The 137990-nt window shown below is 55.8% G+C and overlaps 4 protein-coding genes and 1 long non-coding RNA gene across 10 annotated transcripts; 3 read left to right on the top strand and 2 right to left on the bottom strand.

Annotated features, from left to right (window-relative positions):
* Nucleotides 1-6533: 6533 nt before the first annotated feature.
* On the bottom strand, nt 6534-12942 carry BAK1 (BCL2 antagonist/killer 1). 3 transcript variants are annotated; one of them, XM_020881932.2, is made up of 6 exons: nt 12689-12942; nt 10685-10764; nt 9702-9837; nt 9235-9378; nt 7984-8164; nt 6534-7863 (listed from the first exon to the last, which is right to left on the bottom strand). In XM_020881932.2, exons 2-6 carry the CDS (start codon nt 10752-10754, stop codon nt 7759-7761), a joined length of 636 nt encoding a protein of 211 aa, XP_020737591.1. In that variant the 5' UTR covers nt 10755-10764; nt 12689-12942; the 3' UTR covers nt 6534-7758. The 3 variants fall into 3 exon arrangements, with proteins under 3 accessions (XP_020737591.1, XP_070312702.1, XP_070312701.1); XM_070456601.1 differs by lacking the exon at nt 12689-12942 and adding an exon at nt 11031-11512; XM_070456600.1 differs by lacking the exon at nt 12689-12942 and adding an exon at nt 10880-11015.
* A 931-nt stretch (nt 12943-13873) lies between these two features.
* Nucleotides 13874-18959, top strand: LOC110130148 (gametogenetin-binding protein 1-like). 3 transcript variants are annotated; one of them, XM_070456599.1, is made up of 7 exons: nt 13876-14453; nt 15158-15267; nt 15650-15744; nt 15906-16056; nt 16966-17105; nt 18710-18787; nt 18880-18959. In XM_070456599.1, exons 1-6 carry the CDS (start codon nt 14008-14010, stop codon nt 18758-18760), a joined length of 993 nt encoding a protein of 330 aa, XP_070312700.1. In that variant the 5' UTR covers nt 13876-14007; the 3' UTR covers nt 18761-18787; nt 18880-18959. The 3 variants fall into 3 exon arrangements, with proteins under 3 accessions (XP_020737575.2, XP_070312700.1, XP_020737574.2); XM_020881916.2 differs by having other exon boundaries at nt 13874-14453; nt 15918-16056; nt 18710-18959; XM_020881915.2 differs by having other exon boundaries at nt 13877-14453; nt 18710-18959.
* A 12920-nt stretch (nt 18960-31879) lies between these two features.
* On the top strand, nt 31880-36502 carry LOC139031461 (uncharacterized). Its single transcript, XR_011483955.1, has 2 exons — nt 31880-32316; nt 33461-36502. It is a non-coding gene; the product is annotated as an uncharacterized lncRNA (long non-coding RNA).
* Nucleotides 36503-38265: 1763 nt separating this feature from the next.
* On the top strand, nt 38266-105827 carry ITPR3 (inositol 1,4,5-trisphosphate receptor type 3). 2 transcript variants are annotated; one of them, XM_070456596.1, is made up of 58 exons: nt 38275-38514; nt 52524-52594; nt 64989-65110; nt 66917-67003; nt 67461-67619; nt 67809-67907; nt 68706-68789; nt 69322-69468; nt 69692-69787; nt 70312-70362; nt 70555-70697; nt 71567-71666; nt 71845-72005; nt 72615-72756; nt 74269-74430; nt 76679-76851; nt 77362-77481; nt 77830-78012; nt 78685-78936; nt 79026-79170; nt 79708-79849; nt 80496-80695; nt 82764-82893; nt 83405-83462; nt 84650-84815; nt 86097-86261; nt 86336-86410; nt 86797-86922; nt 87980-88102; nt 88183-88383; nt 89371-89622; nt 89877-90002; nt 90115-90240; nt 91522-91642; nt 92150-92340; nt 92898-93046; nt 93191-93299; nt 93422-93512; nt 93618-93787; nt 94923-95097; nt 95252-95436; nt 95730-95930; nt 96076-96186; nt 96647-96742; nt 96864-96965; nt 97044-97130; nt 97617-97727; nt 97829-98021; nt 98243-98368; nt 98771-98943; nt 99782-99946; nt 100582-100774; nt 101218-101322; nt 101408-101535; nt 102197-102362; nt 102934-103094; nt 104330-104491; nt 105049-105827. In XM_070456596.1, the coding sequence occupies exons 1-58, from the start codon at nt 38426-38428 to the stop codon at nt 105115-105117; spliced, it is 8016 nt and encodes a 2671-aa protein (XP_070312697.1). In that variant the 5' UTR covers nt 38275-38425; the 3' UTR covers nt 105118-105827. The 2 variants fall into 2 exon arrangements, with proteins under 2 accessions (XP_070312698.1, XP_070312697.1); XM_070456597.1 differs by lacking the exons at nt 102197-102362; nt 102934-103094; nt 104330-104491; nt 105049-105827 and having other exon boundaries at nt 38266-38514; nt 101410-101529.
* An 863-nt stretch (nt 105828-106690) lies between these two features.
* UQCC2 (ubiquinol-cytochrome c reductase complex assembly factor 2) lies at nt 106691-132265 on the bottom strand. Its single transcript, XM_020881917.2, has 4 exons — nt 132087-132265; nt 110908-110982; nt 110083-110152; nt 106691-106908 (listed from the first exon to the last, which is right to left on the bottom strand). The coding sequence occupies exons 1-4, from the start codon at nt 132222-132224 to the stop codon at nt 106781-106783; spliced, it is 411 nt and encodes a 136-aa protein (XP_020737576.2). The 5' UTR covers nt 132225-132265; the 3' UTR covers nt 106691-106780.
* Nucleotides 132266-137990: the final 5725 nt, after the last annotated feature.

Raw genomic sequence — 137990 nt, 5'->3', positions numbered from 1 at the left:
CAAAGTTTCTACCCTTAAATCATATACATGACAAGCCAAAGACAGATACTCAAGCTAAATTCCATTCCATTCTGGTTTATAGAGCCTTCATGGTACTCAGTAAATGTTTGTTGAGTGAGTGAAAGAAAGCATGAATTCTTATTTTGTTTTATATTTAGAGGGACTGGCCCAAAAGCTATGTAAGAGGCAGACTGAAAACTTATACCCAGGTCCCAAAACTTAAAATGAAGTGCACTTCCTAACTAGTGGTTAAAAACCTAATGGTTAAAATCATTAACCATAAGATCTGAAGAACTGGAGATCTATATATACCCCTTATATACCTGAGAGATACCAGAGGAAAAATGAGTAACTTCCTGATGTAGCTTACAATTCAGGATTAAATACCATCTTGTAAGTTTATTTAAACTTTTGTTTTTTAGTTTATTTAAACTTTAAAAAAATTAATTTATTTATTTGGCTGTGTCAGGTCTTCATTTCAGCGTGCTGGAATTTTGATCTTGGTTGTGGCACGTAGGCTTTAGTTTTCTGAGCAGGGATCAAACCTGGGCCCCCTGCACTGTGGCTCAGAGTCTTGGCCACTGGATCACCAGGGAAGTCCCTAAATACAATCTTAATAGGGAAAGGGGAGGGCTTATATAGGCCTCTCAGGGGAGAGTAAATGACTTTTAAGGAAGATAAAGGGGCCCTTAGAAGAAGAGATGGGAGATATGACAGTTTGTGACAAAGTTTGTCTGATACAAAGTGGACTTCGAGTCTCCTTTTTGCAGATAAATAAATCTCTGGTTGATGAAACTCCTGGGGAGGGGAATCTGTGACAATTCATCTAAAGGAGGATCTGTCTTTAGACAGATGGGGGATTCAGAGAAATCCCCCTGCGTTTGCTGTTCTTCAAATGTCTGCAGCTCAAAATATACCAAAGTGTCATATTTTGAAGTGGCATATTCTGCTGCCCTTCTGATGTCAAAGTATGAAGAAGCATGTTGAAACAAAGAAAGGAGGTGGGTGGGGAATAGATCCTGTGAAATGTGGAATGGGACACAGGGAGGAAGTGGGAGGGGCTCTGAAGACCACCGCACCGGGCCGTCAGGTAGGAGGCAGAGGACAGCGAAGGTCTCAAACGCCTGTCCCCTCCTCTGAGCAGCCTCCTTGGCTCACCCCCAGGCCTGGCCTAGTGCCTCTCCTCCGGGACCCCACGGCCCTGCCCTGCCCTGCTACTTCTCACTGGAGTCCTCATCACTGCTTGGTGCCTCCTCCTTTGCGTGGAAGCTCCTGAGGATAGAGAGACACTGACTTCCCAGTGCCTCCACCAGGGATCGGCAAAGAGGAGGCCAGTGTGATGAGCAGAGAGGATCTAGTGGATGTGAAGTGGGGATTCGACATGGTGAAGACAGTGTTTTGTGAAGTGCGGTGGTGGGATTGGGTGGGGTAGGACCCAAGGAAGGGCCACTAGCTAAACCTGGAACATGGAGGATACACCCGGGGTCGTGGCAGCGGGAATGGGAAGGCAGAGGTGGGGCGGTGAGGAGCGGAGGTGCTCCAGGCGCGGTGCTGACTCAGGGCAGCCATGGGCACAGGGGGGCTCCCACACTCGAAGCTGTGTGCCTGGAGGGTCCTGGGCAACAGGGAAGAGGCGTCTCCCATGGACAAAATCCTTCTGGGTCTCCCCCAACAGGCACCGAGGCCGAGACAAATCCCATAGCATCACACAACGTGGAAATTGGCTTTCTGATATTGTGATTTATAATAAGAAATACATCTTTGGTTTTCGTCCTTATTCCTGGCACTGAACTCCTAAAGCCCTCGACATTTCCTAAGTGGTTTAAGAGCGATATATTAAGGTGCATTTTTTTTAAAGGTGCATTTTGTTATTCATAACAAGGCCCTTTGAGCCACATCTGAGTTTATGTTAATCAGGTGACTTTTGGAAAGCCCCTTCAGATGGGGGCAGGTTGCCAAGGGAACCAACCTTGATTGGAGAGTTGGAACTTTCAGCCCTGTTCTCCCACTCCGGAGAAGGGGAGAGGGGTTGGAGGTTAAATTAGTCACTAGTAGTCGTGTAATGAAGCTTCCATAAGACTTTCTGAGCCATGAGGTTTGGGAGAGCTTCCTGGTTGGTGAACACCTGCTGGGTATGCCTCCATCTGCCAGGAGGGTGGGGCACCCAAAACTCCCTGGGGACAGAAGCTTTTGTGCCCTGGACTCTTCTAGACCTGGCCCCAAGTATCTCTTCACCTGCTTGTTCATTTGTATCTTTTATTTTTAAATACTTACTTATTTGGCTGAGCCGGGACTTATTTGCAGGAGGCAGGATCTTCTATCTTAGTTGCAGCATGTTAATGTTTATTTGCAGCGTGTGGGATCTCGTTCCCTGACCAGGGATTGAAGCCAGACACCCTGCATTAGGAGTGTGGCCTCTTAGCCACTGGACCACCAGGAAAGTCCCCATTTGTATCTTTTAATATCCTTTGTAATAAACTAGGAATCCATTTTTTTTAATGAATTCTTTTTTTAGAAAGTATCTATTTATTGGACCTCCCCAGGTCTTAGTTACTGCATACGGGATCTTTAGGTGAGACATACGAATTCTTAGTTGTGGTATGCGGAATCTAGTTCCCTGACCGGGGATTGAACCTGGGCCACCTGCTTTGGGAGCCCAGTGTCTTAGCCACAGGACCACCACAGAAGTCCCTAAACTAATAGGTAATCTAGTAAGCAAGCTCTTTGCTGAACCATTCTAGCAAATGGATCAAACCAGAGAAAGGGGTTGTCTGAACTTCTGATCTATAGCTGGTCTGTCAGAAGCATCTGAACTTGCGATTAGTGTTGGAGGTGGGGGTCAGAGTAGTCTTCAGGGACTGAGCCCTTAACTTGTGGGATGTGATGCTATCTGCAGGTAAAGTCCCAGATTTGAATTAAACTGTAGGACACACAACTTTGCCGGGGAAAGAGAAAACAAGGTCAGTAAGAGAAGCAACCACGCCCCCCGACCCTCACCTCATCCAGAGGAGGTGAGCCAGGCTGGTGGTCACTGGTTCTGCTTTACACTGTGCCCTCCAGCCAAAGGGCTTCATGCCATCACTCTGCCTTTGTACAGAGCTGGCATGGGAAAGCAGCCTTGTCAATGAAGGAACACCAGGCTGCTTGGCAGCACACACAATCTAGATTCAGGGGGCCAGCCGGTAACAGGAATTGTCTGAGGTTGCCGGTAACTAGATACCTCTGGCCTGTGAATATTACCATGTCCCTAACCAGCCAAGGAGGGGAGCACAGAATACTATTAATCCCCAGTCCAGTGGTCAGCTGAGCTTGGGTGTGGCTCCTGTCACAGGCAGAAGGAAGGAGGGGGTTAATTCTAGCCAGTTCCATTGTTCAGGCCAGCCAAGGTCATGTGAAAATAATCTTGTCAATTACACTACACATCACAACCAGCAGACTCCTCCACCTCACCAGGATAGCATTTGGATTTAGCCTGCACTCAGCCCTTCTCACACACAGCCTACTAGTTGTGTTACTCAGGTTCCTGGAAATCTTTTTCAGTAGACACAGGAACCCACCTCCCAGAGCACAGCGCAGAGCTACCTGTGCCTGGATTCACGACATCCACAGTTTAGAGATGCTGGCCATGCGGATTCAGCTGGTGGGGTCCTCCTGGGGATTAAACAAGAAAATGTTCTCACTCTTGAGGAAGCCTAACCATCTGCTAGAAATGATTTGGAGAAATTGCTCTCCATAGGGTCAGAGGTCAGGTCAGAGAGGGGTCAAGTCAAAATATGAGAGGGCTGGTGAGCCCAGCTTCCATGCAGCCAATCATCACAAAAATGATGTGATGGAGCAGAAAACTTTGAAGAACCAAACCACAAAAAATCTCAGGTACTGGGCACCAGGAATGATTCCAAGACTGCAAAGGAACAGTTGGTTAAGTGGAGTTGAGTGGTATATTCATTTCCATGTTGATTTTCACATGGATGCCCACTCCGGGGTTACCCGCCCCCAAGTGCAGGAGCACACTCACATACTCACAGGTATCCATTGGTGCCTGCCTACATCGGCTGCCAAATCCCACCCTCCCAGCGGAAGGGGATTCTGTGGCTTTCATCTCTTCGGCTATTGACTTTTTCAGAAAAGTCCAATTTCTGCCCATTACTTGATTTTGGTCTTGTGAGGCAGCTCTTCTTTTGATTCATTTATACACTTTGCCAGGGATCTGCTTCTGGTCAAGGGCTCAACAGCCCAGACTACTTTTTGTTCTTAATACCTGGGAGACTGGATCCCTCATCTTCCCCATCTTTTATACCCCAGTAGTCTGGTGTTCACCTTTCTAATGTGTTTGGCAATTGGTCATCACATCCCATAACCTGGGTTTTGCTGATTTTTTTGGTCCTGGACATTTAAAAACCTCCGGCAATCTCACATAATGCCATTCTCTGACACATGCACACACACACAAAATCTGTTCTGCTTAGATTGAATTAAATCAGATTTTACATGTGTCTTTGATCTGGGCCTCTACATCCTTGGTGTGCACAACTGGAGCAGGACATGGTTGTTTTATTTATTTTAATTAACTAATGAATTAATTTTCATTCCATTCAGATGGTTGGGCTTCTCTGGTGGCTCACAGGGTAAAGAATCCTCCTGCAATGCAGGAGATCTGGGTTGTATCTGTTCCTGGGTTGGGAAGATCCCCTGGAAGAGGGCAGGGCAACCCACTCCAGTATTCCATACAGTTAGGTCATAAAAACTTGTTCAAACAACGTACCGAGTGATTTGGGCAAACGAAGGACTTTCTCATTTGGATAGACAGCCAGTGACCTAAAATAAACTTCCTAAAGAGAAGGTAAACCAGCAAACTCACGAATGTACGCCGCGGGATGGGGGCGGGGAGGCGCTGGTGCGAGGCGGGGCAGGAGTTCACACTGACGCCACCTAACTCAGCAGGTGACAGTGTTTCCTTCCGCGGGCAGGCTGCACTGCCTCATCTCGGTGGTACCACAGACTGAGGAGTCTAGACCTCTCCGGAGGAGACGAAGCAACACTTTCAGAAGAACCACAAATCTTGCGAAGAGTTTAACTTCCTTAATACCTGCAAAGCCCATCTGCTCCCTGTACCCCCAGAATCCCCCCTAAGAATGTATTTATATTTCTCTTTGGGCAACTTCATCTTGACAGAATGCGGGGTGGAGTGGAACCCTAGGCACAGGCCTAAACATTTGGGGGCTGCTCCCCAGGCCGTCCAGGAGAGAGTGGAAACCACGCAGCCGCCACCACCGCCCACCCTTAGTCCAGCTTTCCGCCGGGATTGGGTGGGCGGTGCGCCTCGAGGCCCCGCCCATAAGGGGGCACGCTTGCGCGCCCGAGGCCGCGGCGGCCATCTTTGATCCGGGCACTCTGCTCGCCTTCCGGAGTTCTCAGAGCGGTCGCGTGGTTCCCACCCGCGCGGCGGGTAGGTGATCTCTGCCTTCCCACCTCGCCCCGTGGCTGACCTGTGCTCGAGACCAACGGCCCCGGCCCCCACCCCTCCGGCCCCCACGTGAAGCCTCGAGCCAGTGTCCTGGTGGCCAGTGCCAGCTCCCCACCCTTTCTACCTGGTGACTCTGGACAGGTACCTCAGTTTCCTTATCTGTAAAATGGGAATTTAACAACCCTCCCCGCCACAGCTATACCTGCTGATTGTTGGGCACGTATGATAAATTCTCAGCATAAAGCTCCGCAGAGTGTGTTCCATAAAAACTGTCTACAAGCTTTTCCTGCAGGAAATTGCAAGGGCCCTTGTCATCACCACCCTTCCAGCCCCCACAGCTCGCAGGGGTCCACTCTCAACGACTGCAAGCAGGACGTGGGCTCTTTGAAGACCAAGTCGGAGGGCCCAGGGGATTGGCAAGATGCCCTCGGGGAAGTGAAAGAGAAGCCCCAGTCCTTTAGGACTTGAGTGTGACCACTTTTGGAAAGGTGTCAGAAAACAGACCAGGGTGCCCAGGACTGGAAAGACTTTGTCGGTTTTGGAACATTTAAACGCCTCCGTGCTTGTTATTTTTATCACCCCTGGCTGCCTCCCCATAGGGACTCCCATGCAGCAGAGAACTCCTAGAATGAAAAGCCTTGTGTGCGTGTGAGCTGTGGGGGACATGGTGAAGAGGGAGCCGGGACGCTGAGTCCCAGGTGGAGCCAAGCGTGGGTGGTGGCCCCTGGAAGGGAGAGTTCAAACCAGCCCTGTGGGGGTCCCCAGGCAAGGGCAGCTGCTCCACCAACTCTGCAACGCAAGCCTAGCAGTTTGGGGACCCCTGACTTCCTGTGGGAATGGGAAACTCGCCTGGAACCCCAAGAAATGAGGAAAGCTCCTGGAGAAGCAGGTAGCGAGTGGGGAGGGGCCAAGGCCTTCTAGAGGGCTGCAGAAACACACCCAGCCCTCCACAGCGTTTTGGAGGCTCCAGAGGAGACCTGTCAGTAAAAACCAGGTGAAAGTCACTCACGCTCAGGTTCCCCCAGTCAGCCTGATGAAGAGAGAAGAACAGTGGAGAAGACAAAAGGGATCAAGTCTGAGTGGGGGTTGCAGTTTATTTTCAGACACACTCAGAGGGTGGGAGGTGGCCAGCCGGCTCCCTCTGCGTCCCCTCCCTGCATTTGGTTTAATCAAGAACTCCTCTCCCCTGACCTCTGAATCCCTCAGCTGTGCAAGATAGACGAGGCACTTGACCCCACCATCAGGAGGGGCTCAGGCAGGTGTGGGGTGCGGAGGGTAGAGGTTGGGGCGGAGTTCAAGTATTCACAGTTCCCCTGTGCACACCCCCGGATTACACTGTGCCCAGGCCAGAAGGGAGGGCCCCAGCCCTGGGGTTCCTAGTGGTGTTTCTAGCCCTTCTCTCAGAAACTTACGATGCGCTCCCTGCCCCTTTCCCTGACAATACAAATGCAGTCCTAAACCCTGTAGTCCAGGCGAGGTGGGGGCCCGGGCAGTGCGCTCACCTGAGACCCCTCCCTTCCTCACCTGTAGTGGGGGGGGGGGGGTGGCGAGCTGCTTGTAGTGATGGGTGGGAGCAAGTGGTAACATGTGGGGGGACAGAGGCCCTCAGGAGCTGTGGTCTGCACCCCACCCCACCCCAAATCCCTGAGAGTCCACCTCCAAAGTCAGTATGGGCCGGGGGGGGGGGTTGGGGGGGTGGGAGTGGGGGCTGTGGGGACCTCGTCTCCCCCCCCCCCCCCCCCCCCGCCCCAGTCCTGTTCCCTGGGAATGTGATGCTCAGGAAGGGCCAGGTCTGGGCTCCAGGCCCAGCTTTAAAGCTCAACCTTCCAGAACTGCTGAATTCTGGGGAAGGGTAGAGCTACTAACCCCCACAGCCCAGATGTCCTGGCTTTGGGCAGACTGGTGGGAAGGAGGGGTGCCCTTCTAAGGGTATTATAAAAAGCTAAAACCGTTAATGACGACTTGGAAGAAGTGGTTCCCAGCCTCTTGCTTCCCCAAGTTATCAGTCTCCCCAGCACCCAGCAGAACGGCTGAGGGGGTCCCAGAGAGCTAAGGGAGAGGCCACTGCCCCCCTCCGAGAGGGGGCCCGTTAGCACCATGCAATGTTGGAGCACCCAGCAGTCTGATGGATGCCCCTGGGCAGGGGCCCTCCAAAGCTGGAGTGCCCACTTACTAAAGCTTCTGTGCTCTTAATGGGGGGCAGGGGGACACCCCTGCTGGAGAGGAGGTGAGGGGAGAAGCTGGGACCAAAGTTCACACAGGGGTCTCAGGACCCCAAAGGACCCCTCCAGGAGTCATGACTTGAAGAATCTTCGTACCACAAACTGGCCCAACAAAACCATAGCCAGAACTATGACTACGTTCTTGATGGGGCCGTTCCCCAAGTCCAGAGCTGCCACCTGCCAGGAGAGACAGAGGGGTCATGGGCGGAGGTGGCTGGTGAGGGCTGGTGGCTCCCGGGGCCCGGGGTGGGGTGGCTCCAGCAGCAGGGACGGGGTGACCAATGCTCAGGCACTCACCCAGCCACCCCTCTGCGCGATCCACCTGGCGATGCAGCGACGCAGCATGAAGTCGGCCACAAAGCGGGTCACCTGGCCCAGGAAGCCCGTCAGGCCGCGCTGGTAGACGTAGAGGGCCAGGCGGTATCCGAAGCCCAGCAGAGCCACCACGCGGCCCCAGTTGATGCCGCTCTCAAACAAGCTGCGGGCAGAGGAGACGCTGTTGCTGGAGACTCCCGGGGGGCCCTTCATCTTCCTTCCCCCTCCCATCCCTTTGGACCCCCCACCCCCATCCCCTCTCTGCTGGAAAGCAAAAATGGCTTAGCCATGAACTAGGGGGGCAGAGGCTGCCCCAGCCTGGCCTCGATCTGGGAAGAGCCCATGTCCCTGTGAAAGGAGAATGCTCGGAGGGCAGATGAGTGGGGCGCTGCTGCTGGGGCTGTGGCCCCGTGCTGGGGGCGCAAAGGCTCACAGAGCCTGGAGGGCAGAGCGGGCGGGTGGAGGCAGCGGGGAGATTACCTGTGGGCACTGCTGCTGGCCTGGCAGCCCGGGGACGGCAGAGAGAAAAGGACAGAAGAGGAGGTTAGGACAGTCTTGGAATCACAGCGGAGTGGGCGGTGACCTCTAAGGACACAGGCAAGGCGTTCAGCTCTGAGCGCTGATTCCATCTCCTGCTCCTGCCTTCACCCTCAGCCTCGAATCTGCCCCAAGGCTGACTTCCTTAACCCAGATGGTGACAACGGCTAACACCTCTAAGTGTGCACGCAGTCCTAAGCATATTTCCCCTAGTTTACGGACCAGGAAACTGAAGGCTAGGATGTGCCACAAAGCCGGTAAATGGTGAAGCTAGGATTCGCCCAGGCTGCTGGTCTCTTGAGGCCAGATCACAGCATCAGGAAGTCATCTTCAGGACCTGGTGGGCTGAAGCCAGGTTCAGCAACTATCTTTGGTGTGAAATGTGGTTCCAAATCAGAACGACAGCTGTGTCCCAGCAGTGCTGGGGAGCTCTGGGGACACCCCCACTGTGGGCCGCCCCCCCACAGTCCTGATCTGCCAGCTCATGTTGGTGTTAGGGCTCATGAAGGCTGTGCCCTTGTGTACAAAGATGAGGAGCCTGGGCTTAGAAAGAGAAAGACAGGGGCCCGAGGCCATGCGTGAGTTAACAGCAGAGGCGGGGACAGAAAACACATCTCCCGACACCAGCAGAGAAGCTTGTCTCCCGTCTCACAGACAGAGCCTGGCGCGCCGTGGAGGGGTGGTGGCCGGGGCTACCTGGACGCGATCTTGGTGAAGTACTCGTAGGCGTTTTCTGCCGTAGGCTGCAGGTGCTGCAGCATGGCCTGAAATTCCGAGTCGTAGCGCCGGTTGATGTCGTCCCCGATGATGGCGAGCTGGCGGCCCACCTGCCCCATGGTGCTGGAGGAGCAGGAGGCGGCCAGTGAGTTAGGGCCCGGGCTGGCAGTGAACCGCTCTTGCCTGCCTTAGATGCCCTGGCCTGGGACGCCCCGCCTGGGAAGTCCTGACCGTGTTCTCAGACACGAGGGCTGGCCCGGGCACAAGGGCCAGGCTGTGCTGAAAAGGGTGCCGGTTCTGGGATGGGAGTGGTGACCCGAACGCAAAAGGGCAGCAGCAGGAGAAGCCCCTCCTGGCTTGCTCCGCTCCCAGAACCGACATGGCGACCCTGCGTGAGCCTCCGCTTCTCTCAGCACGTCCCTGTGGGCCCAAGGGCCGCAGCTCACCTGCTGGGTTCTGGGTGCAAGGTGGCCATCTCTGGGTCAGTAGGCGCAGCCGCCCCCTCGGCCTCCTGCTCCTGCTGATGGCGGTAAAAGACGTAGCTGCGGAAGACCTCCTCCGTGTCCCGGGCCACCTGCTCCTCTGGGGACCAAAGCTGGGAGTCAGGGAGGAAGTGCTCTGGGGAGGAGGGTTCCCTCTGCCGGGGGACACACCTGTCCCTCCTCTGGCCCTCAGGTGACACCTAGGGCTGACTCCGAGTAGAGCTGTCTTCTCACAGCAGCCTTGTGGAGGAGGCGACTGCCCCGTTTATAGATGGGGAAACTGAGGCACGGTGTTAGCGTCACGTGCGCGAGGTCATGTGGCTGGAGTGAGCAGTGTGGCCAGGATGGACTCCAGGGCGTTTGGGTCTCTGATGTTTAGTGTCCAAGGCACCCGGCTTGGCTCAGGGACCATGGGAAACAGAGTTTGAAATTGCAGCCCAGGAAAGTCACACTGGGATATAGTGAGCGGCCTGGGATGCTCAGGCCAGGAAGCAGCCTGTGCTGGGTGGCAGAGCTGCCGGCCTTCCGGGTGGTCCCCTTGGGAGAGGGCACTCTTCCTTCCTCCCCAGAGTCTAACAGCCCATCTCCCCGTTGGGCAGCCCTGACCAGGTGATAAACCGCCTCACTTCCTTATTTCCCCAGCTGGGATAAGACAGCCGCGCCCACGCCTTCCCTGCTGCTCGCCCATTGCTGGCTGCCCGGGGAGGGCAGTGTGGCCTCCTCAGGCCCCACGCGTCCTTCCCCCCGCCGCTCCCGGGGCTGGGTCTTGCCTGCACCTCGGCTGCTGAGCCGGCTGGCCGCCTGCACTGGGTGGGGACGTGCTTTTCCCCTTTGCGCAAGGCGGGTAAACTGAGGTGGGCCCCTGGGACCGTCCGGGTCTGCTCTTGCCAACCTCCCAGCTGGCCCCGGTGGCTATGGGGTGGGTGAGGGGGCAGACAGACTCTTACCCGAGGTGGAGGAGGGGTCAGGCTCGCCGCAGCCCTGCCCGGGGGGACCTGGGCCTTGTCCGGAAGCCATTCCTCAGGTCCTGGGGAGAAGAGGAGTGTCAGACTGTTGGGGGCAGATAGGAAAGCAGAGATGGGACCAGGGGCTCCGGCAGTCCATGGAGGTGTGGAGGGCCGCCTCCGGAAAGACCCACTGACCCAAGAACTTATCACTTCACTGGCGGCTCTTCAAGGAAGATTGGGGCTGAAGAAGGCCAGGCAGCCAAGACTCCCCCCACCGGGGACCAGCCCAGGCCCTGGGGCGGGGAGGCCACAGTGGTGGCCAAGCGGCTGTCTCGTCACGTCTTACCCCACTCTGGGCAGGGGAGGCGAGTTTCAGAGGCGGGGTTTCCTTCCGCTGCCGCTGGGGCCCCCTGCACCCTATCCAGTCCATGCTCACTGCAGACTCGCCACCTTCCAGCCAGTGACCCTGAAGGCCGTCCCGGAAGGTCCCACTCCCCCCACGGCTAGTCAGAGCACATCTGTTCTCCAACTCGGGCCTGTTAGCCGCACACATCTCGCGAGAGCCTCTGGTGCCCTCCTCATACGTGCGGGAGGAGGCAGGGTAGGCACCGTCATGCCCACTGCACAGGTGGGAAAACTGAGGCACAAGGAAGGCCCCAGGCCGCAGGGCTAGTCAAGCCTTCAGGGCGATCTGAATTTCCACACGTGTCCATTCTCTCCTCAGTGCTCATGTCAGACTTGCTTCCCAGTCTGTGGGACCTCAAAGAGGCTCGTTTGTAGGGCCGCCTTCCCTGCTGGTGTCGGTCTCTGCCCTTGCCCTGCCTGCCTAGCAGGTGGCTGAGGAAGCCACGTGTACCCCTCGCCCTCCTGTCTCCGGCCCCCATCTTCCCCCTCCGCCGGGTTCTGACCACAGCCCCTGGCGGCTTAGTGAGCCCTGGGCAGCACAAGTATTTCCTGGACATAAGCTGTTTCACTTTCAGTTTGCACGCTCCTCATTGCCCCGCGCCCCAAAGCTGCCTCCATCACCCAGGCGGGAAGCCCCCCTCCTCCCGTCACTCGGGAGGGCCCACCCAGCCTGGGCCTAACACACATGCCTCCCTCTCCTCCCAGGGAGGGCCGGTGTACCCCCTCCTCCCTGGGAGGGCCTGTGGACCGTATACCCTCCCCCCTCAGGCCTGGGGCCATTTTCCAAAGGGCCTCAGGAGAAGGGTGGGGAGCGTCCACCTGTGTGCCCCACCCTTCACTGTCAAAGGGGCAGGGACAGGGAGAAGGGACTCGCCCCTCCTGCGGCCCGCGGTCCCCCGCCTGCTTAAGACAGAACTTTGCTTGGCACCCCCGCATCCTAGAAGCTGCTTCCCAAACAAGGCGCCTTTCTCCCTCCCTTGGTACCCAAACGCGGTGCCCCCCAGGACATCATCAGGGCTGAAGGATGCTAACTGCACCTCGACTCCCTTTCCCACTACCCCTGGGGCTCACCACTGGGGATAATATGGAGCCTTGGAACTCGCCCCAGGGCCAGAGGCCTGAGCCGACCCGGGACTTCCTCTGCCCCCATCCAAGTGGCCTGACTTCCTGGTGGGGAGAGTCCACTGTGCCCCACCTTTTGGGTTTGCCAGGCCCAGGATGCTGCTGGAGTTGGGGGGAAGGGGGGCAGATCCTGACCTGGTCTTAGGACTCCCGGGGCAGCAGGAAGCACTGTGAACGATCTCCCGCCACCCTTGACCTTGACTCTGACCTCCACTCCCATCCCCCAGACTGCTAAAGAACCTGGCTCTTTGGCACACGATTCTCGGGCAGCCAGGGCCAGGGCAAGAGGGGACGCAGCCTGAGGGGCAGCCCGAGGGAGCCCCGGCTGGATTGGGCCACCTTCAAGGGTTGGTGGAGCTGCCCGGGCAAGCTTCGCGGCATCCCCCTCCCCAGCGGGCTCCCCAGGGGCTCCCTGCCTCACCTCTGGGCCTGGGGCTGCCCAGGGAGGGGGGCATGGGCAGGACTGTCCTGGCTTACCTCCCCGGACCCTGACCCAGGCCCGGGATGGCCCAGCGGGGTGGAGGCCAGAGATCCTGAGGGGCCAGGGACTGCTCCCAGGGTCGGGTCCCCAGGCTTGGCTTCCAGGAAGGGGTGTCAGTGGATCCCCGGTGTCTGGAGCGCAGCCTCTGCCGGTCCCAGCGCGGCCCTAGGGACCCGCGGGGCTGCGGCGATCATAGAGGCGCCAGCGGCTCCCGGCTCCCATCAGCTCCCTCTAGAGGAAGTAGCTCAGTGGCCGCCGGATGCGAAGCCACAGCCCGTGGCCTGAGGCGGGTCTGGGCTCCGCAGGAGAAAGCGGCCTCCCTCCTCCTCCCCCACAGCTTTTCCCCCACCCTGATTCCCGGTCCTCCTTCTCGGTCTGTCCCCTGCTCCCTTCCCTCAGTGTCAGTAAAACAGCCGGGATGGGGAGGTTCCTTGAGCCCCACCCACTGTGTGCCAGGCGCTTTAAAAGCCCTTTGGAGGGACTTCCCTGGTGGTCCAGTGGCTAAGACTCTGTCCTCCCAACTCAGGGAGGTCTGGGTTCGATCCCTGGTCAGGGAACTAGAGCCCACTTGCAGCAACTAAGAGTTCACATGCTGAGCTCAGACACAGTGAAGCCAAATGAATAAATATAAAAATAAATAAATAAGAGCACTTTGGAACAACCCTGGGAAGTTGGTGCAGCGGGCCACACCCATCTTACGGGGGAACAAACTGAGGCTGGACTGGCTTAAGGAACCTCTCCCGAGGTCACTGAGATGGGTTTATAATCAGGTCTCCGGGAATAATACTGAGATTCAGCGTGCAGTTAAGACTGCGCCAGGCGCCTACCTTGGTGGTTTCCACAGGGGAAATGTGACGTCACCCTGAGTGTGACGGGCAGGCACGCAGGAAGGAGGGCACGGGGGGCCCGCGCCAGCTGGACGCTGAGAAGGGAGGGGAGGGGGAGGACAGCCACCGGCTGCGGGGAATGAGTGGATCCCAAGGATGGCAGGGCCGCTGGGGAAGGACAGGCGGGGAGGAGAGAGCCCTGGGCTGCCCTGGACCCCATCCTCAGAGCTAGGGTTCCTCGGGACTGCTCTGCCTGCCCCCCCACTGTCTCCTGGGGCCTCCCCAACCCCCCCAAGCCCCCACCCCAGCTGGCTCCCCAGGCCTTGTCAAACCCCTGCCCACTCTGCTCCCAACAAATGCCCCCCCCCCCCCTAGAACTCTTGGAAGTTTCCAACTGGAGGTTTTCAATTTGAAAACCCCCTTCTGTTCTTAAGCAGTTGGTCCTGTGGTGGCTGTTGTGGCCGCTCCTAGTCAGGGACCCTCTCAGGATGGAGGCCCCTGCTTCAGGCCCTCGACCCCGAAGTTTGGGCCGCTCCTCCATGTTCTGCTTTTTCCGGAGCTTGGTGGGCAGCAAGCGCAGCCCAAAGAGCTCAGACAAGGCCCCGCGGAAGGGCCTGAGGGGGCAGGACGCCGTCCCTTTGATGACCAACCGTCGGGGACGAGCCGCATGGAGGGAGTCCAGGCCTCCCACCAGGCTGACCTGCGCCCGCCCTGAGGCCCTGCCGCGGCCCAGCCCCTCGAGGCTGGAGATGGGAGACCCAGGGCCCCAGACCCCCCCAGCCGCAGAGGTCCTGAGGGTCATGACTCGGAGCGTAGAGGTGAAGCCAGTCCTGCCCAGAGGAAGCCAGGAGGTGCTGGGCCACCTGTCTGAGCTGGAGGAGAGGGAAGAGGCGGCCACAGGGGAGGCCTCAGGGAATACGGGGACCTCAGAAAGGTGAGGGGCTGGGCTGGGGATGGAGGAGCTGGGGGGAGTCAGGGTGTCAGGAGGGAGGAGGACATGGGCCTGAGGTTTGAGGACCCGAACTGGGGACAGCCCAGGGGCTTCGCTGGTAGCTCAACTGCTAAAGAACCCACCTGCAAGGCAGGAGACCCCTGTCTGATTCCTGGGTGGGGAAGATCCCCTGGAGAAGGGAGAGGCTACCCACTCCAGTATTCTGGCCTGGAGAATTCCATGGACTGTAAAGTCCATGGGGTCGCAGAGTTGGACACGACTGAGCTACTTTCACTACCAGGAACGGACTCCTTGGGTGGGCAAAGGACTGGGTGGGCATGGTCGTTCACATCAAGGTGGAGAGGAACCTGGAGATGACAGAGGGAGGCTGAGACGGGGGTCCTCCTGCAAGTGAGGGGTTGTGGATAGGGGCACTGAAAAGACAAGGGTATAGGCCAGGGGCTAGGAAAGGTGCGTGTGGGGTGTTGGCCTCCCATCACTTCCCAGCTCCTTGCTGGGGCCCTCCCCTCCTCCCTACTTTTGAGGGGATCATCCTCCTCTCTGATGAAGACCCCAGAGGGCACAGCAGAGAGCAGTGGGGAGCAGGGGGTTGGAGGAGCTGCGCAGGGCCTTGGCGGGGGTTTGGGACCTTCACCACCTCTCTGGGCCCTGCCTGCCACCCCCATCTGACTGTGCTCTGGGATCAGGAGCCACTCTGCCCAGGCCTTGGCGGTGGAGCTGGGATGCGTGCCGAGGGCTGTGGGGCCACTGGATTTCAGCCCCGAGGCCTTCAGGGAGAAGGAGCGTCTGCTTGATGGTGAGTGCGGTGGCCGCAGGCCCCGGGGGACGGCCGGGGCGTCGGGCTGGGGAGGAGGCGGGGCAGTCTGAGCAGAGCTGGATCCCAGTGCCACTCTGCCCAGGCGGTGTGAGGGCGGCAAGTCGCTCAGCCTTTGTGCATCTCAGTTTCCCCATCTGTAGAATGGGAGCATGATAGCACCCCTGTCAGAGGGCATTAGCAAGGATTAAGTGAGACGTTCTCTCTTTGTGAAATGCCTAGAACTGTGCCTGGCATATAGCAGGCATTCGCCAAAGGACACAAGGAAAGCTGGCCCTAGCTCAGCCCTCCCGAAGCACCCGTGCTCCTCAGGCTGGGCCTCCACCCTTTGCTGTGGGCCCCCAGTGACCACTGCCCTCCACAGGTGACCTAAGGCTGGCCTCCTCCAAGGTGGGGGCATCTCCCTGGAACCGCCTCCGCGGCTTGTACAAGCGGCTCCAGAAGGGGGCCATGGCCAAGGTCCGTGGGGCCCCAGCGCGCGGAGGCGGGCGGAGGCGGGGTGGGCCCGGGAGAGCGGCGCCCGTCTCCCCGCCTCCTGCTCTCTGCTTGGGGGTCGGGGTCGGGGTGGGGGCCCAGGCTCGGGCCGCCCTCCTCACCTGCGGGGTGGCGGTCACACCCAGTTCCCTCTCAAGGAAGGCCTGCCCCGAGAGGAGCCAGGCGAGGAAGAGGAGGCGGAGGAGGAGGCAGACAGCGCCCTCAAGCTCTGCGTCCCAGGCACCGTCACCCTCCAGTCACCGCTGCATAAGGCCTTCAGGTCAACGGACACAGTAGGTGGGTGTGCTGCCCGCACCCCCTCACCCCGCCCCCAGCCCCGCTTTGACGGAGCGGCCCTCAGATGCGATACCAGTTAATACCACCAGGGGGAGCCATAGGACCTAAAATGATCGCCCAGGCCGGGAGGCGGCGGAGGCCTGAGGGGGAGGCGGCGGGTTACGACCCGGACAGTGGCTCCTCCAGCACCACCCTTTCCCAGCCCAGAATTCTAGCTCCTTCAGTGGCGCCCCCTGCACCCCCAGTTTTCCCATCAGGTGTGCACTTGCTGTGACGGTGCCCAGGGGGCCCCCCTCTCCCATCGCAGCCACCTCGCCACTCTGGTGTGGCGAGCAGATGTCTTAGTGGTAATGAACGACGGCCTCCAGTAAAGTCGCCGTTGACATTTTCCTTACCATGGGCCAAACCCCCTCCTAAGCTCTTTTCATGCAATGCTGCATTCTGACTCTGAGGTCGGTCCTGTTATATAGTCTCCGCTTCCCTGTGAGATCACTGGGGCCCAGAGGGGTTAAGTAATTTGTCGACGATCACCTCGCTTATCAGTGGCAGAGCTGGGGCTTGAACCCCCGCGAAGTGGGTTACTCCGGACTGGTAACGCTGGACTTGGTAGCTGGAGGAGGCGGGGCGGGGTGGAGCAGATGTCTGCCCCTGGAGTGAACGCTGTCCCCAGGGAGGCAGGTAAAGAGAGTCACATTCACGACGGGAGCAGGGAGCCGAGTGAGCGTCCTGGGACAGGCTGGGCGGTGGGGAGGTGGAGTCCGGCGGGCTCCAGGGGCCCGACTGGGGGTGACCAGGGGCCACGCAGGGCAGGGAGAGGTTTGGAGAGCTGGGCCACTTCGCCTTCCTCAGATCCCAGGCAGGCTGCAGCTGCCCCCTCCTGCCTGTCCCATACCCGTCTCTGGCTCTCAGGTTTTGTGGAGGCGGAGCTAAAGAAGCTTCTGGTTGTTCAGCGGGAGTCCCGCCTCTGGAAGATGGGCGACTATGATGGCCGGGAGCTGCTGACCCAGCCAGAGATCACCCTGGAGGAGGCAGGCGTCGTGGACGGCCAGGTATGCCCACCCACCCACCACCCCGCCCTGCCTGCGGGCACCCGGAGCCTGGGGCTGGAGACCTCCGGTCTGCATAGGCTGCGGGCCCAAGCTCCAGTCACCCCCGCCCCCTGCCGGGCAGGAAGGGCATAAGTCCTTCTCCATGGTGGTCTCTCCGAGAGCAGGACCCCAACCTCCTAAGCACACGCTTCTCCATCCGGCTGGTTCTCACTTAGCCCAGAGCCCGTTGCTAAGGCGTCACTGCCACGCACTTGCCTGTGTGGTTTTGGGCAAGTCCCTCCCCCTCTTTGGGGTCAGTTTCCTCGTCTCCATGGGGAGGGAGTTTATCAGGTGGCTTGACGGCTTCCCTGCGCCTCTGTCATTCGCATAATGTGGCTCTTTTCCCGTCTTCTCTCCCAGTCACATCCACACCTCCTCCCACAAACACACACAGGCGGCAGGGGAGTCGCCAGGGGTAACAGTGGGGACCACCCCCAGCCTGCCCTCTGACGTTGGCCTTAAAGGTTAGGCCTGTCCAGGCTTCTCTGAGTGCACTGATAGATCTGTTGATGAAAAAAATGTGTCGATTTCCTTTCTGGGTTAATTTCCATTCATTCATCAGCTCATCCTTTCCTTCAGTGGACATCTGCCCCCCTACAGTCTGTGTAGTTCACAAAAGGAAGGAGCAAAGTCTGTAGTAGCCTCTGCTGTGGCCTGACTTGCTCTGTGCCTTTGAATATGGGCTTTGGTGTCCTCACCTGGAAGGGGGCATTGGAAGACGAGATGAACTGAGGAGTGTGTGGCATGCGGTCAACTGCAAAGGGCACTCCATGTCAGGGATTATGACTCACCCCTCGAGGGTCACGAATTCCAGGAATCCTTGCCCACCCATCATCCTGAGCCTTGGGCCACGTCACCGGGTGCCCCGGGTGCTCTGGGGAGCCTCACCCTAACCCACACAAGTCCTGGCTCCGGTAGGGCCCCTGCTTTGGGCTTTTCCTGCTGAAGGGACCTTTTCTCCCCTGCCCCCTCCAGGGCCGCCCCCTGAGCTGGCCTGCCCTGTCCTGGGCGGCGCAGTCCTAGTTTAGCCTGAGCACACCGGGGCCCACCAGGGGGTTTCTGGGTGGTGGCAGTGAGCGCGGGCTGGCGCCTCACCCGGGGACGGGGCAGCCTCGGGAAGAGCTTCCTGCTGGGGGCGTGTCGAGGGTCCTATCCTCATCACCACCCCCTCTCTCCTTGTCTGTCCTCAGGGACACCAGGCTGAGGGGGAAGGAAGCCGAGCCCCGGCCTTTGGGGAATGCTGGGGCCCTGGGGGAGGGGCGCCGAGGCCGCAGAAGCAGCGCCCCGGGCTGGAGCGGGGGGTGCCGAGCCCCCTCGGTGTGGCGTCCAGGACAGAAGTGAGGGAGGGCATGGGCCGGCTGGGGCTGCTCCCCCCAGGCCGCAAGGAGGTGGCTCCGGGCTGGTGGGCCTGGGCCAGCTGCGGGCCCCTGGGGGCGGCTTCGGAAAGGTGGTCTTGGGGTGCTTACCTCTGGGGGTGCAGGTGGGACGTTCAGGGGGGCACTGAACAGGGAGAGGAGAGTCCAAAGACACCAAGTCCTCCACTTTCACCCACTTGTTACCCCCAGCACCTGCTTCTGGAGGAGATGGACGAGATGGGAAACTGGCCTCCAGAGTGAAGCTGGCGCCGCCCGGGGTCCCTGCAGGTGTGGAGGGATGGAGCCCCGCTTCTCAGGGCACCTCAAGGAGCCCCTGGGGCCAAGGGGTCTCAAGATAAACCGTGTCTGTGCATTTGCAGGGTGGGCCTGCCCGGCAGACTGCTCCCGCTCGTCAAAGTCAGGCCCAGCACGTTACTAATAAAACTCAGTTGGCATTGGGCTCCTTGGCTGTCTGTCTGCGGAGCCCGCCCCTCGTCCTGCACCGGGAACAAGCCCAGCGTACTCAGGGTCTCCGTCTCGTTCTCGTCGGGGCCCACAGGCCCCAGGCCACCCCAGCTGCAGAGCCCCAGGCTCCATCTGAGCTGGAAGACAGCAGGTCTGATGCACCTGACCTGGGCGGGGAAGGACCTGGGGGCCATGAGGCCTGCAGGCCCTGACTTCCCTTCCTCTTGAGTTCCCAGGCCCAGCGTGGGGCCTCCCGGGAGGATCCGGGAATTCTCCAGCAGGAAGTCCCTGCCCAGCCGGCACGGGGACAAAGCCAGGAAAGCAGACCATGGGGACCTGCCCCAGGGACCGGGCTGGGGGCAGGTGAGAGGCCCCTGGGTAAATGGAGGTGTGCCACAGGGGTGGGGGGGCCGGGGCCCACTCTGCCAAGCAGAGTGCCGGGCACCTCTGGGGACCCTGGGTGCAGGGAGGTCCAGACATCTAGGAGAAGACATTCCTCCACCTCTACCGAATTCCAGAAGCGAAGGTGGGGTTGAGTTACTGGCCATGGGAGGCACACCTTCATCCCTGGCTTCGTGGGCATCCAATGGGGGGAGGGCCAGCACAGTTTGGGCACCAGGAGGTGCTGTTTGCCGGGAAGGCCGGCTGGCTACCCGTGGGGTGCTTGTTCATTCCCTCCCGGTGGGGTCCGGGCTCTGAGCCCCCAGCGTACACGTGAGACAGCTCACACCGCCCCAAGGCTTATCAACACCACTGCTGTTTACAGAGACACACTTGCCTTCTCCACGGGGCTCCCACTGGGTCCAGCCCAAGGCCTGTACAGAGCTGAAGTTCAGTGTCAGAACATGGAAGCCGCTTGAATAATTATTGTGATTGTTTACCACAGCTGTTTGTCAGTCAGATGGGAGTGCTTGGGGGGGAGGTGGTGGTCAGCCCGCTGACCTCTCGCCCAGCCCCACCCAGCCCAGCGAAGGTGAGCGCCTTGCCTCCCACCCCCGCAGCCAGGGCTCAGAGGGGAGCTCGGAGACAAGATGGCTAGTGATTCACAAGTGGGCCAGGGCTTCCCAGGCAGACTGCCCACCCCCTGGAATCCTTGACTCAGGCCCTGAGCTGGGGCCGGTGGAAGGGCCCATGCGACTGTCCCCCTGAGTCAGCTGGGAGGCGGCCTTGTGATCAGATGACTCACCTGGGCCCTGATTCCTTCCTCCAGGATGTTGGCTGGTGGGAAGTGTGGGGGCCTCGGAGGGCGGCCTGTGGGCTCCCTGGTGTCTTCCCCGTGGACGCAGCCCTCCTCACAGACCCCACGAAGAGGGTGCTTCTCTGCCTTCCCCCTGCCTGGGAGGCCCCCAAACTTGGTGCCAGCCATGCGCAGGCTGGAGGGGTACCCCCAGGCGCAGAGCAGTCCAGACACCTCCCTGCCCCCTCTCCCGGTGTCTTTGGGCAGGACCAGCGGCCCCTGGGCACAGGCAGGCACCACATTGGGTCAGGGTAGGCTGGACCCTGCAGGCAGCTGCTCACGTGAGCCAAGGGGCCTGCGAGGGACCTCCCCAAGTGGACCTCGGTTCTTGGGGAGCGTCTCAGCCTTGGACCCCCCCCCCCGGCTCCTCTCTTTCCCCTTCTGTCAAGTGAGGGTCCTGGCACCGCGTGGTCCACCCGCCTCCCTGGGTTCCTGTGAACCCCAGGGAAGAAGGTCAGTGAGGCTGGGAGCAGAAATGGGGTCTGAGTCAACGCAGGCTTGAGGGCCCCTCCCCGGCCCCAGATGGTCCTTGGCCGGCTTCTGTGGATAGGCTTGGCTTGACACTCACGAGCAGGGAAGGCGGGGGTGACAAGGCCCAGGGACCTGCTGTGCGGGAAGGCCTGGGGGGCATATGCAGAGGGCCGGGCACAGGCCCACCCTGCAAGGGGCCAGGGGCCAGGCAGGTGTGCCCGAAAGGCTTTGGGGGAACGCTGCCGATGCATCTGTGGGTCTGACCCGAGGCCTGGGTGGCACTGCAAGCTGTCTTCCCAGGACTTTGGTGGAGGTCCAGTGTTTAGGACACCGCGCTTCCACTGCAGGGGGCACAGGTTCGATCCCTGATCAGGGGATCAAGACCCAACCTGCCGTCCCTGGTGTGCAGGCAGCGAGGGGAGGCGGCTGTGCACCGCTTGCAGGTTGGGTCCTGTACCAGGGGGCTTGGCTTGGGGGCGAGGGGCTCTGAAACCCCGAGAGCTGCCTCTTTCTCATATGTGCAAAGGGACTAGTCAGGCTGCTGGTGCCCAAGTCAGGTCCAAGTCGAGCTGAACATCAGAACTCGCCAGCCGCTGCCCCGTCCTGATGTCTCTCTCCTCCACCCCTCGTCTTCCGCCACCGCTCACTGTTGGTAGCTGCACGTGGGCCTCTGTTTCTATCTCTCTTACTGCATATCTGGGGGGGACAGAGGTAAGAAACAGCCCCTGGATCCATTCTGACGGTACGTGGGGGACAGTGGGGCTGAAAGGAAGGCACTAGGTGGTGGTGGGGGCAATAGGGTGGACGGAAAGGTGGGCAGGGTGAGAGGCAGGCCTGCCTGCCTGGGGAGACAGCGGGTGGGGCTCTTGGGTAGGGCTTTCGAGGAAAATGCCACCTTGAGGCCCGCGCAGAGGCAGTGGTGGTCAGCATTGCCTCTCCCGGGGCAAGGGAAGGGCAGCGCCCCCTGGGTCATTTTCCAGGTGGGAAAGGAGCTGCAGGAGCAGAGGGGAGAGGCTCCACCAGGTGGCAGCCAAAGCTCCAGCTTGACAAGCTCACGTGACTGCAGGCAGGCCCCTGACCTCCCTGAGCCTCAGTTTTCACTTCCTGGAAATGGGCGAATCACAGGTTTCCCATGCAGGCTGAGTGAAGTGCTGTTTGGCAGGGATCAAATACCAATACTGATTAAGCACCCACCACATCCTATTCTAGGCACTGGGGCGGCGGGCGCGGGGTGGGGGGCTGTGAACGAGACACTGAATCTCCACTTTTTGAGCGTTTAGGATTGCTAGCAGGATAAACTGAACAGAGACTGGATCCAGGCGTGGCAGGTGCTGTGAGGAAGCTGCTGGGTGGCTGTCTCAGAGGGTGGGACGGGAGGCCTCTCTGAGGAGGTCCTGTGGACGCAGGGACCGTCAGGGAACGCCCGGGGCCGGGGAGCAGCAGGGGCCGATGCCCTGAGGCAGGAGCAGGCCTGGGGCAGGTGAGGAACGGGAAGCAGCCCTGCGTGGCCACAGGGGCAATGAGATCAGGAAGGAAGGAGATCACATCCTTTGTTGATCCGGGTTTTGAGAGTTTATTTTTATTTATCTTAAAAGTTTCTCTTTATCTGTCTGTGGTGGATCTTAGCTGCAGCAGGCAGGGTCTTTCATTGCAGTTTGCAGGATCTAGTTCTCTGACCAGGGATCGAACCCCGGCTTCCTGAACTGGGAGTCTTAGCCACTGGATCCACCAGGGAAGTCCCTTGAGGGGAGTGACCAGACGTGGTTAACATTTTAAAAGACCCCCTTGGCGGCTGCATAGGGATGAGACCGTAGGAGTGAGCTGGGGTGAGGCGTGGGCCGCGCAGGAGGTTGCTGGGGTCCGGGGTGAGTTCCTTGCTGGCTGCTGCTGTGAGGAGGGTAGTGGGGCGGCATTGAAAGCGGCCGTGAGGAGTACCGGAGGGGCTCGACCACCAGAGGGCGCCCCCGGCCCTCGGCGCTCAGCCGGGCGCCCGCCGCCGCCTCCGGGAGGGCAGGGTCAGCCTCGCGGTGTGCAGCCCGAGGAGGGCCTGCCGGCCACCGTGGGCGACGGCGGCTGGGGCAGGCGCTTGACCTCAGCAGGGTCTGTGCACGCTCAGGCCCCGCAAATGCGCCCTGGCCTCGACGGCCCCGCCATCCGAGGGTGCCCCCGCCCGCAAAGGTGCGCACCTGGGCCAGATGCCCAGCAGTGGTTATTTTCATGTTCCCCTCACCCCCCACCCCCCGGATCCCCGGGTCGCGGAGGGCTGGGGCTGCCTCTGCTGAAGGCAGTTCCATTTAACCTGTCCGGAGACCAAGCAGAAACGACTTCCTCCCTGTCCTCCTGAAATCCACAGTGGGCAGGTGGGGTCAGGGCGACCCTACAATAAAAATCAGAGCAGGATGTTGCTGTAACACAGGATTGGAAAGCAGAGGAAGGAGCCAGTGATTCCATCAGGGAGGAACCTAGAAGGCCTCAAAGAGGAGGAGGCACGTCTGTGACTTGGGCTTGCAGGAGCAGGAGGGATTTGACAGGTGAAGTAAGGGGAGAGGGCATGCCTGCCAGGGGGACCCGCCGGGGATGGGGGGAGTGTCCAGTCGGCACTGGGGCCCCACTGTCTGCCTCTCTGACCCACACGGAACCACCCCGTTCTCCCCTCTCCCAGGTCTCCCTGTTTGGTCCGCCCGTATGTGAACTTGGCCCTGGGCTCCCTGCCAACTGTCTCTCTGTACACGTGCGGCCTCGGGCCTTGGCTGGGCCCGGATCAGAGCCACACTTCCTGAGCCCCTCAAGGCTGCTGCCCCCAGGTCTTCCCGGCTCCTTCTCACAGCCCTGCCCACCCTATACAGCTCAACTCTGGCAGCTCCTCTTCTAGGGTCCTCACAGCTCCCTGGCTATGGAACTAACGGGATCCACGTGTTTCCCTGCTCCCCCCTCCCCTGGACAGACGTGTCGTGAAGGCAGGCCCCGGGGGGCTTTGTCCCCAGGCCTGTGTGCCCAGCACGGTGGCTGGCATAGAGCGGGCTCAGCAGTACCGGCTGAGAGAAGGAGGGAGGGCAGCGGCAGGAGGGCCTCGAGGACAGAGCTGGAGTGTAGGGGCCGGGTTACATAGGGCCGACTAAGCCAAGCTCAGTGCTTGCTGTGCATCCTCAGGGCGGTGGGAGCCGTCGAGGGCTATAGAGGTGGGGGAGCGGCTCTATCGTGGCATCTAGGATGAGGCGTGCGGTGGAGAGGCAGTGAGGGCAGGGGGTAAGTAGGGGCTGTTATACTTGTTGTAGTGAGAGGTGTGAGGCTGAGCTGGGACAGAGGCAGGCAGGGTGGCCGGGAGGACCCTCATCGGGGCCGTCGTGTCTGCCCAGGGACATCCGGCAGCATCTGTAGATGTTTCTGGCTTGTCACTGCTTGGGCCAGGGTGCTCCCAGCATCTCATGGTGGAGACCTCCCTAGTATCAGTGTATCCTCATCTTTAATGAAGATTATTGGAAAGAGTAAATGGGTTAATACACGTTCAGTGTTTCTAAAAGTGGCTGATACGAATTAAGCACCAGGTTACATGAGTTCTGTTGCTTTTTCCTTTTTAGCCACACTGTGCAGCTTGCAGAATCTTATCTTCCTTATCAGGTCAGAGATTGAACCTGGGCCCCAGCAGTGAAAGTGCTGAGTCCTAGCCGCTGGACTTCCAATGAATTCCTGAGCTCCTGTTATTTTAAAACATAAACGCTTAAAAAATACTAAAAAAAGAAAAAAAAAACAGTTAAAAAAAACAACTAAACAGTTAATATTAGTAATAATTCCTCTGTCGAAAGCCCTACACTGAATCTCCATCACCCAAGTGAGAGCCAGTTCCTTCCAAGGCCCCTTCCCATCTGGGCCCTCTCTGTCTCCAGCCTCATCTGCCTGCCCTCCTGCTGTCTCTGTGCGCTCAGCCATGCTGGCCTCTGCTGTTTCCTGCACACTCAGCCCGCTCCTGCCTCAGGGCCTTTGCACATGCTATTCCCGCTGTGTTGCCAGCTCTGCTCCTAGGAATTTACATGACTCACTTCCGTACCTACTTGACGTCTTTCCTTTGCTGTCACCTGTCACCTTCTCAGTCACCTGTATAAAGAAAAAACCTCTCTCTCTTCCAGGCCACTCCCTCTCTGTGCCCCTCCCCTGCTTCATTTGTCTTCACAGCACTTCCATCATCTGACACATGTATTTAGTTTGTTTATGTGCTTAGGGCCTCTCAGCTGGAACGTGAGCTTCACCAGGGCAGGCAGTGTTGCCTGTTTTGTTTGCTGCTCTGTCCCCAGGGTCTAGAGCCTTACCAGTACCTTTCAGACACCCTTACACATTGCTTAAATGAATGAATGGAGTGAATGCAAAGCCCCTCCAGGACTCGGAGAGGTAGGGCAGGCATGGAGAGAAGGTAGGACTGGGAAGGGGAAGGAGGGGCCTGAACGCATCTCTGGAAGGGCCAAGGTCCTGGCACTGCCTGGAGCGTGGAGCTGGCGCATCCGCCCTCCCCAGACCTCCCGCCCCAGCCCGCTGGCTGGGACCCTCCCGCTATCAGTGCCCTGCCCTACCCGCCAGGCCCCAAACACGCCACCCCCAGTCTGGGCAAGTGACCAGGTCTGAACAAAGTGTCCTTTCCCCTTTGATAAGCTGCCTCCTTCCAGGGGCACTCAGGCCAGGATATGTCCTGCTGCTCAGGAAGTGCCTGAAGGCCTGGGTGGGCCCCTGGAGTGGGCACTGGCTGCCGCAGCAGCCACCCTGCCCAGAGGCCCAGCAGAGGAGCGAGGGCAGCGGCGGGGGGACCCCTGCCCACAGCCAGCCCCAGCGCGCACCTGCGCCTCGTTCCTTCAGCGGAAGTCTCTTCAGAGCCTCTCGGGTGCACAGCTGTGAGCGGGGGGCCCTGGTGGGCGTGGGTGAGGGAGGGCAGAGGCTGGGTGACAGGCTGCCACACGTGGGGTGCTGGCCTGCCTGGGGCACTTTGCCCTGGGGACTGTGGGGCAGGCGGGGTGCTGGGGGGAGCTGGAGCTGATGTGTTTGTCTGGCCTCTCTGGCCCCCCACGCCCCCTCCCCCGTCTCTGCAGGTGTTTCTGTGGTTGACTGTGCCACCAGGAAGCTGTCCATGGTTTCTGATGATCGTCACCCTCTTCTTGAGAGCCCTGAACCGCGAGACCCCAGGATCTGACTCCTAGCCCACGGCTTCCTTCTTGCTCAGCCCCTCCCCCTGAAGCCCTGTCCCCCCATGCTGCCTTGACTTCCCCGTCAGCCCTGCAAAACCCGGGTCCTCAGGGAGGGGAGGACCTGGGTCCTTGGTGATGGAGCACAGTTTCTCCCAGGGAGTGGGGTAACCCTCCCACCTGCAGCCACATGCACGCGTCCTTGTGGGCACACACACTCGCACTCAGACACCCCTGGGGCACTTGCACCACCACCCACACACACCTCTCCAGGTCACCCATCCTGGGCCTCAGGGCCCAAGGGCTCCTTGGCCTTCACTGTCATAGACGGGCCGGATGGAGCTGAGGCAGGTGCAGGGGCCCAGGCCCTACACTCTCAGGGTACCCGTCTTTATAGGATGGATGCTGCCTCGAGGTCTCCTGGTGTCCCCCAGGGCCTGTAACCTGTGAGATCCCAGGTAGCACGGGGAGAGAGCCCTGTTCTGAGACGTCACCTGAGGTCAGTCTAAAACATGGGCCCAACACCCTTTGGCTGTCTTCCCAGGGAGAGGGGATCCATGTCCTTCTCCCCTTACTTCTGGAAGGGCCATGACTGCCTCCATCATCAGGTACTGTGGGAGGGATGCTCTGTGACTGCTGAGGCTGAGTTAGAGAAGAGCACCCAGGTTCCACCTCTTCCCTCTGGGATAAAGCAGCCCCTCTGTAAGAAGTCAGAAGCCACGTGGAGTGGAAGCCACGTGGAGGGGGTCCCATCCCGCAGCTAAGGGGCGCTCCTCCTGCTGGCCATGCCGGGAGCAGCCATTGTGCACCACCAGCCCAGCAGAGCCTTGCGATGACTCCACCCCAGCTGGCAACCTGATGGCAATCACACGGCAGACCCCCAGCAAGACCCAGCTTCTGGAAGCCAGGCCCTTCCCGCACCCCTGACTCACAGAACTTTGAGCAAAATGAAATGGCCATTGTTTCACACGACCAGGTTTTGGAGAATTTGTTAGGTAGTGGTAGTCATTAGAACATTGTACCCAAATATTTCTTGGGTCTTCCCTTAGTTCTCTCCCCAGCTTGCCTCTCAGGCTGAACCCGCCTGGACTGGACTCAGAGGCCTCAGAGATGGTGGCCTGGGGTCTGAGGATGCAGGGGGAGCTGGGTCAGGCTGCCCACCACCCACCCCGGGAGCGCTTCCCGTACCTGATGGCAGTAACCTGCCAAGATCTGACAGTGAGCCTCGGCGGCACCTCCACTGGCCCCTCCTGTTCGGCCAGGACAAGGGCTTCCCTCGTGGCTCAGATGGTAAAGAATCCGCCTGCAATGCGGGAGACATGGGTTCGATCCCTGGGTTGGGAAGATCCCCTGAAGGAGGGCATGGCAACCCACTCCAGTATTCTTGCCTGGAGAATCCCCATGGACCGAGGGGGATTCAGAGCCCCCATGGAATCTGCGGGCTACAGCCCATGGGGTCGCAAGGAGTCGGACACGACTGAGCGACTGAGCACATTCACATACACAGGGTGTCCTTGATGCCTGTCTCTGCCCGTGCTGGCTCTCAACCAGGCTCAGCCCTCAGCCTCTGGCACCCCTGTCTCCAAGGCCTTGCCTCCTGTCCCTGTCTATTAGCAGAAGCACAGGATGGCCGGTCAGCAGGGCTCAGAGCTGCAGGAAACTGGGGCCTGGCACGTGGCTGGGGTTTGAAGCCAGCGGGGGTGAGAAGGTCACATCAGAGACTGACCCGGCTCCCCGAGCTCCCCAGGGGGACTGGGCTCCACAGTGGGAGCTGGTCGACATCATCGCCGTGCCTGCCTCTGTCCCTTCCCTGCCTCGCCTCTCCCGTCCTCTATAGGGGTTCACTCTGGTCACCTCCATTTGTGCATGTGCCCTTGAATCTCTGTGTCCTGGGGAACCCAAACCAGGACTGAGATGGCCAGGTGAGGCCTCACTGAACTTACAGAGTTAAGACGATGAGATGCCAATAAGAGAGCATATGAGACAAACTCAGCAATGACAGCTGCCTCTGTTAAGTGCCCCCGCTGTGCCAGGGACTGGTTGCAGGGCCCGATGTCTGTCACCTCACTGGACGCTCACCACCATCCTCTGCTGTTTGGTGCTTCATCATCCCTCTTGACAGGTAAGCAAACAGATTTAGGGAAGTCACTTATTCCAGGTCAAGAGCTAGGAAATGGCAGGTTGGCCTGGAGAGCCGGGGCTCTGATTAGCAGTGGTCCCTGTGGGCAGCCCCGCAGAGGGCAGAGGTCCTGGGCAAGAAGCGGGACATTTAAACTTAACCTTGAAGGACGAACAGATGTTGGGAAGATGGAGAATCCTAAAAAAGGCCTCGAGCCTTGGTTTCCTTGCTGCCAAGTGGTCAGAAGGACCATAGCTTTCTGAGGGCCATTTGAAGGTGACATGAGCTGATAGAGACATAGAAGGACCGTAGTACATGTTCAGTGAGTGCTCATTCTTCCTGCTGCTGAATGGGACCAGCGTTTGCTGCTGGTATGGGCCTGGCTGCAAGTCTGAACAGGCTCTGGAGGCAACCTTCCAGCTCCCATCCCAGCACTCGGGCCTGGAGGGGAGGAAGCTGGAGGAGCCAGAGGAAGTGGATTAGTCCGGAACCCCTGAATTTGGAATCTCACTCAGGCAGCCTAGCATGTTCCTCTTTTAAAGGACCCCATCTCCTCGGACCCCTAATTCTCGAATCTCCCATTCCTGACAGGCTGGACATCCTCCCTGCTGTCTGACCTCTTTTCCTCATGCTGTGCATTTTGTCTGTTGGGACAAGGGGGAGCTAATGAATCACGGTGGTTGGCACTGGAATCTGCTGGAATCAGGGCAGGTGCAGCCTGTGTGTGGCCCACAGATGGTGGTGCCCAGAGGCAGCCTGTCCTGGGTGCGGAGGCCCACCTGGCCCAGGATGGAGGGAGCCAGGCCGGTCCCCCTGGAAGGTGGAGTCGGAGGAAAGAACTGGGCGGCAGCCGGAGGTGGAGGCTGGAGGCACAGGCCTTGGTGGGATCCCTGTCCCAAGTGCGAGGGTCCCCCCCGCTACCACTGAGCAGGCATTTGGGGCAGGGTCTGCGAGGGCAGAGGAGCCGCTCTCTGCTAGGAATCTCTGAGAACAGAGTCCTTCCAGGTCCCCTCTCTGGGGCCCTCTGAAGCCTGAAGATGAAGCCGTAGGCTCCCTGGCCAGGCCGGTCTGAGTGTGAATCCCCCCTCCATCACTTGCTAGCTGTGTGACTTTGGGTGGACTCTTCACCTTCCTGAACTTTCTTCCTCTGAAAAATGGAGAAAAACCTTAGTAGCTGGGCAACCTCTACTGACCTGTTCAGTAGCGGAATTTCCCCGTCCCGTCCATCAGCTATTTGTCTCCTTGGCTAGTGGGCCGCAGCCTCCTCATCTATAAAAGTAGGATGGCAGGCTAAGAAGGGAATGGCAACCCACTCCAGTCTTCTCGCTTGGAAAATCCCATGGACAGAGAAGCCTGGAGGTTTACGGTTCATGGGGTCGCAGAGTTGGACACGCCCAAGCGACTACATGCACGCACAGGCCGCGTGCACTAATGCAGCCAGAGTGCCACCTAGGGGTGGACGCAAGGTGTCAGCAGTGGGTGGTGGTTTTTGTCTCTCTTTCTGCCCCCCCCACCCCTGCACCCACCCCTGCCACCCCTGCCCCTCCTGCTCCTAGAGGCTGGGCTTCGGGGGTCTTCCTCTCTGCGCCCCCAGCCAACACTGACAGGTGCTGAGGGCTGGCTGAGGTGCTGGGGACGCTCCTGGGAGTGGCTACGTTTACAAACAGGGTGTAGAATAGCAGCAGCGCCAGGCCAAGAGGGAGCTGCTGGGCTCGGGGCTGCCGGGCCCAGCCCTTTGTGTGCTGGGGGTCAGGGGCTGGGCGGGAGCCGGGCGCCTGGTGACCAGGCTTCTCAGGCCCTCAGGGAGCTCTCCCTCGCCCGCCCCGTGCAGGCCCTGCATGCAGCACAGCTTTCATCAGTGTTTGTCGGGTCCCGGGCTCAACCCTCCTCACCAGAATGTGGCTCTGAAGGCCCAAGGCTGGGTTTATTCACTGCCAACCAGGAGACTGCTGCCAACGCAGGAGACGCAGGTTCGATCCCTGGGTCGGGGAGATCCCCTGGAGGAGGGTGTGGCGACCCGCTCCAGTGTTCTTACCTGGAGAATCCCATGGACAGAGGAGCCTGGAGGGCTACAGGCCATGGGGTCACAAAGAGTCAGACACCTCTGAGCACACGCGCACAGGCACAGACCAGGAGAACCGCTTCCAGAGAGAAGCCTGCCCAGCGTCGATGGCCCAAACCCGGGGGGTTTCTGCGGCGTTGGGGCCTCAGCCCTAGGACTGCCTTTGGAGGTTCTGTATCTGGGTGGGAGTGGGGGCTGCCCTTCCTTGGGTCTCGGGCAGGCCGGGGAGCTGGGTGGGGGCTGGGAGGAAGAGGCTGATGGCTGGGCCTGGAACCCCTCCTCTCCCCCTCTCCGGCCCCAGCCCCCAGCCGCTCTCCATCTGGCCAGCAGCTCCCCCGCTGCCCCAGGACAAGGGCCCCAGTGTCTGCTCCCTTCCTGGGCAAACAGCAAGCCTTTCTCTCCCTCTCCCCCTAGAGCGGAGTGCCTCGACCATGACCTCTCCTCGCCCCCTCCAGAGGGCAAGGCACACCCCTCGCTAGGCGACCTCTTCTGAATGCTCCAGAGACAAAGGCTGGCAAGCCGGGTGCAGCAGCGGCCCCCAGGCCTCTGTCCTGCTGAGGTGGGTGTGGGGTGCAGCTGGAGGCAGGGCCCAGCCCAGGTGGACTTGACGTCACCCCGCTCGTCTCCTGCCAGACAAAGGCTGCTCCTGCCTGGCCCTGGTCCCAGGAGGGTTTTCTCACTCCTTTCTAAAAAGGCTCATGGCGGCGTTGATGTGAGCTCACCCCTCCAGACCTGCTTCCCTTGCTGGCAGGTGGAGTGTAGGGGTCTGGACAGTTTCCCCTCACGGGGCAGGGCCCCCCCCCCCCCCCCTGAGCCTGGAAAGACGCAGAACTGCCAGAGGCCTCCCTCTTCTCTGGGGCTCCTGCCAAGGTCCTGACCTGGACACCAAGATAGGGTAACCTCAGAGGGTAACGGGGAGCTGTAATCAGACAGCCTCCCCTGGAGCCTCCACCATCCCCCAGTTCTGACTCAGAATGGTAGGGGGCGAGTGCAGCCCAGCCCTGCACCCCTTACTTCTTCCTTCTGGCCAGTGGCTACTCAACTGATTATTCTACTGGGGAGGGGACACAGAGGTCTGCTTTGTGGATAAAATCTTCTGTCTCATAAACGTCTCTCCCCCAAAAATTCATGTCGATTTATGGCACGTGTGAGTGCTCAGTCACTTCAGTCGTGTCCAAGTCTTTGCGACCCCATGGACTGTGGCCCACCAGGCTCCTCTGTCCATGGCATGCTCCACGCAAGAATACTGGAGTGGGTTGCCATGCCGTCCTCCAGGGGATCTTCCCGACCCAGGGATCGAACCCACATCTATTATGTCTCCTGCATTGGCAATGTTCTTTACCACTAGTTCCTCCTGGGAAGCCCTGATATATAGCAGAAACGACCAATTAAAAATAAATACATTAAAAAAAAAAAAAAGTCCATTCTTCGCTCATCCTAGAAAACAAAATTCCACTATTAGGTTGTCATTTCTTTAGGTTTACTGTTATTTTTCTTTATTGAGAACCCTGAGGACTGTGCCAGCAAGGACAATTATAGAGATATTTGCTGCTTGAGCTAAAGGTTTTGCAAAGTAGTTACTTATGTTATCAGCAGATACTCTCCATTCATCGCCCCGCTCCTGATCTGTTGTCCACTGTTCCGTGCTTGCTCTGTGTGCTGGGTGGCTGGCCTCTGTGGCCTGAGTTACCCAGGTTCCCTTGTCCTCTGAGTCAGTGGGAGGCACTGGAAAGAGACCAGAGCACTGGAAGGGGGAGAGGGTCAATGACTGGTCCGTTGGCTCCTTTCCAGGCCTGGACTGATAACAGCTCTCCCCGGTCACTAGCTCCTGGGAGCTGCACCACCTCTGGCTGGGCCCTGAACCTGCCCATACCTCTGCAAGTCCATCCATTCATTAACCTCTCTTTAACCACCCACTGGGGACGTGGTGCCAGTTTCCTGCCAGGATCTCACGAACACAGCTCTCTATTCTTACTCCTCAGGGACACTGAGGTCCAGAGAGGCGGGCCAGCTTCTCTGCAGAGCGCTGCTTGGAGCCAGGACTCCGTGGTCCTGTGCCAGGACTTCTGCTTTTCACAGTTTGCCCAGGGAGGCGTCGCCTTATCTGCTGGCGACCCCCTCAGGGCAGAGGAGGAGGAAAGATCAGGTCCCTTGGATTCAGGACTTGAGAACCAGCAGCTTTGCTCTCAAGAGGCCGTTGAGTGGAAGGAGGGGATCACTCTCTTCTGGGACCGGGAGACCGGCAGCCACAGGCTCTTTGATCTCCTTCTTCCCCAGGCGGGGACCTCGTGCGTTCGGGTTAGCTGGCTGCATTCCTCTGTCCGTTTCCTCTCCAGCCCCTTGCATGTGGTCAGTGGTCAGCGAATGTCTGAAATGAATAGATATGACATTGAAGGCTGGGAGGTGGGGGTGGGGGATGACCAACAGAACAAGTTCTGTCTCCTTCCAGGCTCCCTGGGAGGTTGAGCATGTGAGTGTACGTGTGTGTGTGCGTGTGTGCGTGTGTGTGTGAAGTCTGGCCGGGCGGGCAGCCCTGGCTGTGGCTGCGTGGTTGTTGAGGGCTGGGGTGCCCGCCCAGGGCAGCTTATGGCATGAGGAAGGAATTCTCTGGGAACCCCGGCAGGCGGTGGGTGGGGTGCCCGGCCGACCGGGCAGGGAGGCTGCTGCACTGAGTCAGCCCTTCTGGCCCAACTCCGCCTCCCCTCGGGGCCCGGCTGCTGCGTCAGGGGCGAGGGCCCGAGGAAGCCCTGCAGACGACCTCTAACGGCCCCAAACCCTGAGATGGCACCGCCAGCGTGGGGGTGGCCATTCTGCCCCTCGCAGGCCCCGTCAGGGAGGACCAGGAAAAGCTCCAAGAGCAATCAGCACCGGGGGTGAAGTCTGGGAGGGTGGTGTGAACTCTGGCTACAAGAAGGAACCCGAGACTCACAGAGGTCTGGACCCTCTGCAGAATCGCATGGCAGAGCTGGGGAGAAGCCTGGAAAGGCAGGTGTGGTGGCAGGGAGGCGGGGGGCATGCTGGTGACAGGGCCTAAGAGTCAGACCTGGTGGCCCCTTCCCTCAGCACACGCCCCGAGTTCCTTCTGAGTCTGGGGGGGTGGGTGGTCTGAGCACCACCTCCTGGCTTCCCTCAACTCCTCAGGTCTGGATTGGATGGAGGATGGAAGTGGGTTCCTTGAGGTCTTTCTGAGGGTTCTTGGAGCTTGCCACGTGGAGGGTAAGAATTTGAGCATCTTTAGTTTGGGTTATAGGTTAAACATCTACATGGTCCAAAATTCAAAAGGTTAAAAAAAGAGATATGCTGAGAAGAAATCCGCCCCCCTCAATCCAGGCCCAGCACCTCAGTTTCCCGTCCTGGAGGCACCTCCAGTCACTGGCTCCTTGGGAATCCCGAGTTTGGGCTTTCTGACCGGACTGTCCCACCCTCTCTGTTTTCCTTCTAGAAGAGGCCCCCTCGGGAGGTGGTGCTGGAGGAACCCGGCCTTGGAGGTTAGGGCCTGAGCCAGGTAAACCAGTTGCCATGAGGATGGAGGCAGCCTCCTTCCTGGGCTTGATCTTTGCCCCTGCTTCAGGGCATCCCACTGAATCCCCTCAGGAGGGGTCAGCCCGTCAATTCTCCTTTCCAACCACTTAGAGCATCCCTGGAAGCTCCCGTCTCCTGCCTGGGGACCCAGGGGTCTGATACCCTGAGCCAGGGCTCCCACAGTCTCCTATTATTTGTCAGGATTATTTACTTATTTATTTCAGTTTTTATTTATTCTGGCTGCACTGGGTCCTCTTTGCTGGGAGCGGGCTTTCTCTGGCTGCGGAGAGCAGGGCCTCCTCTTCTTGCGGTGCTCGGGCTTCTCACTGTGGTGGCTTCTGTCGCACAGGCTCTAGGGTGTGCGGGCTTCAGTCGCTGTGGTGTGTGGGCTCAGAAGTTGTAGTTCCCGGGCTCTAGAGCACAGGCTCAATACTTGTGGCACACGGGCTTCGTTGCTCCACGGCACGCAGGATCTTCCTGGACCAGGGATCGAATCGGTGTCTCCTGCAACAGCAGGTGGATTCTTTACCACTGAGCCACCGGAGAAGCCCTCCTGGAATAATTTTTATACTCTCCCCATCCTCCTCCTCTTTGAGAGTTCAATTCTGGATAGATTTTGTGAACACTTGCTACATACCAGGCCCAGTGGGGACACAAATTAATGCAGACACAGCCTCCTCTATCTAGGAACTCATGGTCTAATGGGGAAGGCCAAAAAGGAGAGAGAGCATTACCATTCAAGATGGCCCCAATCTGTTCTCTGAGAGTAGAGAAACAAAGAAATTCCAGCCTAAGAAGCCTGACAACATCAAGTGTTGGTGGGGGAGGCATATCTCAGCGGACATACTTCTAGTGACCCATGAGAAGGTGACTTATAAAGGCCACTTTGGAGTACAATTCATCAACTCCCAGGAGGTTGAACTGCACCTTCCCTGAGATCCAGCAAGTTCACCTTCTAAGTTCTCACTCCGGAGTAGAGTTTTTAAATCACTTTTGAGCAGGTATCCTCAATAGGCCCACACTGAGATCCAGAACACACATGCCCCTTACGACACAGGACTTTCACCCTAATGGCGACCCCGAAGACATGTCATGCTGGTTATTTCCTAATCAATTCTGAGTTTTAAAAAGTGCTGATCTTTACCCTTTCAGCTGATTTCAGGACTCACTGCCCTAGAGACACGCAAGCGTTTGCATAAGCAGACAAGAATGTACACTGCAACACGGTTGTGGTAGCCAAAACCTAGACAGGACTTTCATGGTCACCGACCAACAGATAAACAAATTGTGATGTGGGCAGGAAGTGGGCTGTCACCCTGCTCCATGTGCCAGAGGATGCACGCGGGGTGACACTATTTATTCAACATGTAAAGCCCCGCAGAGAGATAGGAGAGATAGCGTACATTGTTTATGGATACATCTGTACCACGTGTAAAAACTGCAGGAAACAGTATTCCCAAATCAGGGTCCTGTCTGGAGGGGGACGGGAGAGCTGGGGCAGGGCCCGGTGTAGATGGGGAGGAGTCTGATGGGCTACAGTCCACAGGGTCGTATAGAGCTGGACACAGCTGAAGCAACTCAGCATGCATGCACCCATGGAAGGAACCTCAACTGAATTTTGTTTTTTCATTTTTTAACTGAATGGTTTAAAAAAATGTATGTTGGAACTAAATTTTGCAAAATATGAAGATTTGACAAAGTTGGAGGATAGGTACAGGCCACTAACTCTCTTTTTGATCTATTATTTTAAATATAATCTTATTTCTGAAAGTATTTCACAATAAGATTTAAAAGATTGCTGCTCTGGGCATCTGGGAAGGAGAGTTCCTTCTGACCATGGGAATAGAAAGCGGGGAGTGGTTGAGTGGGAGTGGATGTGGTCCTGGGGAAACGAGCTTGAATGCGCTCAGTCCTTCTTAACCAGGGGGTGCCATGCTGACCGCTTTATCCCACTGCCCCCACGTGTCGGTATGGTATGCTCCCCATTTAACTGATGGAAATGGAGGCTGGGAGAACGGCCTCTGGAAAAGCGGCAGAGCTGGGCCTCGATCCCAGGCCCATGAGAATCAGCCTATGCACTTCACAGCAGCATTCTGGAGCAGTAACCTTTGTGCCTGCCAAGGGGTGGGTGGGGACAGACAGGGTCCGGTGTGCTGAGCTAAGTCCTGTAGATTTGATCATGTGGGTGATGAGGAAACAAAAGGGGTGCGTGAACTCACTGCAGCTGTATCATCAGTTTCTTCATTTTATTATTTTTTAACCAACTGAACCTTTCTTTAAACAAACCCTACCTCAAAACCCAGATGCATAAAAGCGCTTCCAGTGGAGATGATTTCTAAGAGGCAGGTGACGGGGGTCTGGAGCCCAGGGGTGTCTCCTCTGGGAACACGGGATGGGTGCCGTGGTCCAGAGGAGCACCCCGAGGCAGTGTGTGTGTGGCAGGAGGCTGCCGGGGCATCCCTCCCAGGGCTTCTCAGCCAGATGACGGTTGCTCTCCCCACCTCTGAGTGCTTCCAGTGGTGGAGGGACAGAGGCTCAGAGCACTCCTGACCTGGGGGTGAAGGGGGAACCAGCGGCAGGTGCTTTGGGCAAGATAGGCCTGACCTCCACTTCCGGACTGTCAGACCTTGGCCGAGTTATGGAACCCTCCATCTGAATCTTAGCAGAGGAAGGACACGGACCCTTGGATGTGGCTGGGGCAAGGAAGGCACATGTCCAGAGTAAAGCCGCTGGAGGGGGTGTTTCCAGCGCACTCCTCTTCGTCATCACTGACGGGGGCGGGGACTGGCAACTGGCCCGGCACATAGTGGGCCCTCGAGAAATGCTTGTGGAACAAATGCATATGTTTCCTCTCTGTCTGCAGGAAATGCAGTGGAGTCCTGACTTCTGGGAGCAAGTGAAGCTGTTTCAGGGGCTGGCCCTTCCCAGCTGGGCTCCGGGGACAGATGGCTGAGGCTCCAGGGTAGTGCGAGGCCCTGGAGAGACTACTGGGCAGGCGGTCAGGAGCTGGGGGTCAAGGGCTGGGCTTCTGGTTCCAGTTGCCATGTACGGGGCTGTGTGACCTAGAGGTCTGGTTCTCCTTCTCCAGGATTTGCTCATCTCTTTTTGGCAGAGCGGCCAGGGTGAGGTCTTTCCAAGTGCAATTTGCAACTCATTTGGTACATTTAACAGAGCAATTTAGTGGTTCACAATCAGTATTAAAAAACAAAACGAAACAAAACAAATAGAACAGAAAATATCAGAGTGCAATCACAGGTCATAAGGGTAAGTATTGTTTTGTGAAACTATTGTTTTGCTTATAGATAGATGACGGTGCCGACAGGTCTGAGGTAAAATTGATTTGCTATTGTGGTGAAATAGACTGGTGAAAAGACTGGAAAACACTGAACTCAGCAATCCTGGAGGGGTCCTCCTCTCCCATATTCTAGGGGTCTTTGTGAAAAAGCCACAGGCCCAGGGGCTCCTTACTCTCTCCCCCTGGGTCAGCAGCTGTCTCTGGGCTCCTCGACGTTCGTCCCTCCGGGGCCTTACCCCCCTACCCCCAATCTGCAGTCCCCTCCTCCCTTTCTCTCAGGGTTAAGCCTTCCCCTTCCCAGGAAGTCAGTGTGGGGGTGTCGGAAGGGAGTAAACGTAATCCAATGGGTGGCGCTGGGGACTCTATCCCAGAAGCTAAAATAAAAGGACTAGGAAGCAAACACCCAGCGCCCCGGGACAGAACAGAAAGCAGGAGACCTGGGGACGTGGGTTTGAGGGGAGGACTTAATGAACAAAAGCTCAGCGGCGACACCGCAGTGGGTCACTCCCAGGGGGTGGCCCTGGTCTGGTCCTCGTTGGCGCTCGGGTGCGCAATTAACCAGCGAAGGTAGTTTTCACTCCTGTCCCCCTTCTTCCCCCCTTAAAAGAAAAGAAAGAAGCAGCCAGGAGTTTCGGAGCCAACTCCTGGAGAGGGAGCGGCTGAACTGATTCGGAAGTTGGATCTCTTTGTACACAGGAATGCGGCGAGGAAAAACAAAACCCACCCCATCGCTTCATTTCCTCCAAGCCCTAGCACTTTCTATTGTGCAATGAAAAGGCTTTTTACGTTAAGAAAAATGAATCCCGATGTGCGCTGCGAAGGAATGAGCGCGCCTCTCCGCGCAAGACGGCTCTCAGCTGGGAGCGGAGACGGCGAGGTGGCCGCAGGGCGGCCGCAGCCAGGGCGCTCCGGGGCACGTCCTCCGGGCGCGGCTCAAGGGAGCGCCCGCTGGGGCGCCCGGGCTCCCCCTTCCGTGGCCGCCCGCCCAGCCCTCAGCGACTCGAGGGCCCAGTAGACTTTTCGGGGAACCTCGAGGGCGGAGAGCTCCCGCTGGGCCTCCCAGGGATGGCGGCTCCCCAAGTCTGGCTGCGGACTCGCCGGAGCTGGAAATGTCCCGGGAGCCGTCGGGATCGCGCGGGTCCGGCGGCCGCCTCGGCGTCCGGGAGGCTGGGCCGGGACGCGCGAGGGGCGCGGGAGGCGGGCCGGCGCACGTGGGTGCCGGCGGGCGGGCCGGGGGGGCGGGGTGTGGCTTCCCCGCCTCCCGGGTGAGATTTGCATGTGTGTGCCGCCGCCCCAGACTTCCTGCTCCTCTGCGCCGCAGGTACGCGCGGGCCGGGCCGGGCGGGCGGGCGGCGGGTGTGCCGAGACGCGGGCACCTCCTCACCCGGACGCCACCTCCGGCTCCCGGGCCGCGCCGCGCCGCGCCGCCTTCCGCTCCGGGGGCCGCCAGCCCGCCCCGGCCGCCCCGAGAGCCCGGCTCCGAGGTGGGGGCGCGCCCCGCTCGGCCTCGCGGGTCTTCGCCTTCCGCACCGCGCCTGGCCGCGCGCCCCTGGGTGCCCCACCGCCCCGGCTCCCCCGAGGGCCGCAGCCATGAGCGAGATGTCCAGCTTCCTCCACATCGGGGACATCGTCTCCCTGTACGCCGAGGGCTCCGTCAATGGCTTCATCAGCACTCTGGGGTGAGCGAGCCGAGTTCGAGGGGGGCGCGGGCGGGGAGGGGGCGCGATGGGCCCCGGTGCCGTTTGCATGCCTTCTGCTGCCTCCCGCCGTCAGGGGACCTGGTCGTCCCCCAGCTTCAAGGAATGGGGGAGCGGTTTGCCTCCTTCTTTTAGAGAAAGGAAGTGAAATACTTGCCCAGGTAGCAGTCGGGCGCCCCGCCTGTGTTGGCAGGAGGCGCCCCCATCGCGAAGCCTCCACCCTCGCACGCTCGCCTTTCTTCCTCAGAGGCGGGGGCGGGGGTGGGGGGCCTGAGACTTCCTCTGCAGGTGGGCCGTGTGCGGGGGGCAGGTGGGTGGCTGTGGCCTTAGTCGGGGACAGGCATCCGGGCCTGGACGTGGCCGACTCTGGAGCGGGGCGGAATCGTGATGGTGGTGATGGTGAGCGGGTGGACCAGGAGCCCGGGCCGACTAGTTACAGACCTGCCGCACCTTCGGAGGGTCGCACCTTCTCCTCCGAGCTCTCTCCTGCCCTGTTCCCTGTCTCTAGGAGTCTCTTCGCTGCCCTCTCCTTCCAGGCGTCCCAGGTCCCGCCAGGCGGCCCCTTCTTTCCGCCTCTCCCTGGCAATTTCCTGCTCAGCTCATCTGGCGCCCCTGGGTCCCTGGTCCCAGGATCTCTGGAGCACTTTGCTAACATTAATTAATTCTGGCCGCCACCCCACAGGGTCTGGATGAGCAAGGAATCTGGTCACGTCCCTGGAGAGGGCCAGGCCCAGAGCTGGCATAGGGCAGGGAAAGAATGAGAGGAAATGGGTTTATCTTCCGAAGGGCAGTTGAGTGAGTCGCTGGGGCGGAGGGGAGAGTGGCTCCTACACCTCTCCAGCCCCAGGGTGGGGCCTGTTACCTGTGTCCCGTTTTAGTCTGTGGACTTGTGTTAAATGGTCTCATCTACCACACCCAGCGGTTCTTTAGGATGAACCCACCCTCTTCTGCTGACCCGACTCATCTGGACGCCAACTGGCTACAAGGTGCCTTCTCCCTGGGGGTTTTGGAGGACAGCCTTGGCACCCTCAGCCCAGGGCGAGCTGACCCTGAACTCAGGAGGTGGGAGTCACCTGACTCCCTCGGTGTCTTGTGGGGAGTTTAGCTTTAGTCGTGTGGGAGATCTCGCGGGCTGGAGGGCTGAGTCAGCCAACGGAATTCCAGCATACCTCGCGCCCTATCTCAGCACCTCCAGGCCTTCCCTGCGGACTCCCCAGCCCGTCGATCTCTCCCCACTAGTCTGCCTTCTCTTTGTCGGTTTCCCAGAGGATGGGAATGGGTGAGCGCTCGGTGAGCTAACCTCCCCCAGAGAGCGACGACTCTCAGACTGCCCCTCTGGCCAGACTGCCCGGCTGGCACGGAGTCAACACCTCTGATAACGCCAAGGGAAGGAGCAGAGGGTGTGGGGGGCACATGGGGGCAGATGGTGGAAGCCTCCTTTCTGCTGTCTGGACAGGTCCGGGGCTTTGGGGAAATGACCATCTTCTCTGTTGCTCAGTGTTAGGGCTAAGCACCCTCTTGGGGGCCTTTTCAGCACCCATGAGATCTAACAGAATCAAGGGAAATTTTTGGCGGGGCCGCACTGTCTGGCAGGTGGGATCTTAGTTTCCTGACCAGGGACCCAACCCACACCCCCTGCAGTGGAAGCGGGGAGTCCCAGCCACTGGACCACCAGGGAAACCCAAGGGAAACGTCTCCTCCTGCCGTTCACACAGGCCTCATCCGCTTGCCAGGGATTCCCTCTATTGCTTCCTAACACAGCTCCCTCTCGCCCCAGCCCTTCCTGCCCCAGGAAGCGGCCTCTTGCTCGCCAATCTGATTCTGAGGCTGGGCCTGTGACTGCCAGAGCCCTCCTGCTCCGGGGGCCGGTTCCCAGAGCTCCCAACTTGCCGCTGACGCCTGCATGCCTGCCCTCCCAGACGGCATTCTAGCACCGGCATGTGCTGGCCCCAAATTAATTGTCTTTCTTTTTTTTCACCTCCTCTTCACACCCCCAATGCACCACCTGGATTGAGATTCCTGGAACCTTGTCCTGTCTCTACCTTTGTTTCTGTGTTGCTCCCACCCTTCAGCCAGTCTCCACCTGGGTAAATCTAACTCACCCTCTCAGACCTGGTGCAAAGCACCTCCTTTGTGAGATCCAGCCCCCCCCCCCCACCCCCACCCCCCCCCGGACCAGGGCAGAATTAACCCCTTTTCTCTTTTGCTTCAAACTACTTTGTACAAGTTCCTCTGTGATGTTAATTGTATTGTTTGACGCTTTATGATTAGTTGGAGGTTTCTCCGTAGGGCCTTCTAATGCTGGGCGCTCTGCCAGACTGACTGATTAATCATCCCATTTATCCACTCCAGCACTGTGCTGGGCACATGCTCAGAGCCAAACTCAAGGGAAGAATGATTTCTGAACACCACAAAGCATGGCCATGCGAAGTGTGGTCCTTAGCCCAGCAGCATCAGCATCACAGAGAAGTTTGTCAGAAAATATATAATCTCACACCCGAGCCTGCCCTACTGAATCAGAGTCTGCATTTTGAGCCTAAAATTTAGACATTTGATGTCTAAAAGAGAAGCATTGCTCTCTGTGATTCTCCCCCTGCTCCACCCTAGCTAGAATCTTTCTGCCTCCATCCTCAGCTCTGGTCCCACTTTGCCTTCACCTTGGCTGTTTGTGCCCATGTCTGTGAACCCTGGAAGGTGATTTGGTTCAGTTCCCAGGCGATCCCAATGCTTGGTGCCCCAGAGGTGCCCAGTGAGGGCTGGAGGAAGTGACTTTGGTGAGGACAAGGGCAGCCTTGGGGGCCAGTGAGGCTGCTCAGCTGGGAGGTGGAAAGTGCAGGCACTGGTGGAGGAGGGAGTCTGGGGCAGCCTTCAGATTCCAGCCGAGCTCTGCGAGCCAAGTGGAGGAGGCCAATTAGAGCTGCCTGGGTAATTAGAGCTCCTGGTGACGATTGTACATTAACTCTGGGTTGGAAGGACGGGAGGGGTTTGGGGAGTGAATCTCGGAGCAGGCTGAGACCTCGGCGGGAAGGGAGAGCAGGCCCATGCGTGTCCTTGGCAGGAGTGCACGGCCGGGACCCTGCCTCATCCATCCCCCCCCCCCCCCCCCGGCCCCCGCCGTGGGAGGCAGCAGAGGTGGAGGGGGGCCACTGCCAGTGAAGGATTTACTATGGCTTCTGGCAGTGGCTGGGGGGAACTGGCCCCGAGTGTGGGATGGGCCCCTTGGGTCTCATATGATGGGTCAGATCGCCTCTGACTGCCCATGGCTGGGCCTTGGAGCACCATCTGGGCTCAGGGCCTCTGGACGAGTGTCACTCAGGGCTTGGTGATCACAGGGGGTGTGATCTGCTTTTCCAAGAGGGTGGGCCTTGGAGGTCAGGACCGAGGGAACGCGGAGGTCAGTGTGGAGGAAGCTCCGGGTCTCAGGGTCAGGACCTACTTTGTCACTAACTGGAGGGGTGATTTTGGCAAGGCCCTGCCTCTCACATCTATTGCTATCTATTTCTATCACCTCGATTGTCCTCTAAGGTGCTCTGTTGCATCTGAGAATCCCTGTGTGTCTTTAAAAAAGAAAAATCCAGTTCCAGCATCCCATGTCAGACCAACGGTATTAACACTTGTAGGGGTGGGGTCTGAGGTCTGCTCCTTGGTCCAGAAAGCCCATCTCTTAGTTTTCATCAGACATCACTAAGTCATTCAGCAAACATTTAATGGGCATCTACTATGTGCCAGACACTGTTCTTGTCACTGGGGAATCAGTGGTAACCAAGACAGAGTCCAGCCTATTCTAGTCTGTACAGTGGAGAGCTGGGAGAAATGGTCCCTAAGAGCCTGTTGAGTCTTAAGTCTCTGAGACAAGGGTAATTCCAGGAGGGGGCACTGGCCCCCCCATGCAGACCGAATTCCATGGGCAGATGTCTGAACTGCCCTTGGCTTTCATTTAATTGTGATTTCACTGGAATGAGATGTTGGACTTAGCCCTGTCCTGCGCCCTAAGGTAGATCTCAGCCTCCTCTAGACCAGTCCATACAACTCACTGGTTTTTGGAAAATACATATTTTTTTTTCCTTTCTTAATTAAAAAGTTTTTGTTTTTGCTGTGCTCCATGGCTTTCAGGATCTTACTTTCCCCACCAGGGACTGAACCCCAGGCCCTGGCAGTGAAAGTGCCAAGTTCTAACCACTGAACCGCCAGGGGATTCCCATACTGTTTTTTTCCTGATTAAAAAATAATATATGCTCCATGGAGAAAACTTGAGAAAACTAAAATAAAAAGTTATCTGTAATACCACTGTGATTATCTTGACAGCCTCTATATGGACTTTCTAGTCTTTATGCACCCACAAATAAACATGTATAAAATGGTCAAACTGCACATCTGGCTTTGTGTACTGGCTTTTTGGGGAGAATACATTAAGCTGTGTGTTTCCCATGCATGCTGGCCTACGAGTGTTGTGGTCACAGAGGGCCCCGCGGTATGATGTACCTCACTTATTTAAGCAACTCTAGTCTTGGGCATTTGGCTTGTCTGTACATTTCTTGCTGTTCTACACAATCTGCACTGAGCATTCTAGTCCATACCAGAACACCAACTTGTCCAGTTAACCTCTTGGGACAGGTTCCCTGAAGTGGAAGTCCAGGATCAAAGGGAAGGCGCACCTTTTTTTTTTTTTTTTTTTCTGTTCTGAGTGGCTTGTGGGATCTTAGGTCCCTGACCAGAGATTGAACCTGGGCTCTCAGCAGTGAGAGTGTGGCGTCCTTTCCTCTGGACCACCAGGGAATGCCCAGGCACATCTTTTCCCTTGCTGGCTCTCTCTAACTGGTGGTGGAGGTGGTGGAGGAGGAGGAGGAAGCTGGGATCCAGTGCCCCAGGGATGCTCACTTCACATCACGAGTCTGAGAGGACTGCACTAGGGGTGTGGGGAGTAGGACCAGTCTCTGCCCTCCAGGCAGGGCCAGGTCTGGCGTGGTGGCTGCAACACGGAGGGCTGCAGTGGAGACAGTCAGTGTGGGCGTGGCCCAAGGACAGAATCAGCTCCAAGGTCCTGCCGTGGGGCTCCTGGGACCCAGCTGCCTGCTCCTCCTGGGCCCTAAAAGAATCCTGCTGTAGCCAGCTGCTCCTGCTCTGCCCTGCCCTACATTCCTGACCCACGTCCCCTCCCCTCCCCTCCCCTGCTTGGCCCCATGAGGCTGTGGGTGGGTGGGGCAGAGGCTTGGGCTCGGGGTGGGGTGATATGCTGGATTTCAGGGTGGGGTCATGGCAGCTTTCTGCCCTTCCTTTGGGGGGAGGCATCTGTGTTTTGATTACTCCTGAGCAGATTCCTCCTTGCAGTCCATCCCCAGGCCTGCTCACCACACTTCACCCCCTGTGGATCTGGGGGGCTCCTCTCTGGAAGTGGGGGCTAGAGCAGGGCCCACATCTCCAGTAAGTTCATCACAGGCCTCAGCTCCGAGCCCCCCACGTTTGTCACCCTGGTCGCGCCCAGGGTGGCGGTGGTTCCCAGCATTTGTACCTGCAGCCTCCTGCATGGCGGACCCCTGGGGAGGTGGGGGGTGACCCAGCAGGAGTCTGCCACGGCTACTGGAGAAGAGGCTGCAGGATTTTCCACACCAGGGCAGAAATGGTCCTCCCCAGTGGACCTGGGGTGTGGTGGGACTGGGGCTTGGAGAGGGGGACACATTGCAGAGGGGTTGCCACTCGGGGAGATGGGCTGTGGGGACTCCTGGCTGGGGCCTGAGTGGGGAGTGAAATGATCACAGTGCCTGTAAAGGTTCATATTTGTTTGGCTGGCAAGTATGCAGAGCCAGAAGAGACAGTGAACATAAATCTTAGCCCAGGGGCAGCTGCAGGTGTTTGAGGCAGACACCTGTGCATATTTGGTTTACAAATCCCTCTCCCATCACTCAGCCAGCCAGCCAGCCAGCCATCACCCCCTTCCTCCAGCCTGCAGGAGAGCCAGCTTTACAGGATCTGAGTTTAGAAATAGGGTGGCGGGGGTGACAGGTCGTGAGAGGGAGAATTCAGTCTGTGTCTCAGAGATGCTGTTCCTGCTGGCAATGGGTGGACTTTGCCGAGTATTTACAGCTCTGGTCAGTGCTGTCCCTTTGACCCCTTACCACCAACTGGAGGCATATATATAATTTATAAAAGCAGGAAAAGGGACTTCCCTAGTGGTCCAGTGATTAAGACGCCACACTGCAGTGTAGGGGGCACAGGTTCGATGCCTGGTCTGGGAACCAAGGTTCTGCATGCCTCGCAGTGCTGCAAAAAGAAAAAAAAAAAGGAGAGAATCATTCAGAACACTTACATATCCACCACCTAGACCTAGTCATTGTTTACATTTTGCCATATTTACTCTGCTTATTTTTTGTTGAAGTATTTCATGGTAGATTACATGCAGTGCATGTTTTTGCCTCTACATCTTTCATTTTACGTTCCTAAGAAATAGGCTGTGTTCTTGTGTACAGTACTGTCATCACACCAGTTAGTAATTTCCGAATAGCATCCAATGCCGGATCCATAGTCCAATCCACTCCATTGTTCTCAGTCTGGCCTCGACCACTGGTGTCTTTAAATTAGGATCTGATCAAGGTCCATGTGTTAATTTGATTCATAATGCCTCCTGAGTCTCCTTTAATCTGAAGCAGTGCCTGCCCCCACTTCTTTCTTCCTCACCCTGATGGGGAGGCTGTAGACAGTCTCCCTTTGTGGAGTCATCAGGGCTGCCCTTGCTGCTCTGTTTCCCAGCGAGCCCCGCAGGGTCTGCAGCTGGGTGGCCTAGGCCTCGGGGCTGCCCTGCAAAGGCCCCTCCAGCCTCAGTTATGAGGCAGGTTGGACGGGCTCAGAGCCCACTCCCTGGATGGAGTGCAGGAGAGAGGCCTGGGGGTGGGCTGGGTGGCCCACAGTTGCCCCTCTTCTGTGCCTTTTCTGAGCTCTCTTGTCTCCCCTGCTCCCCGTCCCTCTCTTCCTTGGCCTAATAGAGACCCCAGGACTTGCCAGAGCCCATCCAGCCCTGAGAGCCAGAAACCCAGGGTCTCAGAGGGTTGGCCTCACAGGCAGGCCTGTGGGCAGAGGCAGTGCTCTGAAAGCTTGTGCCCTGGCCAAAGGTCTTTATTTCTGTCTGGTCAGGTTTAATCACATTTGCTGCCTCTGTTCCTCACTGGGGAGACTCTTGGGGTTCCCCGAGAGCCCGAGTGTGTGGCTTACTGTCCTTTCTAGACATAACCTCTCTGAAAGGATGAGCCATGCTTATTTTAAAGTCCATATACACTGGTCCCTTCGGTGACTCCGGGTGGATCCTTGGTAAAGAAAGACGTGTAGAGGTCAGGTTTATGGGTGTTTTTCTGCAGGGATGCAGAAGTGGACTGCTTTTCTCTGATGAGCCAGGGATCTCAGCCAGTGAATCTGGGTTACTTGCCCAGCATTCCTCCCCACCCCCACCAGCGGATGTGACTCTGAGTATTTGGGGAGGGGGAATCCAAGGCCTCCATCCACCACCAGCTGATCACAGTGTTCTGACAGTGGCTGCTTTGGGAGTGGCCTTCCGTGGGTCTGGCCTAGATCTGTGGGGTGGTGGCCAGTGCCCTGGGCTGGGAGTCAGGAGATCTGGGGTCTGGAACTGGCTGTTCCTTTAACCGTGCGGCCTGAGCTCCTTGGTCTCCCCCTACACCTCTCTTTCCCAGGCCAGATCAGGGAGGGGCTGTCTAGGGATCTTTGGGGGTCTCCCCAGTCTGCAGGCCTCCTTCCTCAGCTGCTCCTCTGATAGTCACTTGCACCACTTCTGGCTCCCTTCTTCCTCCTCCTTATCTAATCTTTCCTGGCAGCACTGACCCGCCCCACTGCCTTTTCCGTGGCTTTCACCTGATCTCAAAGTCCACCCCAGGCAGAATGGGGCCAGCTAGGCCCCTGGATGCATCTGCCTTTCTCTCTTCCTTCCTACCAAGGTCTGGGGGTGCAGACCCTGGGGCATTTTCAGGGCAGCGCCCTCCACATCCTTCTAGAGCAGAGCTGTCCACTAACTCCTGCTCAGAGGGTCCAGGGCAGGCCTGCCCACCGACTTGGTGCCGGACCCTCTCTCTCCTCTCACGCCCTCCCCTTTCCCACCATGCTGATCCCTCCTGGGCCCTGTACGGTGCAGGCTTAGACCCATCTTCTGTCTGCCACTGTCCTCAGTTGGCGAGAGTGTAGAAGGCAGCTCCCTACTCACAGGACTCAGCAGCGTGGGCAGGAGCTCCCGGAGGGCGAAGACCACACCCAGCACATCCTCCCTTCGCAGTCCAGTCTTGTGGGACTGATGGAGACCTAGACTGTGCAAGTGCCACCAGCTACCAGCTGCATGGTCCAGGTGGTTTCTTTAACTCTCTGAACCTCACTGGACTGTGCTAAGAATGGGATGAGGTACTGGGTGTAAAAACGATTTATAAAGTAAACGTGTTCCGCACAGTGGAGCGTCGGTTCTTCTAAGGTGATCTTGGCTGAGGCGCCCCCCCCCCCCCACCTTTAGTTGGTGGGGACAGACAGGGAACTGGCAGGATCGGAGGTGTGGCCGGCCTTGAATGTGGCAGGACGCAGGGCTGGCTGAGCGCGGGCGGGAGTAGGCCATTCTCCAGCCCTTGGACGGGGATGGAGGCGCTCAGGCGGGGAGGGGTTACCTGGTTACGGCGCCAGGTGCGCATCGGAAGCCAGGCTAGTACAGTGCACACAGATGCCCCCACCTTGAGGGAGAATGGGGGGGGGTACGGCCGGGATGTGGGTGCCACCAGTGGGAAGGGCTCCCCCGGGGCGGCCCCCCGCGGGCTCCCGGGCTGGGGAGGAAAGCGCCGGCGCTGGCGGCTCGTCCCCACCCCTTCGAGCCCGCCTCCTGCCGCCCCCGGGCGCGCCTGGCCGGGGCCCAGCGTCCTGGCGGCGGCTTGCAGTGGAGGCAGGCCGGGGCGAGGCCGCGCTTGCATTCCCTCCGCGACGCGACTGGGGCGACGGCCGCACGCGGGGAGCCGAGTTTCGCTCCACGGCAGGGGCGGGGCCGGGGCTGGCCGGGAGCGCTCCGCGGCCTCCGCGAGTAGGCGGGGCCTCGGCGGGCCGGGGCGGGGCCTCGGCGGGGCGCTGGGCCACCACCTCTCCGCCTCTAGCTCTACCCGGAAGCTCGGAAGTCCCGGCCGCGCCCCCTGAGGCTCCCCCTCCATCGAAACTTAGCCGTCGGATGTCCCGGTCCTCGTGCCGCCCTCTGGCCTCCGGGTCTCCCTCCGCAGCCCGTACGATAAGGGCTTTTCCGCTTATCTGTTAATGGCTTCACGGGACACCCCTCCCTTCCCCGCCCGCCCGATAGCACCTTCTTGGGATGCCTCAGCCCTGAGGAGGAGCTTCTGAGGGACGGAGCGGAGACTTCCGCGGGCGCGCTGCGGGGCAGTTTGGGACTTCCTAAACACCCTGCCGCTGGCTGCCCTCTTTGTGGTGGAGGGCTGCGCTCCACATGGGAAATGAAAGGATGGGGAGGGCGAGGTGCCACCCCTCAGAGGCTGCAGGGGAGGGGTGCAGAATGTTCCCAGGCTGTGTTGATTTTGCTCATCCAGGACCCGCACTTGGAGAAGGGAGGGAGTGCGATGCTGGATCCAGGAGGAGGTCCCGAAAGTCCCATCTTCCTGAGTCTGTTTTCCTGGTGCCTTCCAGGAGCCCCCTGCCGTTTTTTATTTCATGGTCCACACGGTTTGCTTTTCTGTTCTGGTCGTCCATACAGACCGTTCCTGTCCCCTCTTGGCTGCCGATCTGGGGTGTTTTCCTTTCTGACCTTGCTTGCAGTTCTGCTGGAGGCCACGCTCCCCTCCTGACCAACCCCTCCCCTTCTCTAAGTGGCTTCAGCTTGCACTCCCCAAACTTGCCCTGCTCTGTAAACCACTGGGCACTGGGAGGGGCTCAGTTGGAGACAGCAGGGCTTCAGAAGCTATGCCAGAGTAGGCGGGGACAGAAGGACATCCACAGAATGACCAGGCACATGTATGCCAGGGGGATTAGGAAAAGCACGCCAGGCATCCAAACTTGCATGTCTTTTTTTCCTCACGTGTGACCCAGACAAAGAGTTCCCAGAGGAGGGATGGAGGGTTTCTGAGGTGAGGATGGGTTTTCCTCAGATTGGGAGTCTCTGGGGAGATGTCCTTTTCAAGGGCCTTATGCACTGGTCAGGATGGAGGCCGAGGGGGTAGCCCAGCCTCTCTCGGTTGCCCTGACTTCCATAATGCCCTATGGCTGTCCAGTACCCCCAGCAGTGCCAGGTCCCAGCCCTGCCCCGGCTTCCTCCCCTCCCCTACCAAAACTTACCCATCCTGCAACCCCTCCTCTCAGGGCTTTGCCAAGAGACAGCCCGCTAATCTGATTCACTAATGTCTTACAGGAAATTCTATGAATTATTCAAGGCTCTGCACAGCTCTTGCCTTTTCTCTCACACCTTCTCTGATTGGCCAAGCTCTGACCTCTCCCTTTCTTGGACGAAGTCCACAGCTGGTAGCATCACTTGGCACCCATGTGTATTCCTTAGATCATGAACTCTTCTGAGTCTGTGACTTGTCTTCCCAGTGAGGTTTTGAACTCCCTGAGGCAGAGACCTTATCTTTTGCTTCTTGTGTGCTTCCCTCAGTAGCTAGTAAAATGATTAATTCACTCAGTATGTATTTCGAGTGTGCCACTCCGCGCCAGACGGGTGGTCCAGGTGCTGGGGATACAGGAGGAAGCGATACAGATGCTGAACTCTGACCTTGACATTCACCAGAGGAGAGCGCAGCAGGCCAGCGTCAGGTATGGCTGTGTGTGAACCTAGTTGGGGTCCCTCCACGGGAACACTGGCACAAAAGAAGGGGCAGAGGTAGAACAAGTCTTTGGGGGAGTGATTCCCTTTAAAAGTGGATCTCTCTCTTCAGGTTGCCTCAAATATCAAAGAATTCCCAACACAATATTTATTCACAGATTTCCAAGCAACTCAGACGCATCCCTGTCCTCATGAACCTTCCCATCTCGGGTCGGGGAGGAAGAGGACCCCAAACAAACTGTAGCAGGCCGGGTGGTGCTGTGGTGAACAGTGAGGCGGGCAGGGGTATGAGAAGTGTGAGAGAGGCAGTCCACAGTTTTTAAAAGGATAGGGAGGAAGCCCAGCCAAAGAATGGGTCATTTGAGCCAAGATCTGAAGGAGATGAGGGAGGGGTGGAGCCAGGAAGGTGTCTAGGGTAGAGAGTGCCAGGCAGAGGGAAGAGCTGGGTCAAATCTCCTGGCAGGTTTGAGGAGCCTCGAGGAGGGCGGTGGGCTGGAGCAGAGTGGGCAAGGGGCGGGGGGTGGGGAGGAGATGAGGTGTGAGAGGTGAAGGGGTCTTGTGAGTTCTTGCCTTATCCTCTGAGATGGGTGGTTTTGGAGGTTCCCAGGAGAGCACTGCCCTGATTTGACTGACCTTTTAAAGGAATCCCTTTGCTGCTCTGTGGAGGACAAGCTGTAGAGGTGAGGGGGTGTCAGGAGACCAGTGGGGAGGCAGTGATGTCCAGGTGAGAGCCGCTGGGGGCCTGGACCAAGTGGTGTTGGCGTGATGAAAAGTCAGATTCTGTACATATTTAAAAACATTTTTATTGAAGTCCAATTGATTTACAGTGTTGTGTTAACTTCTGCTTACAGCAAAATGACTCATTTATAATATAGATTATTTTCCATTATGATCTCATCACATGGTATTGAATATAGTTCCCTGTGCTTTACAGTAGGACCTTGTTGTTTATCCCTCCTGTATATAATAGTTTGCGTCTGCTCATCCCAAACTCCAGTCTCTCCATCCCTCCCTGATGCCCCCCTGCCCAACCCGCGGCAACCACAGTCTGTTCTCTATGTCTGGGAGTCTGTTTCTGTTGCAGAGATAGGTTCATCTTTGTCTTACTTTAGATTCAGATTCCATACATATTTTAACGATAAAGCCCACAGCGTTTCCTCACAGGTTAGCTGTGAGAGGTGAGTGAGAGGACCAAGCAATTGGAAGGAGGGATTAGCTGGATGCAGAGAGGACTTCAAGAAGAGCAGGAGCTCCGCTGGGAATGTGCTGAATCCAAGTGGAGACGCGGAGTGGGCGGTTAGATTACGAATCTGGAGTTTGGGGGAAGAGGGACAGAGGGAGGTGGAGGCGGAAGTTATCAGTGAACTTACAAGTGGTGCTTTGAACCCATGCCGTGTGGCCAAGATGGCCAAGGGCCTGAGTGCTGGTGGAGGAGAGAGGATGGAGCTGGAGGCTGGGGATGGGGAGCTGAGTGGGTCCTCACCGCAGGCCCTTCTCTCCCCTTCCTGAGGCTGCACCATTGCCTTCAAAGCCCAGCTCTGCTGCTTGCTGGCTGTGTGTCCTTGGCCAGATCGTTTGCCCTCTCCATAACTCCTGCAAAAACAGGGGAGACTTAGAAAATGAAATAATATATGAAAACATTAGAAGCAAAATCCTGCTCGCTGTCATTATTGTTACTGTGGACTGTGTCGTGCTAGTGATTCCAAAGGGGAAACCCCAGGCTCCTGTCCTCAGGGAACTCATGGTATAGACACCGCAGGGAGCCGCAGAGGAGACGTGGCCGCGGGAGAGGCCAGGACCAGGTGCTGTGGGAACTCGGGGCTGGGTGGGTCGGGGGACGCCGAGGCCGGGAGGGCACTGGCCAAGGAAGGCTTCACCGAGTAGCAGGGGCTGAGGATAAAAGAATGAAAGAATGGAGAGGCTTGCAGGGGTAGCGGTGGGGCAGCTGCTGGGACCACTCTGTGGAGATGAGAGGTTTAGCACAGCTGGGGCAGGGAGGTTGTGAGGCTGGCTCGGGTGAGGTCAGATCACAAAAGGCCTTGTTGGCCAATCCAAGGAGGGGAGGAGCAGAAGGAGGCTTTGGAATTAGTTCTGTGACTTGAGACAGACCAATGTTCAAACCCAGTTTCCTCCTCTATAAAATAGTGCTCATGACTAGCTCCCTGCGGGGAGTTGGTGAGAATTCCGAGGCGGAGGTTGTGAAGTGCTGAGACAGAGCTGGTTGGCCTCTGAGTTGGCTGGTCATCGTCACCATCATTGTGTTAGAGCCTTGTGTGGCGTTGAAGAATGTTAAATGTGGGGATGGATGGATGGATGGGTGGGTGGGTGTCCTCCAGAGACTCAGGATTAACCCCAGCCAGGATGGAGGGGAGGAATTTCAGGCCCAGGGTGATCACAGCGGAGGGTGTGGAACGGGTCTGACGGAGGCTGGGAAGGTGCTACGTCTGTTGTCTTGTCTTGGAGACCCGGAGGCTGTCCCCTAGTTTGGTGTCTCATAATCGTTTCTCACCAGCTTTTTTCTGGTCTCTCTGCCTCTGCTTCTTACCCCGTTTGTCTTTCTGGCTCTGCCTTTTCTGTCTCTCTGTGTCTCTCTGAGTCTCTGTCTCTCGGTCCCCTTCTCTCTCCCTCCTCCATCAGGTCTGGGTGGGGTCTCAGGGCCTTGCCAGGAGTTACGTGGGCAGTGTGTGCCAGCGCAGACTGGCTGCAGACCCCCAGGATGCAGCTCCAGCTCCATCGGGGGATGGCCGTGGCGGATGGCATGTGCCTCTGAGCTTTTTGTGGGGGCTCCCCCACCCCCACCTAGGGGACCTCGCCTTTTAACAGTGGTGCCCAGAAAGGGGATGACTTGATGGTACGGGATTATCAGTGATGGAGAGAGAGGTTTCTTTCTTTTTTTTAAGTATAGTTGATTTATACTATTGTGTTAACTACTGCTGTACACCAAGGTGATTCCATTTTACATGCATGCATTCTTTTTTTTTTTACATTCTTTTCCATTCCAGTAATTGGATACTGATTGTAGTTCTCTGTGTTGTTCAGTAAAACCCTGTTGCTTATCCACTCCATATATAAAAGTCTACATCTGCTAACCCAGCCTTCCATTCCGTCCTCCGAGTGGTCTCTTTGGAGGCCGTCCTGGTGCCCGGGGCAGCCTGGGCAGGCGGGGGTCTTCTTTCTGCTGACTCGCTGCCTCGTCCCGCAGGTTGGTGGATGACCGCTGTGTGGTGGAGCCCGCGGCTGGCGACCTGGACAACCCGCCTAAGAAGTTCCGAGGTGAGTCCTGCACGGCCCGCGCCGACTCTCCTGCCCCGCGGAGTCCTGGGTGTGGACGCAGCCGGGGCTCAGCGGGTGGGTCAGGCCGGGCGCCTGTAGCCCTCGTGTCTGTGGAACCCCCGTCGGCCGAGGACGCTATCTTGTCAGGGTGGTCTCTCTCCACTTTCGTGGGGGCACGCGGTGCTTCTCAGGGGTGCACCACCTCTGGCCGGGGGCCTGTCCTCCCTGCACCGTCAGGGCTCTGTGCGTGACTGGGGACCTGCTCAGGCCGGAGGAGGCCCGGCTGGGGGCCCACGTCCCGTCCTCCCTCCTCCCTCCTCCCGCCCCAGGCGGCGTGGGTGTCCTGCCCGAGGGGGCTTGTGGCGCGGGCTCTGGCTCTGCCGTGTGACTCTGGGCGTCCGCCCCCGGCTCTGTGTGGCCTGTGGTCCGTGGGCGCCTCCGCCCGTCCCGCGGGCCTGGGGCTGAAACCCCGCTGCCCCGGCGCCCAGCAGGGGAAGCTGTCATCGGTGACTCCCTGTGAGGCTGAGGCAGGCAGACGGATCCTGGGCGTGGTGGGCAGGGTGGGAGCGGGCCGGGACACGCCGGGCGGTGCCGCCTGTCTGCCCGCGTGGCTGCTCCTGGGGGAGAGGTCAGCTGGGATTGTCCCGAGAGGGATGCGGTTGAGGAAGGGAGCAGGACTCAAGAGGGCCCTGCGGCCTCCTGGGCATCTCTGCCAGGGCCTTGCCCATCCGTCGGAGTACGGAGACAGAGCGGGTCCCCCCAGGCCACGGGGGACCCACATCTGCTGTCCTGCTTCCATCCATGCCTGAGTGGGCTCTTAGGTCGGGGCGTGCCTGGCCATGTGTCCCCTGTGTCCAGCCCCGTCTGGCCACACTCCCTCACCTTTTCCCCGACTCCGGGCCCCTCCCCGGTTCCCACCAGCACCGCCGGTGTTCTTTATCGGCCTTGCTCCTGATAAACGGGGAGGGCTCAGGGTGCGCATGTGGGCCACCTGCTCGGACCGCCCTGGTCCATGAAGTCGGGGTGGGGGGCAGTTAGGGTGAGGGCAGGCACACCGGCACGTTCCTGGAGCCGGAAAGAGGACAGCTGGCACTTCTGCTCTGGCTGAGGGCTTCGCGTGAGTTCTTAGGGAGAACTTAGGGCTGGAGGGCTTGGTGAGGGTCCCGAGGCTGGGCTGTGCGGGGCTGGAGGGGGTCCGGGGCCGACAGGAGAAGAGAAGGTGGCGGTGTGTGGAGTCAGCTGTGCGGCGAGGTGGGCGGTGGTGACGGACAGTGGGGTGTGGTGGACCAAGGCTTGCCCTGGAGCTCCCGGAGACAGAGTTTGGGGCCAGTTTGTGACAACAAAACCTCTACTGAGCAGAACAAGTGCTCCTTTGACTTCTTGCCCTCCTCCCGCCCCCTCCTTTCTCTTCCTCCTTATTGTCCCAAAGCCCGTGAGCAGGGCCCCCCCCCAGCCTCGGGGGCTGCCCCGTGATCCCCGGAGACGCCCGGGGGGCTCAGCCTCCAGCCTCCTTCCTGCCCCCTCTGCCCTTGGCCTGGGTGTCGGGGTGAGGTGGGCAGAGGCCCCTCTGGACCCCCTGGGGCTCTGTGTGGACCTGAGAAGAAGCCCCGCCTCTGGGACAGGACAGGAGTCCGTGCGACCCACTGGCTGGTGGGTGTTCGCTGGAGTGTGAGAACCTGGGGTCAGAGACGTGGGCACAGACCTTCCCAGCTTTGAGACCACAGTCCAGGGGAGAGAAAGGCTGTTCCTGGCCCCCAACCCGGGAGCCTGGTCTCTCATTGTTCTGCGTTTCTCCCCCAAACAGCCCTGGAGGGAGACACCCCCAGGGTGTGGGGGCTGCAGCAGGCATCTAGAACTTGCCCAGAGCTCTCAGGGACGACTGGCCGTGTCCTGAGGCTGCCCGGGGGGGCCTCTCCGGCGGGGTCCCCCTTCCCCTGCCGACCCTGGAGGTCCCCAGGCAGGTCGGCCAAGCCTGTGAAGCTGCCGCCCGGCCTCCATCGACCTCTGGTTAGCTCCCTGCTTGTGGTCTCAGCTCTGGTACCTCCCAGGGCCGTCCCAAGCCCCGACACGCTCAGGGAATTCTTTCCGGAGCTGGCAGGGCCCCGGGAGGCCCAGCTGCGGGCGCCCCAGTATGTCGGGCACCACGCGCCAGCCCAGCCTCCCTGGCCTCCGCTTCGCTGCAGGGGCCTTGGGTTATGGCTCCTCCAAGTCCTGCTCTCCCGCCGGGCCAGGTCTGGGCAGGGCCCGTCCCACAGCCCTCTTTTCCTCTACGCTGGCTCAGGGGGCCCAGTGCAGAAGGACGTGCCTCCTCGTCTCCCTGGGAAGCTCCGCACTCACATCCCTGCTACGGCAACCCCATGAAGAGTGTAGGGGTCACCTACCCCATCCAGTGGGGGGCAGGTGCCGGGCTGGATGAGGGGACTTCCACTTCACACTGGATGCTTCACACTGGGTGCTTCACACTGGGTGCCCTCCGCCCCCAGCCTCAGGCCTCTGCTCTCCCTGGCCATTTTCCAAGCCCAGTTCACTGTTACTTGTATTGTGATTAAGATCCATTTCAACTACTAAAAAGAGCACGTAAACAGAAAAATAACACACACCCGTGTACCCACGACTGAGCTGTCTCAGATCTTTTCTGCTGTGGTTATTTCAGGTCCTCTGCATTCCTAAAGAGACAGCATCTTATACCGAAGCCCCCTGCGTCTTCCCTGACTTCTCCCCCTTCCCCCTGCCCAGAGGCAGACACTCTCAGAAAATGGGGTACCTCATCCAGGGGCCTGCTTTTATGCTTTTGCTACTAATATGTAGAGACATTTCTTCGAGTTATATAGGGTATTCTTTTCCATTTTTCCGACCCCAAATATTAAAGGTAGCCTTCTGTACAAATCTTCCTGCAGTTTTTTTTCATGCCGCACTGTCTTTGGGGATTTATCTGTGTTGATCCCTGTGGCTGTAGTTCATCTGTTTAATTGCTGCGTAATACTCCACTGGGGGAGTCAGCTGCAGTCCTTTATTCGGTTCTGTTGTGAGGAGCCTTTACTTCATTTGCAGTTTTTGACAGTTGCCAACAATGCTGCAGTGGGCACCCGGTGCACATACGTCTCCCTGGGCTTGTGGGCAAGGGTTTCTCGGGTGTGTTCTGAGGGTTGTGACCCCGGTGGGGGGCATCTGTCCGTCTCTCTAGGAACGGCCCCTGCTGCCTTCCTTGGGGGCTGTGCGCATTCACCCCGCTCACCCCCGACACTGTGGGTGCCCTTTGCTGCAGCCCCATCCTGGTTTGGTCCCGCTGAAGTGTCTTCCAGCCCGCTGGGTGTGAAATGGCATCTCACTGTGGTTTTAATTTGCATTCCTCTGACTACTAGTGAGACAGAACATCTTTTCATATGTTTATGGAGTACTTAAAATTTTATTCTTCATCTTTTCTGTTTTTCTTTCTTATAAAAGGAATACAAATACAGACTCTAGGATCCAGATGAGAGCACTGATGCTCCCACCCCACCCTCTCCTGTCCCCGTTTCTAGGGACTGCCCTACTGGAGAATCCAACTAGGTAATTTATTCATTCGGTTACACCTCAGAACACTGTGCAGACATCCATCAGGACTTGCTCTCACGCCCTCTTCCATCTCCATTGTTGTTCCTGTAGGTAACCACTTTGTTCAGTGTCTTATGCATCCTCCAGTGGTTCTTCTTGCAAATGCAAACATATATTTAGACTTCCCCCCCTTTTCATACTGGAATAGCATTGTTTTTTGGGGTCATACCTACAAGGCATTGGTATCCTAGTTCCTCAGCTAGGGATCAGGGGTCAAAGCTGTGTCACTTGCAGTCAAACACTAGACCACGAGGGAAGTCCCTAATTCTATATAGTCTGTTCTGTATCTTTGCTCTCTTTACTTTGTGAGTCTTGCTGTGGATAGATCCTACTGGAGACCTTCTATATTCAGTTCAGTTCAGTTCAGTCGTTCAGCCGTGTCTGACTCTGCGACCCTATGAACCGCAGCACGCCAGGCCTCCCTGTCCTTCACCAACTCCTGGAGTCCACCCAAACTCATGTCCATCGAGTCGGTGATGCCATCCAACCATCTCATCCTCTGCTGTCCCCTTCTCCTCCTGCCCTCAATCTTTCCCAGCATCAGGGTCTTTTCAAATGAGTCAGTTCTTTGAGACAGGTGGCCAAAGTATTGGAGTTTCAGCTTCAACATCAGTCCTTCCAATGAACACCCAGGACTGATCTCCTTTAGGATGGACTGGTTGGATCTCCTTGCAGTCCAAGGGACTCTCAAGAGTCTTCTCCAACACCACAGTTCAAAAGCATCAATTTTTGCACACTCAGTTTTTTTTATAGTCCAACTCTCACATCTGTACATGACTACTGGAAAAACCATAGCTTTGACTAGACGGACCTTTGTTGACAAAGTAATGTCTCTGCTTTTTAATATGCTGTCTAGGTTGGTCATAACTTTCCTTCCAAGGAGTAAGCGTCTTTTAATTTTGTGGCTGCATTCACCATCTGCAGTGATTTTGGAGCCCCAAAAAATAAAGTCAGCCTTGAACTCTCTTTCCTCCCCCCTCTTTTTTTTCTTTTAAAAACTCATTTGTAAAAAAACAAAACAAAACAAAACTCATTTGTATTCATATTCCTGGACAACTGTGAAAACTGTTCTTATAGATGATCTAGTTTTAAACATTTCAAAATTATTTTTTAATTGTGGTGAATACACAAACTTTACCATCTTATTCATTTTTAAGTGTATTGTGTGTTGTACTGTTCAGTCACCAAGTTGTGTCTGATTCTGCGACCCCATGGACTACAGCACGCCAGGCTTCCCTGTCCTTCACTGTCTCCCGGAGTTTTCTCAGTCTTATGTTCATTTAGTCAGTGATGCCATCAAACCATCTCAACCTATGTCATCCCCTTCTCCTCCTGCCTTCAATCTTTCCCAGCATCAGAGTCTTTTCAATGAGTTGGCTCTTCACATCAGGTGGCCAAATCATGGGAGCGTTAGCTTCCGCATCAGTCCTTCCAATGAATGTTCAGGGTTGATTTCCTTTAGGATTGACTGGTTGGATCTCCTTGCTGTCCAAGTGACTTTCACGAGTCTTCTCCAGCACCACAATGCGAAAGCATCAGTTCTTCGGCACTAAGCCTTCTTTATGGTCCAACTCACATTTGTACACGAGTACTGAAACGACCATAGCTTTGACTATATGGACCTTTGTTGACAAAGTGTACAGGTCATAGGAATTCCACGGCAGTTCAGTGGTTAGGACTCTGTGCTTTTATTGCTGAGGGGCCCCTGTTCGATATCTGGTTGGGAAACTTAGATCCTGCGAGTTGCACGGCCTGGCCAAAAGAAAAAAAAAGTGTATGGGTGTATGGTCAGTGGCGTTAAGCACTCTCTCATCAGCCCTCACCACTGTCCATCCACAGAACTGCTTTTCCTTTGGTAAAAATGAAGCTCTATATCCGTTAAATAATAACTCCCCCTTCACACCCCATTACCCCCACCCCACCATCCGACTTCCTGTCTCTATGAGTCTGATTAGTCTAGGTACTTCACATGAGCAGCATCATGGGGACCGGCATATCTCACTTAGCCTAAGTGCTCCAAGATTTACCCAGGTTGCAGCCTGGATTTCTGGCCCTCCCCCACCACAGCCCCACAGCCATCCCTCCCGTGGCTCCCCTGTAATTTATGTAACCAGTCCCCTTCGACGGGCACATGGCCTGAGTCCAGTCTCTGCCATTCTCAGTGTTGCTGCAAGACCCTTGTCTCTCGTCACGTTTTTTAAAATGGAGGTTTGTTGATTTATTTAGTTTTGGCTGCGCTGGATCTTGTTGCTGCACACAGACTCTTCTCCAGTGGTGACACGGGGTTCTCGTTGCGGTGGCTTCTCTTGTTGGGGAACAGAGGCTCTCGGGAGCCCAGGCTTCGCTGGTTGTGGCACACAGGCTCCGTTGCCCCACGGCATGTGGAATCTTCGCAGACCGGGGATCAAACCCGCGTCCCCTGCGTTGGCAGGCGGATTCCTGACCTCTGGACCACTGGGGAAGCCCTCTTGTCGCTTTGTACAACTGTGACTGTGCCGTAGGAATGCAGGTGGCGGTGGCTGTTATTTAAGGACCAGTGGCCAGATTGCTGAGTCCCAGGGAAGGGACGTCTGTGGGTTCTGATCCAGACTGCAAATTTGCTCCCCGCGGGGGTGGTCCCGTTTAGTGCCCCCCGCAGCAGTGTAACCAGAGAAGGCAAACCCATTCACCCCGTCCATCATTTCTTCTGCTGGCTACCCCAGGTCACCAAATGTTGTGCTTATTCCAGGAGAGGTTTGCTCACTTGGCCCATCCCTCCACTTTCTCCCCCCGGCTCCCCCCCAGCAGCATCCTGTGGCTGGTGTAGATTCTCCACTGACTCTCACTTTTATGAACCTGAGTATCACGGTCACACCTTCATTTCTCATCCCGTCAGCTCCTACAGTGCTCTGCCCGGCATGCACCTTCTACTAGCCACGCACCCTGTAAGTTTCACGTCGTTAAGGCTGAATAAGCTTTGCGTTCTTTTCTGTAACGGCAGTGGAGTCTTCAGTGTTCTGTAAGTTGAGTCTAAATGTTAAAGATTAGAAACAGGTGTTTACATGATTAATGCAGAGCTTATGCATAATTGTGGTTGTATAACTTTATTCCCTGTGCTCTGTTCTCATCTCAAATCTTCTGCTAGTGCTTTTCAACCTTGGTTGAGGAGAAGAACCACTTGGGATTGGGGGTGTGGGTGGGGTGTGCCTTTAAAAATGCATTTCTCTAGGCTTCATCCACTGCCCAGCTCTATGGGGGACCTGAGAGTTTGTGTTTTTTTAAATGTCCCAACTCCCCTGGATGATTCTACACAGTGGTTTTTGGAGTATTATATACCATAGTCAGGAGAAGAAGGGGATCACAGAGGACAAAATGGTTGGATGGCATCCCAGACTCAATGGTCAAGAGTTTGAGCAGACTCCAGGAGGTGGTGAAGGACAGGGAAGCCCGGCGTGCTGCAGTTCATGGGGTTGCAAAGAGTCGGACATGACTGAGTGACTAAACAACACCAACAGTCAGTTTCCAGGAATGTCAGTTGATTTTATTTAATAAATGACTATCCTCTTGTCTGCAGCCTCACCAGCCCTACGCCCGGCACCCCTGGTCCATGCCCAAGCACACAGTCCTTACTGTAGGAAGCCTTCCTGGACCCCGACTTTCCTTTGGCCTTTAATGCTGCTGCTCCTGTGTGGGTCCAGTCCCCTGCTGCCCTTACACCTTTCCTTCTCTCCGCCCTTCTGCCCTGAAGTCTGGTGAAAAGGAAGGTGCTGGCCCCTCCTGGGTTTGGGCAGGGCCACCTCTGGGCAAAGAGCGAAGAAGAGTGAAAGCATGGAGATGTGCACAGGGGTGAACCTCAAGCATTAATTTATTTACTCATTTTACTTTTTGCTGTGAGGGGTCTTTGTTGCTGTGCACGGGCTTTCTCTAGTTGTGGTCAGTGGGGGCTACTCTCTAGTTGCAGAGCACAGGCTCTCGGGCACGTGGGCTTTATTAATTGCGGCTCGAGGGCTCAGGAGTTGTGGTGCATGGGCTTAGTTGCCCTGTGGCATGTGTAATCTTCCTGGACCAGGAATTGAACCCATGTCTCCTGCATTGGCAGTCAGATTCTTAACCACCAGACCACCAGGGAAGTCTCCCAGAAACATTTTAGTGTGCTCAAATCATTTATTCATTCAATAAGCATTTTTTTTACTTGCATTTCTCCTCTGTTTTTTAAACTATTTAAAAAATTGATGTGTAGTTAGTTTACAGTGTTGTGATAGTTTCAGATGTATAGCAAAGTGATTCAGTTATATATACTTTATATATATATATATATATATGTACTTATGTATGGGTTTCCCTCGTGGCTCAGACAGCAAAGGGTGTGCCTGCAATGCAGAAGACCTGGGTTCAACCCTGTGTGGGGAAGATCCCCTGGAGAAGGGCATGGCAACCCACTCCAGTTTTCTTGCCTGGAGAATTCCATGGACAGAGGAGCTTGATGGGCTACATGGGGTCGCAAAGTTGGACACGACTGAGCGACTAACACTATACACTATGTGTATGTGTATATATTCTTTTTCAGAGTCTTTTCCATTATAGATTGTCACAAGATACTGAATATAGTTCCCTTATCCAGTAGATCCTTGTTATGTGTCTTGTTTCTGTGTATAGCAGTGTGCGTATGTTAATCCCAATCTCCTAGTTTATCTCTCCTCCCACCCCAGCCCTCACTGACCTCTTTTGGTAACCATAAGTTTGTTTTCTGTATCTGTGGATCTCTTTCTGTTTTATAAATAAGTTCATTTACATAACTTTTTAGATTCCGTATATGTGATATCATATGGTATTTTTATTTCTCTTTCTGACTTCACTCAATATGATAATCTCTAAGTCCATCCATGTTGGTGTAAATGGCATTTTTTTTAATTGCTGACTAATATTCCATTGTGTATATATACTACACCTTCTTTAGCCATTCACGTGTAGATGGACACTTAGGTTGATGCTGTGTCTTGGCTATTGTAAATAATGCCGCTGTGAACATTGGGTGCATATATCTTTTTGAATTAGAGTTTTCTCCTAAATATGCCCAGTGGTGGGATCAACAGGCATTATATGTTATGTATTGTGGGCAAGGCTCTAAGGGAGGATCTGTGTAAGAGAAAAAGACAAATTTCACAAGTTCTAGGTAGCAAGTTTCCAAGAAAGATAAAGAGGAAGCGGGAGCAGGCAGGGATCGCTTCTGGCGTCAAGTCTCTGCCGGGATGCTCAGGGCAGCGTATGTTCTTCAGATCCAGGTTCTGTCATGGGGTCAGCCATCCTTCAAAGAATGCGATAGAATAGTATTAGGATGCATCTCCTGATTCATCCAGTGAGTTTTAAACGTGAAGCTTTTTTATTTCTAGAAATTCTATTTGGTTCTCTTTCTGCTGTGTCACATTTTATTTCCTGTTTCCCTGCAGAGACCCTCAAGCTCTTCTTTCATTGATTTAGGCAGAGTTTTACGGTGGTGGCTGTGTCTGAGTCTCTTCGGGTCTGTTTCTAGTGTCTTGTTTTGGGCTTGTTTTCTCTTGTGGCGTCTGGTTCCCAGGAATTCCTGGTTATCTTTGACTGTATATGGGTCATTGCATTTGAACATCTGGTCTGAGGGACTGTGGACCAGGATGATGATATCTTCCTCCCGAGAAGGCGTGTGTATTCTGTCCTCAGATTTCTGGGGACCCCGCCTGCCCAAGACGCGAGCCTGAAGCCAAGCTTGAGTTTGGGGTTCCTGGCACCATCGAGGGGACTCTGTGGGGCCCTAGTTCCAGGAAGGAGCTGTTCTCTGGGGTCAACCTGTGCTGGGGGTGTAGCCCTTTGAGGGTCCAGCTTTTAAAGGGAGGGTCTCCTGTTATACTTCCCACCTTCCCTGGGCCTGGGCTTGAATATCTGCCTTGTCACCTGGCAAAGCCGTCCAGATAAGAGTTCGTGTTCTCTGGACTCAACAAATGCCCAGTAAAGTCGCTTGGGTGTTTACACACCTCCTTGGTTCCCCTTTCGATCTTCTGTTCTGGCTGGATGACCCCTCACTCGGTTCTTGGCTTGTGCTAAAGTTGCTTCAGTCGTGTCCGATTCTTTGTGACCCTGCAGACCATAGCCCGCCAGGCTGCTCTGTCCATGGGTTTCTCCAGGCAAGACTACTGGAGTGGGTGGGTTGCCATGCCCTCCTCCGGGGATCTTCCTCACCCAGGGATCGAACCTGCGTCTCTTATGTCTCCTGCATTGGCAGGCAGCTTCTTTACTACTGAGCCACCAGGGAAGCCCCTTTCAGTTCTTTAAGAAGTCTTAAAATAATACGGGTTTGAAAAATCTGGTTGCTTTCATTGTTTTCTGGTGAGGTGGGTCCAGAATGGATTATAACCAGGGTTCTCTGCCCTGGATTATAACCAGGCCTAGAGCCTACTCATCACCACCAGGGACAGGAAGTCCGCATTTGTTTCATGAAACGGTGACTTCACAGTCTCTTTCCTCCGTGAGTCAGGTCAGAAGAGTGAGAACTCTGCTTTCAGGCACCCAGGGCAGCGTCTGTCTCCCCTCCTTTTCTCCTCTCTGCTTTGGGTGTGGCAGGGGTCAGCTGGGTGGGGAGGGGTGGGTTGCACCCCATCACCAGGGCTTGCTGCCCTCCCCGGCTCTAGGCTTACTCAGGGCCTGGCCTGCCCCCTCCTGTCTAAGTAGACCAGCCAGCCAGACTCAGAGCCTCCCTTTAATATTATAAAGTGGAATTAAAAAACAATACAATCTATTCATATGCATATTTATGTAATATAAAATGGGGAGGTCTAGGGCCAGGATCTGAGTGAGCTTGGAGCCTGGGGGGCGGGGCGGTGGGGAGGAGGGTTTGCCGGTAGGGAACAGGGACAGTGTAATGCTCCAAGCATGACTGAGAAAACGATGGACAACAGTGATAAGTAAGTAACACACAGATTTTAGAAGGAAATCTTGGGCACAATTAGAAGACTCCAGGCAGCAGTCAGAGCTGGCCTCTGAATCACGAGTACTGCGGCCACAAACGTAGGTGGTGGGTGCAAAACAGCACAAATCTCCCTGTGAGGTTTGAATAACAAAGGACAACACAGATCCCTGTTTGTATTGGAGTTGCATTCCTGGATAAGTCAGTGTTTGCTAAAAGCATGCAAAAAAGACTGCTTCTGTGCACTACGCTGGGCCCAGAGCCCGCCTGCAGCCATCCACCTGTGAGCGGGTGGGACCCCTTTGTGTTAGGGCGCTGGCGCCTAGCATCCCTGTCCTGCCTTCTACAGGCTAGCTGTGACCTCACTGGTTGGGACAACAAAAATCACCCCCTCCCATTTCTAAAACACCCCGCTCCCCCAACTCCTACTGGGAACTATAATGTGATGACCAGGGGACCAGGAGCCCTGAACACTCCCATTTAGCCTGGAGAAGCAGGAGGACTTCCTGGAGGAGGTGACACCCCAGCTTCTTGAAGGTTGGGCTGTGAAGACGTGCTCTGTGCAAAGAATTGAGTGTTTCCGAAGTGATGGCCTCTCATGCTGGTGGTGCCGGGGTGGGCAGACTAGGGCAGCCTTGGAGGCTCCGTCTCCTTGTGGAATTGTCTTTTCCCCCCTGCTTTCAAGGAAGTTCTGTGTTCTCTGAACTTTGCCTCACTGGGTTTCCCTTCCTGATGACCAGGAAGGTCATCAAGCCTGCTTGTGGGCTAGGCAGAAACCCCAGTTTTGTTTTTGGTTTCCAGGGGCTGTCGGACTAGCTTTGACCTGAGTGGGGACATAGCCTTCCCTTAGAGGGTAGAGGGAGGGGCCTGCGGTGGGGGCGCCCCGTCTCTGTGATCCGCCTCCCCGGGGGCCCTGTCTGGGTTCCCAGCACAACTGTCTTCCTCCTGCACAGCACTGCAGCCAGAGAGGGGTCTTAGAGGCCATGAGCTCCGTCCTCTGCTTTCCTGGGATTCCCTCCTGCGACAGAGAGCTCACTGCCTCACAGCACAGCCCACAGTATTGTCAGGCAGGCACTGTCCCCATGCCAGCGTTTCACAGCACCCCAAATCCTTCGGTCTCTTCTCACCACACTTCAGGGTTTTCCAGCTCATGCCTCCTTTGCATAGGTAGAAAAAGCTTAACATTCTTTCTGGAGTTTGGGCTTATGAAAATCATTGACGTTGTATCCATTTCCAAAATAAAACCCAGTTAATAAAGAACTTATTTCTGGAATTTTAATTGGCTCTGTCCTAGGTTGAATTCTCTAGAAGCAGAGCCTCAAAGGGAGAATTATGAAGAAGGGGTCCCAGGCGGAGTATCAGGGAGCCCCCCTCCTACAGGCCAGGGACGAACCGAGCAAGGAGGTGGTTTCAGGGGAAGAGAGGCCTCAGGTTGATCCCACAGGGACCACCAGACAGTCTCCTCCTCCTGCCGTGGGATGGAGGCCACCTCTGCTGGGGGGGTGGAGGGGGATGTATTGATGACTTCCCAGGGAACTGTGGGGAAGATAGTGGTGGTCCAGAGAGGGATGCTGCTGTGAACTGTCGGCCATCAGAGTACAAAACATGGAGCCAGACTGGGCACAGGAGTGGGGTTTTAAGGGCTTCTGATAAGCCTCCTGTGGGGAAGCGGGATGTGTCCGCCCCCAGGTGAGGGGCCGGTGCTTCCCGGCCCGTCCGTCCTACTCAGCACGATCTAGGGTGCTTCAGGTTCTCTGGGGGACTTCCAACGCTGCCTCTTCACCCTGGTGGGCCAGGGGCAGTGGTGGGGGGGCAGGGCTGCAGGCTGGGGTCTTCCCGGAGCCCCGCGTGAACCGATCTCCCTCTTTCTGCACCCCAACCCCCCAGACTGCCTCTTCAAGGTGTGTCCCATGAACCGCTACTCGGCCCAGAAGCAGTACTGGAAGGCCAAGCAGACCAAACAGGACAAGGAGAAGATCGCTGATGTGGTGCTGCTGCAGAAGTTACAGGTGTGGGTGTGCGGGTGTCCACTGGCCCGTGTGTCTCGTGAACCCGGCACACGCACAGGGCTGCCGCTCATCAGGGCCGACAGGGCCTAGTGGCCAAGTCCTGAGGTTTGACCCATCAGGCCAGAGACCGATGTGTGTCGCTGTGAAGGAGGTGGGGGGGTCTAAGCCCGGCCAGAGGCCCACTCATCCACCCCTCTGTGCCCGTTGGAGGCAGGCGTCTCCTCTCCAAGCCGGTGCAGCCCTGTCCCAGGACCCGTGGCGCAGTGAGCTGTGGACTGCCTTCATCGGGTCTTAGCTAGGTCTTCAACGGGACATTGTAGTGCAGTGAGAAACCTGGGCAACTGTACATGGAGTTACTGGGGCTTCTAGAGAAGTGGTTTCAGCGAAACTGATTTGAGAACTAGTCTTAACCTCTCCCCTCATTCTGTAGAGTTGGAGCCTGGGGCCCTTTGAGGGGACTAGGCCGTTGGGGCCATCCTACGAGTTGCCATGGGGCTTAGATGGTCCCTGGGTCTCCGGCCGATGTTGTTGCATGGGGCCCAGCGGTGGCGCTCAGGCCTGGCATCCACATCCTGGCTAGTTCTCTCCGGACCCAGCTCATTGGCCCCCAGCCCAGTCCCCGTGGAAGCGAGTGGGAGGCTTACCCAGGGTCAGCAAGGTCGTAGCATGCTGCTGGGACCCTCCCCTGGGCCTGGGGCCCCAGCCCCTTCCACCACTAGCCCGGCCTTGCTTCCAGTATCGCCTTCCCCCAGGAGGTGGGTGTGAAATGGGGAACGAGAGGGCCCGCCCCGCAGCTGTGAGCCTTGCTGGAGAGGGGGCTGGGTGTGCGCTGCTGAGCTGTTTTACCCGAGACCATCTTCACCCCTGCTGGGGGCTGTTGCGAGCTTTTTCCCTGCTGCTGCCCTGCTGCCGCAGGCCCAGGCTGGGCTGTGGGTCTGGCAGGGTGTGGGGCATTCACACGTGTGCAGATCCTCAGCACCACACGTGCTCACACAGCCAGGCACTGAGGTTTGTGCAAAGTCACATGGTACCTGGCACGGTGCCCCCGCAGCCACCTTCCCACTAGATTCAGGCCTGAGGCCCAGATAACGGGACTGAGGAGGTGGAAGGGGCAGAGGGACCACTGCTTTAAGGAGAGCTGGTCTGATGGAGGAGATAGCGCCGCCCCCTCACCGGCAGGACCTCCGCCCAGTCTGATGGAGGAGGCATGGCCTATCCTCAGGCAGCTTCCAGGCTCATGGGACAGAATAGCCTAAAAAGATGTCCTTAATGGGAGGCAAACCAAATCCTGGAGGACCGGAGCTGGATCCTTCAGAGTTGGCTGTGGCCCGTCAGGGAAGGCTCCCTGGAGGCGGTGGGCTGGGAGCACATGCAGTGCTGGGGAGGGAGAGTTGCAGAGGAGAGGGAGGAGGAGGAGGACATGGTGCCCAGCATACCTGCAGGGCTGGGCCAGGGGTCCTGAGTCGGGGCCCCAGGACTCTGGTGTGATGGGGGAGGAGGCCCAGCCTTAGGTTCTCTGCTGGGGGTGTCGGGGCTGTAGGGGGCTCAGGGGTCTGTTGGCTGCCCCCTGTCCCAGAGTGAGGTGGTGGGAAGGGAGCAGAGAGGAGGGACCTAGTGCACCGGGCTGCCTGCTGGGTGCCCAGGCTGCCCTCTGCACTCTGAGCCTCATTCTCCCATAGCAGCGGGAGGAACAGGGCAGATGGCCCGGGGTGGGCAGGGGTGGGTCCCTCTGGGTGCAGTGGCAGGGCCTGTGGGTGCGGGGGGTCGGGCCGGGCCTGCCCTCCACCGCAGCCTGTGTCTGTGCAGCACGCGGCCCAGATGGAGCAGAAGCAGAACGACACGGAGAACAAGAAGGTGCATGGGGACGTCGTGAAGTACGGCAGCGTCATCCAGGTGCTGGGCGGGGGGCTCCGCCCGGCCGGCCTGTGGGACGACTGCCCCCCGCCCGCCTCTGCTGTGCCCGGTGCCTCTGAGCTGTGTCCATGGGGGTGTGTGTGTGTGTTCAGCCTGGTGGTCGCCAGCGCAGGGCCTGGAGCCCCGGGGGCCGGGCTCACGTGTGCTTCTGTGGCCTGGGCGAGTCGCTTCCCCTCCCTGGGGCTCTCTTTCCCCAACCGGATGATCAGGCCAGCGATAGTAAATACTTTTCTCCAACTGTTCCAGGGTTACGGGAGCTAATACGAGTACGGTGTTTAGAGCAGCGCTTTTTTGTGTGATCACCTGGGTGCCAGACTGGGTGTGGTGTGAGTGTGCGTGTGGTCGTGTTTGCATCCTGTGTGTCCAAGGGTCCTGTGCACCCCCTGCTCTGATGGGCCGGCCTCCTGGGGTGACCTCACCCTCCCTGCCCCCCCAGCTCCTGCACATGAAGAGTAACAAGTACCTGACAGTCAACAAGCGGCTGCCGGCCCTGCTGGAGAAGAACGCCATGCGGGTGACACTGGATGCCACGGGCAACGAGGGCTCCTGGCTCTTCATCCAGCCCTTCTGGAAGCTGCGGAGCAACGGGGACAATGTGAGGATGGCCTGGGGGGAGGGCCCTGCTGGAGGGCACAGGCCGCAGCTCTGTGGGGGGTGCTTCTACAGGGTCCTTGGTGGGGGGGCTGCACAAGCTCAGGCCCATTTCTCAGGGGGCAGAGTGACCAGAGAGAAGCCTGGGGGCCCGGCCCTCCGCATACTCACCCTGCTCCATCGGTCCTTGTAGGTGGTTGTGGGGGACAAGGTGATCCTGAATCCCGTCAACGCCGGGCAGCCTCTGCACGCCAGCAATTACGAGCTCAGCGACAACGCTGGCTGCAAGGAGGTGAGCGGGGAGTGGGAGAGAGAGGTGGGCTGATGTAGGCTGGGACCCGGGATGCATTACAGGAGCGCCTGCACCTGGTCAAGCGTCTCTCGAGCAACACAATCCAAAGAAACTATGAGACTAAGCGTAACAGCATGCATTCACAGTGGGGGCAATTATGAACGGTAGGATGCAAAAAGGCCAAAAACCAACTGCTATTTCTGAGATACTGGGAGTGAAAGCCAGGCACTGCGAGTGCACAGGGCACCAGCAAGGGGGCGGCAGGCCGCCTCGGCCACGCCTCCGGCCCGGCCCGTGGATCCACCCCCGCTCTCACCCTTTATAAGACGGGCTAGCAGGGTGCCTGGGACTTGTTTTTGCTCCCTAGGGCTGCGGCATGAATCCTGCTAAAGCCTTGTCTGAACTGGTTGTCTGGCCTCTTGTTAATTTCTGTTGATTAAAGAGTCCGGGGGCCCTCGTTGGTAGTCTCGTTGGGCTGACCCTGCAGTGAGGAGTGCTATACACCCCTCCCCGCAGTGTCGCTCCCTCCCATCCTGTCTGCCGCTGGAGGGGCTGGGTGGGCCTCCCCGCCCCCCTGCCTGTCTCCCAGCATCAGCCCACATGCTGCACCCCACAGGGCGGCCGCCCCAGGGCTGCTGGGCTGGGGCCTGGGGGCCCTGGCTGGGACCACACACCCCCTCCCTGTGCTCATTACTGGGGGCTGGGCTGGTCTCCCCGCACCGCTCTGGGCCTTCAGCCCGGCCCTCTCTCCAGGGGCTGGGGGCCTGCGCAGCCTCACGGGTCTCTGTGCTTCCTCAGGTCAACTCCGTGAACTGCAACACCAGCTGGAAGATCAACCTGTTCATGCAGTTCCGAGACCACCTGGAGGAGGTGCTGAAAGGGGTGAGGACTGCGGACACCCCTTCCCGTGCCGCCCCGCCCGCCCCGGGTCCCCTTGCTTGCCTGCCTGCATCCACCTTCTGGCACCTGGCTCTGCTCCCTGTCCGGCCCCCACTCCACGCACCCCCTTCTCTGGCTCCACACCCCCTCCAGCCCCCCCACCCTGCAGGGCTGTCCCCAGCCGCCCCGGCTGGCCTTATCTCATGAAGAGAGGCTCCATCTTCTCCCAGTCCTGGCTGAGCTCACTTTGTTTTCTGGGAAGGGGGTGTGGGCGCAGATCCTCTGAGCGCTCTCCCCCCTCACCCACGCCTCTCCACAGTCCCAGCCCAGGCCCCCTACCCTCTGCCCCGTGCCCGCTCCGGCAAGGACTCCAGGCTGCCTGGTCAGGGCCTGTACTGGCCAGGGTGGGCGCTCGGACACGTGCGGTGGTGGGCTGGGGCTCCGTGTGCCTGTTGGCTCTGGAAGGCGTCTGAGATGGGTGGGCTCGCCCGCCGGGAGGGTCCCCAGCCGCCCTGAGCACATGGCCCGCCTGCAGGGAGACGTGGTGCGGCTGTTCCACGCGGAGCAGGAGAAGTTCCTGACGTGCGATGAGTACAAGGGCAAGCTGCAGGTGTTCCTGCGCACTACGCTGCGCCAGTCCGCCACCTCGGCCACCAGCTCCAACGCCCTCTGGGAGGTGGAGGTCAGAGCCCCGCTTCCGGCCCGGGCCCGCCCTGCTCTCCCTCCCTGGGCTCCCCATCCCTGCCGGGTGGGAGGCCACGCACCCCCGCCCCGCCCCCGCCCACAGCATCTGTCTCCTCTGAACCCCTCCGTGGCCAAGGGGCCGGAGAGGATCGCAGAGCCGCCCACCCAGAGCCCTCCGGGCCTGCGTGCTCCTCCCATGCGTTTCTTCCTGCCTCACCCAGGTGGTCCACCACGACCCGTGCCGTGGAGGAGCTGGCCACTGGAACGGCCTGTACCGCTTCAAGCACCTGGCCACCGGCAACTACCTGGCTGCGGAGGTGGGTGGGGAGGCAGAGGGCATCCTGGGAGCCCTGGCCTGGCATGCACGAGTGTGTGTGCCTGGCACATGCCTGCATGCAGACACGTGTCTGTGGACCCTGGTTTATTTGTGCTCGTTTATCTATTTAACCAATATTTGTAGTCATGCTCGGGTGATGATAAGTCTCACGGGTATGATGATGCCCCTGCTCTGTGCTAGCAGCTGTTCTAGGCCCTGGGGCTACAGCAGTGAGCACGACTCCCAGCCCTTGTGGAGCTTACACTCTGCATCTGTCTCTGTCTGTGATGCACGGGCTTGTGTGTATTGGGGTGTGTGTGTGTGTGTCCGTCTGTCCGTCCAACTGTGGGTCTGTGGAGGGCAGTAATCTTGTGGGTGCATCCTCCAGGGCTGGCATGAGTCCTGGGGCTGGGCTGGGCACCCCTGGGAGGGTAGGGGCTGCCTGCCCCAGCCCAGGGTCGTATGTGGACATTGTTTTGGAGCGGTGATCCTGTGGCTAACTCCCCATCTTGAATCTCTGAGCAGGAGAACCCCAGCTACAAGGGTGACGCCTCTGATCCCAAGGCAGCAGGCATGGTGAGGATTGGAGGAGGGTTTGGGGGCGGGGAAGGGTGACCATGTGTGGCTCCGGGGTGGGGGGGTGGGGAGTCCATGAGACCCTGGGAAGTGGGCTGGAGGGAGAAGGCCTCTTGGCTGGGATCCCGAGTGGTTTCGGGGGGCCTGAGAGGAGGAAAGGGCTCCTGCCTGAGTTGGGGTCCCCGCCCCCAGGGCGTGCAGGGCCGCGCAGGTCGCCGGAACGCTGGGGAGAAGATCAAGTACCGCCTGGTGGCTGTGCCCCACGGCAACGACATCGCGTCCCTCTTCGAGCTGGACCCCACCACGCTTCAGAAGACTGACTCCTTTGTGCCCCGGTGGGTGGGCGCTGTGTGCCTGGGGTTGGGGGGGTTGCCTGGGCTGGTAGCCGGACCCCCAGTACCCCCTGCGCCTCTGTCCTTCCTTGCATGACCCATCCCTCTGAAGAGCCAAATCTGAGGCAGCTGTAGGCAGCTCACCCCCGATGAACTTGGCATGTGCCGGGCCACGGGCCCTGCACCCTGGGTGCCGCCTTCTCTCCCGTGTTCTTTACAGCTAGTCGGCCTGGGGCTCAGGACACAGTGGGTGCAGGGGACAGACTCCCTGACCTTTAAGGTCCTCCAACCTGGAGATTTTAGGATGGAACATCAGGATGCTTCCTGGGTGTCAGTCAGGCTTTAACATTGACCTCAGGCAGCTGACTCGGTCATTTGGCCCCGACATCCTCACTGAGTAGTGGGATTATCGAGTTACCCATCAAAGGGCTGATGGGAGGATTAACCAATCCCTTATCTGCATCTTGAGTCCAGATGTACTTGGAGGTTCAGATTGTTTCTCATTTCTGAAAGGTAATTGTGTTTCACAATCAAAGACATGACTGTTTCTGACGCGAGACGCAGGCGTGTTGACACTGAATGGGATAGATAGTGTAAATAACCTCATTTGTCCAAATGAATTTGGGTCCCGAGCTTGCATGTACGCCTGGCCTCTTGGAGCGCGTGGGTCTGGAGAGAGTAGGCGACGTATAAGGGCTTGGGAACGCACGGTAGTTAGCACAGGGCCTGGGGTTTCTCTCCTCTGGCTCCTCACCTGGGGGGGACGGGCGCCCCTGGCCCACGGCCACTGGCCATGGAGGCAGGAGAAAGACGCAGGGCCACGGGGGTTAGAGCCGGGAGGTGCTGCAATGCATTCCCTGTGCCGCCTGCAGGAACTCTTACGTGCGGCTGCGGCACCTCTGCACCAACACGTGGATCCAGAGCACCAACGTGCCCATTGATGTTGAGGAGGAGCGGCCCATCCGCCTCATGGTGTGGGCCCTGGGGGCTGGGGGCCGGGGGCCGGGGGCCGGGGCCGGGCTGGGGGCCGGGGGCCGGGCTGGGAGCTGGGGGGGGGCCGGGCGGGGGCTGGGGGCCAGGCTGGGAGCTGGGGGGCTGGGCTGGAGTCCAGGTTGGTCCCTGGAGGCCCTGCTGACCTGTGTTCCTGCAGCTGGGTACATGCCCCACCAAGGAGGACAAGGAGGCCTTCGCCATCGTGTCGGTTCCCGTGTCTGAGATCCGAGACCTGGACTTCGCCAACGATGCCAGCTCCATGCTGGCTAGCGCCGTGGAGAAGCTGCATGAGGGTTTCATCAGCCAGAATGACCGCAGGTGGGCCGCAGGGGCCGGGTTCCGGGGGTTCCCCGAGAGCCTTCGTCCCCTGGGGTCTGTGTCTCATGGACGAAGCTGGCAAAGCAGAAGCCGGACAGGCTGGGTGGGGTGACAGGAAGGGACTAGTCCCTGTCGGGCGCTGGCTGACTTTGGGCCCCAGGCTCACTGCTGACATACTCCAAGAACCAGCTCTGTGATGGAGTCACCATTCTCCCTGTTTCACTCATGATGGGATTGAGGTGCAGAGAGGTTCAGAGACTTGTCCGTGGTCACACAGCTAGTAAGTGGCAGTCAGGATGGAATTGCAGAGCCCTTCTCACCAGACACCCACTGTGTGCCCTACTGGTTTTTCTCCAGGTCGGAGTATCCTGGGATTCTGTGTCCAGGGGGCACTTTGGAATCCAGGGTGGATGGGGGCAGGGGTGTGCGTGGAGAGCAGCTCAGGGTGAGGCTGGGAGAGAAGTGGAAGGCAGGTGTCAGGCTGTGTGCTGTGACGGCAGGGCTGGCATGTGGGGAAGGGCTGGTTGCCCCTGGGGGCAGGCGAGGGGGTCCTCGGGGTGTCCAGGGTCAGCCCTTCACACTCCTCTCGCCTGGTGTCCCTTTGTGAAGGTTTGTCATCCAGCTGCTGGAGGACCTGGTGTTTTTCGTCAGTGATGTCCCCAACAATGGGCAGAACGTGCTGGACATCATGGTCACCAAGCCCAACCGCGAGCGGCAGAAGCTGATGCGCGAGCAGAACATCCTCAAACAGGTGGCCGCGCACACCTGGGACTGGGCGGGCTCCGGGGCGGGCCTGTGGCCAGCGAGCAAGACGTCTTTTATTTATTTATTTTTGTATATGTGTCTTGTCTTTATTTTTGGCTGTGCTGGCTCTAGTTGTGCACGGGCTTCTCCTTGGGCTGGCTTCCCTTGTTGCGGAGCGCGGGCTCTAGAGCACAGGCTCAGTAGGTGTGACCCATGGGCTTAGTTGCTCCATGGCATGTGGGGTCGTCCCAAATCAGGGATCGAACCCGTGTCTCCTGCATTGGCAGGTGGATTCTTTACCACCGAGCCACCAGGGAAGCTCATCTTTTTGACATGAGCTTGCTTTTCACGTCTCCAGCTGAACTGTGGTCTCCCTGCTGTTTTCTCATCACTTCTTTAAACATTTTAAAAAAATTATTATTATTTTTTTAAAATTTTGAGGTGTGTCTGATCTCATCACCTCTTTTTTTTTTTTCATCACCTCTTAAAATAAGTATTTATTGCACTCTTACCATGTGCCAGGCTCCGCCCTTAGTGCCCTGCGTGAATCACCTCATTTAATCCTCCCAACCCAGTGAAAGTCTTATTAATTATTATCCCCATTGCACCCTCAAGGCATGCAGAGGTTGGAGTCACTTGACCAAGTCCACAGCTAGGAAGCAGTAGGGCCAGGACTTTCGTGCAGATGTCAGATAGAGAACTTGTGCTTTAAACAGATTTTTTTTTTTCCCCCAAATTTTTATTATGAAAATTTTCAAATGTTGAGCAAATATTGAAAGAACAGTGAACATGCACTCATTACCACGTTGCCAGTCTGGCTTTCAATAACCCTACATCTCCACATCACCCCCATGTCCACGCGTCTCAAAAGAGGGTGCACCTCACCTCTAAACGCTTCAGTGTGCATCTCCTAAGGATAAAAGCATTGTTCTCTGTAAGCAGAGTCTCGTTACCACACCTAAGAAAACTAGCAATAATACCCTGTCCAGATCAATTTTCTGTACCTTTCCCCAAATGCGTCTTTAAAGCTCGTTTTTTTTGGGTGGGGGAATCAGGATCCAATTAAGGTTTTCTCATTCCGTGTGATTCTGGCTCTGTGGTTGCTGTTCTATAGCTGCTTTTCACCCACACCCAGTCCCTGAGTTAAACTTGTCTTTGGACCAGGCAGGCCTGCTTCTGACCTCTTAAGCTCTGGCCACCCTGCTGTGGCCTGCCCTTTCTCTCAGCCTCAGACCCCAGAGCTGCAGCCACCCTTAGCTCTCCCCCCAGAGGCTGAGCCAGGCCTGGGGCCTGAGTTGAGGTTAGGATTCGCGTTGGGGAGGGGCCGGCCAAGGCCAGTGTCCCTGGGACTCCAGCCGGGAGAGGGGATTAGCTGAGCGGTGGGTTGGGGCCATGTCCAGCTTAGAACCAGCTGGGGGTTAATGTCAGGGTGACCTCCGGGCAGGGTCAGCATGAGGCTGAGGGTGATGAGCGGTGCGGGCAGATGTGGGGCTTCTTCCCGACTCTCCGTGCTCCCTAGATCTTCGGCATTCTGAAGGCCCCGTTCCGCGACAAGGGGGGCGAGGGCCCCCTGGTGCGGCTGGAGGAGCTGTCGGACCAGAAGAACGCGCCCTACCAGCACATGTTCCGCCTGTGCTACCGCGTTCTGCGCCATTCCCAGGAGGACTACCGCAAGAACCAGGTGGGCCGCCCGCTGCCTGGCCTCCTGCCCTCTGCCCGCCGGCAGGCTCCGCGCTCCTGCTTTGCTTCACCCCGCACGTGCTCCCCAAGGCGCACCCCAATGTGCCAGGCGCTGTCTCACGGGGATCGGACTGTAGGCCAGTCCCCATGGCACACAGCCTGGCTCCGTCCTTTGAGGGACCTCACACTGGGTTTAACGTTCCACGGTGGCTGTCTTGAAATTCTTAGTTTTTGAATAAGAGTCCTGCTATTTCTTTTCTTTTTTTTTTAATATTACCTCTAGTTTAATTTATTGAAGTATAGTTGATTTATAATGTTTTTAATTGCTGTTGTACATCTGTGTTTCAGTTATATATATATATATATATATATATATATATATTCTTTTCCATTATGGTTTGTCATAGGATATTGAACAGAGTTCTCTGTGCTATCCGTTAGGATCTTAATGTTTATCCATTCTATATATAAAAGCTTACATCTGTTAGCCCCAACATCCACTCCATCCCTCCCCCAGCCCCTCCCCTCCCCAGTCTGTTTTCTGTGAGCCTGTTTGTTTCATGGATAAGTTCATTTATGTCATATTTTAGATTCCACATGTAAGTAATATCATATGGTATTTGTCTTTCTCTTAATTTCCCTTAGTATGGTAATTTCTAGTTGCATCCATGTTGCTGTAAATGATGTTATCTCGTTCTTTTTTATGGCTGAGTAATATTCCACTGTGGGGTTTCCCTGGTGGCTCAGTGGTAGAGAATCTGCTTGCCAAGGCAGGAGACATGGGCTTGATCCCTGGGTTTGGAAGATGCCCTGGAGAAGGAGATGGCAACCCACTCCAGTATTCTTGCCTGGAGAATCCCAGGGACAGAGGAGCCTGGTGGGCTGCTGTCTATGGGCTCGCACAGAGTCAGATATGACTGAAGTGACTTAGCATGCATGCATGCATTGGAGTAGGAAATGGCAACCCATTCCAGTATTCTTGCCTGGAGAATCCCAGGGACGGAGGGGCCTGGTGGGCTGCTGTCTGTGGGGTCGCACAGAGTCGGATACGACTGAAGTGACTTAGCAGCAGCAGCAGCATGTCTTGGCTATTGCAAATAGTGCTGCTGTGAACATAGGGGTGAATATATCTTTTTTAGTTACAGTTTTGTCTGAATATGTGCAAGGAATAGGATTCCTGGATCATATGATAATTCTATTTTAGTTTTCTGAGGAACCTCTGTACTATTTTCCATAGTGGCCACACCAACTTAAATTCCCACCTGCAGTGTGGGAGAGTTCCCTTTTCTCCATACCTTCTCCAGCATCTGTTGTTTGTAGACTTTTTAATGATGATCATTCTAACTGGTGTGAGGAGGTACCTCATTGTGTTAATAGTTTTGATTTGCATTTCTCTAACGATTAGTGATATTGAGCATCTTTTCATGTGCCTGTTGGTCATTTGTATTTCTTTAGAGAATTGTCTATTTAGGTAGGTCTATCCATTTTTCAGTTGGGTTCATTTTTTTGTTGTTGAGTTGTGTAAGTTATTTGTATATTTTGGAAGTTAAGCCCTTGTCAGGCACATTGTTTGCAAATATTTTCTCCCATTCTGTAGGTTCTCTTTTCATTTTGTTAATGATTTCCTTTGCTGTGCAAAAGTTTGTAAGTTTGATCAGGTCCCATTTGCTTATTTTTGTTTTTATTTCTATTGCCTTTGGAGACTGACTTACGAAAACACTGGTACAGTTTATGTCAGAGAATGTTTGCCTGTGATCTCTTTTAGGAATTTTATGGTGTTGTGTCTTACATTAAAGTGTTTAAGCCATTTTGAGCTTATTTTTGGTGAGATGGTGTGTTCTAAGGTCATTGATTTACATACGGCTGTCCAGCTTTCCCAATGACACTTGCTGAAGAGACTTTCTGTTGTATATTCTTGCCTCCTTTGTTGAAGATTAAGTGACCATAGGTGTGTGGGTTTATTTCTGGGTAAGAGTCTACTATTTCATTTTAACCAGGTCCCACCAATCATGTAGCTGGTCTGCTAACAGACAGGGTCCCTCCCTCATGGGGGTTTCATTCTGGCACGGAGCTAGATGGGAGCTAAATAACAATGTTACAGAAACCCACCCTTGGCCCAGGGCTGGTGTCCTCTCCTGGACCCCTTAGCTTCCTAGGGTCTGGGTCCCCTACTGGTGTCTGGGGGCCCGGGAGGCAGCGTTCTCGAGCAGAGCCGGGCCCCCTGTGACCCTTAGCTTGGCTGTCCCTAGGAGCACATCGCCAAGCAGTTCGGGATGATGCAGTCCCAGATTGGCTATGACATCCTGGCCGAAGACACCATCACCGCCCTGCTGCACAACAACCGCAAGCTCCTGGAGAAGCACATCACCAAAACAGAGGTGGAGACCTTTGTCAGCCTGGTGCGGAAGAACCGGGAGCCCAGGTGGGCCCCCCTCGCCGGTCCCACCCCACCATCCCTCCCCGCTCCCAGCGCTGCCTGGGGAAGAAAGCTCCTGACGCTGGCTGTTAAATCTTGAACTCCTTCTGCACTTGTTGGTAAACTGCCCCCTCTCTGAGGGGGCCCTCCCTGAGTCCCCTCCCAAATTTGGCCCAATTTAGCAGTAAGAGTGTTGACTCCCGGTACAGTGGGAGGCCCCCAGAACCTTTTTTAGTAGGTGAGTCAGCGTGCGCAGCAAACCAGTTAAATATTTTGAATATCGCTCCTCCCCTGGGCGTCCTTTTCTCTGCCTCTCGGCAGTTAGCCCCAGGGTGATGCCCACGGGTTGTCCGTCTCCTGGGGGAGTCCACAGCCCCAGCTCTAAGCTTTGGAAAGGGAGGAGGAGCAGTAAACTGCAAGCACCAGGGAGCTGGTGCCGCTAGCTGGGGGAGCAGAGGGGGCCTTGCCCCGTCCGGGGAGCCGCCTCTGAGTCCCTCCCGGCTGTCACCTCTCCAGGTTCCTGGACTACCTGTCCGACCTGTGTGTGTCCAATCACATCGCCATCCCCGTCACCCAGGAGCTCATCTGCAAGTGTGTGCTGGACCCCAAGAACAGCGACATTCTCATCCAGACCGAGTGAGTTGGCTGAACTGTCTCGCGCCCGCGGTTCAGTCTCCCCAGGGCTCCCCCCTGCCCGGCTCCCCAGCCACCTCAGAGCTTCAGGCTAGAACAGGCTCTCCGCAGACACCAGTGCCTGCTATGGGCCCAGCTTGGTGCCTGGCACGGTGTGGGGGAGGGCGGGCTGCAGAGGAGAGGGAGCCGAGGCCCCGGCCTTCCCGAAGCTTGTGGTCCATCTCAGGTCCTGACCGCCTGGGAGCCGGCCGGCCCTCAGTGCAGCTCCGGGAGGGGAGGCCTGTGTGGCTGCGGTGCTGGGGCGGGAGGGCTCTGGGCCCCGCTCCTATCGATGGTGCCGCGCGTCCACAGGCTTCGGCCCGTGAAGGAGATGGCGCAGTCCCACGAGTACCTAAGCATCGAGTACTCAGAAGAGGAAGTGTGGCTCACGTGGACCGACAAGAACAACGAGCACCACGAGAAGAGCGTCCGGCAGCTGGCTCAGGAGGCGCGGGCCGGCAACGCCCACGACGAGAACGTGCTCAGCTATTACAGGTGCCCGGGGTCCCCCCAGCTGGCTTCAGCCAGGCCCTGCCCTGGGACGAGCCCCAGCGGCTTCTGGGGGTGCTCCTGCCTCCTCCTTCACCCGCGAGGCCAAGTCAGGGTGACTGGGTGGCCTGAGGAGCATTTGTTGGCCTGAGGACAGACTCAGCACAGTGGCCTGAAAAGAGACCCACACCCGTCTCCCAACATCCATATTTTAAAGATAAGAACACTAGGTAACACTCATCAGATGCTCACTGTGTCCCTGGCACTGGTCAAAACACTTCACCCGATCACTCAGTTCAGCCTCACAACAACCCTGAGAGGTAGGGCCTGTCATTACCCACATTGTAAAGTTGTGGGGGGCAGGCGTGCATGCATGCTAAGTCACTTTCAGTCATTGTGACCCTATAGTCTATAGCCCACCAGGCTCCTCTGTCCATGGGATTCTCCAGGCAGGAACACTGGAGTGGGTTGCCATGTCCTTCTCCAGGGGATCTTCCCGACCCAGGGATTGAACCCTTGTCTCTTTATATCTCTTGAGTTGGCAAGTGGGCTCTTTACCATTAGCACCACCTGGGTAGCACGCACGCAGCGCGCACCGGTCTTCAGCAGGCCCAGGCATGTGCTAGAAGCCCTTGAGAGCCCACCTGTCATGTCCTCACCGTCCTCCTTGCCCCACAGGTACCAGCTGAAGCTCTTCGCCCGCATGTGCCTGGACCGGCAGTACCTGGCCATCGACGAGATCTCCCAGCAGCTGGGCGTCGACCTCATCTTCCTGTGCATGGCGGACGAGATGCTGCCCTTTGACCTGCGTGCCTCCTTCTGCCACCTGATGCTCCACGTACACGTGGACCGCGACCCCCAGGAGCTGGTCACGCCTGTCAAGTTCGCCCGCCTATGGACCGAGATCCCCACGGCCATCACCATCAAGGAGTGAGCTGGGTGGAGGAGGGCGGGCAGGGCCCGGCTGGAGTGGGGGGACCCCGGGGACACTCACGCCTGGCCACCTCCACCTCCTCCAGCTACGATTCCAACCTCAACGCCTCCCGAGACGACAAGAAGAACAAGTTTGCCAGCACCATGGAGTTTGTGGAGGACTACCTCAACAATGTGGTCAGCGAGGCCGTGCCCTTCGCCAACGAGGAGAAGAACAAGCTCACCTTCGAGGTGGGCTGGGGCTCGGCGGGATGCTGGCCTGGTTCCGCCCCCGGTCTCGGCCACCCCTGGGGTGGGCGGTGTGATCCGTGACCTAACTTCCCTCAGCGTTCCTGCCAGAGCGGGGACACCGTGCAGACCACTGGGACTCCCCAGGAGGGAGGCTTCTCTCCTGACTCCCTGGAGAGGGCTGCCTCCTGGTCCACTCACCCCGTCAGCACAGGGCTGGGTCACAGGCGGGAGCCCCCACCCCCTGCTTCCTGCATTTCTGCCCTGTCCTCCCCACAGTAGCCTCCTCTGCAGGCCGGGCTTCCTCGGTAACTCTCTGAGGTCCGGTGGCGCTGATCTGGGACTCTTGGCTCCGTGTCCACGCCTCCCTGATATCCTAGCGACGGGACTGTCAATTATACCAATTGACCGTCAGTTTTACCAGCTGAGCCCGGCTAGAGCAGAGCGGGCCCCGCCCCACGAGACCACGCCTCTTTCGAGGTCCCACCCATACTGTTTTGGGCTCACTCTCTGTCCTTCCTGCCTGCCTTCTCTCCGCAGGTGGTCAGCCTGGCGCACAACCTCATCTACTTTGGCTTCTACAGCTTCAGCGAGCTGCTGCGGCTCACGCGCACTCTGCTGGGCATCATCGACTGCGTGCAGGGCCCCACGGCCATGCTGCAGGCCTACGAGGACCCAGGCGGTGAGACATCGCTCCCTGGCGCTCATCGGCTTCCCCTTAGCAACGGAAGTCCTCTCCCATTCACCCTCCTGGGCATCCTGCCTCCTGGCTCTGCTGCCAGGGGATGTCTGGGGTCCCTGTCTCCTCCAGCCTTGCCTGGACCGGAGAGACCCTTTCTCTGAGCAAGCGCTTTGGAGACCCTCGGGTCTGGGCCTTCCAACACATCCTGGTCTTGAGGGAGATAATGAGGCCCTGCCTGGGGAGCTCCGGTCAGGTGGGGAGACATACCCTGTTATCCAGGAACAACCATTTGAGAGGAGACACAGCCTTGCTGTCAGGGAGGCATAAACTCATCTAAACAAAAAGCGCCCAGAGACTGACCCCAGGCTTTAGTGCGGTCCACACATTGTCCCTTGATCCCTCTTGCTCTGTAATAGCTCTTGTGATTTTTCAAGAGGATTCTCACTGATCTCCCCACACGGTTCACCTTTGCCCAGCCCTCCCTCTTTTTCGCAGATTTGGGAAAGCTCACCTCCCCCAGGAAGTCTTCCTAGGTTAGCCCTGCCCCTGCAGGGTGGCTTTGCCCTGCAGCTGACGGAGACAGAGGTAGACCAGGTGCCCCTGCCGTACACCCGTCGTGACCCCCTTGCTGCTCCCCACCCCACAGGCAAGAACGTGCGGCGGTCCATCCAGGGTGTGGGGCACATGATGTCCACCATGGTGCTGAACCGCAAGCAGTCTGTCTTTGGTGGCCCCAGCTTGCCTGCCAGCGCCGGTGCCCCCGAGCCGCTGGACAGGAGCAGGTTTGAGGAGAATGAAGACATCGTGGTGATGGAGACCAAGCTGAAGATCCTGGAGATCCTGCAGGTGGCAGGCGTGCCGGGAAGAGGGTGGGGCGGGGGAGGTCCGCGTGGGCTGGTGGGGTGAGCCCCCTCAAGGCACAGCCTGTCATGCTGGGAGGCTCCACACAGAGCCGTTTAGCCCAGGGATTCTCAAAGTGTGGCCCTCTGGCCGGGAGCATCAACCTCACCCGGGGACTTAGAAATGCAGGTTCCTGGGCCCTGCCGGAGATTTGTGGATGAGAGATGCGGGAGGCGGGGTCTGTAGTCTGTGTGGTGAGAAGCCCTCCCGGTGATCCTGGTGTGCACTGAGGCCTGGCTGTGCCCCCTCATTGTGCAGATGAGGAAAGGGACGTGGCGAAAGAACTTTCCTGCAGTCAGACTTTGAGGCAGAGCTAGAGGTTTGAGAGCCCATTTTCTGGTGGGGTGGACACAGTTGGCCTTCTTGGTCTGAGGCCCCCAGCGCACTTGGGGAAGGGGCTGACGGGTCCTGAGGAGAGAGAAGGACCCTTGCTTTTGCTGTGCTGCCACCAGGGGTGGGAAGCATGATCTGGCTTTCCTGGGGACCCCGTCTGTGCAGGGTCTGTTTAGAATAGTCAGAATAGGGGACTTCTGACTCATTGGGGGGGCTGGGGGCTATCAGATCTGAGTCCTGGGCTTGGCCGGAGGCTCTGTGCCCCTTGACTCAGAGGACAGAGGCAGTCAAGTGTGTCTGAAAACTCCTGCGTCCTCAGCCCCACCCCGCAGTGGTCTCCCCTGCTCCCCTACATTCCTTGGTTCCCTTGGGTCCCTGGGAACCCCAGGGTCTGTTTGCCAGAGTGGGATGGGAGGACCACAGTCCTCTGGATCTGGGGAGCTTCCTTCCTGTCCATGTCCATGTCTAGCCTGGGAAGGAGTGACTGAGTGGGCCAGGATGGGGGGGTGTCTGCCTTGTTCTGAGATGAGTATCACCCCCACCAGTGGGGCAGGAGCTGGGGACAGATGCCCTGGACCTCCCTGGGAGGAAGAGTCTTTATATGTTTTATTGAAGTATAGTTGATTTATAATGTTATTAATTTCTGCTGTGCACCAAAATGATTCAGTTTTTTGTATGTATGTACATTCTTTTTATATATTTTTCTGTTATGGTTTATCACAAGATAGTAAATGTAGCTCCCTGTGCAATACAGTAGGACCTGTTGTTTATCCATTCTGTATTTAATAGTTTACCATATATTATCTGCATATATTATATAATATATTATCTACATATATTACATGTAATTATATTACATATAATGTAATATAATGTATAATATACATATACACATATTACATATAATATAATCTGCAACCCCGAATTCCCACGCCCTCCCTCCCCCACTCCCCCTCCCCCTGGCAACTGCAACTCTGTTCTGTCTGTGAGTCTGTTTGTGGTCCACAGGTAGGTTCCTTTGTGTTGGTCTAGTTTCCACATATAAGTGGAATTTGTCTGCTTGAGTTACTTCATTTAGTATGATAATCTCTATCTACATCCATCTATGGTGCTGCAAATGGCATTGTATCGTTCTTTTTTATGGCTGAGTAGTATTCTATCACACACACACACACACACACACACACACACACACACACATTTTCTTTATCCATTCCTCTATTGATGGACATTTAGGTTGCTTCTTTGTCTTGGCTGTTGTGAATAGTGCTGCTGTAAACATGGAGGCCCATGTATCTTTTTGAATTACAGTTTTGTCTGGGCGCATGCCTAGGGGTGGGATTGCTGGATCATATGTGCCTAGGAGTGGGACTGTTGGATCATATGTGCCTAGGAGTGGGATTGCTGGATCATATGTGCCTAGGAGTGGGATTGCTGGATCATATGGCAGCTCTATTTGTAGCTTTCTGAGCAACCTCCAGACTGTCCTCCACGGCGGCTGCACCAGCTTGCATTCCCGGGGGAGAGGAGTCTTGCTGCTTTGGTTGTAATGCCCCATGGAGTCCTGAACATCCGTGCGGGGCCTCCCCAGCGCTGGGGCTCATCTGGGGTGGCCCCTCACCCCTCTTGCCGAGAGGTTGGCCTCAGACCTGTCCTCACCCCATCCTCTCCCCTTCTCCAGTTCATCCTCAATGTCCGCCTGGATTACCGCATCTCCTACCTGCTGTCTGTCTTCAAGAAGGAGTTTGTGGAGGTGTTTCCCATGCAGGACAGTGGGGCCGATGGCACGGCCCCTGCCTTCGACTCCACCAGTGAGCCCCTGCCCCTCCCTGCACCCCAACTTCAGGCTGAGGCTGTGTGACTCGATGCACCACAAGGGGCTGCAGTCTGGGGCCACCTCTGGCCAGTGCCCAGCCCTGCCCTCGTTTCCCAGGCTGCGAGGGCCTTTTTCCTCCCCATTGTCCCACTTACTCGCCCCAGAGAGGGAGCAGGGTGGGGGGCATCCTCTCCAGTTCCTAAATGGGCAAACTAAGGCCCACGGGAGGCAGGGGCTTGCCCACGACCATCATCAGTGAGAGGCTGAGTCAGACCAGCTCCCCCAGCCAGGACCCCGCTTGCACCTGCAGGGCCGTGGGCCGCCCCATGGGCCCCTGCCCTGGGCGGTTCCGCCTCCACCCCCAGAGGCAGGCAGAGGGGCGGCCGCCCAGCCAGTGTGGGGGTGAGGGTGGTCTGGGCATCACCCTGCTCCCTCTGCCTGTGCTCCCCATTGTCCTGCATGTGGACAGCCTCCAGCCTCCATCTGCCCCCCCTTACTCCCCACAGCCGCCAACATGAACCTGGACCGCATTGGGGAGCAGGCGGAGGCCATGTTTGGAGTGGGGTGAGGCCGGGGTGAGGCGGGGGGTGTGGATGGGGTTGGGTGGGTGCTGAGGATGCAGGCTGGAGACCCTTCACTCCTCGGTTAATCTTCCTGCAGCCCCTGACCAGACCCTGGGGCGGAGGTCCCCGGCTTTGTGCTCTGACTCTCCCTCGCATGCCTAAACCCAGTGATACCAGGGCTCTTTGGGCCCTGGAGTCATTCTGGCCATCCCCCTGCCTCCACTCAGGGCAGTTTGTGCCTGTTTATTTGTCAGGACCTGGGCCAGGTAGCTGGAGGTGCATCCCTGTGTCCACAGCAGGGAGGCCAGGCTGCTCTTCAGAGGGGGTGGGCGTCACTCCAGGAGCTGGGGGCTCTTAACTATTTCTGTGCCATACCCTTGGTGTCTGGTGAGGCCTTTGGCTCCCTTCCCAGGATGGAGTTTTTATTTTTTTTAATTTTTGGCATGCTGTGCAGCTTACAGAATCTTAGTTCTACAACCAGTGATTGAACTCAGGCCCTCGGCAGTGAGAGCACAGAGTCCTAACCACTGAACCACCAGGGAATTCCTAGAGTAGCATTTTAAAATTCAGAATGTAATGCACATAGGATGATTATTACAAAGGAAATCAGTGGCATTGGGACGCAGTTATCAAAATATTGGAGAAAACAAATTTGAAGTGACAGTTATATATGTGCTTCTTTATTAACACATGAAATAACAACCCGCACCAGGGGTGTAATTAGTACCATTCCTTTGAAGTTGTGATGAATGTAAATGATATTTTGTAATTTCTGTAACAACTCTGAAGTGATGGGAAAACATCTGTGATTTTTTTATTGGTGACAAAGTCACAGGTACTGCTCATTTTTCTCACCGAAGGAAACACTACATTTTGGTGAAAAGAAAGATCAGCTTTCCCCCAATCTCTGTTCGCAGCCTGTGCCTCTTTCTGTGAATCCCTTGGGGGGTCTGTGGGTCCCATGTGAGGTGTCCTGGCCTCAGCTGCATCCCCGTGGAGCATCATGTGGACCTCAGGGGACACGGGGTTCCCCGAGGTGCTCACGGTGGTGGCTGTTTGCAAAGTCAGCGGGGGGACACGGTGCCCTGGCTGTCTGGCGGGTGGCAGGGAGCCTGCGTATCCCCCGACTGTCGCACCTGCCTGCCTCCCTCCCCGCTCCCACACCTCACACCTCCTCCCTCCCCGCAGGAAGACCAGCAGCATGCTGGAGGTGGATGACGAGGGCGGCCGCATGCTGCTGCGCGTGCTTATCCACCTCACCATGCACGACTACGCCCCGCTGGTCTCGGGGGCCCTGCAGCTGCTCTTCAAGCACTTCAGCCAGCGCCAGGAGGCCATGCACACCTTCAAGCAGGTGCGCCCCCCCTCCCCCGATGGAGCACCCAGCCCTCATGGAGGTGCTCCCCCATCCACCAATGGAGCACCCAGCCCTCGTGGAGGTGCTCCCTCCTCCCCTGATGGAGCACCCAGCCCTCAGGGAGGTGCTCCCCCCTCCCCTGATGGAGCACCCAGCCCTCATGGAGGTGCTCCCCCATCCACCGATGGAGTGCCCAGCCCTCGTGGAGGTGCTCCCCTTCCCCCGATGGAGCACCCAGCCCTCAGGGAGGTGCTCCCCCCTCCCCTGATGGAGCACCCAGCCCTCAGGGAGGTGCTCCCCCATCCACCGATGGAGCACCAAGCCCTCGTGGATGTGCTCCCTCCTTCCCCGATGGAGCACCCAGACCTCGGGGAGGAAGGCCTGAGGGGTCTTCCTGGGGGCCAGAAGGTCACACAGCCCTGGCCACACACAGCACTGGGTGGGGGGAAACAAGGATGGGGCAGCTTGAGATGCATCCCTGGGGGTTGGCCTTGCTGAGCTCCTTGCAGGTGACACCACCTGGAGTCTTGGCAGCTTTGATCTCAGCCTGACTCCAGGCCTTATGTCATGTCTTATGAGACAGCATATTATAGATTGCGAACTCTACCATGGGCACCTTTGCTATTTCGCATCGTGCCTGGCACAGAGTCACCTCTTACCAAGGGGATTGGCTTTGTCACTGTGATGTCACGCAGTCTTGACAGCTCCCAGCGAGAGGGAACTGGCGTTTAACAGGTGCGCCTGGTACCAGGCACTGAGCACCGGGCTTTCATTTATGGAATTCTCCAAGCAGCCTGACAGCGGGGTTTCGACTCTCATTCCCGCTTTACCGATGGGGGAAATTGATGCCTGGGGGAGCTTTCCTCCCTTACCCACTGACCCAGAGCAAGTGAGGTGGTGACGGAGTCAGGGCTCAGGTCCTACCACTTAGTGATGTCAGCATGCTTTGCTCTGCTGCCGTGTTCTGTTCTATGTGAACAGGTGACAGGCCACAGCAGCATGTGACATGAGCCAGTGAGTAACTGAAGCCAGGTGATGAGATAGCTTACCATCAGGGATGGAGGGAAGTCTGTGGCCAATCAGGGAAAGCTTCCTGGAGGCGGTGGACTTAGAGCAGAGCCATAAACACCAAGTCAGATCTGGCTCAGTGGAGAAGAGCAGGGATGGAGAGGAGAGGCCAGAGCAGAGAGGCCTGGACAGGGCAGGTGCTGGCGTCTCTACGAGGCCGTGGACCTGGGGGTGCCCACCTTACCAGGCACGCTCGTGGTCAACCTTCAGGTGCAGCTGCTGATCTCGGCCCAGGACGTGGAGAACTACAAGGTGATCAAGTCTGAGCTGGACCGACTGCGGACCATGGTGGAGAAGTCGGAGCTGTGGGTGGACAAGAAGGGCAGCGGCAAGGGCGAGGAGGTGGAGGCCGGCTCCGCTAAAGACAAGAAGGAGGTGCGTGGGGTGTGGGGGCCAGGGCAGGGCCCCGAGAGCTGGGCCTGGCTGACCCCGCTCCCCTGTCCCCCCAGCGACCCACAGACGAGGAGGGCTTTCTGCACCCGCCTGGGGAGAAGAGCAGTGAGAACTACCAGATCGTCAAGGGCGTGAGTCTGGGTCCTGGGGGTGGGTCTGTGGGCCCCCTGCCCCGGAGGCCCCATGCCGCCTCTCCCGCCTCCACTCCAGCTGGCTTGCAGGAAATCCTCCAGCGTTCCCTGAGTATTAAACACAGCCCTGCCAAGGTCCAGATGGAATTATTTTAAAGCTGAAGGAATTTAGTGAAATTCCACTTCACAGTCAAGTTGTTCTGTTGACTTTTGCAAGTGGAATTGGCTTTTCCGTGCTCGCAGCCTTGTCGCAACAATTGGGTTTGGTGGCTGCAGCCCCCTTCCCTCTTCCTGGCCCCGTGGTAGCCGTGGCTCCACTGTGGTTGGCCCCGGGGAAGCCTGAGGAAGTGGGCAGGGGCTCTGGGCTCACCCTCCCCGCCCCCCAGATCCTGGAGCGGCTGAACAAGATGTGTGGCGTGGGGGAACAGATGAGGAAGAAACAGCAGCGGCTGCTTAAGAACATGGACGCCCACAAGGTCATGCTGGACCTGCTGCAGATCCCCTACGACAAGGTGAGCCTGACCTCTGACCTCTGACTCCCCAGGGCTACTGCACTCTGAACCCGGACCCAACCCAAACCACACACTGACCCCAGATGCTGACCTGACCTGCCTCACCTGACCTTTTTACCTTTTTACCCACATAGCCAGACCCTTGAATCCAATCTTAGTATTCTTGACCTTTGACCTTCCACCCCTCATCCTGATCAACTTGGACCTTGAATTGACTCCAGCCTCACCCTGGTTCATGACCTTGACCCTAGCTTCTATTTCCCTCCCTGGGCTAATCCTCATCCTCCCAGCTTCATTTAAAAAAAAAAAATTTTTTTTTAAATTTATTTGGCTGTGCTGGGTCTTCATTGCTACATGGGCTTTTCTCTGGTTGCCGTGAGTGGGGGCGCTCTCTAGTAGTGCTGCTGTGGCCTCTCATTGCGGCGGCTTCTCTAGTGGCGCGCGGGCTCCAGGGTGCTCTGGCTTCACTAGCTGCAGCACAGGCTTTAGTGGCTGCGGCTCCCGGGCGCTAGGGCGCAGGCTCAGCAGTTGCGGAACACGGGCTTAGTTGCTCCTTGGCATGTGGTATCTTCCTGATCAGGGATCCAGCCTGTGTCTCCTGCATGGGCAGGTGAGTCACCAGGAAAGCCCAGTCTCAGCCTCACTTTAACCTCTGACCTTCAGCTTCGTTACCCTGACCTACGTTGACCCCAGCCTCTCCTTGACCCCTGACTTTTGAGTTTTCACCCTAGCCTTACCCTATTGTCCCCAAGCCCACCCTGGCCCCTCACTCCAAACATTGCCTCATCTCAACCATAGACCCCTTCCTATGACTCACTGTGATCTTGATCCGCCCCCAGGTTCGCCCCGACTCTTGACTCTGACACCCCCTCAGTGTTCACCTGACCTGACCCCTTAGCTTTGCTCCCTGACTCCAGCCTCATCTCAGCCTCTGACCCTCAGTTCCTCCCACCTCTCCGTCTCCTGACCCACCTTGAACCTGGCCACCTTGGGGTCCCAGTGCTGAGCCCTGACCCACCCCCACCTGGGCACCCTCTCCCCTCCTCTCTGCGTCCAGGGCGATGCCAAGATGATGGAGATCCTGCGCTACACACACCAGTTCCTGCAGAAGTTCTGTGCGGGGAATCCCGGCAACCAGGCCCTGCTGCACAAGCACCTGCACCTCTTCCTCACGCCGGGGGTGAGGGCATCGGGCCGGGGCGGCAGGCGGGGTGGGACCGCGAGACCCCCCTCTCTGACGGCCGCCCTACCTGCCTGCAGTTGCTGGAGGCGGAGACCATGCAGCACATCTTCCTGAACAACTACCAGCTCTGCTCCGAGATCGGGGAGCCCGTCCTGCAGCACTTCGTGCACCTGCTGGCCACGCACGGGCGCCACGTGCAGTACCTGGACTTCCTGCACACCGTCATCAAGGCCGAGGGCAAGTACGTCAAGAAGTGCCAGGACATGATCATGACCGAGGTGAGGGCGGCCAGGGTGTGCGGTGCGCGGATCACAGAGGGGCCCTGGGGTGCCGGGCTGCAGGGGACACGGGGATAGGACTGAGGACAGTGGGGCTGGTGGAGTAGAACTCGGGCTGTGGCCTAACAGAGCTGGGTCTGCGAGAGCTTAGGTGCCTGGTAGAATTCAGGTCAGAGGCCTGAGAGAACTCAGACACTCATTCCTTCATTTGTCGTTATTTATTTACAAATCATGAAGCACCTGCTGCATGCCAGGCACCGTGTACCTGTGGGGGAAACCACTCCAGTATGAGGTCCGCGGGCAGGAGCCGCAGCGGGGGCAGGTCACAGCATTTGTGCACATTGTCAGGGCCCCAATGTCAGGCACATAGTAGGTGCTCAGTAAAGAAATGAAGGCTGAAGGGCTGAGCCTAAATCTGGAACAGATATGCTGTCTGCCCTGGAGCATCTTACAGCCTGGGGAGGGGCAGGGAGAGGAAGGAGCAAACACCAAAGGGAGACGAGGAACTTAATCAGTGAGCCATGGAGTCCGGGAGTGCCGTGCGGTGTTCATTGCTGACTGCTATTATTATATTAACTGTGAAGAACAGAACTGCTGACACGAGAGGGATGCAGCATGTGCTCCTGGAGGGTTTAAATTACAGCGGTGGAAGCACAGGGGAGGACAGCATGAGTCAGGCTTGCAACGGGCTTCCTGGAGGAGGCGCCTCTGAGACAAGCCCAAGTGGGATTTCTTTCCTTAGGCGAGGAAGGAGGTCCTTCCTGGGTCTGGGGTTTGATGTCCCAGCTGATGGCAGAAGGTCTGAGTTATTAGCTTAGGGCTCCGAAGTCCAGGAAACCCCAGACACTCAGGCGGGGGAGGGTTTTCCTGCGTGTTGGGTGCAGGCCGGGCTCCGAGCTCCGGTCCTTCCCTGGGGAGGGCAGGTGAGGGCTGGGGCCCCGGGCCCGCTGGACCGAGGGGCCTGACATGCCCTCTTCCTGCCCACAGCTGACTAACGCAGGCGACGACGTGGTTGTGTTCTACAATGACAAGGCCTCGCTGGCCCACCTGCTGGACATGATGAAGGCCGCCCGGGACGGCGTGGAGGACCACAGCCCCCTCATGTACCACATCTCCCTGGTGGACCTGCTGGCTGCCTGTGCCGAGGGCAAGAATGTCTACACCGAGATCAAGTGTACGTCCCTGCTGCCCCTGGAGGATGTGGTGTCTGTGGTGACACACGAGGACTGCATCACCGAGGTGGGGCCCACATCCACATGGGGACGCGGCAGGCGGCCACGGGGATGCAAGTGTGGGGGAGCCAGGCCAGGGCAGCCCCTCGGTCTTGCTCGGGTGGGGGAAGGGACGGAGCTGGGAGGTGGGGAGACGGAGTGGGTGCTGGCAGAGGAGCCAGGGAAGGTCGGGCGGAAACATGGACAGTGAGAGCCTGGCCAGGGCTGGAGTTGGGTGGTGGGTGCTGCTGGCGCCCTGACCTCCCAGCCCTGCCTGCCCAGGTGAAAATAGCCTATGTGAATTTCGTGAACCACTGCTACGTGGACACAGAGGTAGAGATGAAGGAGATCTACACCAGCAACCACATCTGGACCCTCTTTGAGAACTTCACCCTGGACATGGCTCGGGTGTGTGCCTGTGGGAGCGTGGGCCCGAGCTGGCCCGTGGAGGGGGACCTGGCCACCTTTGTCATGGGGCGTGAGTGGAGAGGTCCCCAGGCATCGGTCTCTCCTACCCCAGGTTTGCAGTAAGCGTGAGAAGCGCCTGACCGATCCCACCCTGGAGAAATACGTGCTGACCGTCGTGCTGGACACCATCAATGCCTTCTTCAGCTCCCCGTTCTCTGAGAATAGCACCTCCCTGCAGGTGAGCGCCTGCTGCTGGCGGCTTCAGAGTTGGGAGTGGGGAAAGTCAGAATGTATATATTCACGTTTTCTTGCAATGCGTGAAGATGCAGCAGCAGGATATGCACGTGCATCAGTTATCAATGCTGTGTAACAAATTACCCCCAGATCACAAACATTTATTATCTCACAGTTTCTGTGGGTCAGGAATTACAGTGGGGACTGCCATAGATCAGGAATTCCTAGATGCGCTTGGGTCCCGGGGTGGCCAGGGACACCTGGCGGCCCTTGTGCACCAAAGACAAGGCGCGATGATACCATAGCGGCTGTGGAGCTGAAGCAGGGGGATCGGATGTGAAGAATCTTCCGAGTTGGCCTTGCTCCTCTGCAGAAGAGCTCTAGGCTGTGAGCAGGTGTTGGACTTGGATCTCTGAGAGTCACAGCCCCCCAGTCAATCCTCAGATTCGAGCCGGGTCACAGCCCCAGAGCCCCTTGAGGAAGGAAGGAGCCTGCTACCTAATTCATAAAGGAACTCCGGAAGGACATGCAGGAGACCAGTCAGAGGGCTGCCTGTAGGTAGAGGGGCTGAGGGTGGAGTAGGGATAGTGTGTCTTAGAGTAGAAAGAAAGCGCTGGGTCCCACCCTCCCAGCCAGGATGGGCTTGTTTGACACCTGGGTTTGGGCCCTCAGACCCCTCTGGGACTTAAGTGATATGTATCAGTTTTCCCCTTCTCTTATCAGCTATGGGGCAGAGCATGGGAGGGTGGAGTGAGAGGATCACAGGTGGGGGAAAGACTCCCTGAAGTAGTCCTCTTTTATTTTTATTTTATTATTTATTTTGGTTGTGCCATGTGACTTGAGGGATCTTAGTTCCCCAGTCAGGAATCAAACCCTGGCCTTGAGCAGTGAAAGCAAGGAGTCCTAACCACTGAACTGCCAGGGAATTCCTGAAGTGTTCTTTTCTATAACTTTTTGTTTAGAACCATGTAAATATTTCCCCCTTTCACAGCATTTAATTTATTGGAAATTTTTTTAAAGGAAGAAAAGAGTCAGCAATAGAGTTATAAGTCCAGGCCTGGACCGTGGGGAGTTCTCACAGGGCTGCCATGTACAGTTGGGCAGGTTGTGCACTGCTGAGAGGAAAGAGGGTGCCTTTTTCCAGCTGGCACAAAGGCCCATGGTAGCTACGGGTGGTCCTGTCCCCCTGCCCACACCCAGACTCGGTGAGCCTGGCCCCAGGGTGCAGGGCCGCCCAGGGGGGAGGGTGGCCGGGCTGCAGCAGCAGGCACACTGTCTCTTGCAGACGCACCAGACGATTGTGGTGCAGCTGCTGCAGTCCACTATGCGGCTGCTCGAGTGTCCGTGGCTGCAGCAGCAGCACAAGGGCTCCGTGGAGGCCTGCATCCGGACCCTCGCCATGGTGGGTGAGTGTCCCGGGGTGCTGGGCAGCCCCCGCACCGCCCCCCTCCCCTGCCTCCGCCCGGGGACGCCTGCCCTCCCAGTAAATACCTAACCCCCAAGTCTGTCGGTCCGCTGCTCCTAGGTGGTGCTCAGTAAGTCCTTCCTGGTGTCTGACTGGCATTGGGCAATCCAGAGAAGCTGTTTTCTGCTCTGAGTCAGTTCCCCAGAGGAGAGTGCTGGGGGATATCCCCAAGCAGAGTTTTTTGGGCTTACAAATGGTCTCAGGCAGGAGGGAGGCTGTAGGATGTTAAGGAGGTGGGTAGAGTGGAGGGGAGGGGTCCGCATGGAGCCAGGGTGGAAACAAGGAGGCAGGAACTCCCTCTTTTTATCCCCAAAAGGGAGGAGGGCACCTCGGTCCAACTGGGGACCAGTGTGGGGGCCCCAGCACCCTTGGCCCTTGCCCCCTTGAGCCTGGCCCTTCTGGCTGAACCCCTGCCAGCCCTCCAGCGCCCCGACCCGTCTCCCCTCAGCCAAGGGCCGGGCCATCTCGCTGCCCATGGACTTGGACGCCCACATCAGCTCGCTGCTCAGCAGTGGTGCCAGCTGTGTGGCTGCCGCCCAGAGGAATGCCTCCAACTACAAGACGGCCACGCGGGCCTTCCCCCGCGTCATGCCCACCGCCAACCAGTGGGACTACAAGAACATCATCGAGAAGCTGCAGGTGGGCGGGGGGCTGTGCTCGGGCTGCGTCCTTTCTGGACTGTCCACGCCCCGCCCCCCGGAGGGAGCTGGCTAGCTTGTCCCATCCTGGGGGCCACAAGGGGCAGGGGCCCCATTCCAGGGTTGGCACTCACCAAGGGGGCTGGGACGCCTCTCGCTTGAGATAGCACCTTCGTGTTTCTGTCTCACCCTGCACACTGTCTCACTGGCTTCCCGACGGGGCGTGGTGGGCTACTGTCTTCCTGTGAAGACTGAGGCCCAGGGAGGGCGAGGGGCTTGCCCAGGTCTGCACGGAGCTAGAGGAGGGGCTGGGGGAAATGCCAGGGTGTGCTGGGGGCTCTGAGCAGCCCGGCGTCCTGCTCTGTGCTGGGGGCTCCACGCGGCCTGGTGACCTGCTCTGTGTTGGGGGCTCCGCGGCCCAGGGCCCTCAGACGGGGGTGGTCAGTCTGTGGGCCCTTTGGTGCTGGGGTGAGGGGAATGACAGTCACGCCCCGGTCATCCCTTGGGCCTGGGCGAACTGCAGCTCGCCCAGCAGTGACCCCGCCTTGCCCACCGCAGGACATCATCACTGCCCTGGAGGAGCGGCTGAGGCCCCTGGTGCAGGCCGAGCTGTCCGTGCTGGTGGATGTCCTGCACTGGCCTGAGCTGCTCTTCCTGGAGGGCAGTGAGGCCTACCAGCGCTGCGAGAGTGGGGGCTTCCTGTCCAAGTGAGTGCGATGCTGGCCCAGGGCCTGGGGGTGAAGGGGCACAGTGGCCCACGTGGGGAAGGCCTGGGGGGTCGGGGGTCGGGGGCGGTGGCCGCGCGGGTGGTACAGGGCTGCCCCGATCACGGCCCCCTCCGCTGTGGCCAGGCTGATCCAGCACACCAAGGACCTCATGGAGTCGGAGGAGAAGCTGTGCGTCAAGGTGCTAAGGACGCTGCAGCAGATGCTGTTGAAGAAGACCAAGTACGGGGACCGGGTGAGTACCTGGGGGGCTGGGCGCCGGGTGTGCCTGGCCGCGGTGGGGTCAGGGCCAGGACCGCTGGGCTGGACGGTAAAGGGTGAGACAAGCAGCCGTGGGCCTCACTCTCTTCCCCACAGGGCAACCAGCTGCGCAAGATGCTGCTGCAGAATTACCTCCAGAACCGGAAGTCCAGCACAAGGGGGGACCTCCCGGACCCCATGGGCGCCGGTCAGTCCTGCGTCCCCGCTGCCAGGCCTCTGAGGGGCCAGTTCACCCCAGGCCCTTCCTTCCCCTCCCTCCACACTCCTCCCTAAGCGAGTTCCCCGCCTCCAGGCCTGGACCAGGACTGGTCGGCGATCGCAGCCACCCAGTGCCGGCTGGACAAGGAGGGGGCCACCAAGCTGGTGTGTGACCTCATTACCAGCACCAAGAACGAGAAGATCTTCCAGGAGAGCATCGGCCTGGCCATCCGCCTGCTGGATGGCGGCAACACCGAGATCCAGGTGTGTGGGGGCGGGGCTGCAGGGGGCTCGGAGGGCAGCGTGCCAGGTGCTGAGGCCCTGTGGGCGGGCATCCAGCCCCAGGGGACAGTGTGAGTCCGACTACTCCGCGGCTCTGCCTCCCGTGTCTGCTCTGTGTCACGTGGCTGTCTTCCATCCTACACCCCTGCCCTGCTCCATCCTGGGCCTGCTGCCCACCATCTCCGCCCCAATTACGTCCACCGTTCTTGCCCCTCAGTCTCTGCCCAGGCCTCCTTCCCTGCCCTCCCACATGTTCTTTAGCCTTTGGTATCCACCCAAAACCCTGCTTTCTCTAGAAGCCCTCTGCGATGGTCTTATCTCTGTTCATTTATTCCTTCATTCATTCTTCTGATAAGTCTGTGTTGAGTGAGTGCCTTCTGTGTGCCTGGCAGTGTTCTAGGCTCTAGAATAAGAGCCAGGACCTGTGTTCCCTTAGTTCTTGTATCCTAGTTTGGGGACAGCAGTCACTACCTGCAGTCCCCATGTAATACGGAGAGCATGCTGGACGGCGATAATGCAGGAAGGGGCTTTGGGAGTGCCGGGCAAGGGGAGGCTTAGGGGGAGTCATCGGGAAGGCCCCTGGGAGGGGAACATTTGAATGAGGACCTGGAAGTGAGGACGTGTAGGAGTGGGGCAGGGTGCAGGGGGCAGAGCAGGCTGCGGAAGCTGTGAAGGGGAAGTGGCTCCTGTGGCTGGCGGGGCTGGGGGAGGGGTGGTAGGCGCTGGGGTCAGGGAGGTGGCAGGTCATCACGTGGCCTCGTGGCCCCCATGGGCCTGGGCCTGCCTCTGGGGAGATGGGGTAGCTGCAGGATTTTGAGCAAAGGGACGTGACTTTGACTTCAGAGTGACCCCTCTGGCTGCTGTGTGGGGAACCAATGGGGGGCCAGAGCAGGTGCCAGTGGGCAGGAAGGTCATGCAGGCCTCCCGCATGGCGGTCGCTGGCCCTCCCCCTCTACCTCTGCTGGTCTTGACTATCTCCAGCCTGGCCTCAGGCACAGGGTGCCGGGGAGTCTCTGTCTCCCTGCCTTGACCCTGCAGCACAGGAAGGAGCCTCCCAGGACCTCACCCAGGCCCAGTGCTGAGGTGCCCTGTCCCTCCATCTCCCCGTTCACCCCAGAAATCCTTCTACAACCTGATGACGAGCGACAAGAAGTCAGAGCGCTTCTTCAAGGTGCTGCACGACCGCATGAAGCGGGCCCAGCAGGAGACCAAATCCACGGTGGCCGTCAACATGAGCGACCTGGGCAGCCAGCCCCGTGAGGACCGCGAGCAGGCAGACCCCACCTCCAAAGGTCAGGCTCAGGGGGGTGAATGATGGGCCCCAGGGATGCAGACTGGGGTGGGAGGCAAGGTGGGTGGGCCGAGTTGTGAGCGTGGGAACGGAGGGTGAGGGCGAGGGCCTGAGCGCTCCCAGCAGCGCCAGCCTCACCAGGCCTCACCCCGCAGGCCGCGTGGCCTCCTTCTCGATGCCCAGCTCCTCATCCCGCTATGCGTTGGGCCCCAGCCTGCTCCGGGGCCACGAGGTGGGCGAACGCGTGCAGAGTAACGAGATGGGCACATCTGTGCTCATCATGCAGCCCATACTGCGTTTTCTGCAGCTGCTGTGCGAGAACCACAACCGGGACCTGCAGGTGAGGCCCCGCCCCCACGTCACGCCCCGGGCTCCGCCCCGCCCCGGGCTCCGCCCCCCTGTGCCCCGCCCCTCCCCTACACCCGCCCCTCCCGCGCCCCGCCCACTTCACGCCCCGCCCCACCTCCCGAAACCTGCCCCTACTCTGCGCCCCGCGTCAGCCTGGGCATCACGGCATGTGGCTCCGAGGCCGGCGAGGCCCGCATCCCTGCCGCCCTCATGATCGTGGTCCCCAGGCGGGCCCTCCCTCCATGCTGAAGCGCCGCCACGCGCACCCCTCCCCACCCTCTGCAGAACTTCCTGCGCTGCCAGAACAATAAGACAAACTACAACCTGGTGTGCGAGACGCTGCAGTTCCTGGACATCATGTGCGGCAGCACCACGGGCGGCCTGGGGCTCCTGGGGCTCTACATCAACGAGGACAACGTGGGCCTCGTCATCCAGACCCTGGAGACCCTCACTGAGTACTGCCAGGGCCCCTGCCACGAGAACCAGGTGAGCCATGGGAGCCGCGTGTGGTTGCGCGGACGTGGGGGAGGACGGAGCAGGCCGGGCCGGGGCCAGTCCCAAGCCCTTGCAGCTGCCACGGGTTCTGAGAGGCCCAGGGCCCCGTGTCATCCCCACCCCTCCCTCCCACCAGACCTGCATCGTGACGCACGAGTCCAATGGCATAGACATCATCACCGCGCTGATTCTCAATGACATCAGCCCCCTATGCAAGTACCGTATGGACCTGGTGCTGCAACTCAAGGTGGGGCCCGGGGCAGCCCACGTGAGCATGCGTAGATGTGCCTGTGATGTGTGTGTTGAGTGTGTATGCTGGTATGTGATCTTAGCATTCTGTATGTGGGTGCCGTGTGGGTATCTGTGTGTAAGCATGGGTGATGTGCAGGTGTGTGATATACAGGTTTATTGTGCACACGAGTGCACGTGTGAGCAAACACGCTGCATGTACACTTGCTCTAGAAGCGGATACATGCTCTGGGTTTTTCTGAGGGCCTCCGTGTCCATATCTGCTACAGCAGGTGGGCGTGGGTGTGCTTACCACAGAGTGGGGGAAGGTGGGTTGGATACACAGCACCCTTCTCAGCAACCCCTGAGGGTCAGTGGGGAACAAGAAGGCCATGAGACTTGTGGGCAAAGAGACTGTTACAGAGTAGTCAGTGAAGGGGTTGGGGGCCCTCAGACTGTGGCCTGTCTCCCCACCCCAGGACAATGCCTCCAAGCTGCTCCTGGCTCTGATGGAGAGCCGGCACGACAGTGAAAACGCTGAGCGCATCCTCATCAGCCTGCGGCCCCAGGAGCTGGTGAGGCTGGGCTGGCGGTCAGGTGGGGCGGTGGGCCAGGTGGGTGTGCTGGGCTGGCGGTCAGGGCCCAGCCCTCCCTGCGCCCCAGGAAGAGGTCATTCAGCAGACTCTGCCCCGCCAGGTGGACGTCATCAAGAAGGCCTACCTGCAGGAAGAGGAGCGCGAGAACTCAGATGTGAGCCCCCGTGAAGTGGGCCACAACATCTACATCCTGGCGCTGCAGGTACCAGCCCCACCCCCCCGAGCCCTGGCAGGTGGACACGCCCCTCGACCACGCCCCATGACTCTGCTGCCCTCCCAGCTCTCCAGGCACAACAAGCAGCTGCAGCACCTGCTGAAGCCTGTGAAGCGCATCCAAGAGGAGGAGGCCGAGGGCATCTCTTCCATGGTGGGGGCCCAGAGGACAGGGCTGGGTGTGGGGCGTGGCTAATGCTGAGCCGGGGCGGGACTTACATTTAGGGGCGGGGTTAGGCGGGAGATTGGATGGGATAGTATCTGGGGGTGAGGCTAGGGCTTGAGGGTGGGGCTGAGGGCAAAGCGGAGACCTCAGAACCCGGCTGGAATCTGGAATGGGGGCGGGGCGGGGAAGGGGGTGCAGGCTGAGAACCCATGGGAGCAGCCCTGATCCGGATGTAACCGAACAGCAGAGCGGGGACAAGGCTGCAGCCTGATTCTGGGGCGGGTCTGGAAGCCTAGAGCAGGGCCTCAGGGTGCACCTGGGCAAGGTTGTGGAGGGCCCTGACTGTCCTGCAGGAGTCTCCTCTTTGGGGCTGGGTCAGGTCTAGCTGGGGGTCACTCACCGCGGTGTAGCTCAGGGCAGGCTCAGTCCCGAAGACGGGGGCTGCCAGGCCTGACCCGGGCACCCCCACCCCAGCTCAGCCTCAACAACAAGCAGCTGTCACAGATGCTCAAGTCCTCAGCCCCGGTGCAGGAGCAGGAGGAGGACCCGCTGGCCTACTATGAGAACCACACATCCCAGATAGAGGTGGGACCCGAAGGCCCCTGGCCGTAATGAGGGTGGGGCCGCGAGCGAGGGCGGGTCGTGGTGAGGGCCGCGCCGAGGCTGACCGGGGGCACTCTGTCCAGATCGTGCGGCAGGACCGCAGCATGGAGCAGATCGTGTTCCCCGTGCCTGGCATCTGCCAGTTCCTGACGGAGGAGACCAAGCACCGGCTCTTCACCACGACCGAGCAGGATGAGCAGGGCAGCAAAGTGAGCGACTTCTTCGACCAGTCCTCCTTTCTGCACAACGAGATGGAGTGGCAGCGCAAGCTCCGCAGTGAGGACCCGTGGGCGGGCGGGTGGGCGGGATGAACTGGGCTGGAGCTGCTCACTGATGCCCCTGACGCCTCCCTCACCTGCTGGTGAGGGCCCCACTGCCCCCTCTGCCAAGGAGGGCCCCGATCATGTTTTCCTCCTTGAGGCTGGTGGCCCCCCGCATGGGGTGGGCAGATGATATTAACCAAGGACTCCCCCTTCCCCTACCCCTGCCTCTCCCAGGCATGCCACTCATCTACTGGTTCTCCCGCCGCATGACCCTCTGGGGCAGCATCTCCTTCAACCTGGCAGTTTTTATCAACATCATTATTGCCTTTTTCTACCCCTATGTGGAGGGTGCATCCACAGGTGAGGACACAGGGCTGGCAGTCAGGGGGCCCTGAGTCTTCCATGCCCCCCTCCTCTGATGTGAGCAGGGGCTTGGGGCCAGCCAGGCTCCAAGGGAACTGGGTGCAGCGTGGGGAGCAATGCCCTCTGGGTTCTGCACCTTATCAGGGGGGCAGACAGGCCCATGCCCTCTGTAGACAGTGCACACACATGTAAGGCAGAGAACAGTTGGTAGCAGCAGCTGGAGGTGGTAGCAACACCTTCTCCAGATGCAAGTGTGATGGGCGGAGCCCTGCAGCCAGGGCTGCAGGGACTTACAGGGTTGACTTACAGGGAAGGCTCCTGGAAAGGGGGAGGCTTCTTGGGATCTGTGGGGTGGGTGGGCTTGAGTGAGCCGCCCTGTCTCTGCTCCCGGGCCCCCAGGAGTGCTGGGCTCCCCACTCATCTCGCTGCTCTTCTGGATCCTCATCTGCTTCTCCATCGCGGCCCTGTTCACCAAGCGCTACAGCATCCGCCCCCTCATCGTGGCACTCATCCTGCGCTCCATCTACTACCTGGGCATTGGGCCCACGCTCAACATCCTGGGTGCCCTTAACGTGAGTGCCAGAGGACACCAGCCCCCACCCCTCAGGGTTCATCATGCAGTCGGACCTGAAGCGGGCCTGCCTCCCACTGACCACTGCTCTGTCCCATCCCTCGGTCCCTGCACCGGGATCATTACAGACCCGAGGTTGGGACTACTCTGTGTCTCTTCCATCCTCCTGGACAACTCAGGGCAGCAGAGAGTTGGAGCCAGCCAGCCAGGAGCCACTTTGGAGCCCCAGCTTCAGGGCTGCTGGGTACCCGGTGTTGTGCACTGCCCAAAGGCACACTGAGGACATCAAAGATTTATGTGTTATGACAGTTTCCTGACAGATAGAAGTAAAATGCCTCAAGCAAGTGGGGGTATCTTTTCGTAACTTAATCATCATAAAGGCCAAGGGTGTTCTCTGACCTGTTCTCCTTTTCTTGCATCTTACTTTCTTTCTGGTGGCTCAAACGATGAAGAATCCGCCTGCAATGCAGGAGACCTGGGTTCGATCCCTGGGTCAGGAAACTCCCCTGGAGAAGGGAATGGCAACCCACTCTAGTATTCTTGCCTGGAGAATCCCATGGACAGAGGAGCTGGTGGTGGTCTACAGTCTATGGGGTTGCAAAGAGTCCGACACGACTGAGTGATTAACACTCACTTTTCACTTCTTCCTGAAGCTGGGGTCCCCCAGGGGCCTTCCACTATTCTAGTCTCAGAAGCATTTCAGGGAGCCATGTCTGCCATGCTGAGCAAGACCAGCTTGGACCCACTCTCCTGAAGACCTGCTCTGGGCCCGGCCCCAAGAGTGGGGGTTCAGGGTGGGAGCTGGGGTGCTGACCCCTGTGCCCTGCACTTGCCCACAGCTGACCAACAAGATCGTGTTCGTGGTGAGCTTCGTGGGCAACCGTGGCACCTTCATCCGGGGCTACAAGGCCATGGTCATGGACATGGAGTTCCTGTACCACGTGGGCTACATCCTGACGAGTGTCTTGGGCCTCTTCGCCCATGAGCTCTTCTACAGCATCCTGGTGAGGCCCGGGTGGGGGTGGGGCCGGGCAGGGAGGAGGGGCGGCTGGGGCTTCCTGCTGGTTGCTGGCAGTTCCCCAGGCCAGGCCTCTTGCTGCTGGGTTGGGAGGAGAGGATTTCCAGTGTCCTCGTCTGCTGAACCCAGCCTGGCCTTCAAAACCCTGATGGCTCCTCATGGTCCCGTCTCCCTTGTACAGTGGGGGTTCAAGCCTGGACTCTGGAGCCAGACCATCCGGGTTTGCATCCCAGTGTGGCCCCTTCTAACCTTGGGCAGGTTTCTTAACTGCCCGTGCCTCGGTTTCCCCATCTGTAAAATGGATCATTAACAGCACCTGTCTTCCAGAATAGTTGTGAGGAAGAAGTGAGCTGCCGCACGACAGTCTTGTAGAGTGTCCTCGCAGGTAGCGAGCGCGCTGTCTTTCTCCGGCTGCACTTGATGCTCATTCCACCCTCATGCTTTCCCCTGGGCCCCTTCTTCTTGGGCTTTAGGACTCCAGGCTCCCCAGAGATGTCTCCCGCGATGGGCCCGTGGGCCTGGTTCCACCCGCCTAAGCGCAGACCTCTCTGGGGGGACGTGGGACCCAGAGGGAAGCAGGCAGCCTGTGGGTCCAGCGGTGTCCTCATTTCTGCCCTGCAGCTCTTTGACCTCATCTACCGCGAAGAGACACTGTTCAACGTCATCAAGAGTGTGACCCGCAACGGCCGCTCCATCCTGCTGACTGCCCTGCTGGCCCTCATCCTGGTCTACCTCTTCTCCATCGTTGGCTTCCTCTTCCTCAAGGATGACTTCATCCTCGAGGTGGACCGGCTGCCCAGCAACCACTCCAGAGGTCTGGGGCGCCTGTCCCGGGCTGGGTGTGGGGACTAGAGGCCTGCACAAGCGGAGCGCTTATCCCGCCAGCCCTGCTGTTTCTCTTCTTGGGTTCTGGGTGGGGACTTAACTCACACCAACCTGCCTCCCTCTTCCCTGGGACAGACTGTAGGGGGTGGGCGTGGCTTGACTCACTCTGGTTTGCAGACCCTGTGGTTTAGGTTAAACTTGGTACTTGTGGGAGCTGCCCGTGTGCCAGGGTTGGGGATGCAGAGCCCCTTCCCTGTCCTTGCAGCGCAGCCTGGCAGGGGCAGGTACATGTAGACCCTTCACTGTAGCCTGACAGTGGGGAGCTGGTAGCATCAGGGCAGACTTCCTGGAGGAGGTGATGCTGGGGTCAGAACTAGGGATATGATGAGGCCAGGTCCTTGGACCTCCTGACCTCGACCCTGTCCCCTCCAGACAACCCTCTGGGGATGCCACATGGAGCTGCCACGTTTGTGAACACGTGCAGTGGGGACAACGTGGAGTGCGTCTCAGGCGTCTCCGTGCCTGAGGTCCTGGCAGGTGAGGGCAGTGTCTCAGGAGTCGGGTGCAGTGGGGGTGGAAGCACCTGGCCTGGCCGGGGTCTGAGCACGCGCCCCACTTGTAGAGGACGAGGAGCCGGACAGCACGGAGCGGGCCTGTGACACCCTGCTCATGTGCATCGTCACCGTCATGAACCACGGCCTGCGCAATGGCGGTGGTGTGGGGGACATCCTGCGCAAGCCCTCCAAAGACGTGAGTGCCCCGGCCCCGCCCCTGGCCACGGGGGCCGGCCCGCCCTCAGGTCGCAGCTAGCAGGGCAGCCCGGTCCACCCCCTTCACGTCCCCACCCCACTGTGTGCCCCCTGCTCCCTGGCAGTTACAGGGTAGCTGTGCTCATGGTGGATGCTCTGAGGGAAGACCTTGGCACCCAGCTTTCTCAGGCTGGGAAAGCCGTGAGTCAGACAGCGGGCGGGTCCCGGGCCGCAGGGCTCCGTATGGGGGGCTGGGCCCCAGCCTGCAGCCAGGGCGGCTGGGCGGGGAAGAGGCCTCGGGGTTTGGCCCAGCGTGTGCCGGCAGCCAGGATGACAGTCTGTCCCCAGTGGCACAAGGGTGAGAAGCTGCTCCTTAGCCAGGGGTCCCCTAGAATGAGTGAGATCACGTGTTCTGAGGGCAGCAGAGTTCAGAGCCACCCGCCCCCTCCCCAGCGGTCAGGGGTGGGCACAGCCGAGGCCTGGCCCCCACGCCAGACTCCTCCCCGAAGGCCTCTTTCTGGCCGCTGAGTCCCTGTCCACACACGTGGCCTCTGGCGGCGATTCTGGCTCTGTGCAGTGAGGCGGGTCCTCTCCACCGTCTTCGGGGCCTTTGCGCTCTTCTGGGAGCTGCTGGGCCCAGCCTTCCTGCCTCCCTCCCGTAGGAGTCTCTCTTCCCCGCCCGAGTGGTCTACGACCTCCTGTTCTTCTTCATCGTCATCATCATAGTGCTGAACCTCATCTTTGGGGTGATCATCGACACCTTTGCTGACTTGCGCAGCGAGAAGCAGAAGAAGGAAGAGATTCTCAAGACCACGTGCTTCATCTGCGGTGAGGCTGGGCTCCCGCCAGGAGGCCTCAGTCCATCCTTCCTCGGTCCCGTGGCCCCAGGGAGTCCTGCGTCGGGCCGGAGGCTTGGTGACTGTTCGCTTATCCCAGAACTGGGGGGAACAGAGCGCTGACCGAGTGTGGAGTCATCAAGGGCGCAGGAAGGGGCCTTGGAAACCCTTCCTTTAAATTCTGGGTCTCAGATGAGGAAACGAGCCTGGCCTCGGTCTGGGGCCTTTCTACCCCCACCAACCCGTATGAAGGGCAGGTCCTCTCCCGGCCCCTGTGGGTGAAGGAGCAGAGTCCCCTGTGGGACCAGGCCCCTCGTCAAGCCCTTCCCACGCCCCCGACCCTGGGGTCCCGGCGTCTGTAGGGTCCCCACGGCGCTGTGGCAGGGCAGAGGCTGCTGCTTTAAAAGGAAGCGACCTCAGTAGCCCAGAGCAGGCTGTTGCCCGCCCTCATCAGCACGTTCAGCCCGAGAACAGTGCCCCCGCTGCGTCAGGAGGCCCTGCCCGCCCACCGGGGCTCTCGGAGGCGGCGAGCCCGCCTTCACTGCCGCCCTCTGCCTCCCCAGGTCTGGAGAGGGACAAGTTTGACAACAAGACCGTGTCGTTTGAGGAGCACATCAAGTTTGAGCACAACATGTGGAACTATCTGTACTTCATCGTGCTGGTCCGAGTGAAGAACAAGACCGACTACACGGGCCCGGAGAGCTACGTGGCCCAGATGATCAAGGTGAGGGCTTGGGGGGTGAGGGGCGGGGTGGGGATGGCTGTGGGCCCTCGTTCAGAGGCAGCAGGGGGCGGGGAGCAGCTGGAGCTGGCTAGTCCGGAGCCCCCCAACAACCCCTCTGTGCTGCAGAGGGGGTTCTCTGGAAAAAGCCCCCCGAGGGTGCAGGTGGCGTCTGGGGCCTGTGGACGCCCGGTGCCAGGTGACCCTGCTTGTGGCCCTTTCTGAGGGCCCTTTTCTGTCGGGTGCGAGAGGGAGGGCGGCTTCCTGAAGCCTGGGTGGTCGCAGGCCTCGAGGGCGCCTGGATGAACTTCACACGGTCAGATGCAGGAGGCTCACCCATTACTCCTGTTCAGTGTAGTCGTGAGTGAAGGTCTGGAGGGTGAAGTCCACCGGCCGTCAGGCAGGGCGTGTGCAGATTGCCGCACACAGTGTGCGTGCTCCAGCCGAATCCGTCTCTGCGACCCCACGGACTGCAGCCCCCCAGGCCCCTCTGTCCGTGGGATTCTCCAGGCAAGAACACTGGAGTGGGTTGCCATGCCCACCTCCAGGGGATCTTCCCGACCCGGGGATCGAACCCACGCCTCTTTAGGTCTCCTATATTGGCAGGTGGGTTCTTTACCCCCGGTGCCACCTGGGGAGCCCACACAGCTGAGGTTGCAGCCTCTAAAAGGAAAGAAAACAACTCGGGAGGGGCTTCTCTGTATGTGTTTTGAGCCTGTATTTGGACTGGTCTTGAGTGCAGGTGTGTCTGTTGGCCTGAGAATTCAGCTTGCAACTGGTGCCCCCCCAACTCTGCCTCTTAGTCTTGGGAAGTGCGGCTTCGCCTGAGTTCAGATGCCACTGCCCCCCGCAGAGCCTGCCCCTCAATGTGCCATGTGCCTGACTCGCGCCTTCCTGGGGTGTGGGGCCCGCTGGCGGGGCGGGGTGGGGTGGGGCGGGAGGAAGGAAGGAAGGAGCGATGGGCCTGACCCCCGCCTCGCAGGGCGTGAGGAGTAAACATGATCCTAGCCATACTGCAGGAGACACAGGCTGGCGGAAGTCGGCCTGTCTCAGCGCGTGCCCCGCCCGCACAGGGTCACTCTGGCCCCGGGGGCAGGACCCGGGTCAATTCAGGTTTTCCCAAGACAAGTCCCTGGGGAGTAATTTGGCCCCGGGTGTGGCAGCAGGCTTTCCCCACATGACTGCTTTTCTAGAGGCCTTCTTGGGCTGGGCGTTTACCCCACGGGGATGTTTTTCAGAACAAGAACCTGGACTGGTTCCCCCGGATGCGGGCCATGTCCCTGGTGAGCAGTGAGGGGGAGGGGGAGCAGAACGAGATCCGCATCCTCCAGGACAAGCTCAGCGCCACCATGAAGCTGGTGTCCCACCTCACCGCCCAGCTCAGTGAGCTCAAGGAGCAGGTGCGCCCCCCGTCCTGGCCCTGCTGGCAGCCCCCGCTGTGCCTGAGGCCCCAGCCTGCCTGCCTGGGGGCGGGGAGGGGGGTGGGGCCTTTCTGCTTCCTCTGCCCCCTTCCTGCTGCTCCTGCCTCTTGGGTCTGGGGTGGGAGGAGGGGAGACGAGAGGGAGGCGGCCCCTCCCCCATGCCCCGAAGGGCAGTCCGGCCGGGCTGAGCGCGACCTCGTGCAGGTGTGGGGCCCCCTCGTGCGCCCCCTCGGCTCCAACCTTGCAGCTGCTAGACTCTGGCCCAGGCGCTGACGGGTGATGGGGAAGTCAGGGCCTCCTTCCGCTTCTCAACACCCGCTCTTGCCCAGAGCGTCCTCTGCGCCATCTGGCAGTGACTAAATACGGTCAGGCGGCCCCTCTTTTAGGTAGGCCGCTCTTCCAGTTGCACCAGATCAGTGGTTTATGACGCGCTAATTGAGGACCAGGGTTTGGGGTTGACGGCCCTGCAGCAAGGGACGTGGGGAGGGTGGGCTCTGGGCGGCCTGACCTGACCGCTGGCGTCTGTTTAAACCCAGATGACGGAGCAGAGGAAACGCAGGCAACGCCTGGGCTTCGTGGATGTGCAGAACTGCATGAGCCGCTGAGCCGCCGCAGGAGGCCCGCCGGCCGCATGGACACCGGCCACCCCTTCAGGCTAGGCGCCCACCCAGCCGCCAGAACCCATTTGGCCAGACCCCCCAGGCCAGCCTGGAGGGGAAGCTACAGAGCGGACAGCCCTGCCCAGACCGAGCCCCTAGAAGACTCAAACTCGCTGGGCCTCGCTCACCTTAGTGCCTTAGAGGAAGTCTGTCCTCGCACAGGACTGTTGCTTGGTCCCTTAAAGCAGTAACTGACATCGCTTCGTATTCCTCCTGGTGGGTGATCAGGAGTGGGGTCTCCTCTGTACTCCAGGCACTACGTTTTGGTCATTGCCGCCTCTGGCGGGGCGCAGTGATGCTCTTGCTAGTGATTTTAGGGCTTTGTTATTTAACTTATTCATGGTGCCTGCTCAGCCCTGCCCCGGGCTGCGCCCCTCCCCCGGGCCCCAGACCTGCTGTAGACCGTGTAGACCTCAGTGTCCGAGGCCGGGCCAGCGTTGCTGGCAGCCCTGGGAGGACGGGAGACCGCAGCAAGGAGCCTTGCTCCTCCTGGGGGCAGGCACACGCCCAGGGGATGGGCTGGAGCGTGTCAGGAGGGGCTGGTTTTCACTGCCTGTTTGCTCCTTTTGGTGTAATGTTTTACAAATCCTTTGGCCCGAGAACTAATATGTTAATTGCCTTAAATAAATTAATAAACCTAGTCCATTAGAAAAGGATGCTGGCTCCCGTACTCCTTGGGGGCTGGGCTGTGGGAACACGGTGCTGGCAGAGGGCAGTCTGAGCCCTGCCTGCTGGCCTGGCCTCACCATGCATTTGGGAGATGCTGAGTGCCGTCCTGTCAGAGATTCCAGGGCAGAATGCACTGCAGTGTAACTGGTTTCTGTCATCATCCTATGTATTTTATTTTATGCAAAACACAGTGAGGAGTCCAGGTACAGAGGAGGTTGAGAACCCACTTCCATTTCCCAACAAGGGGTGCTGTCGGCCCTGCCAACCCCTCCTCTCACCTCTGTTCTTGACAAGAAAGCTCCAGTGGGACCGTGACCGTCCACGGGTGAGCGCTGAGGCTCTGTGGAGTAACAAGGTGACCCTGTGGTGTCCCCGCCGGGGCCTGCCCCCAGCGTTGGGCCGACTCCAGCCAAGGCCCCACCCAGCCCGCCGGCTGCTCTGCCCTGCCCCTCGGGCCGACCTGGGACACGGCTGCTTTGCGAGGTCAGGGCAGAGGGCCGAGCAGGCTTTCCGCAGCCCTCTGCCACAGAGTGCCGCCGCTGTCTGTTGGCGGCGGGACAGGATGCCTTCTTTGCTGCCTGCTGCTATGTTTGGCTTTCCCCCAGGAGCGCCTACAACAAACGGGAGCCTGAGACTTTGCCAGGAGCCAGGCAGACCCCCGCTGGCAGGTGGGGCCCTGTGGCTGCGCAGGAAGCACCTTGCCCAGAGGCCCTGTCACCTTCCCCCTCAGGCCCAGACGCAGACCTGCACTTCCTCTCCCAGGGACGCTGAGCCTGGCCGGTGGGCGGGCGGATGCTCAACCTGCATCCCTTCTCAGGCCGCAGCTTTCTTTAGAGAAACAAAGGCTTCCTTTCTGTGAAGGCCAGGCGAGATTCCCGAACCATGAGGATGGGGAAATCAGGGCGTTTTATTGATGATGGCAACACACACGATGCCACGCTTAGGTGCGCGGGCGCGACAGGGCCCGAGCCCAGGCTTTGTGCTTTTCCTCAGGGTTCCCGGGGGCAAACTTCTCCTGCAGCTTCTTCCACATGCCTTTATTCATCTCCTTAAACTCATCCAACGTGTCTGCAAAAGGAGAAGACAACAAAAAAGGATGAACTGTAAAATGATTACACAGGTTGGCCCCAAGGGCTTTCGCCATCAGGCAGCACTCTTCACGGAGAAAAGGACGTGCGGCCCCAGCTTCTGGGAAGCGAGCCGAGCAGGGTAACGGACGAATACCGTGAGTGGGCACGAGCACGGGTGCCAGACCGCGTCCCGACAGCAGCCTCTGCTCACATCGTCCCCACGCAGCAGCCAAGCGGGGCCCACGCTGCCACCCGGGAGCCAGGACACGGCGCTGCCGTGTCGGCTTCGCAACCCACGTGCCCTGAGGCTCGTCACAACACTCGACCGGAGCCACAGGGGCTGTCTCCGTTGTACAGACGTGGGGACTTGAGGCAGAGTGGGGTAAGGGAGCCTGAGCAGGCTCCACGGCAGGAAGCGGCAGAGCTGGGGTCTGAATCCAGGCACTTACGTCCACCCACACCACGGGGATGAGCGGCCACCCTTGACTCCAGCAGGAAGCTGGGCCCGGGCCCCCATCCCCACCCACCATTTCCACACTGGGTCCCCTCCAGCAATCAGGTTCCTCATCTCTGAGCCTCAGGTTCCTCATCTGCAAAGTGGAGACAAACACCCGCCTCACAAGCTGTGAGCTGTGTTCTGTAGTAATTTTACTGATTTCTGACTGCGGGGTCTTTGTTGCCGTGCGGCCTGCTTTCTAGTTGCAGTGTGCAGACTTCCCACTGCGGGGCTTCACTTGCAGCGGAGCACCGGCTCCAGGGCTCACGGGTTCTGGAGCACAGGCTCAATAGTTGTGGCTCACGGGCTTAGCTGCTCTGAGGCACAGGGGATTTTCCAAGATCAGGGATTGAACCCGTGTCTCCTGCATTGCTTCTGCATTGACAGGATTCTTTTCCATTGAGCTACCAGTGAAACTGAAAAGTTGCTCAGTCGGGTCCGACTCTTTGTGACCCCATATACAGTCCTTGGAGTTCTCCAGGCCAGAATACTGGAGTGGGTAGCTGTTCCCTTCTCCAGGGGATCTTCCCAACCCCAGGATCAAACCCAGGTCTCCAGCATTGCAGGCGGATTCTCTACCAGCTGAGCCCCCAGGGAAGCCCCCAACGTTGTGACCTTTAAGGAGAGGATGGAGGTGATGTACTTGGCACCTGGCCCACATTCCAGAAAAGGGAGCCACCTTCACAGACATGAAGGTGGCAGGAGCCAGTGGGGCCTTCATTTAGAAACATACACCCACCCCCCCCTCCCCGCCCCAAGCAACCAGGGCAGGGTCTCTCAGTCAGCACCAGCGAGGTTTAGGGCCAGGTAGCCCTTCGTTGCAGGGCAGACCCGGCACTGTGGCCGCATCTCAGCCTTGACCCACCGGACGGCAGTAGCCCCTTCCCGCCAAGCCTAATGACTATCACGGTCTCCAGACGCTGCCCGAGTTTCCCTGCGGGGCAAAACTGAGTCCGAATTGACAACCACCAGTCTAAAGTCTCTCTAGGGCTAAAGTTCTATGATACCTAATTTTACTTATATTTTAAATTTAGATTTTATTTATGAATTAATTTATGAAATTAATTTTTGTAGCCTGGATTTTCATCTCTTAATGAAACTTATGGAGAAAAAGAATACCTGTTCTGAACAAAAAGCTAACTTACATTATTACAATTATTGTCAGTGGACTCTTGACTAAACGAGGACCAGCTCTGTACCCCAGCCACAAGCCCAGCATCCTACCCCAACTTTTCCAGAAGTCCAGGTTGCCTCGTGGGGCACAAAACGGGATGCCGTGGGCTCCCTTTTCCAATAAGCCCTGAGGCTCCTTCAGAGACTCCTGGGACCCCACCTCAGGGTGGACACACTTGGGACCAACACTGGGGCCACATTTCAGACTTGCCAGGCCTTCAAATCCTCACTACGAACAGTGCAAGGTGTTCTCCTGCCCTGTCAGAAGGAACATTTGGTAAGCTTATTCCACAGAGTCACAACAAAAAGATGAGGCTTGCTGTGAAAGCTAATTATCAGCCAATTTCCTAAGGCTGAGCTCCTGCCGTCCCAGAACAAGCCACAGCACAGACCAGTGGGGGAGGTCTTGCGTCTCCCCACCTTGGTGTCCCTGTTCTCCCCCAACCCAGCGTCCCGAGCGTTAACAAAGGGCAGAGGCTGAGCCTCTAGAGCTCCTTTCCGTTCTGATTTCAAGTTCAAACTTTGCTTAAACTCTTTGGGGTCCTCACAATGACACTGTGCATCGAAGCTTGTAATTACATGGGCCTGGGGACATGGGGGTATATTCTTTGGATATACATAAAATTGCCAATAAAGTGATTCTGCCTGGCCAAAGTATCTTTACCCCAGTTTTTCAGAGAGTACTGTAATAAAAGTGGGATCAGGGTCAACACACAATGGCAGATGACACCACCAGGTTTTAATCTGTTCAGAAGGCTGAGTTTTCTGGAAGCCTAAATCCTCAAACCTTAGTGGCTGAAGCATACTGGAGAAATAGGAAACAGAAATTTCTAGAGTACCAGAAATCAAATGTTTCAGGGCCATGCCCTCCCAGAAAAGGTTAGCCTATTTTTATATGTGGTGTCCTTGGCAATAAAAATAGTAATTTTCCAGAACCTGCCTGTTTCAACCCAGGCTCCCCCGGCCACCACCCGCCACGTGCCCCTCCAGTGACAATGGAGATGGGGAAGAAGGAGGGGCTGGGTGAGGCAGGGTATTTCCTGTCTTGTTAATCAGGGTCTGTCAAGGACTCCAAAACAAACCTAGTTAAACTCGTATCTAACCTGCAGCCCATGTCCCCATACACGTCCACTGAATGGCTTTTTGTTTTAATTAAAACCCTCATTGTTTATAAAGGCCTCTTAGGACCATAAAAATAAAATTATTTTCCTTCCATCCTGACTTCAACTACTTCCATTTGGCAAATACATATTCCCCTGTTCCCTGCTGCCCAGTCTTGAATTTAAAAGCTCTGAAGATAAATTTGCTTTTTTTAAGTAACGCCTTTGACCTTCTCCATATTCTATGACCAAAAAACATGAGCCCTGTAGCTTCAGAATTTCCTGTGGGCTATTCCACAAGACTTTCCATCAGGCAAAGCTGTCTTATTAGATGATTCCCCGTGGCCACTCAAAAACCCATTTGCAAACCAACCAGAAGCGGCAGCAGCTGCGCTTCCCATACCTGTGGACAGGATCAGCTTGTACTCTTCCAGGGACAGGCCGCTGAAGCTTGTGTCTCTGGGGCGAGGGTACTGGTCACAGGGGCAGAGAGGAGGGAGGGGAGAGATTAGTTCCGCGGCACACATGGAGAGAGGCGAGCTCTCAAGGGCAGTTCACAGGCCCTGGTGTCCAGAGGCCAGAGGGGGGGGCAGCGCCACCTGGAGGCCACACTGGCGCCGTCCGCAGCGGAGGCGCCTGAGCCTCTGGAGACCCAGGCTGGGGCCAGGAGGGAGACCCAGCCCTGAGGCCGCATCTCTGACCAGCCCCCGGGCAGTGCCACGCTGCGGCTGACCATACTGTGGGTCCCGAGGATTTAGGAGAAATCCCCTTTCCATGCAGACTAGGCCTTCGGCCATGTGTATCTGTGGAGTTACTGAGCACATTTTTTAAGACTGGGGAAGAAACACACTTAGTGGAATTTGACAGCAGTCACGTTACGGCCAAGGAGAGGCCCAGCGTGTTCTGACAGGGCTTCCTGGTCACTTCAACTCTGTCACCAGCGTGTCAGGAGGGTGGGCCAATCTGTGCGAGACCCAACAGCTGTCGGACACCCAGAAGCACCCCCGGCATACAAAACGTGGCTTTTCTTCAAAATTACTAAGACCTTTCGTTTAGGTGACCTAAAAGCCTCTACCAAGTGCCTTAGTTGGCTTGGTTGAAATTACTGGTTACATTCGAAACCAGCAAAACCACAATTCTATATAAAACATCACATAATCAGATTCCCTCACTCTTACTGGCTATCTGCAGTCAGAGGTCTGGGGACAGAAAAGACTGGCCCACTTACCTTGTGTTTGTAGTAGTTTGATTGCAGCCGTGCCAAGCTCTCGTACATCTGATCACAGGCCTCAGGCTCTGCAATCTGAAAAACAAAGGACCCCGAGAAAGTGAGCAAACCAGCCCCGCCCACACGCCGGCCTGCACCCTACACCTTGAGGGGGACCCCCCAAGTCAGGCCTTCACAGGAAGCAGGCCTGCAGCTCTGCGCCTTCTCCGACTACAGGTCCTGCTGTTAGAAATCTCCTTTTTGGAATAATGATTCCACCTTAGCAACCCCCAACCTGCAGAAAAACTCAAACGGCAAATCAACATTTGTGGGGCACCCGTGATGCGTGAATCAGCTAGCCACTGAGATGGGAGGCACTGCAGGAAAAATCCAACACTGGCAGGAGCGCTGAGGGCAGTGCGGGCCACAAGTCAGAGGAGGCGAGTTCCCGCGTGCTCAAGTGGCCAGCAGGTGATGGAAGTGGGACTAAACAGGGATCTGCAGGAGGCACAGGAGCTGGGGAGAGTGCAGCAGGCCTTCCCGATGGAGGGGGTGGCCGGCATGCATGGGGCAGAGGAGGCAGGGGCAACCTGTGCCTCAGACCGGGCCACCTGGCCGCGGGCCTGAGCGTGCACGGGCGAGAAAAAGATGAGAGCTCCTTGAGTTAAACCTTCAAAATACAGATTCTCTTATGAAAGGCCAAAAAAAAAAAAAAAAAAAATCATCTGAACTTTCATCTGTGGTGAGTAGGGAGCTGTTGAGTGTGATAAGGAAAGAAACATGAAGAAAGCAGTATTTTAGGAGGAGACAGGTAACTGAGGAGACCTGAGGGAGATCAGTCAGGTGCTGTGAGGAAGGACAGAAGGACGCCTTGCAGACAGACAGGAGGAAGGTGGCCCCACTGGAAACTCCAGGCAAGAAGGGCAACACACGGAGGAGACACGGGTTTTCCCTTCCAGGTCTCTTCCTGGTTTTCCCTTCCTTCTGTCTTGGCCATTATTTAGCTAGTTCCTTATATTATTCTGCCAAGAATTCTGAAAGCGCCCCAGAATGAAACTTTCTCTTCAATGTTTTCTCCCAGAATTCAAATGATGGATTTTTCCAACTTAAATCCTTTCTCGAAGAAGAACATAAATAAATCAGTAGTTGAGTGTTTTAAAAAGGCAGCACTGCTTCTGCCTCCGTGTGCACGTCAGATAATGTCCCCAGTTGACAGCAGACAAAAGGAGAGCCTGTCACCGAGTTCTGCCCGCGCCATTTGCCGGCTCAGGCCACCTATCAGTGGGGCGCCCAGGCAGCCACATCGGAAGAGAAGAGGTGAGGGGCTGAGGAGGCAGCCAGTGTTTGCTGAATAGTCAAAGGCACTATTTGAACGGATCGGGGTTAAAGGGCTGAAAAGAAAGAACGGATGGAAAAACAGGAGACTGGTGACTGAGTTCTGATTCCCCGAGGCGGGGCTTTCAGAGAAAGTCCAGCTGGAAAAGAATCTGCAGCATGCACTTTGCGGGAAGAGCATTTTGAACGTTCTGTCTTTGGCAGCGCATGCAAAACCGACAGCTAGCCAGACGAGAGACGAGCAGAAGGCGCAAGGTGCAGAAGGAAAAAGAGTAACACCAGCCAAACTTCCAGCGACTACTGTGGAGACCGTCACGAGACAATTGGATGGATGTGTTCACTTCTAAACTGGCGAGAACTCCAGTATGCCTGGCCCATTCTGGAGCAGGCATCCGTGGCTGCGGGCAGCAGCCAGGTCAAACCATCGTGTCTGGGGGTATCGGGCAAAGCAGTCTCTCTCCTGACACTTAATTTCCTGAGAATGATGACATTCTCTCATATAACCACAGATCCATGAGCAAATTCAGGACATTCAACATTGACACAACACTTCTCTCTATCCCAGTGTCCATATTCCAACTCTGTCAACTGTCTCAGTAAAAATCCTTGCAGGAAAAAAGTACTTTTGGCCCAGGCTCGCCTCCAGCACTACCTGCTGCATTTCTTTCTCTTGCAGCCAGGACACCTTGGTCTTTGTCTTTCCTGCATTGACAGTTTTGAAGCATACTGGCCAAATTAACCTTTCTTTTAAAAGCAAAGATAACGATCTTCCCTATTTCTGAGGGCCATGTGAGGAAAAGTGAGGTAATACCTGGACTGCTCTGAATTCAGGGCCTGGGACGCTAACGGGTTACTATTAGTAGTCTACAGTTACGGTAAACACAGCCCTCAGAGCACTACCTACCAGGCTCAAGAGAAGACTTCAGGATGATCCCTGCAACAGCGGAGTGAGGGCATGTGGAGGGCACCCCGACGCCACTAGTGGAGCCAGGCAGCAGTCCCCACGGGGCGGGGGCTCTCCAGGCACGGGGCCGGCCCGCGCCCACGCTGAGGGGACTGCAGTGAGGACACATCAGTGGACTGGTGCTGCTGGCGGACTGTGGGGTGTGGCGGGAGGTGGAAGTGACTCCTGAAGCTTCGCCCCGGCCCTTGTCGAACCTCCAGTCCTGACCCTGATGGCTCTCAGTGGGCCTCAAGTGCTCCACGGTCACCCCAGTGGAGATCACACGCCGACCCTGTCTCTGCCAGGCGAGTGGCCGCCTGCAGCACCTGTCCCCCACCTGCAGGCCCCGCGTCCTGACCTTCCCCTCCTACACCAATGATCACTGTCCCAACCCAGCTCTCACAGCGCTGCCTCCGGCCAGCAGCCTGCCCGGCTCCCCCAGGGACAGACCGCCGGCACTCTGCGTCCTCCCCAGTCCCAGCTCCCACCAGACCCTCGCCCTCAGGGTCCCGCCAGCAGGAGTCCCCTCCTGCCCCTCCTCTGAGTGCGAAGGTGACAGCGGGCTGGAGGCCACCTCTTCTGTACCCTGGGCGGGGGGCAGGGCGCGTCCCACCTCTGGCAGAGCAGGAGGGCGGAGGGGAGGGACAGAGAGAGGAAGGGGTCACCCTATAGTGCGACCCTCTGGGTTCCCTCGACCTTTCAAAAGTCTTTCAGTATTAAAGAGACAGTCTCCCAGATACTTTCCGTAAGGTCTGGCGCTCACTGAATAATCAGAATCACCTCTAAATGACCAATCACCAAAAAATGAACTTGTCACTCAATTTCCCATTTGAGGTCAGAAGATGTCTGTACAAGGCCGTAAAGGTAGCTCAGTGGAGGTGATGGGAGCTGAGGGATGGCAATTTCTGGCCAGTTATTACTGCTGCCTAAGCAGAGGTGGAGCCACGGCCAACTCTGGGTTTCTAGTCACACCCAACCCAAGCTCAGCAATTACAAAAGAGTCTTATTTACTACTTAAAACTACATCAATAGAAACAATTCTCTAATTCCGGAAGCTTTACCATGTACCTACATCCTACACTTTATTCACAGATACCAGCACAAACACTGAATTCTGAAATACAGTTTTCCCTGATGAAGTGTACTGTGCACTTTAAGGAACATTCTCATATACAAGCTTCAAATTACCTGATTTTGCATTCACACCTAATGAGATTACAGACATTTTAGGACTAATAGCAGCACTGGGTTTGAAAAAGGCAACAAGGGATATTATGAAGACTTCAGCTCTGCTCCCTAAATGTGAATAAAATAGATGTTCGACTGACAAAGTGTCCTTTATGGCTCTATTTTCACTCCTTTCGCATTTCCCCTGCTCAGTCGTCAGTAAATTTCTCTTTACCATATTAAACTTTTATATATACAAATCTACATCGTTGCCGCAGGCACTGATTTCGATTTTCAAAATTGAATTTTGGGGGGGGTGACAGCAATTGGTACAGCGGCCCCTATTCTAGTCACACAAAGGGATGCATAAGCACTTTTGGGAAAGGGTGCTGCAGATTGCTTTGCTAATTAAGGTAGGGCTGGATTCAGTCCAGGAGGATCTATGAAAAAAGGTTTTCAGGACTTGGTAATGAACTTCTGAAATGAGTTCATTCTGTTATGGGAGACTATTCCCTTGAGTTCAACTGAAAATCTTTCCTGGGCACCTACTATGTAGAGTACTCTGCTAGGTGGCTGCCAGCGGACGTAAAGACCCAGCCTCGGCTCCAGAGAAGTTGACGATCAAGCTGAGACAAGATACACACACAATAAGAATAAAAAATGACCAGGACAGAGTGTAACTGAGTGCCACTCAGAGGCAGCAGCTAGTGACCAGGCCTGCTTCCCACGGCAGGTGTGGTGGGGAAGGTTTGGGTTTCACTGCAGTGACAGCTCAGAGTGATACAGAGTCAGAGCCCGTCACTGTGAAGAGTACAGATTTCAGAGCTGGACTCGGTGGAATGGGGATCGGAGGGACTGGGAGCAAGAGGCATGAAAAACCAGGGGGACAAGGATGGTCCAGGGTCTTAAGTGACTTCAAGAAGTGCTTCAAGGCCTGGGGAGCCACCAGATTCCTAACAAGCTCTGTGTCTGCGCTTTCATCCACAGGGCACTAGGTTCTCAAAGGTTAAGAACCGCTGAGGGGGCTTCCCTGGCGGCTCATCTACCCGCCAATGCAAGAGACACGGGTTTGATCTCTGATCTGGGAAGATCCCACATGCCAGAGAGTGACTAAGCCTGTTCGCCACACTACTGAGCCTGTGCTCCACAGCCTGAAAGTCACAACCCCTGAAGACCACGCACCATGACCCCTGAGCCCACACGCCACAACTCCTGAAGCCCAAGCGCCACAACTCCTGAAGCCCACGCGCCACAACTCCTGAAGACCACACGCCACAACTCCTGAAGACCACACGCCATGACTCCTGAAGACCACACGCCATGACTCCTGAAGACCACACGCCATGACTCCTGAAGACCACGCACTATGAGCCCTGAAGACCACGCGCCATGACTCCTGAGCCCATGTGCCAGAACTCCTGAAGACCACGCACCACGACTCCTGAAGACCATGTGCCACAACCCCTGAAGACCACATGCCACGACTCCTGAAGACCACGCACCACGACCCCTAAAGACCATGCACAACCCCTGAAGACCATGCACAACTCCTGAGCCCACTCGCCACGATTCCTGAGCCCACGTTTCACAACTCCTGAGCCCACATGCCCTAGAGCCCATGCTCAGCGCAAAGAGAAGACACAGCGATGAAGAGCCTGTGCACTGCAACTAGAGGAGCCTGGGTTTGCAGCAACGAGAGACAATCCTGTGTGGCAACAAAGACTCAGCACAGCAACAAAAAAAAAAAACACCACTGGGGACAGAGATCAAGATGGCGGAATAGAAGGATGTTGAGCTCATCTCTTCCCACAAATACATCAAAAAATCTCCATGTGGAACAATTTCACAGAATACCCACTGAACACTGGCAGAAGATCTTGTATAACCAAAGCTGTAAGAATGGTCACCACATAACTGGATAGGATGAAAGAAAAAAAAAGCAAAAGGAGTCAGGACAGGAGGAAGCTTTCATTTCAAAGGGAAAAGGTTCCCGTACTCTGGGAAGCCCCTTCTCTGACTGGGAGGCCCACCGGGAAGACAGGGAGCCTCAGAGGAGAGTGCAGCAGCCGGCCTGTGGAAGGCAGGACAGAGGGAGGCAAGCAAGGCAGCGCGGGCCACCTTGCTGCACTTCCCAGCCACCCAAGACGCACGCCTGCTGGTGTAGAGAATGGCTGGGGCTGGAACTGGGCCTTCAGAGGACTCACCTGGGCTGTGCAGAGACAGCCCAGAGGGCCTGCAGTGTGGTCTGAGCTGCAATTGTGGGGGCGGGGGAGAGCACGAGCCCACCACAGCAACCTTGTTCTCAGGAGGTCACAGTCGGCATGGCTCTGCCCCTGTGAGCTCTGGGAGTGTGCAAGCGCCAGCAGGTTGCCCACATATGGAGGTGGGAATGAAATCTGAGCCGATTCTTGGCAGGTGAGTGACCAGCACATTTCTGCCGGCAGCAGCATCTAGGGGATATCTGAGCTGATTAGTGGTGCTCCCCTAGCTGAGGCAGGTCTGGCGCCACCAATAACAAACATGTGGGCACGCATACAGGGAAGCGGGGCTGAAATCTGAGCTGATTACTGGTATTCCCACAGCAGAGGTGGGGCCAAGGGCAGTACCAAAAACAGTGTACTGTGACAGCATGCACAACAGGTGACAGGAAATGTCACAGAACACACGTCCAGGGAGACACCTCCTGGGGAGGAATACACAGCAGCTCCTTTTCCAGTGGGAGCACTCCAGTCCCACCAACCTCACACCACAACTTACAACTGGATTTGGGGCTTCTACTCCAACAACTGGGGATTAGACCCTGCCCCTAATGGGGCTGTGACAACCACAGAGCAAAGAGGAGGCCCTGCCCAACATCCAGGGCAGGCCGTGGTCACCACATCATCAGACACACTGCCATCAAGGGGGGACGGGCCAGCACACTGTGAGGAAAGACATGGCAGGCATTCATAACAAAAACAGCCCTCACACCAAAAACATTCGACTCAAACAGGCTACACAGGGATGGTCCCATTTAAAAACAGCTGTTCATGATCACAGTAGATAACCGTTTTCCCTACATTCAGAGTCACAGTAATATAAATAAATAAAAGAGCAGAGGAACCATTCTCAATGATAAGAACAAGAGAAATCCCCTGAAAGAATAAACAATGAAACACACCTCTCCAGTCCACCAGACCCTGGGTTCAAAAGAAAGGTAAAGAAATGGCGAAGGAATTAAGGCAATCAACAGAAATGCAGATAACTGTAACAAGGAACTAACATCAGATAAAACGGCACTCCACTCCAGTATTCTTGCCTGGAGAACTACTTGGACAGAGGAGCCTGGCAGGCTACGGTCCATGGGGTCACAAAGAATCAGACGCGACTGAGCGACTAACACACACTGTTAGATATGCAGCTGATGCCACTCAAATGGCAGAAAGTGAAGAGCTACAAAGCTTTGTGACGAGGGGGAAAGAGGAGAGTGAAAAAGCTGGCTTAAAACTCAACATTCAAAAAACTAAGACTATGGCATCCAGTCTTCATGGCAAACAGGTGGGGAAAAAGTAGAAATGTTAGGGGAAGCACACTGACTCAAACTGCCCACCCTGGCCAGGTACCACAGTTTTACGACAGGAGGCCCTGGTAAGGAACACGGAACTAATAAACCACCACCAACAGGGAGAGTTCGGGAAAGGTCAAAAAGGGACACCACGTGCCCAACCACCTTCCAGAATCCTTCTCGCTGGCATCCATCCTGGCTGAACAAGGTGTGCACCACCAGGAAGGACTCTGAGTCAGAATGATTGGCTAAGGACAACCCGGAAACTAATCCCACAACCATAAAACCGGAGACTGCGAGCCAGCTCTGCAGAGCTGTTCTCCTGGGTCCCCTTACCCCACTGCTCTCCACCCAGGCGCCCCTTCCCAATAAAGTCTCTTGCTTTGTCAGCTCATGTGTCTCCTCGGACAATTCATTTCCGAGCGTTAGACAAGAGCCCACTTCGGGGCCTGGAAGGGGTCCCCCGTCCTGCAACAGAGACAGTGGCAGAGTTATTTTCTTGGGCTTCAAAATCACTGTGGACGGGGACTGCAGCCACAAAATTAAAAGACGCTTGCTCCTTGGAAGAAAAGCTATGACAAATCTTGACAGCGTATTAAAAAGCAGAGACATCACTGTGCCAACAAACGTCCGTCTAATCGAAGCCATGGTTTTTCCAGTGGACATGTACGGATGTTAGAATTGGACTACAAAGAAAGCTGAGTGCCAAAGAATTGATGCTCTTGAACTGTGGTGCTGGAGAAGACTCTTGAGAGTCCTGTGGACAGCAAGGAGATTAAACCAGTCAGTCCTAAAGGAAATCAGTCCTGAATATTTATTGGAAGGATTTATGCTGAAGCTGAAGTTGCAATACTCTGGCCACCTGATGCAAAGAGCCGACTCACTGAAAAAGACCCTGATGCAGGGAAAGACTGAAGGCAGAAGAAGGGGGAAAGGGAGGATGAGATGGTTGGATGGTATCACTGACTCAATGGACATGAGCTTGAGCAAGCTCTGGGAGACGGTGAAGGACAGGGAGGTCTGGTGTGCTGCAGCTCATGGGGTCGCAAAGAGTTGGACACGACTGAGCGACTGAGCAAGAACAAACATGAAAAAGAGGCAATCAAAATCAGAGAGCTCAACTGCCAAGATGAAAACTAAGCTAAAGGCAATAAACAGCAAACCAAGTAATGCAGAAGAATGAATAAGTGATCTGGAAGACTGTCAACTACAAGCTGGCATTTGCCAAGAGCTTTGCTAGCAACTGAACAACACCACAGGCATGTGCCATCCACCGCTGTGGAGACGGAACCCTGTGCCGCCGCAGCTGCTGGCCTTCAACACGCCCTCTGTGTTCCAGGGCAACTGGTGGAACAGGTCTTTAGACAGTAAGGTGTTTGCAGGAACTGATTTCATGATCCCAACCCTTGCGTCTCTTCATATCTAGAAAAGCACTAACTTCCTTCATGGTGACATCAGCTCCTCATGACTAGCAGAAAACCTTTTGTAAAGTAAGCACTTAATTGCATTGAACTCCCCCTTCACCAAAATCTTATATATTGACTTTCCCCACTGCCTTTTTGCAGCAGTCTCTCAGAGCTATCTGAGGTGCTGTCTCCCGGCAGTCCTCATTATGCCCCAAATAAAATATAACTTGCAACACTCACATTGTACATCTTTTTAGTCAACAAGACAAAATAACAGAAATCAGTTAGAATGGCAGACAGAAAGACAAATGAAAAAAAAAAATGAAAGCAACATATAAAGTTTATGGGATAAAGCGCGCCAATCTATGCATAAGGATTTCAGAAGAAGAACGTTGAATTAAGGCTGAAAACTTGCCAAACCTGAAGAAGGAAACAGGTGTCGAAGTACAGGAAGAACAGAGGGTTCCAAACAAGATGAACCCGACAGACCTAAACCAAGACGCATCATAATTAAAATGGCAAAAGTTAAAGATAAAAAGAGAACTCTTTAAGGCAGCAAGAGAAAAACAAAAGAGTAAGTTACAAGGGAACCTCCATGAGTGTATCAGCTGATTTTCTCTGTAGAAAATCTGCAGGTCAGAGGGAGCAACAAGATATATTCAAAGTCCTGAAAGGCAGAAATCTGCAACCTAGGGTACTCTACCCAGCAAGATCACTATTTACAATAGAAGGAGAGATAATGGATCTCTCAGACAAGCAAAAACTAAAAGAATACAGCAATACTTAGACCTATCCTGAAAAGAGTATTGAAAGGTCTTCTCTGAATAGAAGAGAAGCAAGAACCTATAGGAAAGGGAAAATCACAATAGAAAAAGCAAATATATGAAAGGATTTTAGGTCACTTAAATAAACCAAAACATACATTAAAAAAACAGAAAAAAAATTTGTGAAAGCAATTATAACCACAATGAACAACAAAAGGATAAACATGAAAGTGTAAAACACGACATTAAACTCACATCATTCTTACTTGGGAGAGTGGAATAAGAAAGTGTGGATTTTTTGTTTTTAATGTGTTTGAGCTTATACGACTACCGGTCTAAAGCAAGCAGGCACCAACAAACCACAAAAGGAAAAACAAAAAGAAAGGAACAAAGAAGCAATATAAAGTCAACTGGAAAAGCAGGTTTATAATGGCAATAAACACATACCTATTGATAATTACCTTAAATGCCAATGGACTAAATGCTCTGATCAAAAGACATAGAATGGCAGATTGGATAATAAAACAAGAGCCTACGACATGCTAAAGACCCATTTTATGGCGAAGGATAACCACAGATTGAAAGTGAGAGGATGGAAAAAAATATTTCATGTAAACAGAGATGACAAGAAAGTGGGGATCACAGTATCGTATCAGACAAAATAGACTTTAAAACAAAGGCCATAAAGAAAGATACAGAGGGACACTATATAATGATAAAAGGATCGATACATGAAGAAGATATACTTAGTAATATATATGAACCCAATATAGAAGCAACTAAATAAATAAAACAAATTCTAACAGACATAAAAGGAGAAACTGATGGGAATACAATAAGAAGAGATTTTAACTGATGGGAATACAATAACAAGAGATTTTAACACCCCTCTGACATCAACCAGTAATGCAGAAGAAGCTGAACAGTTCTATAAGACCTACAAGACCTTCTAGAACTAACGCCCAAAAGCAGTGTCCTTTTCATTACAGGGGACTGGAATGCAAAAGTAGGAAGTCAAGAGATACATGGAGTAACAGGCAAATTTGGCCTTGGAGTACAAAACGAAGCAGGGCAAAGGCTAACGGAGTTTTGCCAAGAGGACGCACTGGTCATAGCAAACCGTCACAAGAGAAGACTCTACACATGGACATCACTAGATGGTTAATACCGAAATCAGACTGATTATAGTCTTTGCAGCCAAAGATGCAGAAACTCTCTACAGTCAGCAAAAACAAGGCCAGGAGCTGACTGCGGCTCAGATTATGAACTTCTTATTGCAAAATTCAGACTTGAACTGAAAAAAGTAGGGAAAACCACTAGATCATTCAGGTATGACCTAAATCAAATCCCTTACGATTATACAGTGGAAGTGATGAACAGATTCAAGACATTAGATCTGGTAGACAGAGTGCCTGAAGAACTATGGACGGAGGTTCGTGACACTGTAAAGGAGGCAGGGATCAAGACCATCCCCAAGACAAAGAAATGCAGAAAGGCAAAACGGTTGTCTGAGAAGGTCTTATGAATAGCTGAGAAGAGAAGTGAAAGGCAAAGGAGAAAAGGAAAGATATACCCATTTGAATGCAGAGTTCCAAAGAACAGCATAGAGAGAGAAGAAAGCCTTCCTCAGTGCTCAATGCAAAGAAATAGAGGAAAACAACAGAATGGGAAAGACTAGAGATCTCTTCAAGAAAATTAGAGATACCAAGGGAACATTTCACACAAAGATGGGCACAATAAAGGACAGAAATGGTATGGACCTAACAGAAGCAGAACATATTAAAAAGAGGTGGCAAGAACACACAGAAGAACTGAACAAAAAAGATCTTCATGACTCAGATAACCACGATGGTGTGATCACTCACCTAGAGCCAGACATCCTGGAATGTGAAGTCAAGTGGGCCTTAGAAAGCATCACTACAAACAAAGTTAGTGGATGTGATGGAATTCCAGTTGAGCTATTTCAAATCCTGAAAGATGATGCTGTAAAAGTGCTGCACTCAATATGCCAGCAAATTTGGAAAACTCAGCAGTGGCCACAGGATTGGAAAAGGTCAGTTTTCATTCCAATCCCAAAGAAAGGCAGTGCCAAAGAATGTTCAAACTACTGCACGATTGCACTCATCTCACATGCTAGCAAAGTAATGCTAAAAATTCTCCAAGTCAGGCGTCAACACTACGTGAACTGTGAACTTCCAGATGTTCAAGCTGGATTTAGAAAAGGCAGAGGAACCACAGATCAAATTGCCAACATCTGTTGGATCATCAAAAGAGCAAGAGAGTTCCAGAAAAACATCTATTTCTGCCTTATAGGCTATGCCAAAGCCTTTGACTGTGTGGATCACAACAAACTGTAGAAAATTCTTCAACAGATGGGAATACCAGAACACCTGACCTGCCTCCTGAGAAATCTGTATGCAGGTCAAGAAGCAACAGTTAGAACTGGACATGGAAAAACAGACTGGTTCCAAATTGGGAAAGGAGTACATCAAGGCTGATATTGTCACCCTGCTTATTTAACTTATATGCAGAGTATATTATTTGAAATAGTGGGCTGGATGAAGCACAAGCTGGAATCAAGATTGCTGGGAGAAATATCAATAACCTTAGATGTGCAGATGACACCACCCTTGTGCCAGAAAGTAAAGAAGAACTGAAGAGCCCCTTGATGAAAGTGAAAGAGGAGAGTGAGAAAGTTGGTTTAAAACTCAACATTCAGAAAATGAAGATCATAGCATCTGGTCCCATCAATTCATGGCAAATAGATGAGGAAATAATGGAAACAGTGAAAGACTTTATGTTTTTGGGTTCCAAAATCACTGCAGATGGTAACTGAAGCCATAAAATTAAAAGACGCTTGCTTCTTGGAAGAAAAGCCAAGATCAACCTAGGCAGCATATTAAAAAGCAGAGACATTACTTTGCCAACAAAGGTCCATCTAGTCAAAGCTACGGTTGGTCCAGTAGTCATGTACGGATGTGAGAGTTGGACTATAAAGAAATCTGAGCACCGAAGAACTGATGCTTTTGAACGGTGGTGTTGGAGAAGATTCTTGAAAGTTCCTTGGAGATCCAACCAGTCAATCCTAAAGGAAATCAACCCTGAATACTCATTGGAAGGACTAATGCTGAACCTGAAGTGCCAATACTTTGGCCACCTGATGTGAAGAACTGACTCATTGGAAAAGACCCTGATGCTGGGAAGGATTGAGGGCAGGAGGAGAAGGAGACGATAGAGGAGGAGATGGTTACATGGCATCACCAACTCAGTGACATGAGTTTGAGCAAGCTCCATGAGTTGGTGATGGACAGGGAGGGCTGGCATCCACGGAGTCACAAAGAGTTGGACACTACTGAGCAACTGAACTAACTGACATCAATGGACAGATCTCCCAAACAGAAAATCAATAAGGCAACAGAGATTCTAAATGACACAAGAGAACAGTCAGGCTTAACTGATATTTTCAGGACAGTACATCCAAAAAATCAGAATACACATTCAGGTGCACATAGAACATTTTTTAGGACTGATGACTTACTAGGACATAAAACAATCTCAACAAATTTAAGAGCACAGAAATTATTCCAAGCATCTTTTCTTTTTTTTTTTCAAGCATCTTTTCTGACAATAACAGCATGAAACAAGAAATCAACCATAGAAAGAGAAACGGGGGGAAAAAAAAGATTACATGGAGACTAAACAGGATACTGAACAACCAATGGGCCAATGACAAAGTCAAAGAGGAAATTAAAAAATACCTTAAGACAAATGACAATGAAAATGCAATCAGACAAAATCTATGGGACACAGCAAAAGCAATTCTTGGTGGAAAGTTCACAGCGATGAAGGCATTCCTCAAAAAACCAAGAAAAATATCAAATAATCCAAAATACCAGTTAAAAGATTTAGAAAAAGAAGAACAAACAAACCTAAAGTCAGAAGAAAAGAGACTGAAAACCTCTGGCTAGGCTCACCAAGAAGAGAGGGGACCCAAACCAAGAAAATAAGAAATGAAATAGGAGAAATAACTGACATCATAGAGATATAAGAAGCCATAAGAGGATACCATGAACAATTATCTGCCAACAAATTGGATAATCTAGAAGAAATGGATGTTTCTAGAAACATACAGCCCACCAAAACTGCATCAGGAGACAGGAAATCTGTTTTGTTTTTTGGTTGCACTGTGTGGCTTCTGTAATCTTAGTTCCCTGACCAGGGATTGAACCTGGGTCATGGCAGTGAAAGCTCTGAGTCCTAACCACTGAACCACCAGGGAATTCCCAAGAAGAAAAAGATAGTTTGAACAGACTGATCACTAGAAGTGAAATAGAAGCTGTAATATAAAAAAACTCCCTGCAAACAAAAGTCCAGGGCCAGATGGCTTCACTGGGGAATACTACGAAACATACATATTAACTTATGTAATATTAACTTATTAACTTATAAGTTATTAACATATTAACTTATACTGATCCTTCTCAACTTCTTCCAAGAGACTGAAGAGGAGGACACGCCCAAAGTCATTCTATGAAGCCACCATCACCCTGATACTAAAACCAAAGACACCACCAAAAAAGAAAACTACAGGCCAACATCTTTGATAAATACAGATGGAAAAATTCTCAACAGAATAGCAGCAGGACTTCCCTGGTGGTCTTGTGGTTGAGAACTTGCCTGCCAATGCAGTGGACGCAGGGGCAGCCCCTGGTCTGGGAAGACGCCACATGCTGCGGGACTCCCCTCACGTGCCACGCCTCCCGGAGCCCGCGTGCTTCAGAGTCCGTGATCAGCACTGCTGAGCCTGCATGCCGCAAACGTGGACGTGCGTGCTCGAGGGTCTGTGCGTCTCAAAGAGAAAAGCCACTGCAATGAGGGGCCCACACACTACAACTAGAGAGCACTCCCTGCTCACCAAAACCAGAGAAAGCCCATGCACAGCAATGAAGACCCAGTGCAGCCAAAAATAAATAAGTAGTGAATTAAAAAAAAAAAACACTAGCAAACCAAATCCAATAACACATAAAAAGGATCGTATACCATCATCAGGCTGTATTCATCCAAAGTTAACAAGAATGGCTCAACATACACAAATCAGTGTGATACACCCCATAAACAAAAGACAAAAATCACATGATCATCTCAATAGGTGCAGAAAAAGCATTTGATAAAATTCAACGTCCACTCATGATTAAAAACTCCTATTAAAGCAGGTATAGAGGGGACATATCTCAATATAATCAAAGTTTACTTATGACAAACCCACATCCAATGTAATACTCAACAGTGAAAAGCTGAAAGCCTTCCCACTAAAACCTGGAACAAGACAAGGATGCCCACTCTTACCACTTCACAGCAATCAGACAAGAAAAATAAAAGGTATCCAAGTTAGCAGGGAAGAGGTAAAATTCACTGTATGAAGAAGATATGATCCCCATACAGAAAACCATAAAGATTCAACACAAAAACTTTTAGAGCAGATAGATGAAATTAGCAAGGTAGGGCTTCCCAGGTAGCTCAGTGCTAAAGAATCCGTCTGCCAATGCAGGAGCTGTGGGTTTGATCCTTGGGTTGGGAAGATCTCCTGAAGAAGGAAATGGCAACCCATTCCATTATTTTTGCCTGGGAAAATCCCATGGAAGAATATCCTGGCAGGCTAGTCCATGGGGTTGTAAGAGTCGGATATGACTTAGTGACTAAATGACAACAACAAAGCAGGATACAAGATTTAATGTACAGAAATGAACGGCATTTCTCTATACTAACAATGAAACATCAGAAAGTGAAAAAAAAAAATCCTTTTAAAATCTCATCAAAAAAACAAAAAACATCCTAGGAATAAAGCTCACCACGGAAGTGAAAGACTTATATGCTGAGAACTATAAAATACTGTTAGAGGCAACTGAAGATGATTCAAAGAAATGGAGATGTATACCATGCTCTTGAATTGGAAGAATTAAAATTGTTAAAATGGCCATAGAACCCCATCAAATTACTCATGATATTTTTCACAAAACTGGAATAATCCTAAAATTTATCTTTAACCATAAAAGGCCCAGAATTGCCAAAGCAATCCTGGGGAAAAAGAACAAAGCTGGAGGAATAACCCTCCCTGCCTTCCGACAATAATACCACAAAGCTACAGTAATCAAAATAGTATGGTACTGGCACAAAATCTGACATATGCATCAGTGAAACAAAGTAGAGAGCCCAGAAATAAACCCATACACAGGTCAATTAATCTTCTACAAAGGAGGCAACAATATACAATGGAGAAAAGACATTCTCTCTTTAGCAAGTGGTGTTGGGAAAGCTGCATAGCCTCCTGTAAATCAATGACATTGGATTACTTCCCCATACCACACACAACAAGAAACTCAAAATGGCTTAAAATGTTAAACCTAAGACATGATACTATAAAACTCCTAGAAGAGACATAGGCAAAAGAAAAAACAAACAGAACCTAATCACTTACAAGCTTTTGCAAAGCGAAGGAAACGATAACAAAATGAAAAGACAACCTATGGACTAGGAGAAAATACGTCCAAACAATGCAACCAACAAGGGCTTAACTTCTAAAATATACAGAACAGCTCATACAACTCAACAATAAAAAAACACACAACACAACTGAAAAATGGGCAAAAGATTAAACAGACATTTCTGCAAAGAAGTAATACAGATAGCCAATAGGCACATGAAAAGATGCTCAACATTGTTAATTATTAACAGAAATGCAAATCAAAACTAAAATAAGGGATTACCTCACACGAGCCAGAATGGCAATCATCAAAAAGCCTACAAACAACAAATGCCGGAGAGGGTGTGGAGAAAAGGGAGCCCTCCTTCAATGCTGGTGGGAAGGTAAACTGGTTCAGCCACTATGGAGAACAGTATAAAAAAACTAAAAACAAACAGTTGCCATATGATTCAGCAATCCCACTCCTGGGCATATATCTGGAAAAGACTACAACTCTAATTAGAAAAGATACATGCACCCCAATATTCACAGCAGCATTATTTACAACAGCAAGACATGGCAGCAACCTAAATGCCCATCAACAGATGAATGGATAAAGACGACGTAGTACATATATACAATGGAATATTATAAAAAAAAAGAGTGAAATAATGCCATTTGCAGCATCATGGATGGATTTAGAGATTACCACCCTAAGTGAAGTCAGTCACAGAAAGACAAATGTCACTTATCTGTGGAATCTAAAAAATGATACAAATGAACTTATTTACAAAACAAAAGCAGACTTATCTACATAGAAAACAATCTTACGGTTACCAGAGGGGAAGCAGGGGAGGGACAAGTTAGTTTGGGATTAACAGACATACAGTACTATACCTAAAACAGATACACAACAAGGACGGACCACAGAGCACAGGGAATTATATTCAGTGTCTTGTAATAACTCAGAAGGGAAAGGAATCTGAAAAAGAACATATATACGTATAACTGAATCACTCTGCATACACCTGAAAGAAACAGCACTGTAAATCAACTATACTTGACAAAAAGAACTGACTACATTACAGCCAGTTTAGCAGGCAGTGGGGAAAGGCCCCCGCTGGCCTGGGGTCCGGTGCGGGGCGGACACAGGCCATCAGAAAAGAGTGAAAGCCTCACCCAGCCGCACTAGTCCAGGAGGCAACAGGCAGACCCTCAGATTTCTAAGGGGGGACCCACTGACAGTGGTGGACGATCTAGATCTCCAGGAGGCCCACTGCATCTCTGAACATGCCTAGAAAACTGCCACGCCTTGGTCTAAACACCACCTTAGCTCCCTCCAGCTCCACCCAGAACTAGGGGAGAGAGACAAGATACCTGCATTCCCTCTCAGGCCTGATTCTCTTCACAACGGCTGCTTTGCAGTGGGCTCAATACTACAACTAAAAAATAGCACAATCCGCCCTCAGGTCATTCATCAATAAACACAGAGGAGCCACATGGTGGGTGACGCTGGATGGCAGCACTTGCCAGCAGACTCCACACTGAGCCACAGGCCCAGGCCTTGACTGGATGACTGAGAAAACAGGAGGGGAAACCTTTCAGTGCCCCTCTGAGGACCTGGATGGAGGACCTACATTACCGCCACCCCCAAAAAAGTTCAACTCCTTTCAAACGGGGCTGCTATTATTTCCACTTGGATATTTAACAGAACTCCCTGGTGGGTGAGCCCCTTCCTGGGAGGCTCCTCCGAGCTGGGCCCCATTCTAGTTCAGTGGGCGCTGCCAGGAAGCCGCCTGCACCTAATGAGCTCATTAGAAGCGCTGGCGCCTTCCCCTCTACTTAAGTCAACAATTACTGTTGTTTTGCCACCTTCTCCCGTGTTGTGATTCTTTTATTAATCTCTTGGTGCTGCAGGGAACATGCACTCTCTTAAGGAAACTGGATTGAAAGGAGGCAAAATCCATGAACATTCACTTTAAAAAACTGCACAATAGAACAGAGGATGAAAGAGGTGTTAAGCGTGTTCTCTCTTCCCACCAACCCCTCCCTCTTGGTGGGCTGAGGGTGAAGGGGACCATGAGACTCCCCAGAGGGCGAGCTGCAGGAGGATAAATGGAGGCAGCTATTTTTGTGTTCTGGTTTGGGGTCTGAAGGATTAACTTGCTTTCTAGGCATTCTGGCTTTTCTGTGCTCTGATGCCACTTGAGGATGGTCTTTCCCCCATGTGTGCTGGGGAGGGAGGGGTTGGGCCAAAGAAAAGCAGGTGGGTAAACAGATGTTTCATTCTTTGCCCAAACTGTCCATGGGCCAAAGAGGTTCTGAGCAGGGAAGGAGGAGAAGGGAGGGCTTGAAGTGCAGGGAACAAGACTCCTTTCTAACAAGAAGAAACAACTCGGGAGGAATGGGAGCTGAGAAAGATCGGGCACAAAGGAGACCATGCGCCCTTGTCCCGCGGCTTAACTCCCAGGGACTCCAAATAAGTTACTTTTCTGATTTCGTTTCTTTGCAGAGTGAGAATCGCAGTGGTGACCTCAGCTCAGCTGCACTAAGGATTAGACTAAGCGAGCTCATGCACACAAGTGTGCCCTGCATGCGTTCAGCGTTACCGTCCAGATGCAGGGAGCCACGAGGCTGACAGCAGGACTGCCTGTCCCTCCCCTCTATGGGAACAAACACAGAGGAGAGCCTCCCCGTCCCGTCCTGTCTTTCTGGCAATCTCGGCAAAACCAAGGGGGAGAGCCACACCAATCAGCTGACTGGGTTGAATGCCTGCCCCGGCTGCCAGTTTAATGAACCACCTTTCTTTCTCAAGGTCTTTATAAATGATCTGGGGGTGTCAGTGGGAGTGACTCAAAGCTGTTCTCAATTCCGGCAAGGGACTACTCCTTCTAAAAATTACCGCAGATTTACTAAGACTGGGAGCATTCTCAAGCGACAGAAGGATGAGGGACACGACAGTGGTCCTGAGTAATGTGCCTGCTGCCATCATGATGCACTGGTTCACTCTACCAGGGACACATTCATCAGTGGCTCGGGAACCATCAACCGAGCCATGAGTCGAATCTGCAGCCGTGACTCAAATCTGTGTGGGCCTTCTACTCTTCAGAACCTTCTCCCTAAGTGATGACAAGGGATGACAATTCCAAAAGAGAAAGCTCCATCCTTTTCTGGCTCCTCACTCTAACAGTCAAGTAGGTAAGTGTCAGACTCTCACCTTCCCAGGGTCTAACCTCTGGCAGCTTCTCTGCTGGCTGGTTTCACCACTCGAATTTCATCAGAGTTAAGTCACATGCCTGCCCAATCATAACCTCCCTGGTGATAAGGACCAGGTTCTGTCCCTCTTCTGCCATTCCTGCAGTTCCCCACAGAGTGAGCTCTCAAATTAATTCTCACCTCTCAGGACACAGAAATATTCCCATCTCACTCTTCACTACTTCTCTCCATCTAGATCTGCATTACATCTGCAGCTATATTCAAATGATTTTTGTCTCATGAGCCATAATCATAATTTATTTACCCATTCATTCATTTACAGAGTGTCTTTTATGTGCCAGGAACTATGCTAGACGCTCTGGGGAGAAAGATAAAAATAGTACCATCTCTATTCTCAGGAAGCTCACACTGAAAATACATAGGAAGCAGAGCCCTAGAAAGACTATGGGATTTGCAGAGTTGGGAATAGTTATGACTCCTGCCTGCAAGATCTTTATACTCTGGGCCAGTGAAGACCACTGTAAGAAGTGTGAAGGCCCTCACTGTTGTGGGACCCTCACCCCTTCCCAAAACTCTGAAACAGACATCCTGTCCACGCCCACCACCCAGTCAGCACTTGGTTTCTGTGATGCCACTGGGCATGTTGTTCTTGTTCTATCAGGTAGGCTGGCTTGGCTCTGGGCTGGGCTAAGTTGAAAAAAAGGCAATGTTCCTGCTTTGACAGGTTGTGGCCAAATTTCCAAAAAGTCATTTCTTCACAATGTGTGTGTACCTGCATGTCACATCTCATGTATCTGACCTCTTGCCTGAGCCCCAGGCTCAAATATCCCACTGTCAACTTGACATTTGCACTTGGAAGCAAATCCACTTTGCATCTCAAGTTAAACAAGTCTAACACCAAATTCAGGATGCTCTTCCCACACCCCACCTGTTCCTTATCTTGCTTCTTCCTCAGCTCAGTAAACAGCACCACCCTGCAGCCAGTAGCTCAGGCCAAAACGATCTATCCTTGGTTCCTCTTCCCCTTTATCCCATATCTAATACATCAAAAAGTCCCATACAACCTTCACATTGCAAACCCAATCTGGCCCCTTCCATCTCCTGTGCCGTCATCTTATATCCAAGCCACCACCATTTCCTGCCTGGGCTACTAGAGGAGCCTCCTCTCCAGCTGTTTCTATTCTTGCCTCCCTATAATCCATTCACTGATACAACCAGAGTGGTCTTAAAAAAAAAATAAAAAAGAGTACATTAGGTTACATCAGCCTGCTGACTAAGCCTCCAGAATAGCTTCTCTCTGGTATTTATGATAAAATCCAACTCCTAACCAGAGCCTGCCTATGACACCTGGCTCTTGTTTTCTTTTGACTGACACCTCTTAGCAAATGCCATTTCACTCACTACCCTTCAGCCACTTGGACTTTCTTTTTGCTTTCTGCCTCAGGACTTTTGCACCGCCTGAAAGGACGCCAGGTGTGTTCACTGTCGGCTCATCGTCTTCCCTTAGGCCTCATCTATGTCTCACCTCCTCGGTAAGGCTTTATCGATCATACCTAATATTACCCCTTTACCAGGGTACTCTATCTCATGCCCATCACAGTCCTTATCTAGACTGTCCTAGGTATATCTACCTGCTTACTGTGTCCTGAACTAGGACCTAAATAAATTTCACGTGGGCGGGACCTCATCTAGTTAACTGCTGTCTCCCCAGCACCTGGCACAGTCCTGGCACATAGTGGGTGCTCCGTAAGCACGTGCTGTGTGAATGAACAAATCCCAGAGCCGCAGCACCGACCTGGAGGAGAGCAAGAACACAGGTCCACTACTCACACACTGGGACACAGCGTGAGGCCTCAAACCTGCCGGGCGGGCTACGGGGGCCCGGGAGACACACCAAGACTTAGCAGGCGTCTTGCGGAGGTCCTTGGACATCAGCTCAGTCACTGAACAACACTCCGAGGTACTGGCATCGTGTCAGGGGAGCAACAAGCCTGACTGTCATCACCTAAGGCTGGTGCCGTGGGACAACCTGGCTGCACCCTGAGTCATCGAGAGCGTTTAAAAACAGAGGCCCTAGAGATTTTGATTCAGTAAGGTCGAAAGGTCCCAGGCTATAGGATTTTAAAACGCTTCTTTATGAGCCTGCAAAGTACAGCCGGGTGAAAGCGCCGAGCAGAGGCCGGGGCCCCAGCTCTCCGCTGGGCCTCGGGGCCTTAGGGGGGTCCCGCGCACGTGCGCCCGGGCAAAAAGGCGCGCGCATGCGCAGGCCCGCCGCCGGCCCGCTAGCGGCCCCGCCCCGCCTCGTCCTCCTCTCCCCTCGCCCCGACCGCCTCCCCGCCACAGGCGGGCCCCACAGCCTGGTCACCTGGGTGTTCTCTCCCTCCCGAAAGGCCTGCGCTACCCGCTGCCGCAGATAAGCGCCCAAGTCCCGGCCCCGTTTGCTCTCGTCCACTGGCCATTCCTCACACAGCTTAAGAAACCGCCGGTAGCGGCTGGCCGCCATGTTAGGCCCCGCTTGACTCCGCCCCTGAGGGAGGAGTCGGCGCGGACAGACGGCGCTTGCGCACTAGGCCTCGCCAGCTTCCCGAAGAGGGGGCCGGGAGGGACGAGCGAGCATGCGCCGCTGGGCGGCGCGCTTGCCGCTCTGACGGAAGGGCAGCAGCTCGCTTGCCTCTGCAAGTCAATTCGGTGTTCCTCATCCAGGAACTAGTCCAGCTCCCAGGCGCAAGCCAGGCGTGGAGTATCCTAGGGACAGCTTTGTTCCTCTTTTGCAATGACTGCACAAGCTCCAGACTAAAACAACCTTCCTCTGAGACCTCTGCTAATTTGCGTAACTGATTATTTTTGCATGTAAATACAGGTTGTTGTTCGACATGTGTTTGAACTTAACCACGTGGCATGCACAGGTGGCTCGAAGCCCGAACAGCACTCCCCCTCCCCGCCCTTCTCGCAGGCCCTGTACTTGTCGCTACCACGTGGTTCTCTGCCAAGTCTCCATGAGTGGTCCTCAGCCCTCGTCCCATTTCCCCCAGCTCCTATTGGTGTCCTTCTGATGGGCCCCTCCCCAAGCCTGCCACTTTTCCCTGCTTGAGCAATATCTGCTGGGATGATTCAATTCGAAAAACTTGTTTTACCAAGCTGTCTCCCCTACATCTCCAGATGCATGTAATGTCCAGATTTTTTTTTTTCCTCCTAAAGATACCTCTCCTCTTCCAGATTTTCCGTAAGGAAACCTGAACCTTCTTTTGCGTTTTTACTGTCCTGCATTTGGGCTTCCCAGGTGGCTCAGTGATAAAGAATATATGCCTGCTAATTTAGGAGATGCTGAGGAGGTGAGTTCAATCCCTGGGTGGCGAGGATCCCCAGGGAGAGGAAATGGCCACCCGCTCCAGTATTCTTACCTGGAGAATCTCATGGACAGAGGAGCCTGGCGGTCTACAGTCCATGGGGTTGCAGAAGAGTTAGGCATGACTCAGTGCCTGAGCATGCAGGCATGTGCACATGACACTTGGCTTCCCCTAAGTCTCTTGCTTCTCACCTTGCCTAATTGTAGAGGTTGAGTCCAGGAGATTCCTGCCCTGAGTCAGGAAGTGAATACATAACCAAAGTGAGTGAAGTCGCTCAGTCGTGTCCGTCTCTTTGTGACCGCATGGACTGTAGCCTACCAGGCTCCTCAGGCGACAGTCCCTGGAGTTTTTTCAGGCAAGAATACTGGAGCGGGTTGCCATTTCCTCCTCCAGGGGATCTTCCCGACCCAGGGATTCAACCTGGGTCTCCCACACTGCAGGCAGACGCTTTACCATCTGAGCCACAGGGAAGCCCAAGTGAAGTCGCTCAGTGGTGTCCGACTCTTTGCGACCCCATGGACTATAACCTACCAGGCTCCTCAGTCCATGGAATTTTCCAGGCAAGAGTACTGGAGTGGGTTGCCATTTCCTTCTCCAGGGGATTTTCCCAGCCCAGGGATCGAAGCTGGGTCTCCCGCACTGCAGGCAAATGCTTTACCGTCTGAGCCACCAGGGAAGCCCCACATAACCAAAACACAAAGTTAAAAATGACAAGGGCTTTAATTGAAGTGTTAGAGAATATTAGGAGTTTGTAGAAAAAAATGGTATTTCTAGTTGTTCTGGAGATTAGTGTGAGAAAGCTCAAGCATTGATTCTGAAGGATATAGCGTTTGGACTGGGCCTTGAGGATGGTTAGGATTTGGATATGTGGGAATGGAGGGACATTCCCTCCATAGCAAGAGCCAGGCCTGGGGCAGGGATGGGAGAGAAATGAAGAGGGAGAAGGAAAGAGCAGTGGGTACTTTTAACACGGAACATCTCTGAGCTGTCTGAAAGTCATTAGGGGTGAAGACCTGTGACTGAGAACCTTTGGGGACCCAGGGTGTGTGATGCCTGCTTGAGATGAGCTAAGTGGGAGTGGAAGACCAGGCATCAAAGGCACCCCAACACATTTCCAGCCAACATTACCTCCTGGCTCATCTTCACCATCAGCTGTATTTATAATAGGGAAGAACAAATCTGACTCCGTATTGACTCTATTTCTGTTACTTTAACCTTTGTAGCTACAGTAAGTCTCCTACAGATGAACACATTCCATTCTGAGAGTGCATTCATAAGTCCAACAAAATAGCCTAGGTACCCAACTAACACAGTAAGCTATGTAGCACTGTACTATAATAGGTTTATAATACTGTTCACACAAATAACATGTTAAAAAACAAACACAAAGCATTTTAAAGTACAGTAGTACAGTACAACGGCTGGCCTACAGGGGCTGGCAGGAAGAGTTACTGGAGGAGGGAGGAGGGGTGGGAAATGGTAGAGCTGAAGGATCGCCAGCAATAGGAGATGGACTTGTTCACACTCAGTCATGTCCTACTCTTTTCGACCCCATGGACTGCAGCACTTCTGGTTTCCCTGTCCCTCACTATCTTCCAGAGTTTGCTCAAACTCATTTCATTGAGTTGATGATGCCATCCAACCATCTCATCCTCTGTCTTCCCCTTCTCCTCCTGCCTTCAATCTTTCCCAGCATCAGTTTTTTTCCAGTGAGTCAGCTTTTCTCACCAGGTGGCCAAAGTATTGGAGCTTCAGCTTCAGCATCAGTCCTTCCAATGAGTATTCAGGGTTGATTTCCTTTAGGACTGACTGGTTTGATCTCCTGACTGTCCAAGGGACTCTCAAGAGTCTTCTCCAGCACCACAGTTTGAACGCATCAGTTGTTCAGTGCTCAGCCTTCTCTATGGTCCACCTCTCACATCCATATATGACTACTGGAAAAGCCATAACTTTGACTATATGGACTCTTGTCAGCAGAGTAATGTCTGCTTTTTAATATACTGTCTAGATTTGTCATAGCTTTTCTTCCAAGGTGCAAGGAGCTCCTTCCAAGGAGCTTCCAAGGAGCATGAAATCTTTTAATTTCGTGGGAGGGCAAGCTGCAATTTCAGTCACTCACATCCTGGGCTTGAAATAAAGACATTGTACTACTGTAGTCTGTATAGCGCTGTACTATAAGGGTCACAAAAGCACAACCACTTGTAGGGGATGCACGCATGTGACAATGTATGCCAGACACATGAACTCACTTACGTGATTTGACATGTGAACGGGTGTTCACAACTTGAACATTCGTGTGTAGGGGACTTACCGTATTATTTTTCCTATAAGTTGAGTATTGCCTGTACCCTGAAATAGGATAGTCCATTCTCAAGGCTATCTTTAAAGGTATAACACTTTTTCATTCATATACAGATTGAAAAGTTGCAGAACAGAGAATAGCATTTGTCTTGTTGGAGGTTTATAGGAACATTGTGAAAAGACCTATGTGGACAGCTGCAAGAACATAGGATTCTGGCACCAAGAAGTTTGCAGCAACCAACCACATCCCATCCCATTGTGGTATAAAAGAAGCCTGGATTCTAACTCGGGGAAGATGATTCTTTGGGACACTAGTTCACCATCTTCTCAGTCTGCTGGTTTTCCAAATAAAGTTACTGTTCCTTCCCCCAACAACTCGTCTCTTGATTTGTTAGCTCATTGTGCAGTGACCGTGGACAAGGGTAACCTAACCACATAGATTTGATGGCTGCCCCAAGGTTCAAAGAGTGGGGTTAGATCTATTTACTATCAATATCAAGCTCCAGGCACCTAGGGCCATGCTGGGTGCCCTGAGACCTTGTCATTCTGCCTGAGGCCCTACACGGCTGTGGCTTTTGAAGAACACTTGGCCAGCCAACAGCTGTCCTGGGAGGCAGGGACTGAGTTCCCTCTGAAAGAGTAACAAGGTTTTCACCCAACTTGAGGCACTAAGATCATGTCATATGGTCCGATCGTTTCATGGCAAATAGATGGGGAAACAATGGAAACAGTGAATTTGGGGGCTCCAAAATCACTGCAGATGGTGACTGCAGCCATGAAATTAAAAGACGCTTGCTCCTTGGAAGAAAAGCTATGACCAACCTACACAGCATATTAAAAAGCAGAGATATTAATCTGTCAACAAAGGTCTGTCTAGTCAAAGCTATGGTTTTTCCAGTAGTCATGTATGGATGTGAGAGTGGGACTATAAAGAAAGCTGAGGGCCGAAGAATTGATGTTTTCAAACTGTGAAGTTGGAGAAAACTCTTAAGAGTTCCTTGGACGGCAAGAAGATCAAGCCAGTCAATCCTAAAGGAAATCAATCCTGAATATTCATTGTAAGGACTGATGCTGAAGCTGAAGCTCTAATACTTTGCAACCTGATGTGAAGAAGTGACTCATTGGAAAAGACCCCGATGCTGGGAAAGATTGAAGGCAGTAGAAGGGGAAGACAGAGGATGAGATGGTTGGATGGCATCACCGGCTCAATGGACATGAGTTTGAGTAAACTCCGGGAGTTGGTGATGGACAGGGAGGCCTGGCGTGCTGCTGTCTATGGGGTCACAAAGAGTCAGACACGACTGAGTGACTGAACTGAACTGAGGCACAAGCGTGACGAGAGGGTGAGAAGGACATATGGAGCAGGAGGAGCCTGAATCAGCCCCTCCTAAGGATATCTCTTCCCCAGCATAGCATCTTCTGGATCAGCCTGTGGTTGTCCTGGGTTGTACCCACTCTCTGCCCCCAACCCCTGTGTGTCTTATGGTTCAGTAGTGAGGCTGTGGAGGCTGATAGACATGAGTTGGAATGTGGACTCTCTCATTCATTCATTTGTTCATCTAGGACTATGAGTACAATTTTGGGGGGGGGTCCAATGAAAATGAAAATATTATTAAAAAATTATGATGAATTTCAACACAGTAACAATAGAGCATTAACCCAAGTGTGGGGCACGTCAGATCACACACTCACAAAACCAGCCCTGAGCACCTCTCCTGTGATGGACAAAGACAGATGAGGGCCCAGATCCTGGAACAGAGCAGCACCCTACGGTCCATGACCCCCATGTCCTCTGCTTGCATTTTGTCTGTGGAAAAACTTTAGCCAAAGAAAAAGTTTAATCAGATAAGCGAGAAAAGGCAGAAACAAAGGAAAACAAAGGAGACCAAATAATGATAATGTGCGTGCCTCATTATCAGTCGTGTCTGACTCTTTGTGACCCCATGGACTGCAGGCTGCCAGGCTGCTCTGTCCATGGGATGCTCCAGGCAAGAATGCTGGAGTGGGTTGCCACGCCCTCCTCCAGGTGATCTTGCTGATCCAGGGATCAAATCTGCACCTCCTATGTCTCCTGCATTGGCAGGCGGGTTCTTTACCACTAGCGCCACCTGAGAAGCCAATAATAATGGAGTCGTTAAGCAAAGTCAAGGACCTTTAGTTCCTCTTCAGGAGCGATAGGTAATATTTTGAGCCCTATCCTGCACACTGTCTTACAGGCGCTGAGGCCCTCACCAGGTGGAGGAGGTTAACAACATGGTAACCAGACTGTAACCGTGACTTAAGGGGCCACAATTCTGAGAGCTGGCCTCAAGGAAATGGGAACAAGCTGGCCACGGAACTGAAGATTCACTGTACTCAATCAAGATGACGCTCATCAGACCACTGATGACCAGTTTCCAGATGACTCTCAGAGCTGACTGTGTGTGTCTGTGTGTAGTCCCCTCCCTCAGCCTATCAGCGCTCTTGCCCACTGGCTGTCAGCTGGGGATGGGTGGAGTTGGTCTTTGGACAGACATCTGCCCTCCCCTACCCCAGCCCCTGATGCCGGCATCCAAAATAAAGCAAACTTTCCACCAACCTGGCCTCTTTAATGGCTGTTGAGCGGTGAACAGCTGCACCCC

Source organism: Odocoileus virginianus, chromosome 27, assembly GCF_023699985.2.
Source record: "Odocoileus virginianus isolate 20LAN1187 ecotype Illinois chromosome 27, Ovbor_1.2, whole genome shotgun sequence".
Lineage (NCBI taxonomy): Eukaryota > Metazoa > Chordata > Mammalia > Artiodactyla > Cervidae > Odocoileus > Odocoileus virginianus.
The sequence above is the reverse complement of the archived record's forward strand: the minus strand, read 5'-3'. Positions and strand labels throughout refer to the sequence as shown.

Excerpts from the sequence above, each read along its gene's own strand:
- UQCC2 (XM_020881917.2), bottom strand. The coding sequence starts at position 132,224 with ATGGCGGCCAGCCGCTACCGGCGGTTTCTTAAGCTGTGTGAGGAATGG. Across the intron at positions 110,983-132,086 it reads GGGAGGGAGAGAACACCCAG|ATTGCAGAGCCTGAGGCCTG; the intron begins GTGACCAGGCTG and ends TTTGTTTTTCAG. Across the intron at positions 110,153-110,907 it reads CAAACTACTACAAACACAAG|TACCCTCGCCCCAGAGACAC; the intron begins GTAAGTGGGCCA and ends CCCTGTGACCAG.
- ITPR3 (XM_070456596.1), top strand. The coding sequence starts at position 38,426 with ATGAGCGAGATGTCCAGCTTCCTCCACATCGGGGACATCGTCTCCCTG. Across the intron at positions 86,923-87,979 it reads TGCAGATCCCCTACGACAAG|GGCGATGCCAAGATGATGGA; the intron begins GTGAGCCTGACC and ends CTCTGCGTCCAG. Across the intron at positions 96,966-97,043 it reads TCTACATCCTGGCGCTGCAG|CTCTCCAGGCACAACAAGCA; the intron begins GTACCAGCCCCA and ends CTGCCCTCCCAG.
- BAK1 (XM_020881932.2), bottom strand. The coding sequence starts at position 10,754 with ATGGCTTCCGGACAAGGCCCAGGTCCCCCCGGGCAGGGCTGCGGCGAG. Across the intron at positions 8,165-9,234 it reads TTCACCAAGATCGCGTCCAG|CTTGTTTGAGAGCGGCATCA; the intron begins GTAGCCCCGGCC and ends CTCTGCCCGCAG. Across the intron at positions 7,864-7,983 it reads TCGCGCAGAGGGGTGGCTGG|GTGGCAGCTCTGGACTTGGG; the intron begins GTGAGTGCCTGA and ends CTCTCCTGGCAG.
- LOC110130148 (XM_070456599.1), top strand. The coding sequence starts at position 14,008 with ATGGAGGCCCCTGCTTCAGGCCCTCGACCCCGAAGTTTGGGCCGCTCC. Across the intron at positions 15,268-15,649 it reads GAAGGAGCGTCTGCTTGATG|GTGACCTAAGGCTGGCCTCC; the intron begins GTGAGTGCGGTG and ends TGCCCTCCACAG. Across the intron at positions 17,106-18,709 it reads CAGGCGTCGTGGACGGCCAG|CACCTGCTTCTGGAGGAGAT; the intron begins GTATGCCCACCC and ends TGTTACCCCCAG.